The following is a 144179-nucleotide window of genomic DNA, read 5'->3' on the forward strand; positions in this document are numbered from 1 at the left end:
ATATATAAGTGTGCTTCCTTCTGGCCAAAGAGGGTCCTTGGGTTATTGTTTTATTTTCTCTTATGTATGTGGGAGCCTGTTCCCCTTTTGCTGGCTATCGAGCCCCCCTAATCTCTGTACATTTTCATTATTCTTAATGATATCTGGTCGGGGTCTTGCCTAACCCCAGCTTACTCATCAAAAAAAAATCTCAACGATTTAGCTTGTCTTGATGTGACCCTAATAAACAAGTCTTGATGTATCACCAGGCTAGGGATCAACATATCAATGTGGGGTCAATGAAATTAAGTTGGACATTTTGTTCGCCCATTAGATTAAAAAAATGAATCTGATCACGACCATGAGGCACAAGCTGGCAGAGAAAAATGGCCCCTATGTAAAGTTTTCTAACTACAGGGAAATGACATATTCACTCCCTATTCTTCTCCGGGCCACCCCGTATATAGCGTAAAAAGAGTAGTCATAAACTCATAATCATGGATTCAAATTTCGGTTTCAGAATGCGTTTTGGTCCTCACCAAAACTGAAATTTTGGCTGAAATCCGACGAAACCATTAAATTTAATATTTTATTTCATATTAAATAATTAATAAAAATCTAGAAATTTTCTTTACTTACCTTTAATTTCCGACGAAATTTCAGTCGAAATAATGTTACGTTTAGAGTACCCCCAATTTCGGTTTCGGGGTTAATTGAAACCCAAAATTTCGGATTTCGGTTGAAATTTAAAACCATGGTCATAAATACACTAGACGAGGTGTCCAGAGGAAGAAAAGAGGGCGATCGTACTCATTGTACTCATGCTATAAACAAAAAGAAACAATGGTGCTTCTTCAAATAGATTTTTTTGGGGAATTAAAAGAGGAAAGGAACATTTATTGGCACTATAGATCATGGCCGACCTTAAGTAGTCTTGTTCACACTTCACGGGAAATATTTTTTGACATGAGGAGATTATATCCACAAGTTTGACACACTTGGCCTTGTTCACGGAGCTCACCACAGCCCAACCAGTTATGCAGCTAAGACCCCAACGCATTAATGATAACTTTTATGATCCCCTTACAACTTTGTTAAAACAACAAGCATAGCTGATAGCCCTATATACATGGCAGTGTTAGAGTTTTTATAATGTGCAGTAGCTCTACAGATCGTGGGTTAGGATCATCCTATGTAGATAACTTACAAGTAGAGCCTATTTATGTTGTGGCCCAACAGATGAACGGTTTGGATCATACAATGAAGTCGGCCCTACAATTCTTTTTGTCTTTTTGAAAAGTATTGGACTTCACGCGCGCACATCATATAAAATCTCTCATAGTATCAAATGTGGTCCAAGAGTTTTTATATGGTGCAAGCCCGTAGAGTCCAATATTTTTTCGGGTCACACCATAGGATAATCCAAACTGTCCATTTGATGAGCCACAACGTATATAGGTTGGGCAAAATAATCATCTCCATAGGATGATCTAACCCTCCGATCTATAGAGGAAATGCATATTATGGAAACCCCCAAAGAATCGGAGTGTTGGGATAATCCTATATAAATGATTCTTGGATCATCCTATGGAGTAGCTCATACAGTACGTTTTAAAAAGTACTGGACTATACAGGCTTACACCATATAAAATCACTGGGTCAGAATTGTGCATATCTTTTGATTATTCCGGATTTTTTTATATAAGGGGGACTTCAAAAACTTTCATTTCATGTCTCTGCATTCAAGTCCCATCACATGATTCTGAGAGTGCTCTTTAGCTTGCCGAATACGTGAAAGTCTCACGGTGGTCCACACAATACTACCAGTAAATCCCAATATTTTTCATCTATGAGGGTTGGTTTGAATTGTTTGCGTCAGGCAGGCCCACGAATTGACATCCAATCCGGGTGTGTTTGAATCATGGTTAGCAGAAAACGTGATTCAGCAAAAAAACAGCAAAAAAATAAGACGGGGACGGCAAAAATTCGAGTTTAATACGTGTTTAAAACGTTTTACTAAAAAACGGAGTTTTATTCATTGTAAAAGTTTTAAGAGCAATGATAGATGCAAGGGAGCCCTTGCATAAGGAGCCGGAAAAGGGCCCTCAATTGGTTCCACATCATTAAGTTTAACCGAATTTACTTTTTCAACTGATTTAAAACGGTTACACTTAATAACTTGGAACCAATCAGAGGCCCTTTTCGGGCTCTTTATGCAGGGCTCCCTTGCATCTATCATTCCTCAAGTTTTAAACAGAACACCAATAAAATACATTTTTTTTCAAAAAGGCCGTTTAAAATGGAGTTTTCTTAACAATGATTTGAATTGTCCGAGTCAGGCAGCCGCACGGATTTTATAATCACATTAAATTTTAGAATCTGTTTCACATCCTAATTAGTGGTGCTGTTTTGATTCCGTCCAAATTGGAATGAAATTTTTAATAATTTTTTTTATTTTAAAAATTCCGATTCAATTTACAAGAGAATCAAAATAGCAACCACTCGAGAAGTTGAAATAATAACATAAGACCAAGTTTTTTAGCTATTATCAATGCATTAAGACATTTCAGTGATCCAAGCTATGGGTATTTTTGTTAGGATAATGATATACACCCTCCTGTATTTTGATAATGGCACCCCTTATCTAGCTAATAAGCACAGTTCCGGTTAGATTCCGATTGTTTTATAGAAAACAATAACAACCCTGTTGGATATAATTCGATTAAAAGGGACTATTCTTTGGCTTGCTCGAACCTAAATTGGAACTATTCGAACCCAAATCTTGTTAGTCAAACCCAAACTCAAACCAGAATTTGGTGTTACTTGAACCCAAATTTTATTTACTATTGTAAATTCCAGAATGAGAATAAAACTGTAAAAAATAGATTGACGAAAACCCTCTCTTGAAATTAGATTGTTGATGAAGGAAGAACGGCTGAGCCCTGCCACATGATCACTCTTTTTAAGAATCGTATCCGCACCTTATGGTGTAACCGAGATCGATGAATTGACGCTCCAAGATAAGACAACCCAAATAGGCTCCAATAGACCTGTACTCGCTTAGTGGTCCTGTTGAGAAAATCCGCCGGGTAAATCTGATCCAATCATGCACAAATTAATAGAAAAGTAAAATAAGAAACAACCCACAAGATGAACGGCCAAGCCTACATCCACAGGCGAAAAACACGATCTTCACTATGAGAAAACAATATACAAGGATTATAATGGATTAAACCCAAACCGACCACAAGGATTATAATGGATTAAACCCAAACCGACAAACTCGCAACCTTTTCCTTGCTTCTCAACCCAAGATCGTACAAGTGATCAGAGAAAAAATCCAAGAGAAAATACCTAAAAGGAACTTGAGAAAAGACCCAAGAAAAAACCCCCTTCTTACTCCTCTCTACTTCTCTCTCGTCCCTTTTTCTCCCTCTCTTTCTTTACCCTAAGAGAAACCCACTAGGTTTTCTCTTTGTGCAGCCACACCCTTCAAAGAAAAACCCTTCTCTTTATACACCTTACCTAAGAAGGACTTTCCATATTTACCTTTGCACATCCCACGGTGGTGGTAAATAAGGCAACTTTCCCAATCTCCAATAATCACTTTTGTGGCTGTCGGAGAAGATGAAATGATTCAAAAAGGTAATAAAACTTAATGGGCACATTTACAAAAACCATTTAGGAATTAAAAAAGTTTAGGAGTTAATGAAACAAACCAAAACTGTTTTAACCAAAAAGATATTTTTAATTTATCCAAACCCAAACTCGAACCCGGAACTCAGATCACAGGCCACATCCACGGCCTGGCTGTGCGCGTGTGGGTTTATATGAACTTTGGTTCAAGTAAAAACGGGACACCCAACAAATTCCAATGTCCCTTAAAAGGCCCAAGCCTTAACTCCACTCTACATCTTACGAGGATGTGAAAGTTTCTTGAAAGTTCTAATGTGGGATTAAAAAATTTGCATCGGAGTTGAAACCCACTTTACACACCTCTAGGTCATGGTTCAAGTCTCAAAGCACCACTAAAGACAATAGCTTTTGAAAACAAAAGGAAGTTTCCAATTTTAAATCTTCCCTTCAAAATGTTGGTTGAAGAAGTAACTTTTCATTTCAAAACTTCTAACACAACCTCATCCTCAATTTGGTTGCCGGTATCTACCTTGTAAGTAGTGGGGTAAGTAGTGAACAAGGATGAGACAAGCGTTGTATTAGCCTGGAACTTAGGGATGACAGGGCTGAGGTGGACTTGCTGCCACTGCTGCAAAAAGTCGAACCTTAGGCTCCTTTTCTTTCGATGTAAAATGGCCGAAAAAACAAAATTTATACCCATTTTTCACTTAAAATGGGCAAAAATTTTGTTTTTTGTGCTCATTTTACGTCAAAAATATCATCTCCCAACAGATTTCCTTTTTTTCTAGTGTTTTCATGTCTATGGAGAGATGAAAAAACAAAATAAAAAAGGGAATTGGTATCGTCCATCGCAAAATGGTTGGTCTGGCGTGCAACAGACCAGATGCGAAAAGCCTTTTGCGATGAAGCATAGCAAATCCCAAAAAAAAAAAAAAAAATACTAGAGAAGGGTGGTCATGGTTAAAAGCTCGGGCTCATTTATACCGGCCTTTCAGTTTCTTATTCTAAAAAAATAGTTTTAGGAATTTATTTTAAACTTACATTTCAAAGAACTAGGGGTACAACTCGGGTTGGGTTTAATTTTTTTACAGGAAAACCCGAGATTCGTAAACCCGACCAAACCCAAGATAGTTTCTCGGGTTGGGACGGGTCAGGTTTTCATTTTTTTAGTGTAGAATAGTGACTAATTTTATAGATTGTAGGGGGGGGGGAATCTTCACACCCAAAATCTCTAAATTTATGTCATCATGTGTATAAATTACGGAGGACACTATATTTTCACATTATAGACATGATCACCTAAATGAAAACAATTGTAACAATATTTTGGAAAATAGTTTCCTATGTTATTCAAGAGATACTTAAAGAATTCACAAGACACTCATAAGTTTTTCTTCCTCTACAAATTTCTTATTTTTATTTCGCTAATACTTTTCTTTCCTGATACCGCGCCAATTTCTCGCCCAACCCAAACTTTTCAACCGTGAGAGAGACTTCTGCGGCCTAAGTATTTTCTCATCGATGCTATGGTATCATCAGTTCTAAGGTGGGCCATTAAGTGACACTTATTTACCTTAAAATTAAGGGATTTGCTAGCGTCCAGCACAGAAGGCATTTCGTGGATTGCCTGTTGCATGTGAGAGCAGCCACACAGGCTCACTTTTCATAAGATGGATGCTAGCAAATCCCTAAAATTAAATAGGTTTGAACAATCTATTGTGTAATCATCTGCCGGCAATTTAGCTGGAGATACGTGTATTCTCGGATTAAGTGAACCCGTGTTTGACCATCCAAGGTGATAATCCAAGTGGAGTCACAAATATGATTTATAGGATTTGCTAGGGAATTTTGTAGAAACCTATTTCGCCGGTGACATTTGCATGAGAGAACAGCCACATCACATGAATTAAATGAATGAGACAAAACCCGGTGTGGCTCTTCTCTCAGGCAAATGTCAGCCGCGAAATGGATTTCCTAGAAATTGCCTAACAAATCCCATGACTTATCCTATACTTTTCAAAAGAAAAAATGCCGGGAAAGACAAGAAATGATGGGTTTTCCCTAACAGTAAACTTTTGGGCCCCACATGTGTTGCATGGACGTGATATGATCCGTTGATCCTATTTGCGACCACAAGTCCAATCCATTGCACTGTTTTTGTTTATGGGTTAGCTGTGTTGGTATTTTAATACAAAATAGCCCTTGTTGGTATTATACAAAGTTCTTTTGTTTACAAAACCACTTTGGTTTGTAAAATGAGTTTGCTCACTTCCTTCACAAAGGCGAATAGTGCTATATTGGAAAGTGAAGAAAAGCTTCATGTATTTACATAGCTTTTCACTTTCTTAACTTTGTGAATGAGAAGAGGAGAAAGGGGGCCTACGCGCATGAACCATCAAGTGGACCCAGTGGGCTTTTGGTTATACCACACACGCGCCGCCCCGCCCGGCTCACATCCCCTACATTTTAATTTTGGTAAACCGGCTTACTGGAACGTCATTAACTGGGTAAATAATAGCATAGTTCTTGAGTAAGCCGGCGTACCTGAATAGTGTTGGCGTACCTAAGCGTTGTGACTGTTGGGGAAGTGTCTCTTCGCATTTGTAACGCTTTTTAGCGGCTCTTTTCTCTTAAATGGCGTCTTTACTCCATTAAAGGATGTGCTGAACAGACATGTTTGGCTTTATAAAAGAGGATCTTCTCTGTGTTTTTTCAACACAACAACATAACGAAAAAACTACTATTTTATTCTTGCTTTTCTACTTTATTGTAAACAATGTTTTCTTTCTTCCTCTGTTTATTTTACGTATTTTGTTGGGCTACTGGAGTGTTCGTGTGGTTCAAATCTCTGAGATCGTGCAATTCTTGGAGATCAACGGTGCGTCGGGCTGTTGTATCCTGGGGGTGATTGCAGCCAGTAATCTGCTGCATTGGAATTAGTTTCTACAGAGGCGCAAATTCACCTTAAAGAGAGCGACATAGTCCGTGTCTCATCTCGCCGCATCGGAAAAGGTTTTACTAACGCTGTTTGTTTGTTGTTTCTGTTCTTCAACAGAATCTGATAAGTCGTATTATTCTCTAAATTCTCAACAAGCTGGGGTTTGGCTGGAAACCCTACCGATTTATTAGATGAAGAGAAAGATGATACAATGAGACAAGCCAATTGATCGGCAAAGCCTCGTTCTAAGGTTCAAACCAAGAAAATCTAAACCATTGATTTATGAAGTTCTTTATCTCGTGGATGGGATGTCTGTTCAGCATGTAACCGGGACCATGGAGTCTCTTCATGATGACCTAAGATCAATGGTCTTGATTACATATACCCGTCCCTAGGACTCAAAAATGGATGACACATTTCTGGAAAACTGGAATTGATCATCACCATGGATCACGATGGTACTATATGCATAGTTGTCTTCTTTAATAATACATGATATTGTCATTATAGTAGCGAGGAAATTAAAATTAGTCATCAAAGACGGAGCCATCATCGATTGGCTGTGGTTGTCCAAACAAGGAGACTTTTGGGCGTCCACACCATATGAAGGGTACGACCAGAAGCAGTTACATCGTACATACCATGCATGTGTTTCCTTTAGACACATTAACTCACCTCGGATATCAACTGAGGGGACCCACCCTTTGGGGTTAAGCCTCTAGCTCAACTGGTGAAGGCTTTGTTCCTCTCTCTCTCTCTCTCACACACACACACACACACAAGCACAAATCAATCTCTCCCCACTTTATTGCTTTTGGGTCATGATCTTTCTTCTTCCATTATCTAATTTAGGGGTGCAACTCGGGTCGGGTTGAGGCCGACCCTACCCGAGGAACCCTTTTTTCCCAATCCGAACCCGACCCGGCCCGATTTCAACCTGCGCGACCCGAAGTCAACCCGACCCAACTTTTTGATGAAAAATATCGGGTTTCACTTGGGTCAGGTTGCCCAAACACTCAACCCGAACTTAACCCGACTTTTCTCGGTTTGAACTCGACCTGAGTTGTACCCCTACTAAATATCATGCATGTGTTTCCTTGGACACATTGACTCCCCTTGGATATCAACTGAGGGGACCACCCTCAAGATGTCGACTAAAAGGGTTCCCCCCTTTGGGACTGAGCCTCTAGCTCAACTGGTGAAGGCTTTGTTCTTCAACCTTGAGGTTTATATCTATCATCCATAGCAGGCATCCCATAGCAGGCATCCAAGGGAGTCACTACTCCGGAGTTAATGGATTCATTTTTAGAAGACCTGAAGCTGGACAAAGAGTAGATCCACCAAAGAGATCATTCTTTAGATTTTCATCTTCAAGTAGATATATCCTTTTGATTTATTTTCATGGATTCGTTATCTTCAAGTAGATCCTTTTGATTCATTTTCATGGATTCGTTATCTTCAAGTAGATCCACCAAAGATTACATCCTTTTGAGTTTCACCAGATGATCCAAATCATTCACCAAATGAGATTATTCAGTACGGGGATAGAAATAGTTGGATAAGCTATTCTTGAGATTGGCTAATCTATTTACGTTTCAATCATCAGCCTAAACTTTTTATTAAAAGCTTTTTTTATCCAAATAAGTCCCTAAACACTGCTTACGTTTCATTCATCAGACTAAACTCTTTTTGTTTTAGACAGAAATGCAGGTAAGTCAAAAATAGGAGAAGCTTAAAAGTGTTTTAGAAATGAAAGACCTTACTAAGATTGGGTAGTGAAATCTTTCCTTAGAAAAAAGAGAGCACCTTACCCTTACTCTGGATTGGGGCTAGGTTTGGTAGGTAACTCAATTCCGTGATGACAGTTCAGCGCGTGCTAACAAGCTACACTACAATCAGAACTACAAAGTACAAACTCAAATTTGTGTAGCAACATGTCATAAGTAGTTTAAACTTTAAAGTAGGCTCAATCTATGATCTGCCAAAAAGAGTGAGTCCATGGAACTCTCACTTGGAAAAAGGGTTTCTTCCGCGAAGGAATTTGCCTCTGGAAAACTAGGTGATCAAGCCAAAGCAAAAATACTATGGTATAATGATCCTGCAATTTATGTGCCAAAAATGGGCATCAAAGCTCACCTTACACATTTCAGCATGCTTAGATGAAAAGGAACAAATGATCATTGCATTGATTTTCTTATATCTAGATCCAATTGAAAGAGGCCCTCCCGTTTTCATGCATTACCCTTTGTTTTTCAACTGGTCTACGGATTTTGAACAGCTGTTGCACCCAAAACAAATCTCCATTGTAAGCACACCTAACAGTCATTGCATGACATTACAGATGAAAACAAGGTTTTATGAACAAACAGAGTCACCAATAACAAATGTCTGAATAATGTTTCTATGCCTCACCTATTTCCACTGTTAACTGCAACCAATAAATGATGACGAACTTCGCGGCAAAGCAACAAATTCAAGATGGTCAAGTAATGAAAGATATTTGCCACACCATTAAACCACACATCAAAGAATACAACAACAACAAAAAAATCCCACAATCTAACGAATGAAATTTTCAATTGCGTCAGCTGACCAACTTCACTAGTATCCTACTCTACTGCAATCCCCCACACTCACCATTCAGCTTTTGTCAGTTGTAATCCTAATAAAACCTTAAACATTACATCACCATAAGCCTACCTTAATCAAAATATTGCAAACTTTTCATTAATAGCATTACTATGAAAAGCTTCCTTCAATTAATCATCCTTATCCATCTCTCTGGTTGTCTTCATGCCAGTTGCTGCATCAAAAAACTAAAATTGATGTTAGATATGATCTAGTACAATGAACAAGATATAACAGGATGCATCATTATTTACTTGCTTGAATGATGTTAGAAATGATATAATAATGCAAAAGGGATAGATAGAGCAGAATGTTATGTTTATTAGTTGTTATTGGCAGAAGAACGAAAATTTAAACTCAAAAAATTAAAGCACATTTAGTTCCTTAAATCTAAAAGAGTGATTACAAAGCACAAAAGGGTGTTCCCCTGCATGATTCCGTCGCTAAAAATTGGAAAGAAAGCAACAGAAGCAAATCTCTAGGGGCGGCCCAGTGTACGAGGCTCCCGAAATATCTCAATTTCGAAAAATCTACTGGAATCCAGTAATATATGAATAAGAAACTTTTGATCCAACAAATATTTCAATTATTTGATTCCCATGTTTGTATTTCGAATCTCAAAGGAATTCACATGCTATGAAATTTTTTCCAACCTAATTATTCCTAAATATTCTATTTCAATGAACAAGCTCTTGCCAGAATTATGGATATTATAATGAGGAACAACCGACACCATTTTTTTATTTCTTTTCCTCTTTCCTTACTTTACTGTTCAAAGAGGAAGTCGTTCTGTTATTACGTAGATACATATGGGTACACGAGGAATTTTTTATTCCAAATCAAGACATAAGAAACTTCCGAATTCCATAATGAATGAATGGAAAAACTGACGGGGCATTTCCAGATATATTACTCAAAAGAATCGACATAATACACCTAGTCGATTGGAATTGAGAAAATTCACTGCTTAGTAAGTTATTCTCGCAGTTCAGAGTTGATTCGGACAGCCCTGCTGTCTCAGTGGTCTGTGTTACCAATCAATCTCTGATTTTCGCTGCAGCAAGTCAGTTGCGAGGCGCTCAAGACCTGTTCGGACGTCCCGGTAGTGTTTCGAATACTGAAATAGATCTTGGTGGGCTTGGTAACTCAATAGAAATAGCTCTTTATGAAATATCTAGGTCATTAGGCGGTTAAACCTGCATGCCATAGCTTATAAGTCAAGGCAATTATGATATGGAAGTCGATACGGGGCAAGTGTTCGGATCTATTATGACATAGTTATGAGGTGCTTAATGGACCCTTCTAATCTTGTCCCCGAGCTTCAATACTTGGTTTTATGGTTGACTCTTTGCGGGTGTTTATGACCCCCCTATGAATTAGTTCCAAGAATGGTGAGTTCTTTGAGACCGGCAGATTAGGACAAGAGGGATTGAACTCTTGATCCGATAAAGAAAGGCGAACTAAATACGAAGATCAAGATCGAAAGCCCTCCCCCCATTCAGTATAGGAGCCCAAAAGGCATAACAAGATATTCAAAAGAACCATACCTAGTTTCGCACGCAGTCTTTGGCTCATCACCCGCAGCAATCCGCACTTAAGTTGAAGTAAATCAACTTTATTTAATAGTAAATAAAAAAAAGATACTTATGTGTTCCTATTGCTTGCTATTTTTTTTTTCAATATGTCAACTGTAATCGGGGCTCTTGAATCCAACAATAATTGGACGAACTACATGGGAAATACGAAATCTAGACAAGCCGCTACCTGGGGAGGGCTAGATGTACGCAGCCTTACCCATGCTTTGCAGAGAGGCTGTTTCCGTGACTCGAACCCGTGACCACCAGGTCACAATGGAGCAACCTTACTGTTTCACCAATCTCTAACATTTGCAATTTTTTTAAAAAGAGATGACACTTTTTATTAGGAAAGAAAACATCAATTTAGAACAAGGGTAGTTGCTCAAATACAAAAGCATATCTACTTACGACGTTAGCAAGGGAGTCTGTCACCTCATTTGTATCCCTGTATCCCTCAAGGCCTCAACACATTAAAAAGATGAATCATCTAAACCTCCACAATTATCAAATTTCATTCAAAATATGAGCCAAATAGCCAATCTCCATGGTTCGTCACTTCTTCCCAACACCCACCGAAAAGATATCAAACCATCTCAAAATAGCTGACCATACTTTCCTCACCCCTTGCCATGGATGATAATGTGGTTAACCGATTCCTCTGCCTCTTTGCACATAGTCGAACCTCATTTTCTCCCTCTTGAGTATGTCAAGTGTTTATCTTCTCAAGCTTTACACCCTCATTGGAATTGGGCCTTTCAAAATCCTGTCTCAGGTTCTCTTTGCTTTGTTTTCCTTCAACAAAACATTGAAGGACTTTGCCCAAAGGACACCAAGAAAATCGGCACCCAAAATTCGGATGCCGTGTTCAACCTAAGAAACGAACGTCAGAAGATCAAGTATACAAATAAACTCATCCTCTATAAGATTCTGAAGACAAACCAAGTCTAAACCACCATCCCCACTTCACACCCACGCACAATATCATTTCACCTTTATCCATCACTAATCTATAAAGACTCGGAAAAGCTTGACACAAAGGAGATGATCTAGCACATCTGATCTTTGATGGAATCAAATGAACACTCCCAACCTTTTTCTACCAAAAATCGATGGGTTGATGACTTATATACCATAGATCTGTCTTAGATTTTTCCTTTAAAGGTTTACCCATCAGTACTGTTAAAGTCTGCTACCAGAATTTATTTCAGATTTATTCCAGATCTGTAATAAATTTTTGTTACAGATTATTGACAGATTTCATATACAGTTTACAGAACTGATAGAAACCTGCAACTTTTGGCCATCTTGAATCATTACATATCCAAGAATCCTTCAAGAACAATCCACTTGCACCTGTCACAAGCCTGAAGCATTCCATAATTCCAATCTTTTCCCAAGTCTAATTGACCCCAGCCTCTAGATATCAACCCTGCAGAAAACATGTGCACTTGCAGTGAACTTTCTTGGACTGGTTTACTTGTGAGTTCCTTTACCGGTCCCAGATAAATTCACTACGCCCCATAGGATACCTTTCCCTATAGCCTAATACCCGTACAAACCTTTTTCCCATCGACCGTGTTACAAGATCTCCACTCTAACATCTAAACAATCCACTTTATAACCCACACCAGTCCTATACCTCCATATCCTTAACTAAAAACCCCTACCCTTCGTACCTTATCAATTTCTACTTCACCCAAGATTCCTTTTTGTTGACTGTCCTACATCATGTGGTACCAGCGCTACATATACACATCAATTTGGCATTAGTGCTATATGAGAAGTGATTCCTTGGCAACAACCCTACACAACAAGTAGAGACGTATGTGCTCCATCCAAAGCAATGAAGAAGAGCGAATCATTATGAACTGGTACATGTAAGCATGTACGCCGGAAAAGATAAATGCTGACATTACTAAATCCAAACAAGCCATTAGATTTGACTAGGATTCCGAGTTCAGTCAACCCAAACAATTGACTACGATTCTGAGTTCAGTTGTCCCAAACAACTGCATTACTTGTTTCAACTTTCAAGAATTTTGTGAGTTCTTCCAAGTCCTTCATTTTTTTTTACCAAGATGTCCATTTTTTTTTTAACAGAAAAAAAATTTCATTACTGAAAGAAGGAAAAAGAAATCATGTCAGGCTGAGATGATCAGGCGATGATCAGGCAACGGCAACAAAATAAAGCATCAACAGACTTGTAAGCTAACTAGCTACAAATAAGACTTATGAAATTCAGGCACATGGTCTCTAATTACAAGATTTCCACTAGTTATTCCCTCTTTTGCTAAATGATGTGGTGTGGTTTGTGTTGTTCCCGCATCATGCTTAGATCTACACAACACAATTGTAATTAGCGAGGATCCCACTGATAAACCCTTTCCTATTCCATTGGACATGGGCTGGCATTGAGCATTTATGATGAAGGCTTGAAATCTATGGCAGAAATATGAATAAATATTACACCAGTAGATGCAAAAAGATGGGAGCAAGTACAAGCTAGTTTGTTTCAGAAGGTTTTAAGAAATTCGTTTATTTCATCTAGTTTAGCTTGCTTCACTTATTCCACTCATCCTATAATTTGTTATGATGTAGTCATAGCGGCAGCCTTTAGGAAGGATCAGATTGGGGTGATGGAGATTTGCTTTTCTTTTCTTTTCTTTATTTTTTTTGAGATGGTAAAGATAGAATTATTGTGTAGGGAATTTAACCGGGTAGAACTCACCCCTAAAAGCTAGCCATTGGAGGGACGGTGCCCATTTCCTTATAACCCATCCCCATCCATTTCACTTATCTGATGTGGGACTATTTGCTTTTGGGTGGAACCCCAACAATCTCCCCCTCCATGTGGAAGCAACATGGACAATCTCGGCCCTCCACGTGAAGGCAACGTGGGAACCACAAGATACTACACCGGGGTTTCCGATATGTTCCCCGAGGGACACTTCCGCCCTTGGAGGCAAACCGGGTTTAACACGACCTAAACTTTGATACCATTTGTAGGGAATTTAACCGGGTAGAACTCACCCCTAAAAGCTAGTCATTAGAACGAGGGTGCCCATTCCCTTATAACCTATGTTGCATGGATTCGGATTCGCGTGTCGGGATCCGACACGGATTCGAGGTGTCGTATTCGGCAAACCCTATAAATTAGGATTCGTGGATTCGGTAATTTTTAAATAAAATTAAATTTTAAAAATTAAAAAATTATATATAGAGAGAGGAATGATAGATACAAGGGAGCCCTTGCATAAAGAGACAAAAAAATTAATGGAAAGAAACAAGAAGGATTTAATAATTAAGAAATCTGTTGACTCTATGTTAATCAAGATAAAGAACTTGGAAGAATATTTGGAAGAATACAAAATCAAGGAAATCAAATTACCTGAGCTAAATAAGCACTTGATGTTTACAAACCATGAATTGAATAACAAACTCAAGCTATCAAGTAAAAAGGAAGAAGAAAATTTAAAAATAACTGAAGATCTTTACACCTAAAGAAAGGAAAAAGATAAATTAAAAACTAACACATCTTTTGAAGTGAACAAATTGAAAAATGAATTTAAAGAGATGAAAGCTCAAAATGAAAATCTTTTGTTAGAAGCTCATAAACTACAAGAATAATATGCTAAATATGTTTATAACCATAATCACTCTTGTAGCTCATATCATCCCTCTACCCATGAACATTCATGCTATTATTGTGGTAGAGTTGGACACTACAAATCTAAATGTAAATTTAGGTTTGTAAGGTCAAAAGTTTGTTTTGATAAGAAAAGATACACTCCCAAGAACAAACTTGAATGGATCCAAAGTATTATGGGTTCCAAAGTCCCCTACTCAAAATATTCATTGAATATGTTAATCTTAGGGGTTGTGCTTAAATGTAATATCATATGCATTCTTTCTAGATACTACATCTCAATGTGTTAATCATTATATCTAGATTACATAAGCTTAAATGGTTATATCTTTATACTTTTGTATACTGGATGCTATGCTTTTTTAAATTAGATTGATTTCGTTGCATCTAGTTGTTTGTGCTTCAATATTTAAATTATTTTAAAATGAGTTATAGATACTGATATGCCAATCTTGCTTGATTTCTATGTATCTATATCTATGTGTTCATACAATTAATGACATGATGTAGCACATTGATATCTATAAACTCATGTTATGATGCTAATAGAGTACACACTCTTATAATGGTATGAACATATAGTATGGTCTAAGTGTTAGGTATCCCCTTGAAACTTATTCATGCACTTAGTACCACCATTGACCCATAGGATTTGCCGTATTAGTTCAAGATAGGATTCTAGGCTTAGACATCTTTGAAACTCGAACTTAAAATGAGAAAAATGTCTAAACGAGAAACTTGATGAATTTCCAAACTTTTAGTTCAAACCATAAGAAATTCACAAGAATGAGTTTATTAATCCAAGGTATCTCTCATTGAGGAAAGACTATTAAACATCCTTGAATTACAACTTCTTAAACCTAGAGTGTCACAATTGTTAAGGAAAGTTGCAAATGGAACTTAGTTCAAATGAAGAAATCATGGTCTATCTTGATTGAACTAAGTCATATGTAGCATTTCCATAAGCTTGGCAATTCATCCATGACATGCAAATCATATGAGAGAACCACTTGTTGAAAATAACTCTAAAATGAACTCAAAACACTCAATTAATTGAGAATGAACTCATTGGTGTATGTGAAGTGATAATAACCTTTAATCATCTTGACACCCTTCACAACAAACCTAGGTGCACTAGAAAAATAAAAATCTAAGTAAAATCTTAAAGTGTGTACATTGAAACACATGGTCACTATGGAGCGTGTATGATGCTTGTGGAATATAGCATCCATATGACCTTGATTAGTTCACAAGAATTATTGAACTTGAAAAATAAAAATACTTGTGAACTTCAAACTTAAGTGGAATCTTTAAATGATATGATTATAAAAATCCACTTAATGAGAGGCATGGGATCCAAAATGATATATCATTATACCTATATATGTGATCTATGGATAGCATCATTTGAATATTCTTAAGATAGATCACTATAGAGTTTGAGTGAGAAAATCTAAAGTCACTGAAACTTGTATCTCATGAGTTCATTGCAAATTGTGAACACCATTAAAATCATGAGATTATACATAAAAAGCCAAAAATGTACTAAAAATGAGATTTGTATATAATTGGCTTTAAAAGAGAAAAACTGAAATGAAATGTGTTTGCATGCTTAATCATTTAAATAAATTCGAGTCTATCAAAACACATTAAAAAGGCTTTATGAGGGATAGTTGAAATTAAACCAAACCTTGAAAATCTCATATAATTAGATATTCTCTCTACTTTGATGCAACCTAGCCTGTCTCTATAGGGTAACTTAACTAACTAGTTGCACTCACCTTCAAATAGAGTTGCTTGCCCTAGGATAGCATGTTTAGATGGTCGAATTTACTTTCCTAGGTGTGTGGTTCATGTGACCAAAAAGTATAGCACTCTATATATGTATATCACCCCTTGTATGATATTAGCTGCATGGTAAAGATGTTAAACTTTAATGTTAAAAGCTATTCAATAGGTGCTCATGCTTTTTTTTTAAGGAACGGTACCATCACCTTAATTAAAACATCTAATCATTTGGCTATATGCCAACATCTTAACCATGATAAGTCATATGTGCCTTGAATTGTTATCAATATACATATATTATATGCACATAGTTAGGGGTAGCATGTGTTGCTATGATATCCCGCCACCTCATTTGATATCATTTGAGTATCCTTAGCAAACATGTAAGTGTAGCCCAAGGGTTGTTTTTTAACAATTCACTTTTCATTCCCTTGGTGACTCTGTGTTGGACAGCCCTTTGGATTCATACTTTGTATGAGTCTCTAGCAAAATGGGAGCTATATATGAAATATATGTCCTCTATATCTTATCATATTTGTTTGATATGGGTATTACATTACATATGATAGGTACACCCATTTGGAGCCTTATTTCTCCATTTGTGGTATGTTTGGGTCTTGTTTTGTACTTCCTTTATGAGATTATCTCTCGTTTATAATAAGTACCCATAGCCTAAGTTGTAGTGTCATATCATTTTAGGCTTGAGACTTATCTTGGATGGACTCATATGGTATTATCTCTTCCAATGATAAGTATCTTGTTCTAAAGTTCAATTTTGAAAACTCTCTAGAACTCTCATTCATAGGATAGTGCTTGAGTTGATTATCTCATTGCCTATGAATTCTCTCTTATCATATGCCTTTGAAGGTAAATACATCATTCTTCATGATAAGATCAATTGGCTATGCTTTTACTGTCATATCTCTAGCTAGTTTGTATTGTCATGCCTTGCCTTACAGGTTTTACCAAAGGCCAATGACAAATAATTAGGGGGAGAGCCAATGACAAATGCTTAGGGGGAGAGCCAAATTGTCTCATTTGTATACTTATATGGACCATTATGATATGCTCACAATGTTCATTCCCCCATTTGTTGTGCTTTAAATGCATGGTTTTAAATCTCGACCGAAATTCAAAATTTCGGACGGGGACCGAAACCGAAAATTTTCAAAATTACATTTTTCGCCATTTACCAAATTTCTGATTTCGGTCCGAAATTTCGATTAAATGGCATTATTTATTTTTTAAAAAATTGGTACAAAATTTCGGCCAAATTTTTGGAATTTCGGTCCAGAATTTCGAACCAAATTACCAAATTTCGGAGAAATCGGTTTTCGGTGGGGTCTGAAACGGTTACCGAAACCAAAATTTTAAACCATGTTTAAATGTAAATCTTATACATTCAATCAAAAAAAAAGAAAAAACTTGCTTGCCATGCATTGTTTTTGCTAAAACCTTGTGATGAGCATTAGAAGAGCTTAATTTGCAATATCATCATTAGTTACATGGGTCATAGAAGTAACCTATACTATTTTGACACCCTTTACCTACGCCCATCCACATAGCTCTACCTGAGACCAAACATAGAAATGTTTTACACTGAGTTCTCATATCTTTATGTTTGATTGCTCTTATCATGCATATTGCCACTTGAATCATCTCATATCCATGATAAGTAGATAGGGGGAGTCGCTATTGCACTGCTTGGCACTATATCTTGAACTTTCACTGGTAAAACCTCCATTTTTGCTATTGCCAAAAGGGGGAGAATTTTGGAATTGTTAGATAGTCCATAGTCTATAAGCATTTCTAGCTTTATATTGCCATATTACATTTGTGCATATAGTGAGGGGGAGCAATGCCTCATTGCTTATATCATTTGATGCTTATTTGCCTACTATTGTGATATCTCCTGCCTCTTAATCAATTTGGTTTGCCATCATAAAAAATGGGGAGAATGTAAGCCCAAGGGTTCAAACATTCACCTTTACCTTTTTGTTTTGATGCTAGCAAACCCAAATTGATTAGTCTTTATGGACTAATGTGTTGCCTTGTAGTGTTGTGCCTTAGACAAAAACCTGACAGGTGCTGTCGCCATTACACAACACGACACAACTCAACACATGGCTTGCGGATCAACATGCACAGAGGAACCAAAGAGCTTGTGCGCACATGGGAGGCATCATCCTCGGAAGATGTTCAAGTCAAAGAGCTCTAGTAAAAAATCCCACAAGCATGGCGAGCAAAGTGCTAATGGAAGCTTGGAGTTGAACTAGCATTGGTGACCATCTCATCTACCTCTCAACATGACTTGAAGAATGGAGGAAGTCACAAGATCCAAACCAAGTTGAAGAGTTCACGCACAAGTTGAAGATATCCAAGAAAGTGCGGAAGAGCCAAGACGTCAAGAAGACTCAAGGTTTTGCACTTTTAGATTGTATTGGAGTCCTCTTGTTTTAAATGTATTTGCACTTTCAAAGGTTTTCAAAATCGTTTTGTAAAACAAATTTGATATCTTTAGAAACCATCCACACTCCTCAAAATGTGTTTGAAAACCTTGGACAAAAGCCTAAAGACCATGGCCCAAGTCCCTGAAATTTTATAATTAAAACTGAGATTTCAAAGCAGGGCCGGTCAACCGGGGTTCCCCGGGTGACCGCGGTTAGGTGGCTGGAAATCCAGCACCTACCGAAATTTAGCGAGCCGGTCAACCGCGGAGGTGTTCCTGAAAATCTAGAAACACTCCATCATGGTCGGGTCGGTCGACCGCCTTAGGGCCGGGCGACCGCAGATAGGAATCTGGACTAAAAATATAAAGTCCAGAGAGTCCTCGCCGGGCGACGGCCATAGGCTTGGTCGACCGCGGAGGCCCCCACTAGGAGACCTACTTTGTCTCGTAAGGCGGTTCTCCTTTGGAGACAAGCCTTGTCATTTAGAGCCTACCCTTTAAGAAACCATTTTGCTCTCATAGGAGGCATGCCTTGCCTCATTTATAGAACTCTTATTTGAGTTATACCCTTATTTAGTAGAAGCATAACTTAGTTTAATTGTCTTATCTCTATTTATCATTGCAATGGCAATGATAGGGATACTTGGAGCCCGCGTCTGTGTCTAGGAGACTTGCCCAGTCTCACTAGCACCCTTGTTTATCTCTTACGTGTTTATGAGTCATGTGTTCACTTATCCGACTCCCTTTTAGAGATGTTAGTTGTAGTTTGTCTTATTTGACCCCCTTTAGCGTTATTAGAGAGTCTATGACTTATTTGCCTCCGCTTTGGCAGTGTTATTTGAGAGTCTTTGACTTATTTGCACCCTATCTTTTAGAGTTACTTGTTTAGGAGTTTACCTTTTTAGTTAGGACTATATCCTTTAGCGTGTTTGCCACTCTTTTTTCTTAGAGACTAGTTTAGTCTTATTAGAGCTTACCTATGTAGGATCATGTCTTGTTTACTTGTTTTGGGACATTAGTTTACTTGTTTGTGGATTTTATGGTTTTCTGGAGACACTAGCTTACTTGTTTTGGGGTTTCCCCTCTAGCCCTAGGGTTTGGCTCTAGTATGCTGTTTGGTTTGTTCCCTTTTTAAGGGTTAAAACATTTCAAAACACAAAAAATATTGAAACATCTTTAAATACAAAAATGTTTGAAAACTTTAAAAACTTTAAAACATCTAGAAAGTTAGAGTATTAGTAGTAGTTAGGAAAGTTTGTTTCCGAACTATGTTGACTTGATCCTCTTCCACGAGGTACGTAGGCAGCTTGGGATTTTATCTCAAGTCCAGTTAAACTTTGTAAATAAAACTTTTTAAATATTAAAAAATATAAAAAATTCGATAAAATTTATTTTCGAAAAGATCTTCCTCTAGGGTTAGGAGTTTGTCCTAGATAGATGATATTGGAGTTAGGAGTTTGTCCTAGCTAGAAGTCTGTCATCTCCTCCGTTCGGTCAGTTGCAGATACTCCTCACCGACATATGACTATAATAGGATGCGCTAGACAACCCATTATTTTCCTTAAGACTTACAGCCTAGTTGTACATATGATATATGAACCACTTGCATTAGCTAAAGGCTAAACTTGCATCTAGTTAGGACATATAGGGTGTCTTAAAATTCACAAATTACTTTAACATAAATATCGCCCGAGAAGCTTTAAAAATTAGTCTGGTCTTTTAGGTTGAGTCTAGGATAGAGGTCCTAAGTGTCTTCAGCATCATAGTGTAGAATAGGCGCGAAGAACTACGTGGCCTTGATTCCTGTGAGACGGGATACGTAGGCGGCTTTGGATGAACACCAGACCATCCAAGGATTTGGGCGACAACATTTAGAGTCTTAGGGTTGGTTGTTAGTATTTTAGGGTTTGTGTTTGTAATTATCACTATTTCTTGCATAAGACATGTTTATGTGCATTCTTTCTTTTCTCGAGTGATTTAGATGCCTCTTTTTAGGGCTTACTTGTGTACTTGCATGCTTAGTTGTAGCTTTCGTTTACTTGTTAATTTTTGTTTATTGCTTGCTCACATACTTAGTTGTATCGTGCTTATGTCTTATTGCCTTGCTTGTTTACATGTATAGCTATAGCCCTCATATGCTTAGCTGTAGATCTTTACTATTGATGATTAATATTTTTGCTATCATCTACTGACATTTGCTCACTGTGCAGGTTTATCTCTTTAGCTATAGACGTGCATGCGTGTGTTTACTGCTTTCATAGATGTGTTGAGTTAGAATTAAATGTATATTTAGGGACTGGAAACAGGATTATCTGTTATTGGGGTGACATCAGTCTTCTCCGCCTTTTTAAGAGACGATGATTCTAGTGTTCACTCTAATGACAGATAATATTGGTTCCAACTCTTTTTAGGCATGGATGTTAGATATGATGTATAGAGATAGATAGCAGAGTTATTTGGCATTGGATAAACTCTACTTTTCTCTGCCTCTTTGAGAGACGGCGGATTCTATGTCAAGTGACATTGATATCCAATCTCTTTAGGATTTCGATGTTTATTTCTTTTGCCCATCCCCGGGTCATGTATCCTTAGGTAGACATCTTCTCGGGGATATTCATACCCATCTCATATGATTTTCACCCAAAATTCTTCGAAAATAATAATAAATGGCATAAGAGACCGAGTGCTTGCGCTCAAGTAAATGTGGTGCCTAACACCTTCCCCATTCGTAATCAGGCACGAACCCTTTTATGTTTTGTTATCCATTGCACAGAGGATATTTTTATGAGTTCAACGGCTGACTTCCCTAGATGGCGACTCTGAGTTTATTTTATGTACATCTTGGTTTAGGGCTTGTCTTTGGATCAAGAGGTATCTCGTTTATCATCGCCACTCGTGCTATGCTATGAGGGTGACACCTATTTCGAGAGTTCCTTGGTAGAGCTCTCCTTCACACGTGAAGGTCTAGAGGCTGTTGGGGGCTCGCTCCCTCGCCAATCTCAGACCGGGGTCCACAGGGGGGCAAACCTGTACTGCAGAGGGGTGAAAATATCATCTCCCTTTATTTGGTGTAAAAACAATCGGTACTTCTTTGAGCCAAGTTCCTCCTAATTGGTCATCGACTTGTATGTAAATGTTTTATAGCAAGAATCACTGTTTAGTAAAGGCCATCTACGCATTTTCTTTACTTTTATCCTTATAATTTTTGTTCTTTCGAATATGGGAATTGCTAGTGTACATCGCAGAAGGCATTTCGCGGTTGGTCTATTGCACGTCTAACCAGCCACTAGACCTGGTAAACGAGTGGGTCGGGCCGGGTCAACCCGCGGGTGATGCGGGTGCGGGCCACACGGGTCGGTCAGGAAGTGACCCGCATTTTTGCGGGTCAGAATTTAGGTGACCCGCGCGGCCCGCGGGTGGGTCGGGTCAACCGCAAATTCAAACAATGGTTTATTTTGGAAAATGTTATCACTGGATTTTGACGAGGCCGGTATACCGGCACCGTGGGATGATCCAAACCGTCCATTAGATGGCCCACATCCTAAGTAGGTTGTGCCCCAAAAATCATTTCAATAGGTTGATCCTAACCCACCGATCTATAGAGGGTTAGGATCAAGTGATCAACCCTCTAACATTCAAATCGGAGGGTTGGGATCAACCTATGGTGCTAGTGACAACCTATTTATATTCTATGGTGCCAACCATAACCTATTCAGGCATCAAACCCTTAAAAAATAGATTAGTATGACAAAATCACCATCCTTTGCATTAGAAAAAAAAAGCCATCTAACTAGATTAGCATGACAAAATCACCACCCTTAAAAAAGCCAAATGACCCGCGGGTTGACCCGACCCGACCAGTGTTTTTGCGGGTTGGGTCACCCGCGGGTCAACTTTGACGGGTCACTAAAACTCAGACCCGTGCCCGCAAATTTGCGGGTGGGTCGGGTCGACCCGCGGGCACGGGTTGCGTTTGCCAGGTCTACCAGCCGCCTCGTGAATGGAGACAAAAGCTGTTATATTCATTCATGAGGTGGCTGGTTTGACATGCGACGGAACCCCGCGAAATGCCTTTTGCGATGGACCCTAGCAAATCCCTTGAAATATTGGATGTTAACTATAGGGCGGTGAGAAATTCTCCTCCTTATATTACAATATTCACAATTCACCCCCTATGTTTCAAAATTGACTATACAGCCAACAACATGATCGGAGAGCTAGGATCATCCTATGGAAATGATTTTGGGGCACAACCTATTTGCAATGTGGCCTATCAAATGGACGGGTTGGATCATCCTATGGTGTGGGTTGCACGATACATTTTGAAAAATAGAGGGTGAATATTGTAATAGAAGAGGCTGAATTATCACTGCCCTAAATATATGGTGGACTTTGGGGTGTTTATAATATGTGGCCCCATATTAGATGCCTAGATCATGGTTTTAAATTTTGGTTTCGGAAAGAGTCGAAATTTCAGATGAAATCTGACGAGATCGAAATTTCGGGAAGACATTGAATAATTAATAAAAATAGAGATTTTTGGATTAAATCCCTTAAAACTCGGATAAGCTAAGTTTCGGTCGAAATAAACGACTGTTTCGGTCGGAATTTAAATCCACTGCAGCGTAGATGGCCTCACATGGCCCCTAAATGTTTACAATAGAGTTAGTAAACTTTCTATTTACTTTCTTGCTAACAAAGGGAAGTGATATATCTAGGGGTGCAACTTTGGTCGTGTTGGGTCGGGTTGCCTCAACTCGACCCGACCCGAGGAACCCATTTTTCCAACCCGAACCCGACTCAACCCGACCAGATTTCCAACCTGACGAGGTTCGACCTGACCCGACCCAAGGAACGCGACCTGACTTCAACCCGACCTAATCCGAGTTTTTAAGCTTAAAAAAATAAAATTCATAAAAAATGTCAGGTTTCACTCAGGTCAGATTGCCACACCCCTCAACCCGAACCCGATCTGGATTGGGAAAAGTCGACCCAAACAACCCGACCCGAACAACCCGACCCAAACTCAACCCGACCCGACCTTTTTTGGGGGTTGAACCCCGGAGCTGCACCTCTAGATATATCTGCCCCTTTTTATTACTTGGGACCCAGATGCAGTGCATCAATGGCCGCAGAGGGGCTGATGAACTTTACGTCAGAAAAATCCAACGGGGCTGATTGCCACGTACACCGCTGCTGGTGTCCCATTTCCTTTGAAAAGCAACCGAACTCTATATCAATTCCAGATCATCAACGCAAGAGCTTCGCTCCAGAACATCCCTATTATTCCTTCCGAATATCATTAGACATTCAGGACTGTAAAAGTCTTTGAGTTTGTGGAGGCCTAAGTTACTTCATCTCAAGAAAGGTAAAAAGTGACCTTTCTAGTTTCATTGTAATTTATCTCTGTCCTCAGATTGTCTCCTTGAAATGAAGGACCTCTTCATTTTTCTCGAATTTTTTAATTATCTTTCAGGGTTAGGGTTCTCAGCCATTGTTTAATGATTTGAGGGGGCTACATGATCTTGAAAGTTTTTCCTATGTTATATAACTGATTTCTTACTGTTTAAGTTCTGTAGCTAGGGTTTTTTTCTTCTTCTTCTTTTGATCCCTATTCTCGTATCATCTTGTTTTGGATTGGCTTTTTGATTGTTCTTCAGACTCTATCTCCTTCTCCTCTACACAGGTACGATTTCTTCTTCTTCTTCTCATTGTTAATGATTGTTACTTCCTCTTTGTCTCTTCTTATTTTTCTTCTGACTTTTTAGGGTTTGGGTTTCACTCTGATTACTAATCTAGGTTTTCACATCTATTTTCAGAAAGAAAAGAACTTAGAGAAGAAATGGTTGAATTTGTTTGTTTTTTGTTTTTCATGTTTTTCTTCCTTCAAATTTCATCCCCTTCAAATTCTCTTGCCTAAAATCATGTTATTACTGTGTCTTTATTGGCGTCACGCTTAACTGTAGAGATGCAGTTCATCGGGCCGTTCCCTCCTCTTTTTATAATTTATGTTAAAGGGATGATTTTGGGATGAGATTGGTTGTTTCAGAAGTGGGTTGGGGATTTGGGAATGGTTTCAGGGGTTGACCTAAAGTTGTTAGATTTGGATGATTGATAGTATTTTGAGATGTTTTTGGGTTAGATTGGTCATTTAAGAAGTGAGCTTTGCTAATTACACTGTGGTTTAAGCGAAGAAATTTTCATTTAGATTATAACATCTAAAAAGTATTATCATTCAAAGGAAAAAAAAACTTGTCAGTGTTTGAAATTCAGATCATCATTAAATACAAATTCAGCATACACAATTAAGCAAATTAATGTGTCTGCAATTTATGATTGCATGCTGACCCTTTGCAGATGCCTATTATCACCTGTTTCTCTTAAGCTTATGTCTGTCATAAAATTATTGTTTTAGTAGTAGATTATTGTAGACTTGTAGTATGTCATGCGTAGAGAAAGTGGAGTACTTGCTCTGAGCTGTATTTGTAGTCTGTAGATATGAATTTTGAAATGTATTCAGTACATTCTATAAGAATATAAACATGAGATATGTTGCAAATTCCCCTTTTATTCCAGCCTCTCCGAAGATTGGTGATCCTAGTAAAAGATGGTTTATTTTTCCTTTATTACACCCATTTAGCACTTAATTGTTAAGAATCGCTCATTATCAAGTTCATATCCTCTTGCATATCTTCTCATTTGAAGGGAACGGAAGGGTGACGAAAGTGAAATATATTTGCTGGTTTTGAGCAAATTCAATGGATTTCAAACTCGGCCGCATCAATCTCAATGCTGTGGCCCAGGTATCAGTTTCTTCAATTGCTTTTTTCTTCTCATCTATTGCTATTGTTTTACCTTCTATTTTCTGTTTCCCAATTACTGTTTGATGTTGTAACTTGTAAGGGTCTGATCTTTGGATGCCAAATTTATTTGGTTCTTCTTGTAGTGTTTCATGATTTTATCCATTTATTTTTCATTTTGGATCCGGTAAGCTTGCAGAAGTTGCAATGCATTTGTCTTTACATTGATGTATTTATTTTTTATTTTTTTTGCTTGAAAATTACACGGCTTTGATATTCTCGGGATCAAATGACATTTTTTGGTAGTTGTCTGCATATCATCTGTAGTATTACCGTGTTTACATAATACAGAAAATGAGGCATGCCATGTAATTTAGACCATTTGTTTTGCTGTATAATGTATACTCCAATCCACAAACCCTGCGAGTGTGCATGTCATAATTAAAATACTTTTTAGTTCAATCCCCTGGAAATTTTCTTGCGGGCTTAGCATTCACTATTTTATATAGTATGTAGTAAAAGGTCCCCAAGCATTATTCTGATATTTAATGTTTGTTAATTAATGAATTTACCGTATGCCATGTAATTTACCCCAATTATTTTACTTTTCAGTTCACTCCCTTGGAATCTGTCTTATCAGTTTAGCATTCACTGTTCTATGTAACATGCAGTTAAGGATTCCCAAGCATTGTTCTGATAATTTATTGTTTGTCAGATTAATGAATTTATCTTTTCTTAACCATCAAAGGATGATGAAATGGGGATGAAAATACGTAAGGAAAAATATGGGATAACACACTGAATAAATCAATGTTTTCTAAGGGCTTAGCCACCGGATAAAAGACAGAGAATGGAACTCAAGATATGGGCAAAGAATAGAAGGGCTGTCAAAAGATCAAGAAGTTCTGAACTCCCTTTAGGGATAGGGGCATGAAAGTCGTAAGATTCATTCTTTTATACACACATATACATTAGGAACAAATTAAAAAATTATTAAATAACCTAACTCAAAGTCTCAAACATCAAATGTCAAATATCAATTATAACAAACTGTTAAGTCGATGCCCTCATTATAGCATCTCTCGTCAATGTAAGTAATGCTCACAAGCACATGCACTGTGCTTGATTGGTTCAAACTGGTGTGATTCATTTGAAATTCTATCCTTCTCTGCCTTTTTCCTTCTCACGAGAGGGTTTTCGAAGACTTCTTTGAATGTAGAAGGGAAAAGGGGCTTTTCGAAATATGATTCTATTTTCATTTATTCACAACTTAGTTAAGAACTTTAAGATAAATCGCATAAATCATATAAGTTGTACGATTTACGATCGAATCGTAAGATTCATTTGAAAATCGCAAGATTCATATAAATGAAGATTTAATCATGCGATTCAAATTGAAATCCATACGATTTGATTTCAACCGTATATTGTAAGATTTTCAAAACAATGCCTATATAAGCCACATTTTAGGGTTTTGAAAGGTCAGGTTTTCTTTTGAGTTTCTTGGCCAAGAACAAGGAGAGTTTTGTAACCCTAAAACCGAAATAGTGAAGCTCTTCTCTCGTGGACGTTGGCGCATTGCTGAACCATGTAAATCTTATCTTCTTCCTTGTGTGATTGTGTTTCTCATATTCTTTTTTACATTTGCTGCAAATCGTGGTTTATCCTTATTTGAGAAGCTATTTATCGAGTTTTCTATAGTAAGTGTGAAATAATTGAAGAACAACCCTGGCAAGATGGGAATTTCAAATTCAAATAAATGCAAGCAAATACTCATGCTTCAAGCATGCTTTCTCATTTTAAAGGGTACAGAAAAAAATAAAAATATTTGCAGAAAGTTGCAGGAAAAAAAAAAAAAACACAACATAAGAATTGCACATCCAATTTGTATTACAGAACTAACATTCCTTACCGACTAATCAAAAAAAGTTTCGATTGAAATTTATCTTGCATGAAATCAGACCCCTTCCCTCAGGTAACAATCTTGAACGAAAGCTTCTTTATTGGAGGCCATCCTATACAGATCAGGGAAAGAATCCTTAAGCGCCTCCGCCAAATGCCACCTGCCAAGTCAAAACTTTAACTCTATCCCTTGTATAATCTCTGTGTGACTCCATCCAGGAATTTATGCTTTTGTGTTAGAATATCCCTCCACACTGTTACTATACACATCTGATTGCAAAGTTGCACATGTTCAAGGGGAACACATCATATTGAGGGGGAGCTTAGGTGTATGCATATGTCAGAATTTATGGTGCTTCCCTTCAGTAAGGGTCGTTTAGTTATTTGTTCCCTTATATATAGTATAAGTAATCGTAAATATGTTTTTATGACTAAATTAAAAGATTTCCCTCCCCAACGATTTCTCTCTTCTCATCTTTTCCTTACACTTTTTTTTATTCAAGCCGTGTTTGCACATTTAACATGATATCTATTGCAATTACTTCGATTATTATAACACTTTTTAAGTGAATTGGTATCTGCCCCCCATTTTTTTCTTACTTAATGCCTGCTTCCCTTTATTTGCACCTTTCTAATCAGCTGTTAAAGGTTGTTTTAATTCCCAAAAGCTATCATAAAAAAACCTGAAAAGTGTTAAATTAAATGTGTTGTTATTATCAGAACAAGGGAGTGTGTTTATAATATCTCTTTAGTTAAGTAACTTACCTTATCCTTAATGTTTTTATTGAATTCATGTTATTATGGTAGAGCATTTCGGCTAACTGTTTTATTTTGTGGGAATATTGTGGGCATAAGTAATGCGAGTTAGGGATTGGGCCTCTAGCTCAATGGTCAAGCCTTTGTTGTTCAACCTAGATGTCAGAGGTTCAATCCCATCTTACCTACCAAAAAAACAATGCAAGTTATACCTCAGATGAATGCTGGATTGGCTTGACTAACAATTGATTGTGTAATGTTTTCCTCTAGAATACATGTTTTTATGTTTTCTCTTATTATTCATTGATGATTCGTATTTTGAGTAAATCAAATTCATAATACTGTAACTCATTGTTTAATATTTTTTTGTGCTTGTTCATTTATTTGGAGCTAAGTTAGAAACTATGTGCAGGGAGTTGGTGGGCTTGTTTTTGGAAATGAAAATTCTGCTTCTAGTGAGGATAGGTATATCTTCTTCTTTTATCATGATGAATGTAACATTTAAAGAAATTTCCTAACACCTATAGATGGTGATTGGTCCATTATGAATTACTTGCATAGCTGTATTCAAAATTACTTTAGTGTGACATTAATTTGCATTTTTAGAATTCATTATATTTCGATGAAGCTCAAATCCTTTTCTATTTATTTCATTCTTATTTTTTAATTCTATTTCTCAACTAGGTACAGACCGGTAAACCATTAAATGCTATAACAAGCTACTGGTGCAATTGTTTATCCGCAATCTTGATTCTAGAGACCTTATATTGGCTTCTTCCATGAGAGCGTACTTTCTTTTCTTCAAAAAAGATAGAAGTCCTTTAAACAATTTAGGCATCCACTAAAAAAGAAAAAAAAGGAAAATAGATTATAGAAAACCAGTGACTCGCTGCAATGATACTGTATATACTAGACGAATTTATATTATAATTATAATAGAAAGAAGCCTTTTTGGTCTTCTTCCAACTATGGAGACTTTCTATTTATTTGTTCCAAGGGTACTTTAGTCTCTTGCAGCACAAGCTTAGCTTTTATCTCATATTTAATGAGTTTCGACCCGTATGTCAATAATGATAATGCAAACTACATTTTTCCCTTTGTACTTTCTCTTCGTCTTCCCCTTCCTTCTTCATATCTAAATTTGACCAAAGGATCTAGCGTTCTGTGTCTAATATCTGTTCGTTCCGCTCGTATATTTCATAATCCTGTTCTCTTCCTTGTTGCTCATCAAAAATCCTATTTTCTCTTGTTGTCGTTGTCAAAAAACTGCATTATTTTTCTATCTTTCCCCATTTCTTTTCATTCTTTTTCTTTGAAAGCCCTAGGTAGTTTCTTATCACTAAGACCCCTCTTTTGTCTCTCTCTCTCTCTCTCTCTCTCTCTCTCTCTATCTATATATATATATATATATATATATATATATATATATATATATATATATATATATATATATATATATATATATAGGAAAAGGATTGTGCGGTCGAGCGCACCTAAGCTTAGGTGCGGTCAAGGGTCCAAACACATGGGTCCCACATTTTTTGTGCTGATCAAAACCATTCATTTGCAAGGCCCCATCATAGATTGGGTGTGTACAAAAAATCAGGTCCATTGGATCATCCTAACCCCTCCAAAAGTGGAGGGCAAAAATGGGCAGATTTGTGGCAAACGGTGTCTGTCCATTTTGACCTCCACAAATGCATGGGTTAGGATAATCCTATGGAGCTGATTTTTTGTACATACCTCATCTATGTAAGGGCCTTTCAAATGAATGCTCTGGATCATCCTAACAAAGTGGGCCCACATGTGTTTGGGGCCCTCGACCGCACCTAAGCTTGGTGCGGTCGACCGCACAATCCTTTTCCTCATATATATATATATATATATATATATATATATATTTATAACAATAGGAGGAGTTGCACGAGGCAACAAAGAAAAACAAAATAATATTAAGTTAATTTTGATTAATTTACCCTGAACATGAATGCTCAAAGATCACAAATAGCATTAATTAATCTTTATACTGAGATTAGAGTTTTGTCCATCTGAATTGATCTGACAGTTCCTATAAAATTACAAACATACTCACAGAACTTGTTCGAAAAGAGAAAATAAATTCCAGTGGGAAACCAAAAAAAACATTAAAACATAAAGTATATTAATTACATTTAAGAGAAAAACTATTACTCATCCTCCATTTCATGCCCATCAATGTGGTGCTGTTGCTATCAAATACTGCTGTGAAGGACTCCTGCTCTACATCTTTGTTGACATGCCATTGTAACAAAAAGGCGGCCACTCTTTCAACATGAAAAAGTATAAATTTTTCGTGCAATTTGAAAATCATATAAGCTTTCATAGAAATATGTCAAACGTCCAAATGAAAAACATACAGAGAACAAAAATGGGCGTAAAATTTGTTTTACATCCATTTTACGTCCAAAGAAACATAGCCTTATTAGAAAATAAGACATAGCTAGACGAAATTGCAGGTGTAAAAATAGTGAACACCCACAAACAACCAATATGCAACTCAAACACTTGAAGAATAAATTGCAAGATATTCATTACAGGTGCTCCTCCCAAAATAAACCATATACGAAAGAACGGAATCTCTGCATCTCCTTCTTTATCTCTGCATCTCCTTATTTAATGATCGGCCGAGAGGGGATTCTTTGGTTTCTGCATCTTATATTAAAAAAAAAATGAATGCATGCATAAAAAGAAATACAAAACTACATGCGTATATCATCTTCCATAGAAAAAAGAAACCCAACTACATTCCAGAAAAAAACCAAAGTAATAAAAAACTAAAGAAAAACCATCCACACAAAGATAGAATCACATCAAAGAGAAAGAAAGAAGATGGATTTGGTATGGAACTTTAGTCAATGTATAGGGACTGCAACAGTGTTATTGTTCATGTTTTGCTGTTCACATTGTTTTACTTGACATAACTTCTTATCCAGCTCTAATTTATACAGGTTATTTTTCTTTCTGCAATTCGGCCATCCTTGAAAAAGATATTACAGTTACTGCTAACTCCAATAACTTAGAAATTTTCTGCGATACCATTGCTGAAACATAAATAGAACGAGAATTCTACACATGAGAGACTAAAAAAATTTAGATGCAGAAATCATAGATTTCATGTACATAGCAAAAGATTACCATAGTTAATAGTTATTGGTCTGTCAATACATATGAGATTATAGTAGATATGTTATAGTTTGGTGCTTTTGCCCCGGAGCGGCTAAATTTTGCAAGATATAACAAAGAACTCAGTAGGTGAGAGGAGACCTTCGCTTATATTCATGGATCCACTTTCTCACCACTCTAAAACCCATTCATGTATATCACCTGGTTCCCTTTGATTTCTTGGAAGAGCTTAGTGTTGCTGCTCTTTCTTGTTGTGAAGGACAGTAGCAAAGGAATGTAGTATCACTTGACACTTTGTTTTAGGCTATGATTTGTGCTAATTGTATTAGTTTTTTTTCTTCCTTTCCTAAGTAAAAACCCATTCATCAAAGGTCTGCACCATATCAATCATAATTATACATGTTTCTAAGTAGTACCCAAGAAAGACACATTTTTCCGCACGAGGATCCAATTAGTCTAAACCAGGAGACATGTTATGGACAAAATAGACGCAGCGGAACACCCGTGGAAGTAATGGGAATGGGTCACTAGTAGGATGTAGAACAGAGAATGGACACCGACCGGTGAAGACAGACGGCAGAATGTTATTAGCTAAGAAACATGAGGTGAGAACATCATCGCCCCAATAAACCTTAGGAAATAGGAACCCTCATTTGGAACATAAGAGTTTCGATCCATATCTAAGAGGTACCTAAGTTTCCTCTCCGCTATACCATTTTGTTGAGAGGTGTAGGCACAAGCAAGGTTTTAAATTTTGGTTTCAGTGTCGGTTTCGGTCACCACGGAAACCGAAACGTTTCGGGCCCAAATTTCGGCCGAAATCATGTAAAAATATGATTATGATTTCGTTTTTTTTAATTTCGACCGAAATGTCTAAAATTCCGGTGTAGATTTTGGCGATTTCAGTGGAAATTTTGGCTATTTCGGTGAATATTTCATAAATTTCGGTGGGAATTATAACATTTCGGTGGATTTTTTTAAAATTTCGGTGGAAATTTTGTAAAAAAGGCTAAAAACGAACGTTTCAACCAAAATTTCAGGTGACATTTCGGCTAAATTTCAGAATTTCGGTGAAATTTCGCCAAAATCTTGTAAAGAAACGACTTCATGTAAATTTTGTTTCGGTCGTGGGTGAAAACCATGGCTTAAAATTTCAATTTCGGTACCGGTTTCGGACTTCCCTAAAATCGAAATTTCGGCTGAAATTTGTAAAGGCCGAACTTCGGAATTTCGAGAAATTTCGGTTTCGGTCGAAATTTAAAACCATGGCTGAAACCGAAATATTTCGGCCCGGAATTTAAAACCATGGGCACAAGAGGACTACGGCAACAAGATAGAGAGTGGGGTGGGTTGCGCAAGTTAGAGTAGTGGGGTTACAACAAAAAGATAGGGATTTTTTTTTTTAGGGGGGGCGGGGGGCAAGATAGGGTGGTTGTTGTGCGTGTTGTTGGTTGGTTGTTGTTTCCTCTCACCTTTCTGGTGGTTGGGCTTCTTCTTTTATTGGTGATGTGGTTGTTGGTGATTCATTACTGTTTCCCTGTTGAGGCACTTCCGTTCTGACTCTTTGTATGCCGATCTGTTGGCCATTGTTCTGATTCAAGGGCAGGCTCTGTTGTGATCATTCTTGCAATAGTCGTGATTCAGGGGAAGACCGTTGTTTTGGTGTCTGGGGATCTCGCCGTTGTACTCACTGTGGCTGTTGCCCTTTTTTGTTATGCTTTTTCACTATATATTCACCACACCAGCTTGAGGGGGAGTGTTGTAACAAGCCGGAGTGTATGTTATTATATGGGTTTATAGTTTTTTGTAAGTTATTATAGTTTTTTTTTGGTAACAAGCTAGAGCTGTATGATATATACACTCCATCTTGAGGGGGAGTTTTGAAGGGTATTTTAGTCTTTACATGTATTGTTGAAGGGTATTATTGTCTTTACACATATAACCCTAAGTTGGGCCTATATATATATATATATATATATATATATATAGAGAGAGAGAGAGAGTTAAGTGAAGCTACACATACGTGTAACTAACTTAGCTACACCGACGGCTTAAAATACAGTGGGCCCACATTATTTGGGTGATTCAAACCATTCATTTGATAGGACCTCACATTGCTAGGGTGTGCCCAAAAAATCAGCTCCATTGGATGATCTCAACCCTGGAGGCAAAAATGGACAGATTTGTGAAGGTTTTTACACGTCCATTTTTGCCTCCACAAATCGTAGGGTTGGGATGATCCTATGGAGCTGATTTTTTGGGCACACCCTATCTATGTGAGGGCCCATCAAATGAATGGTTTGCATCACCCAAACAATGTGGGGCCCACTGTATTTTAAGCAGTCGGTGTAGCTAAGTTAGCTACACGTATGTGCAGCTACACTTTTCTCATATATATATATATATATATATATATATATTACATGTGAGCTCCCTAGTGGAGACTCACTATCTTCTCCCTCACTCTTCTTCTTCTTCTTCTTCTTCTTCTTTTTCCTTATCGTCAACTAACACTGTCTTCTCCTTAACTTCACCCACTCTTCTCCTTCACATCTTATCTCTTTCCAGTGATGGTTAATTGAGTTCCCACTTGCATACATTCAAAGGACTGAAGGAAGAGAGAAGAAGACCTATTGAGAGAAAATCCAGATATTGAACATTGGACTGGACTATTCAAAAAAAAAAAAAAAACACATTGGACTGCAACGGATCAATTGGTCATTGTATGGTTAAGTTTCAACTCTTGGGGGTTGGGCATGTAGCTCAATGTTTGAGGCTTTGTATCTCAACCTTGAGGTTGCAGGTTCAATCCCAGCTTACCCATTAAAGAAAAAGGTTTCAACTCTTGCTCTAGATATATCCTTGCACAACTTCTTGGTGTGTCAAACTCAGGAGAACTTTGGTGATACTAATTCCGTAGCAGATATTTAAGGTAGAGAAGTTGCATACAGGGAGGCTTTTTAGATAAGTTTTCAGTTCCCCTTCTGCTACCTCTGTTATTTCTGAATGTGATTTGGGGGGTTAGTTTATTGGTCTGCTTTGTTGTTGTATTGTCTTTCCTTTTAGATAAAATTTTGGTATCATCATTTAAAATAATGTTTCTTTTTTTTTAGCTAAAAGGCAATGTTATGTTTCTTTCTTAGATCAACTAAAGTTGGATTGTTACTGATATCCGTTTGTATGAGGCATGCGAACTGATACCATTTGTATGAGGCATGTGCTTTACTGATCACCTCTGGACAAATGTTTTGTCACTTGAAGAAGTTTTCCTTTTTTCTTTGTCCTCTTTTTTAATCTGTATCACTTGGCTTTCTCTATATCTATGTTGAACGGTTGCTCGACCGTGTAAGAAATGGTGTTCAAGCAGAGGATGTAATGTTTTGTTGCTTGAAGTACTTTTGAATATTTCATTTTGATAGAAACCCTAACAAAAATCAAGTCTACTCATAGAAAAGAGAAGAACAATTAGATTCCTTAAATCGATAGAAGAGTTAGATAATATCAGTGTTTGAAAACTCGGATAAATTCCTCATTTGCCATGTATGAAACTCAAAAAAGCTCGGGATAGGAGGTTGGAGTTATAACACCATCCCTGTCTGGGATTTTTTCAACCGTCGGCATGCTAATTATGGACATCATGGACAGTTTCCGACTGGGCTGAACTTCTCAGACCAGTGTATTTGTGATTGTAATCTAGAATGCGTATCCCTGTCCTACTTAGATCTTATGGATTGTGGTTACTCAGCTCAAGAAGCATTCTGCACTCTTAATATCTCAAAAAGCCGCTGCCAAAGATCTTTAATTTTCCTTAGTCAAGGGGTGAATAGAGAGCCTCCATGGATTCCCCACAGATCTTATTCCAGATCCCTTGGGAGGCAGGAGGATCTGGGATCGATGAATAGGAGGTTGGAGTTCAAAAATGGCAATGTAAATGGCAAGAGGACCGATCCAAAGTATAGTGTCAGCAACTGGAAATGTTTGAAATGTAAATACTATAATTTTGGTTTGCGGAATATCTGCAGGAAATGCTTGGAGCCGAAGCATAGCGCAAGGTAGATACTGGAAGAAAGGTAGACTTTGACAAGATATGGGTCCCAAAGATGCCTCACAAGCATAGACCTATCGAAGTGGTCAATGGCAGAAAGAATATTCTGAAAAGTTGCTTGATAGGCACCTTGAGGAACAGAGCTCTCGTCGAGCAACTTTGGTTTTGGGCTAAAAGACAATGGGACTTGCCATAACTTAGGAAACCTTTTTGTTTGAGTCCTCTATATGTGCTTTTTTACTTTTGAATCCCAAAGTCAAGCTACCTCCATTCTTCGAAATGGGGGTGATGCTTTGGGAAGCTATCTCGTTTCCCTCCAGCCATGGTCTCCAATTTTAAATACTGGTGCAAGGACGGTGAGACTGAGATTATCTAATATCCCACTTCATGCCTGGTCCCTCTCCACTGTGGAATCCCTGGGACAAAATTTCGGTCAGATTTTGGATTCCCAATTGTCGGGTAGCCACGACCATTGTATGGAATTCGCTTCTGTTAAAGTTTTAACTCCTTTATGGAACTGTTGCCATCCTTCATAAATATCATGGTAGATTCTATGGTTTATCCCATTGGAGTTAGGTTGGTGGAGGAGCCTTTAAAGCCCTTTAAGGATCCTCTGAGAGATGGGCCCCCGGTGGTTTCGGAGGCAGGAGTCCCCGTTGACTCCCTTCCGGTGGTGGAACCGCCGGTGAATGGGTCCTCTTCGGTAGTCTCTGGGGCCAATTTCGTCATTCCCAGTGGAAAGGAGCCGTTGGTCTCACCTACCCCCAATTTTGAATTTTATGCAACCTCGGGAATGACTATCTAGCCTGAAGCTTTGCAAAGTTCGGTCCCATCATTAAAAGGGATTTTGGTCAGATCAAAAGAAAGATTTGGTTACAAGTCTTTAAAAGCTAGATCGAGTATTCTTATGGGGAAAGGTTCGAGAAAAGATATATTTGACGGTAGCTTCCAACCTGTGTCAGTTGAAAAGGCTGTCAAGATAAAAAACCGTTTCTTTAGAAAGAAAAAGAATGACTCAGTTTTGGAATTTGTTTTGAAGAAGACTAATGGTCAGTTAAAAACGACTGGTGCCTTAACTACAGACTCTTGGCTCCAAAAAGCAGATTCATGTCATCAGGGGCGGGGGCGTTAATCGAGAAAATGTATTTATCTGCCACAAAGGGCGGTTTGTCTCTCTTCAAAGGAACCTTCTGGGTTTCCATAAGAGAGAGGACCCCAAAAACCACTCCCTAACTTCTAAGTTTAGTACTCTTTTGAAGGATTTTGATAAACCTTTCCGACCTCCTCTCCCTTCATTGGCTACTTCTTCCTCTTCTCCCCTAAGGATGTGGGAAGCGGCCTCGTTCGAGGTGGGTGATTTACAGTTTCTCCGAGACTTAGAATACAATGAACAACTGGCGTCAAAAGAGTGTCCGACACCCAAGGAAGTCTCGATGAAAATTTTGAAACAGCAATGGAAGCAGTTTAAGCGAGAAGCTTTGGACAACAGAGAAAGATTTCTTCTGATGTCAGGAAAATCAGATCCAAAGGAAGTATTTGTTCAGATTTACAAGATGGATTTTTTCCAGAAGGCTGTAGTAGATGAGCGTCAGGCGCGTCGTCAGCGATGGGAGGAGATTAAGGCGGCGGAGATAGTACGGTTAGAAAAATTGTTAAGTCCCTCAGAAGGTGTGTCCTAGGAGTCAAGGGACTCTCTTGATCGGGGAAGTCGGTTTAGAGATCCGGAACCGGATAGGCATTGTTGAAGATATGCAGGAGGCAGACTCAAATTTAATGAATTCTCTGGAATCAGAAGAGGATGTAGCTGTTCCCCGTGAGGAAATGGACGAACTTTTGGCAATAGGCGATGCTTTTGGAATAGGTTATGATTAGGGGTGTAAACGAGCCGAGCCGAGCTTGGCCAGGCTCGGCTCGGCTCGTTAAGCTCAAAAGCTCGGCTCGGCTCGGGCTCGAACGAGGCTCGGGCTCAGCTCGGTCAGGCTCGGCCAGGCTCGCGAGCCTTACCGAGCTCGGGTTATATTATGTTCACACCCCTACTAGTGTAATTTGACTACTTTTTTTACACTATGGGGGGTGGTCCTAGTAACAAATGGGGTTCCAAAAATGAGGTGACATATTTTGCCCCCCCCTTTCACTCCCTGGACAACCCTTTTAATGTATAAATTAATATATAATATATATATTTAAATATATTAAATTCTTAACGAGCCTTAACGAGCCGAGCCGAGCCCGGCCTAAATTAGGCTTGGCTCATTAAGCTTAACGAGCCTGGTGAGCCGGCTCGGCTCGGCTCGTTAAGGATTCGAGCCGAGTTCGAACCGAGCTCGAGCGAGCCTCCGAGCCCGAGCCAAAATTGACACCCTTAGTTATGATGAAGATTTGGAAGCCACACAAAAGTTATTTTGCTCTATGGCAATTAGAAATTTGATGGAGAGTAAAGAGGTTGGGATGGAGTTGGAGATTAAGGGGGCCGAGGGTAACAACCCTGTATAAAAGCCTTCTGGCCCAAAAAGAAGAGGAAAAGAGAGGAAAAAGAAAGAGGAAAAAGGGGGAAGGAAAAAGATAACAGATAAAAATGAGGAAAATGGAGTTACATTTCTTGCAGATTTTAGGAAATGGGTTATCTGGAGGGAAGTTGATTCCTCTTGGCTTGAGTGGCCTAGTGTTTTTTCGCTTAGGGTTGAACCCTTCTTCAGTTTTTACTTAAAGTCGATAGTGGTTCCATTGATGTTTAGTCTGAAGGGTGTTAATAGTTAATTTTGGAGTTATTTTAGAGGGTTTTATGTTTGTTGTTGGTGATCCTGACGATTATCCAAGACAATTATTTTCGGAGTAAATAGCAAAAGGAAATACTTGTCAATATCTAGAAGTATACAATCCCCTGCTATTTCTCCTCTTGGAGTTTCACGCCTGTTTTAGGGTTTCAGAATTCTAGTTTGATTTCTGTTATGAGAACAGAGTTAACCGCACTCTTTTAAGGGCACAGGCGAAGGTGTACAAAGGACTCTTTTAATCTTATAAAGAATGTTAGCTGATGAAAGGAAGATAGGAGGAGGCGATGGGTACTTGCTTTTTGTATTGTTACTCTGTGGTTACTAGTTGGTCTCGGGTATGCCCGTGCCATCACTCTCTATTTAACATATTGTATCGTAGGATGGGACTCCTGATCCCGAATGCCACCTTAATATTAGTGAAATATGTCAATTTTCAAAAAATAAAAGTACTTTTGATTTTTCTTTGTTCTCTTTGTTAATCTGTATCACTTGGCTTGTCTCAACAGCTATGTTGAACGCTTGCTTGACCGTATAAGCAATGGTGTTCTAGCAGAGGATAGGCGTGCTGCCATTGCTGAACTTCAGTCTCTTGTAGCAGAAAGTCGTTCAGCTCAGCTAGCATTTGGCGCAATGGGTGAGTTCTTCCTCTTTTGAAAAGGAACGTGAAGACGCCTAACTCTTATTGTCTTCCCTATGTGTATCACATAAACATTGGTTGTATTTATTTATGCGCAGGTTTCCCAGTGCTTATGGCTGTCTTAAAGGAGGAGCGTGATGACGTAGAGATGGTTTGTTTTTACCTCTAATAGTATCTGTCATTTTCTCCATATCTGAAGGCTTCATAATAAGAGTTCTTGGTAGAATGGACTATCTTATTCTATCTTCAGTTAGATATCATTGCTGGGAATTCTGTCATGTCTAGTGACTGATAACCATTATAGTCCTGTCTGAGATATAAGACCTAAGGGAAAAATTATGCAGAAAAAAATTGTGCTGAAAGTGCTGTGCTGCAATCTCTATTCTGGGTGTGCCAGACACCCTCTCTTTGTATTACATCATCTTGGCCATATTTAGTGCGAATCCTACTTTTATCTCAATGCAATCTTCCCGAGCCCTACATAAACTTGTATGTGCTTGTTCTTTTTTTGCCATGCATGCTTGTCACGTCCTATATTAGTTTTATGAGAATCGGAATTCCAGTCTACTACAGAGTCAAAATATGTGTTTTCCGATAGTTTGGTCTTGTTTGAGTGTTTTTCTTTCAGAATGATTTTATCCGGGGTTGTCTTTTGGTAACTTGGTATGATATGTTCTTTTGGAAGCTCTTCTGTAACAACTTATACTGATGGTTTTGTATCTTCTTATTGGTGGTACTAGGATGTCTTACATTTTGTTCTGATCCCTTACCCTTGACATCTGTATTGGGTTGCTGATGCTAACAGCTATAATACTTGGTATCATTCAACAAAAAAAGGAAACAGCTATAATTCATGGCGGCTGTTTTCATCTCTTCTTTGCATGTCTTGTGTATTTTCTTGTTGCTTTGATTTTTCGACTGGATGCTCCAGTTAAGAACATCTTCCAGTGGGTTTACCATTAAAAAAAAAGTTGTCTTTGGTTTCTCTTTGTTATAATTTCTTAACATTGAGAAAGCTGTTGGGTCAGGTCTTACATCTAATTCCTGCCGGATATTTTGACAACTAACACTTACTTTTTTTTCGATCATTTTCTCCATTGTGACCTGGTGGTCACAGGTTCGAGTCACGGAAATAGCCTCTCTGCAAAGCAGGGGTAAGGCTGCGTACATCTAGCCCTCCCCAGACCCTGCAATGGCGGGAGCCTCGTGCACCGGGCCGCCCCTTTTTTTTCTCTGGTGCACACTTGGCGTTTGGGATACCCTATGGACAATTTGGGAATCCAAGACAACTTAGCAACCATTTTTCTTGTCCATTGGTGCTTGGATCAACTTCACGCATATCAGCGCACTGATTGCAATTCATATATGCCCTTTTAGAGTTCCTTGGTGTTTAATTGTTTGTCTATTTTTAATTAAAATGCCCTTTTGGAGTTCCTTATTCTAATTTTTTTAAATTTTTAATCAATTGAACAGATTTCTCTATGCATTTTACTTTAGTTAGACTCCACCATATAACAATATTTGTGATGGTGAATGTTTCTATCAAATTATGAGAAGTATTATAACTCTATAAACCTAAGGCCAAGTTTTTTTTCTTTCTTATTTTCTGGGTTAGGAAAACTGTGTGTGACCATAGCTGATGTATTTAATGGTTCCAGTGTTTTTATTTTCTATTTTTATATTTTATGAACAACTACATTATTGATTAAAGATCCCGGAAGGACTGATTCAACTGCAAGAGGCAGTGCAAATGGTTGTCAATGTGTCATCCATTCTCCAGCTGTAAGGGGAGCTTTGATATACACAATAGCTACACTTATTTATCACAGTTTCATTGATTGGATGTATTAATTTTTATGGTCAAACATTTGATGGTAAGGTCCTTTTGAGCTTCATTTAAAAAAAAGGGGTATTTTTGAGCTTTTGTGCATCCCTTTGCTTTTGATAGAATTTTTTATTAACCAGGGCAAGCTCTAGAAGGAATCGAAATTGTAATATTAAGATGAAGGAAATGAAGGCCTATTGCCAAAACAAACTCTGGTAATGTCTATCTGTTTCAAAGAATCAACCCAAAAATGACACATCCTGTTTTTTCTGATGTTGTCAGCCTATTAATGGCTTCTCTATGCATAAGAGATGCACTACCTATTGCTTCTCGGGAAAGGACATCTGATGTCTCATTTAACATTAGTACCAATTTCTGTGAATGTTGACTCTCTGTTTTGCACCTAATTGCGCGTTTCTTGAAATTCCTTTGTTACCACTTGTGGACGCTCCACTGGCCTTGGCTGAACTCATTGTGGAAGTTTTATACAAAGTGAGATCTTCCCTGTCTGGCACTGGTTCGATCCTTCCATTACTCTTTTCAGTGGGCTATTCGCTATTCCCCAAACAAGTCACTGAACAGGGAACAAGCTGTCAGAAATCTACTCCTTGTTGGATATGGCACAGGGATCCTTGCCTCCTCCACCAAATTATTGGCAGTTGATGGATCTATAAAATCAAATAAAATATAGGCGGCTATATTTACAGATTTAAGGCTCTCGCCTTGTTGCGTGGGTGGGTGGTGTTGGGGGGGGGGGGGGGGGGTGTTTACAGCTGCGAACTGGAGTGGAGACCATGGTTTTAAATTTCGGATTTCAGTTGGGGCCACCACTTAAATCCAAAATTTCGGGAAAATGTATTTTTAATTTTTTTAATGAAATTTCGGCACAGTACTGCCATGTCCGAAACCGAAACGAAAATTTTAAACTTTGCTGGAGACAGAGGCCCGGTTTATAAGAGTGGCTTTCGAAGCTTGCTCTCGGTCATATCCCACTGTCGCTATTGTGTTTCCTCACATATCTTATCAGCTGAGAAAATTACATCAAGTGACCATTGAGTGGCTTTCAAAGCTTGCTCCCGGGCATACCCCACTGTCGCTATATGTTTGCTCACATATCTTTTCAGTTGAGAAAATTACATTAAGTGAACATTTTTGCTCTTTGAGCTTTTTCACTACACAGTTTGGCATTTTATAATCCATTGTACTAATCAATTTTGAGATCGTTGACTCTGTTCCTGCATATCTCTTTCTGGTCCGGTCAACAGTGATACATGATGAGTTCTGTTCAAAGACTCACAATCTGATTTTTGTCATGCATATTTATAATATGTTATCATACTTTATTCCTCAGACAATAGCTGATTTTTGCTGCAGTTAGTCTCTCGTACATGAGTGGCACAGGCATTTGTTTTTGAGTTATTTTCTCTTTTGTTACTGTTCTATCTTGTTCTGGAATTCTTTTCCTTGGTGTCCTTACTGTTAAACATGTTTCTATTGTGATTATATTAGATGTGTGCAGGTCCGAGGTGCTCTAGAAACTTTAGTAAGCGCCTGTAATCCTATTGGTCATGTGCATGGACCACAGAATGAGGTTCAACCGTCTTTAATGAACTCCGATCTTCTTTCTAGAGAGCCGGAAAGCATCTCTCTTCTACTAAGTTTATTGGTGGGCCTTTTCCTCTTTGGCTCCTATTAACTTCTGGACACTATATTGGGCTTGCTAGGATTTTATATTTAGCTGTACAAACCTCTGGTTCTATGTTGATTTTTGTCACATTGGCAGTCAGAAGATGACTTCTATGTCCGATATTATACACTTCAAATTTTGACAGCACTTCTTACAAATTCTCCAAACAGGTACTCCCTTTCGGAAATGCTATGTTTTTTCTCACTTTTCTGTTGCTTGGATTTCTAAGATTAGGTCATCTTGCTCTAAGTTTGATTTTCCTGTTTCAGATTACAAGAAGAAATTCTTGCCATTCCACGTGGAATGACTCGGCTTATGGATATGCTTATGGATCGTGAGGTGAAAATTTTGGCTCATCATTTCTCATATTGTTATAACAAAAAAGTTGTTCTTATCTCATCATTTTGTTAACTTAATGTGAGGGTTTACTTTTGAAATTTATGGTATTACACAAAACTATTGTCCTTTACTTGCTTGTTAGAACACATAAGATATGCTCATGTTTATTCAAAGTATCACACAAAAATATTGTCCTTCACTCGCTGGAAATCAGATTTTGTGATTTCTGTTAGAATCTCCATTTAGAGCTTAACATTTATCAGGTAACTACTCTTTTTTCATGCATGTACGAGGGTGAGCCTACTAGTTTTTTGATAGTCATATGTAAAGGTTAGACAATATAAAACTTAGCTTATATAGCTGTATGATGAAAAGGGTGCCATGAAAATATGAGATGAGGGATTTAATTCAATTTGATGATATGTACTAGACCCTTTGATCTTCACCATGATGTCCTCATTAGCCAAATGCATCGGATATAGCATTTCCTTTTGAAGGATACATTCTACTTTTGGTTCTTGGAAACCATCTAATTATGGTCCAATTTCCCTGGAGCTACTCGTCAATTCTCATCCTATTTTAGTGTCCTTTCTTTCCAGCCAGGTTTGAACGGCATACAAATCTGGCTACTGTTCTAATTTTTGCTGAATCATAACTCTACTTGGTTTATTCCTAGATGCTCCATTGAAGTTTATTTTCATCAAGTGGAGCAACAGGCCTTCTTCCAAGGTTTTAAATTTTGGTTTCGGCTCCGGTTGCCACGGAAACAGAAATGTTTCAGTTTTGGTGGAAATCCTATAGAATAACGGAAACTTATGCAAATGATAGAATTTAAAGATAAATCTTCAAGAAATGCTAGAATAAGCACAAATACACATTTACAAATCATCACATAAGCTAGTCAACCATCCATAATGGGTTAAAAATATCGAACACCTAGTGACATGCTCGTCTGATGATTTAGTACATTCCATTTTCACATGTAATTCATATAAATAAGGAAATGTTATCAGCATTACTGTATTTTGATGAGGGCACTCCGCACTTTATTAAAAGTACGGTATGGCCCGCACCATAGGATGATCCAAACCGTCAATTAGATGGGCCAACGCCTAAATAGGTTGTGCCTCAAAAATCATTTCCATAGGTTGCTCCTAGCCCTCCGGTCTTAATGTTAGAGGGTTGATCGTAACCCATCTATAGATCGGAGGGTTAGGATCAACCTATATAAATAATTTTTGGGGCACAACCTATTTAGGCTGCGGCCCATCTAATGGACGGTTTGGATCATCTTATGGTGCGGGCCATACCGAACTTTTAATAAAGTGAGGAGTGCCCTCATCAAAATACCGTAGTGCTGATAACATTTCCCTATAAATATTCATACACAATGCATGCGCCCCATTTCGCATGCGATTCATATAAATACAATTATATAATACATACTGATATAGTATACCACAATTACAATTATGATTTGGGTTTATGCATTTCGGTTGTTTCGGTTTCGGCTTAGGTGGCCTTGGGTCATTTGTTTCTTGATCTTTATACGGTGGCTTCTGATAAGGATGCCTTTGTCCAAGACTCTTTTGAGTGGGAGGAGGGACGACTTTCTTGGAAGCTGAAGTTCATGCGATATTTCTTTGAAAGAGAAATCTATCGAGTTGCCCGTCCCTTAGATATCATGAATTCATGTTATATAAAGAAGCCCGGGAAGGATAAAAAGAAGCCCGGGAAGGATAAAGGGTCTGGATCTGAGATTCCTCCGGGATCTTTAGTGTCAGGTCTTTCTACCACCACACTGCTTTTAGCACTCTTTCTCTGCATTTGGTCGGGGTGTGGCACATTCCTGCCACTCCTAGAGTGTGTGACTTTGGGTGGACCGCTTTTCGGGATATGATTCTCACGATCAACCATTTATGAAATCATAAAATGTTTATCAATAATTGTTTTCTGTGCGTAGTGGCAAGGGGAGTTTGTGGACACTATCTTTATCTATTGTAAGTTTGCTAGAGGAATTAGGAGCTGTATCCTTTGGAGATTTAGGATCATGTGGGTTTTTCCTTCCCTCTGGCTGATCTTCTAGATTGTGGGCCTTGTCTTTTTGGAGGATAAAAGGGAGAATCTTGTGAAAAGTTTTGTTGTTATCCACCATGATGCAGATAATAGACCAATAAGTGGCATATTTGCCCATTAGGATTTATATTTCCATGTTATTTAGTTTATGAGTTTATTTTCATGTTATTTAGATTCTAGGATATTTATTTCCATGTTTTTAGTTGTTAGGACTTTTATTTTCCACGGAATTTTATTTCCATCACATTGCCTATATATAGGCGTCATTGTTACGAATTATTAATTTGGATGATTATTGAATTGATTGAGAGCTTCTCCCCTAGAATTGTTTCCTCCTCTATTCTTCCACTTCTCGTCTTCTATTCTTCCATCTCTTCTCTTCTCCCATTCTTCTTCTACTCCCTAAATTCGTCTATTCTAGTTCTAATCTTCTTCTTGTTCTTTATCCTCTTTCTTCTATTTCCCTTCCCGGTCCTACATCACACCATCTGGGTTATCTAGAAGGAAAGAAATGCCCATGTATTTCGAAGTTCGGTCAAAAGCGTGTTCTATTCATTCACAAAAGTCATCTCTCTAACTACTCAAAAAAACGTCATCTCTCACTAATATTAGAGATCTTTGATATTCTTTTCTCGTGAGCTTTTTATGTATTTTTGTATTTCTTCTCTCCCTATGTATTGACCATCTCTGTCACGGGCTCTTCCCCATTTTTTTAATAAATCTTTCTACCATTAAAAAAAAGCTCTTTGTACTAAATTTATTTATTTCTGTTGCTAATTTGTAGGAGACACAAATGTTTCTGATTGGAGGACTCTAAAACCCCTTTACTGGCTTCCAAAAATTCCAGAAAATATCCATAATCCCCCTTTAAAAAACTGCAGTTTTACCTTAATTTCAGCGCCATCTGATGTGCTTTGGTCCACCTGCTAACATCAGCAGGTGCCATGCTGACACCAGCAGTACAGCCCCTTTAGGCCTAAAATTCTCAAGCCCTTCTCTTTTATTATTTCATACAAATGTCTTGAGATTTTTTGGCGGTTGTGCATCCCTAATAAAGTAATAAGAAAGTCTTTATTTATGGTGGGAAAACTTTCATTTTTTAAGGTTGTTTTAGAGCTGTGCGTTCCTATACAACCCGTGTGGAAGTCATTTGAATGTTTATTTTTTAAGGATTCATTTTAATAGATTTGAGGCCAAGGCAATCCAACCCATAGCTGTTAGAATTAGAAATGAATGTGATAAAAAATGTAAGAAATGAATCAATCTAACATCTTATTTCACAATTGTAATTATGTACTTAAGTGACATTCAAGAAATGAATCAATGAAACATCTTATTTCACAATGGTTATTATGTGCTTAGGTGATGTTCAAAATGTTATGGGAGACAAGAAATGAGAGACTTGCATATTTGTGAGGGAAATGAATCTCTTAGCATGCGACAATTATTGTTCTTGACACTTTGTCGACCCAGTACTTATGGAGCTACTTTCAAAATTTAAAATTTTATTGTGATAATCTTGAAAAACTATCATAAAATACTGAATATAAAAAAGGTACTGATATTGGCACTACCCTGTATTAATAATGGCGCAAACTCACGAAATACCGGTGCTGCTTGAGACCATGAAAGATTTAGTGAGATGCTCGTGGAGGCTTGCTTAAGGAGATTTGAATAACAATCCGGGATTTTGTTCATTTACCGATGGGAGAGATCTCCAGGGGTGATTTATCTGGGTAATGACATTGGATGGGGGCTTTGTAACTGTGGTTACAGGATTGAGAGCCTGAAGGATGTTTATCTGGATCTTATAGAAGCTGGTTACTCTGTTTTTGATGCTCTTCAAGCATTGAAGATTCAGAGAGATTGATGTAGGCTAAACCTAATCATGCTTGGAAATGGGAAGAGTATACATTCCTCTCCTCGTTCCTCATCGAGGAGTGCTCAAGTTTAGGCTTATGGGTCTGGAAACGAGGAGGAGAGGCCAATACATGACCGGATAATCTTTCCGGGAGAAAGGCGAATACCTAGTCGATGGGGCACGGGAGCAAGATTAAATATTACATCAGAGAAGCCTCTTGTAGGTGACTGGAAATGCAAGGACTGCGGCTACTACAATTTTGGAAGATGTAGTTACGGGAAATGTTTGCTGGAGAAAGGAGATGGCAAAGAGAACCCTCAAAATCCCATGACTAGTGGGAGATGTAGTTGCAGGAAATGCTTGCTGGAGAAAGGAGAAGGCGAAGAGAACCCTCAAAATCCCATGACTAGTGGTATGGAGGAGTTTGCCCTTAAATCTGGAATCGGTGGTCAGCTTCTGAAAATAAGTGTCTCTGGCAGAGAGATCGAGGACCGGAAAATGACTCCCAGAAGGTGCCTAGTGAGCTGTATGAAAGGCTCTAAATGGAAGCTTGAGGAAATTTGGGAATGGGCCAAAAAATCATGGAATATCCCTCAGCTCCCAATACCTCTTGCAATCAGTCCTTTGGAGGTTCTATTCAGGTTTGAATCGGAGAACCATGCAAGCTGTGTTCTTCGGCGAGGAGATTTTGGGAAACCACATCGCTTCTTTACATACATGGAGTCTGACATTTCATTAAGGTGGCAAGAATATCTGGATAAAATTCAATAGTATTCCAGTTCATGGTTGAACTTCCTCAACTGTAGAGGCATTAGATAGGGTTTTTGGCTAAGTCCTTCAAGATAAATTGCCAGGGAACCACGATCACTGTATGGCTTTTGCTTGAGCTAAGGTTCTGACCTCATATTGGAAACGTTTATGTCCGTTTATTAATTTGAAGGTTGAGAATAGAAGTTACTTAATAGGTGTCATGAGCATGTTGGAAGAAGAGTCTATTAATGGTGGAATGAAGATTAATGGTAAGTCCCTTCTAGAAGTTATGTCCGACCTTGAGGATGGGGATAAGTCCAGTTTCGGCATATTGATATCGGAGGATAAGGTAATCTCCGTCGAGACGAGTAAAGGAAAATCAGTTCTAGCCCAGACGAACGAACCGTTGGGGTTCGTTCGAAAACCCTGATTTCAAATTTGAATTGGGGTCTAATCGGGCTGAAACATCATTGGCTGGAATGATGAGGCCTCCAAAAGCTGGCAGAGAGGTAGACCGGCTAGTTGATTTCGAAAAACAAAAGGAATTAAATGAGCATATACGTGGCAAACCAGGAGCGGACACTCAGGGTAGTGGGGAATTTTAAAAAAGTATAAAAAGAATGATAGCAATTCAGCCCCTGTCCCGAACATCGTAAAGGTCATCAGAAGCCTCGATCTTGTAAATGTGAAAAATAGTAAGATGCTTTGGAAAAAAAAGTAGATATCTTTTGCTAAGCGTCATCCGGCTAGAAAACAGTTTCCGAGGCAGAATAGGAAAGGATTTTCGTAGGAAAAACGCCTCTAGTTCCTTTCATAGGAAAACACCTCTATCATGCACGGTACTTATGGGTTTGTGGATAATTATTACACCCTCTCGCCGCCAGTGATCAGTAGGGTCGGTCCTCTTTTTATAAGAAGAGGGATGTAGGAAGACATCCGTATACGCACGAAAAGGAAAAAAAAAAGAAACTCATCTCCAAGCTTCTTGCAATGCTAGAAAGTTATGACTCGTCTGGGGATTCCTCCTTTTCAGATGAAGGGGAGCCCCTGGATCTCAAAGGAAAAGGGAAAGCTGCCCGGGACGAGGGCCTGCGTATAGGGGAAAAGCAAGCTTTCAAGAGAGTGGGCTACAATAGGAAGAGGAAGCACCAAGAGTCAGCTTCGAAGGGGGAAGTGGCCCTTGAATATCTGAAACTTCAATGGAAGAAGCTTCAGGATATACCTATGGTTTGATCCTTCAAAGCATTACCATTCCTATTCAATCCTCTGGAACATGTATCAGATCGTGTATGTGTGTTTTTCCCTACATTTTCATGCAGAATTATCCATTTTTGCCCCAAGATTTCAGCTTAACAGAATATTAAAACTGTTTGATTTAAATCAAATAGTTGTAATATTTGATTAGCACCAAACCCATCAAGTGTTAGAGCTAAGCTACTAACCTTAGTATGTGGCTTTCAAAAAAATCATTTTCAGTTTAAAAACAAGCTCCGGTTTAATGGAAGATTACCCATGATTTACTTCAACAAAAAGTGGCAAAAATAAGCATTGGTTAAATGAAAGGAGGCCAAAGAAAAGGAGAAAGTGATTGAAGAGCTCACTAGTAAGAAATCGTTTGTGTTAACTTACCAACTTCTCCAAAAGCTTAACCTGGAGAAAGGCATTATTTGTCTTTTAGACTTTAACACTCCCCCGCACGTGTGGCCCACTTGGCAAACACGTGGCACATGTGGTCCCACTTTGGGTCGACCATGGCATGTGGATTTTTGTTATTCGGGAGGTTTGAACTCGAGACCTTTGGCTCTGATACCATGTTAACTAACCAACTTCTCCAAAAGCTTGGGTTATCTATTGTAATCAAACGTATATTGATTTCCAATCCATATATGTTTGAGGGGGCATGTTAGAATATGTGACATCCAACGGTGAATCTCAACCCAATACAACCGTTGGATGTCACATATTCTAACATGCCCCCTCAAACATAAATGGATTGGAAATCGATATACATTTGATTACAATCGATCACCCAAAAAAGCAATATAAAAGTTTGCAAATTTTGATGCACACTGCTACAATTGATGTTTGCCTGTTGTTGATATTGCTGAAGATGATTGCCGCTTGTTGTTGAAGAACATGTCGCATGAAAGATGAACCACAAAGAGCCTCAGAACTGAATTGGACTGAAGCCGGAATGGGCGAGTCTTTAGGGTGGTGTTTAATACCGAACCCTCTAGAAATGGGTCACTATGGACCAATGCCGGAATGGGAGAAATGGGTCACAATGGACCAATGCCGGAATGGGCAAGATGGGGCCTTAATAGGCCATAATGGGCCTTGATGGGCAAGACATCATGGGTCGGCTCAGGCACACACCTCATGGAATGAGGCACCTCAACTGTGTAGAGGAATTATTTCAGGCACGCACCTTAAGACAGATACCTCAGCTGAAATGGATCAGAGAAGAAATTAGGAAAGGAAATTAAGATTTGAAAGGAGGAGCGACAATTAGCGGTTGTGAAAAATAATGGCAAACACAAGTAACTAACACTATGAATTTTTTTGTAATGGTGCAAATAACAAATTTGGGGGTAGAACTTTGGGTAAAAGCAAATGGGGTCTTAATTATTAATCTTAAGGTGGATAGGTATGAAGAGAAGAGAAGTGTCGGAAAAAAAAAACAATGAAGGGGTGCACTTATCAAATCAAGGACTAGGTATTTGAGTATTTTGCAAAGACAAGGACCCGAGGAGATAGGGTGAATGGGTATTAGGAAAGAGGGGTGTACTGAGTAAAGTGGCGGGATATGATTTGTAACCCCTTTCCCTGTCAAGATGAAGCCTGACAACAAGTAGTCTTTGCTGGAATGATTTGAATCCCTTATTCAAATCATCTCAGAATACCTGATGAAAGAAATGGATGTAGCCTTCACATGGTAATGGAAGAAGCTCCACGGATGAGATCATCAAACCCATGCCACCACATGGTAAAAAGAAATGAGTTGCAGATCTTAAAGAATAATAGAAGGAATGAATACTAGGACAACCATCAAAGAGAAGGGAAAGAGGACCTAAGCAAGAAGAGGTGAAGATGATGGGCTTGATGCCCTGCGGAGGGCTAGATCGGCCGCCCGCTGGAAAACGGAATTGATAGAATTGTAATCAGGACACCAAGATCATTGGCTCTGATACGATGTTAAACTTACCAACTTCTCCAAAAGCTTAAGCTGTTGGAGAAAGGCAGTATTTATCTTTTATACTTTAACAGTTTGAAGAGTGCTCGATTCGCCTTTTAATATATTATCATTTTACCGTCTAAAAAAAAAAACTGTTTGAAGAGTGCTGTGCACCGGTCTACGAATTACCACACTTCAAGAAAGCTTTGAAGGAGGAAAGAAAAGCATTAGACAAAGATTCTAAAAGAGATGATGTCCAGATGGAAGATACAAGTGAGAGCCACTACAGTGGGTCGGCCCTTCCTCGCGATTCCTTGGATGCAGACCTCGGTGGCAAAATTAAGTCGTGCTTATTTAGGGCTGAGTGACTCTGAGGAGGCAACAGTGAGCTCTTGGGAAGAGGAAAAGTCTATGTCAGCGGAGTTTGAGGAGATGTCAAAGGTTAGAAGTGCCTTGGAGATTGGTTTTGAAGAAAATTTGGTGAAGACCAAGAAAATGTTCTTGGAAATTGAGAAGAGGGATGAGATAGAAAAAAGGGAGAAAACGCCGGGGCGTGGTAGCAGAGAGCTTAATGCTCTTATGGAGTGATAAGGAAGTTTCGGTCATTCAACGTTTTGGGCAGGTGGTGGTGTTAATCGAAGTGCGTGGGAGTTTGTTTGTTTGTGGCGTGGCTGTTATTATAGGCTTGTTGATGAATTTCTCTGGGAGTTAAATTAGGATAATGAATATTTTTTGTAGAGTTTGGTAATTTACCAGTCTTTCTTGCTATGGGGGTCAAGTTTTAGGTTGATAGGGATGAGTACTATCCGAGAGGTGCTAGAGGGACCTTGGTCCTTCACTGCTCATGATCTTTCTTGATCCCTCGATGGTCAGCCTATGGTGATGTCAAATGGTCTGAAAATTTCTAATGTTGGGTGTGTTGGTGGTGATAGTTCTGAGTGGTTTTGACTTTTGGGACTTTGAGTCCAGGAATGGCTGCAACCCCGATATCTCTGCTGGAGGAGCATTTTGAGGTTACAATTGGGAGTATCAAAACGATGGTATTTTATTTTTTCTTTTTCTTTTTCTGGCTATTGGAGTACCTGTTTTGGCATCCTTTGTTATCATGTAAAGGGGTGGGGCTACTTGTCCCCAACTCTTGTAAATCTTGTTATTATGAATAGACTTGCCAATTTTCCAAAAAATAATGGCGCAAACTCATCTTGTCTTTTCTTTTTAAATTGGCTTGTGAGAACTTTTTGGGAACTGTAAGAATCTTTGACAGCTCTTTAAATAATAAAAGAGTAGATGAGTTAATGCAATCATCAAACATTGTTGTGCTGGTATCATTTCCCTATAAAAGATATAATATCCAAAAAATAAATAAACTGCACTTATGGAGTTACTTTCAAAGTAACGTCTTTGCAATTGTTTGAGCAGCTCCCATACAAAAGGGCTATGGTCAGATGCTGCTGACTTGATTAGATGAGGAGCATTTATTTTAGTCCCTTGCGTTGTTAGTTTCATTTATGTTCTTTTATTTGTTATTATTTTATTTGAATTTCTCTTTATTAATTTTTGTGGCATTTCTGGTATCAATAGGTTCCTTCTTTCTTATCTTAGTGTGATGTCTACTTGATAAGTTAAACGAAATGATGCTCTGTTATTTCTTAATTTACTCATGAAGCTGATGCTTTGTTACTTCTTATTTACTCATGAAGCTGAGGTGACTTTCTTGTCTTAATGTGATGTCTATTTGATAGGTTATACGAAATGAAGCTTTGTTACTTCTTACGTACTTGACTCGTGAAGCTGAGGTGACTTTCTTATCATTCACATATCTTCTAACTTCTTAGTTATATCATCTTGCTTCAAAATTTGTTTTAACTTTTCTGATTTTGTTACTGACTACTCTTCTCGATAAATTTCAGGAAATCCAGAAGATTGTTGTTTTTGAGGGTGCATTTGAGAAAATCTTTAGCATAATTAAAGAAGAAGGAGGTTCAGAAGGTGGTGTTGTCGTGCAGGTGATTTCCTTGGAACTTCGCATCTTAATAGGTTAGCCAACTTTTCCATACCTCCACTTGAGCCTCTGATTCTTTCTCTAGTAGCAAAGGATGTGGACATAATAGTTCCTGCAGTTTCTGTTCTTGTCACTATGACAACTTCCTCTAAATTGAACTTATACCTCTTTTGACTTCCATATTATAGGTTTTAAATTTCTCAGAAATGGCTAAAATGTTTTCATTTCCGTCCCCACTGAAATTAAATCTCAATGAATTCTTTCCACATCATTATGTCTGTTAAAATTCCCGAAATTCGACCGAAATGGTCGAAACTACAATAGTATGGAAATATGTTATGATTTCATTTCATTAATGTAGAGAATGATATTTGGTAGGTAACATCATTGAACTCCACAACAAAGTAACTGTACCTTATGCATGTGATGTCAGATCGGCATGCGGACATTCATACCTCATTACCTATGTGGTATTGACATAGAATTGGGGTCCTTGGAGGGGAGACTGGTCGTTTTACTTTCGTATACTTCATTATATTGTTCTTTATTCACTTTACTATTCCAGACATGTGCGACAACGCATGTCACAAGGTGTTCGATGTTATTAAGCCGGATGGCTTTCTTGCTTATGTTATGGTTTCTAAGTATGTATTTGTGTTTATTCTAGCATTTTTCCAAGTTTCATCTTAAAGTTTCTTCAGTTGCATACGTTTCCATATTTTTCTATGATTTTATAAGATTTCCACATAAATTTCCATCGAAACCGAAATGTTTCCGTTTCCATGATGACCAAAACTGAAACTGGAATTTAAAACCTTGGTCATCCTGTTTGTAGTCATCGTTGGTATGTAGTATATACATTTGCAGCTCTTGGCCTATGAAAGTTTAGTTGATGATATGTATGTATTGAGAGAATAGAGAGACGAGAAAAGTGAGTTAGGGCTTTCTCCCCCTCACTAGTTTTTTAATATACTAAAGAGAAGAGTACAATTACTGTAATGCCCATGGGCTTATTCTAACACTCCCCCTCAAGTTGGATGTATAAGTTATACATTCCTAGCTTGTTACAAATGTCACTCAACTTTGGAGAACTCAAAGGTTTTGTGAACATGTCATCTAACTGTTCTGCGGAACGAGTGAATACAGCACATATCTCCCCTTTCTGAATTCTCTGACGAATGAAATGACAGTCGACCTCGATGTGTTTCGTTCGCTCATGAAAGACTGGATTTGTCGTAATATCTCTTGACTGAATACAGCAGCCCTGTTGTCACATTACAACTGTGAAGGCGAAGGAAACCTAATACCGATCTCAGACAGGAGAGACCTCAACCAAATGATCTCTGTACTGGTACGAGCCATTGCTCTGTATTCTGCCTCAGCACTTGACTTTGCAATGTCGTTTTGCTTTTTACTTTTCCATGAGACCAGATTGCCTCCCACAAATGTACAGTACCCTGTAGTTGATCTTCTATCACCAGGAGATCCAGCCCAATCAGCATCAAAGAAACCCTCAATGCGCATATGACCTTGACATTTGAATAGTAAACCCTTTCCTGGTGTACCCTTCAGATATTTGACAATTTGAACTACTGCACTCTAATGTGAATTGCGAGGAGAGGTCATATACTGACTAACCACCCTAACATCGTAGGATATATCAGGTTGAGTAACAGTAAGGTATATGAGCTTACCTACCAGCCTCCTATACCTACTAGGATCCTGCAACAATTCACCCTCGTTTGGAACTAATTTTACATTTGGATCCATAGGTGCAGACACAGGTTTTACGCCAAGATTCCCAGGTTTCCTCCAACAAGTCCAAAACATACTTCCTCTGTGATAGAGATAACCCACTTGAGGAGTATGCCACTTCTATCTCAAGGAAGTATCTAAGGTGCCCCAAGTCTTTTGTAGCAAACTCTCTTTGTAAGAATGTCTTTAGCTTCTGAATCCCTACCGAGTTACTGCCCGTGATAATAATATCATCAACATATACAATCAACATAATGCATCCTGTTGAGGACTGATGGTTGAATACGGAATGATCCACGACACACTGTTTGAGGCCATACCTCATAACTGCCTCACTGAATCTGCCAAACCATGCACGTGGAGATTGTTTCAACCCATATAACGATTTCCTGAGGTGACAAACAGAAGAGGACAACTCCCCCTGAGCAGCATATCCTGGAGGTTGCTCTGTATACACCTCTTCAAGGAGGTCGCCATGAAGAAAGGCATTCTTCACATCTAACTGGTGAAGATGCCAGCCATTATTGACGGCCAAGGATAGCAGAACCCGCATTGAAGGTATCTTCGCAACTGGGAAAATGTCTCATTGTAGTCAACGCCGAAAGTCTGAGTGTAGCCCTTTGCCACGAGGCGAGCCTTGAGTCGCTCAACAGTGATATTTAATGGAGAATACCCAACGGCAACCAACAGGTCGGGCCCCAGCAGGTAGAGTGACCAGATCCCACGTATGGTTAGAATGCAGAGCACCCATCTCAAGGTCCATCGCAGCTCGCCATCCTGGGTGATTAAGGGCCTCATCCAAAGACTGTGGTAACACAACAGAAGGCCTAGAGAGCATGAAGCTTTTGAAAGTGGAAATTAGACGATCATAAGAAACAAAATTAGAGATAGGATGAGCAGTTGAATGGGAACGAGTCCTGAAAGCAATAGGAGAGGAGTTTACCTGAGTAGAGGATGGAGAAATCTCAGCCTGTGAGGACGATCTCTCGGGGTGAGGCGGCTACATTTGCTTACCGTGTTGCTGGCGGCGTTGATACTGAATAGAGAGAAGAGAAAAGTGAGTTAGGGCTTTCTCCCTCTCACTAGTTTATATATATACTAAGAGAAGAGTACAATTACTGTAATGCCCATGGGCTTATTCTAACAGTATGTAAATGATACCCCCCCTCTCCCATCTTCAGAAAAAGACAACTAAAAGAGGTGGAAATACTAAATTGGTATTAGGAGCTGATGAAGGTTCGTGTCATTTTTCTCTTTTATGAGGGTTAGAAGCATGAAGAAAATAAGAAGCTTGGATCATCGTTGACATCACTGGCCTTGTCCCAAGTTTCATTCTTTGTTTCGTGGTGGATCTTGTAATGTCTATTACCAATGTTTTGAAAATTGGTAGGCCTTGTCCTAAGTTTCATTCTTTGTTTCGCGGTGGATCTTGAAATATCTATTACCAATGTTTTGAAAATTGATATCTAATTGTAAATCGTAGCAGGAATCAAATTGTTCATCGAAGACTGCTAACGGAACTCTTTATTGATTGTGTGATCGTAATAAGGTTGGTTGCTCTATAGCCTTGTTGTGGATCTACCTTTGCAGCCAGCTCAATGGGTAACTGACTAATGACGGTTCCCATGGGCTTCCAGGAGAATGGTTTTGAGTTCTACATATTTTGTAAAAGTGTCTCTTTCCCTATCATCAATTTCTTCAAGCACGGGAAACATATGGGTACTCTATTCGATTGATCACGAACAGTAAAAAAAAGCCAGACCAGTCATGTACTCTTTGAATCCTGGGTGATAGCTCCGATTGTACCAACCTACATATGTCTCTTCCCCATCAATCGGTACTAGTTATTGTCATTTTCATTCCTTGACCTTATTTGTCCGATGACTTGTACCCCACCACATTCATAGAAGGATTAAACGGAGCAAGTGACCAAGTATCATTCTGAAGAAGGCATCAAACTCTTCGGTCATCGTAGCACGCCAAAGAGGACTCCACCGCAGAAAAAGACGTGACGTAGGGCGAATGAAGGGATTAGTCTTTTGCAGACAAAGAATGCTAAGAATTGAATTAGTTGGTGATAGAATATGAAGGAAGAGAGCTTGGTTACAATTCCGAATTCGCTATTACATGTTGGCTCTAGTTTTTGTTGTTTTTGATGTTCAAACGGTCTTTCTTTATCCATGGGCAATGAGTTTCGATGTATTGGGTGTATCTGTATTTATCGAAGCTTACCCCCACAATATTCTCTTTCTTTGTCTCTCTCCCATTCCCGTGTCCGAGGGCACACCTATCCATGTTTTCACTTATCTCCCTCCGCTATAGGTTCCCAACATTTACAACTGCCGATGATCCCTAAACCGCAGAAGCAGGTGGGCGTGGGCCAAACCCAACCTCGTGAGTGAGCCAGCACTCATAAGCGCCCCTGCCTCTTTTGCAGTCAAAACACTCCTCTCCAGTGGGACAAGCCGGACCAGAAGCCTCATTTCCTTCAACTCATTCAAGCGATTCAGTTAGTAGGAAAGTCATGTCACTGAACGTTGGATTATATGCAACCTCGTAAACATTACAACAAAGAGGTCTGTGTTAAGTATATAGCCTAGATAAAAAAGAAAGTAATTATAAATCATACCATTAATCGTAAGATTATTTTTGATTAAAAAAATAGAAAACTTACAAGTCTTCTTCAAGGTTTTAAATTTTGGTTCAGTTTGTCACGGAAACGGAAATATTTCGATTTCAGTTGGAATTTTCAGTTGAAATCCTATGAAATCATGGAAACTCATGGAAGCATATGCAAATGTTAGAATTTTAGGATGAAACATCATGAAATGCTAGAATAAGTACAAATACACGCTTATATCCCATCAGATGAGTAACCATTTTAAAAAAAAGAAAAAGAAAAAGAAAAAGAGACCATTGCATCAGCAAGACAACCATTCATAATGTTTGACATGCATTGTCGTGCATGACTGATAATTCAGTTAGACCACATGTAATCCATATAAATATGTATACAAAATATATTACATTTCACATGCAATACATTGAAATATAAATATGTAACACATGCGCCCACCCTTCCAAGTGCTGGGTGAGATAGGTGACAGGTAGCTTGCTTCCAAGCCGATAGGATAGGCGGTGGGCCGGGCGTAGAATGCTATTCATTGAAATATAAATTTGTAACACATGCTAAGATGGTATACCACTATTACACTTACGATTTTGCTTTCAGAATGCTTTTCAATTTTGGTACGGTTTCGTTGGGAGGAAGACGAAAACATTTCGGTCATTTCGTGTCGGTTTTGTTGGAAAATTAAAACTGTGGTCATCATTATCATCCTCATCATATGTCATCTGGTTCCTCGACATAAGCCAACGTCATAATCTTCCTCAGATTCTGATAAACAAACTTCTTCCTCATTGCCTTGGTTTGTATGTTCCATTCCATTTATTCATTTTCCTCTGGCCTAAAACATATTCATACTCCAAAACATACTAGGAAATAATTCATGAACACATTGCTCTTGAAGCATTATTAAATAAATAGTTTCTGCTTTTGCTTTTAATTGCTAGAGTTGGTGTCGTCTCATTCTTTGTTTGCTCCTCCATAAAGCATTCACCCATTTGCCCTTCCATGTGGTGTCCTTTGGAAGCTCATGTCCAACCTTTTCAGCTATCCATCATTAGACTCAAGGTTTGGTAAGTAAAATTGGATCAAACCCTCTATCTGTGCTCTTAGCATGGCTTACTTAAAGTTGAAGATTGTATTTTACGAGGAAAATGCTAGAGAGAATGACTATAGCCCCGTTCCTAACAAACTCTAGGCCATGCTAGTGCCACGTTCTGCTCAATTTGAGGGACAAATAAAAACTATTCAACCTTCGTAAGTCATAATTTCACTTTTACCTGCTCAAATATGTTCAATTTGTGCTTGCAATTGTTGTCTTTCACATCCAGCTTTCTATGTAAATTGATTCTGTAACTTGGGACAATGATCTCTGTAGCTCTCATCCCACATATAGTTTTCCTAAAAGGTGAGATACTAAGATGGTTTGCTTATCATTAGAACATTATAGTGAAGTCGATATCAACAGTAGAAAAATTACCTGAATGCTTCTTTTTGCTTCCTTTTCCTTGTTTACTTTTTTTCTCTTCCGCATAGGTCCCTTGCTGTTTTTAGACATGTCTATTTGCATATAATTTTTCACCCATTCTATTGAATTTCGAACAATTCTTTTTTATTTTTTGGTTTCGAACATTATATTGAATTTCGAACATTATAGTGAAGTTGAAATGGTTGATTGAACAATTCTTTCTAGGCAATTTTATAATCCTTGCATAATCTTTACTGCAAATAGAAGCACATTTATAAGAAATAACCTATTGCATGCAAGGTGTACTACACAGCCTTACCCCTGCTTTGCAGAGAGGCTGTTTCCGTGACTCGAACCTATGACCATCAGGTCACAATGGAGCAATCTTATCGTTGCGCCAAGGCTTGCAGCGGCGAAACCTGTGACAACCAGCCCTCCCCAGATCCCGCAGTGGCTGGAAGCCTCGTGCACTGGGCCGCCCCTTTAACCTATTGCATGCAAGGGGCTATATACTATGAAGTTGTAGGTTCCATGGAAATAATTGTTGAAGGAGTAGCATACATGACTTGTATGATAATACCCTTCACTAAGGGTAAAATAATAAAATGTATTGTCTTAGTGTGCGTGCCTCCCTGGTGTAGACTAAAATCAGTCACGATGATGATGTTGAAAGCCCTATCCAAGGATGATTACAAGCCGTAGGATATTACCTATCCTCTTGAAGAAATCCGACTCAAACCTTGAATCTTCAATATCCTTGGAATAGACTCCAAAAGTATTTCTCTCCAAAACTGCTCGTACCTTTCTAAAGAGGCTTTACAATGATATATATATATATATATAAGGCTACCTTGACACCCTAAAATAACCCTAAAACCAACGAATAAAAAGGGCTCCCCCTTGCCATTAAAAAAAAAGGGGCTCCCCTTTCCCTAGAAACCCCTGATTTTTATCCATTCTCAACTTGACATTCCAGACGTGAAAAAAAGTGGGCCCCTTCCTTAAATGACTTATGTTAAGCTGTTGGAGAAAGGCGTTATTTATCTTTTATACTTTAACATTGCCCCGCACGTGTGGCCCACTTGGCAAACACATGGCACATGTGGTCCCACTTTGGGCCGACCATCACATGTGGATTTATGCTATCCGGGAGGTTTGAACTCGAGACTTTTGACTCTGATACCATGTTAACTTACCAACTTCTCCAAAAGTTTAAGCTGTTGGAGAAAGGCGTTATTTATCTTTTATACTTTAACAACTTATAAGAAAGGTGGGCCCCATCCTAACTTAATGACTTATAACATAAAAGCCAAAAGCTAGTGGGCCTTATCACTCCACTATGGGAATAAAATGTGGGGACCATTGAACTCTCTCCGCTTTGTATGAGTTCCACTTCCTTTCCTTTTCATTTATTGTCCTCTTAAAGCATATGTTTCTCACCACCTATGCACATCCCATTTTCTGCACATGTTGTTTGGTCTCATCTTCCGTCTCAATGTGAAGTTGCACTTCATCAGACTTCCACTTACAAGCATAATCTCTGTTAAAGTATAAAAGATTCAATACTGCCCTTCTCCAACGGCTTAAGCATTTGGAGAAGTTAGTAAGTTAACATGGTATCAGAGCCAAAAGTCTTGAGTTCAAACCTCCTCGATGTAAAAAAAATAAAAAAAAATCCACATGCAATGGTTGGCCCAAGGTGGGACCACATGTGCCACGTGTTTGCCAAGTGGGTCACACGTGATGGGGGAGTGTTAGTATAAAAAATTAAATACTGCCCTTCTCCAACAGCTTAAGCTTTTGGAGAAGTTGGTAAGTTAACAATCTCAACCATGGTTTTAAACTTTGATTTCGATACCAATTTCGTCCTTGACCGAAACCAAAATTTCGGCCAAAATCTGGTAATAAAGAAAAAAGTATTATTTTATTCTTTTCCAATTCGATAATTTCGGCCGAAAATTTTGAATAATACAATATTTAAAAAAAAAATATCAAAAATTCCAAAATTTCGGTTGAAATTTTGGAAATTTTGGCCACAATTACCGAAATTTGGTAAACCCGAAATTTCGGTTTTAGTTTCAACCGAAATCCAAAATTTTGGCCAAAATTTAAAACCATGATCTCGACTATGATTTTTGGCATGCCAATGATCAATTGCTCATCAGGTGGATTCATTTCACTCTTTCTCCTGAAGTAAATGCACAAGCGCTTGATGTTACATCTGTTAGGGAGATATGTAAATCTCTCCAATCTTTCGCCTGAGAGAATTTTGAGGCTGGCATAATGCAGTTACGCTTTGTTTTTTTGTTTTTGAATAGCAATGCAGTTACGTTTTGAACTGCAAAATAATTGGAAGTGCTGATCATTTCTTGACTCGACATGTTCTTATGTCCCTCAGTCAGTTGCGAGCGCAATTCATCCAACAAGATTATGTGGTGTCTGTCCAGGATATCCTCCAAGGCATCATCGAAGGTTTTGTTTGTGTGATATGTCCAGGATATCCTCCCACGTATCAGCAACATCAGCCCTATTATTTTCCTAGCTCTCGTACTGGTATGTAACCCCTTCGTTTGAGTTACAGTGGCGAACAATGACCACAAAGTATTCTTCCTATTCCACCGACATTACATGGATGTGCATCTCCTCAGTTCTATCCACCCGAAGCTTCTTGGATTATTGATCTGGTGCCACTCACTACGTCTCAGATGATTTTGTTATCCCTATTTCCTTTATTTCATACACTCCAAAGTTGTCAGATTTTAATCTTGATGACTTGCTGTAGACTAATTATGAATATAGTCATTTTCTGAAAACTACCTTCCAAACTTCAAATTCTTCATAATCCTCAAACAATAGTGGTTACTTTGTTGTACACCTCATGTATCTTGGTATACCCTTGGCTGTTTGAGACGTACGACTTAGAGGACTGTGTGCCTCATGGCATATGACTTGAGGCATTGAGGCTACACCTACCCTCATGTCTTACACAGATGCTTACGAAAACACTATTTTCTTATACAGTATTCTTGATGTTTTTTCCCATGAAATTTCCTGTTTTATCTATTATTTCTTTAAGGAATGCCTCTGTTTTAAGTCTAGGGCTTATGTATCACAAATTCAGCTGCTGCTATGTCAAGCAGCTGACATTATCATGATTTAACAACACATGATTCTAGTAAATCAATTTAGGATCAAGGTTACGTTTAAAGTTGGTCCAAGTGTGTTTACTCTGCCATCATCTTTCGTTGAGAGGGACTATTAAATAGTCATTGATTATTTTAATTTTTTACTTAGTTTTCTCTTTTAGTGTTTTGGGAGTAGTTTTTTTCTGTTTTATTGTTTTGGGAGGTACGCGATGGTTGAATTTGTACGCTCATGTTTGTAAATAACTAAATATGGTTTTGGAAAATCTTCTGGACGGCTTCTTTACATTGACTCAATATGAATATGCCTAGTGGTTGGTTTTAACTGCATTCAATAGTCTGTTGGAAGGCTTATCCTGATGATTCCTGTAATGTCAATACTATATTATATAGATTATATTCTAGATCGTTGGTCTATGTCAGATTTGTTTGTCAGATCGAGGTCTGTGGTTTTTAAAGATGTCAGAATTTTTTAGGGTATTGTTGGCGTTTGCTGATATTTCATTTACTAAACAGGACTGCCTTGAATTGCTGAACAACCTCCTTCGTAATAATGCCTCTAACCAGGTCTGTGGCTTTTAAAAATGTGAAGTCTCATTTTGCTTCTCTGGTAGTAACTGCGCTATTTTGTTTTACAGATATTACTAACGGAAACTGTAGGATTTGAGCCATTAATATCACTTTTAAAACTTCGCAAAGGAAGTGCATTTGGCTTCACCCAGCAAAAGGTAAACAACACATCATATAATGTGCAACTTTTCACTTCATAATTTTTATTCCAGCCACATCTTTTATTGCTTGATTTGATCACGAATACTCTATAGATTCTCAGCTCGACATGACTGGTCAATTTTTTTTTTTTGATTGCATTGCGAAACAAACACCTTGCTGTTAGACAATAAATCTGCTCAGTGCAATAGGAACGATAGAATTGCTCTTGATGGAAGGTCATCAAACTGATGTGGGAAAAAATGCCAATAAGCTCTCTACTCAAACAGTCTTAGCCCAGGTGGTTGTTAAATCTTTTGACCATTTAACAGCGCTGTACCTTCTAAAGTTCTTTTAGCTCATGAATGCACATGTCATCTTTTATCATTTTGCAGAACAAAATCTTGGACCATCTTTTAATGTTGGGAGTGGAGAGCAAATGGGCTGCTTCTGCTGTCCGCTGTTCGGTAAGACAGATTTGATTGCTTCAAGACTTTTTCCCTGAGCCTTTTGGCCTTATAAGAAGAGATTTTATAGCAAAAAGTTTCATGCAAAATTATATTATCTGTAGTTCGTGATATAATTGCTTAGACATTTGAGTCATTGCATAAAGGCATAATTTAGAATAACCAACTGCGGCAAAATATGGTGAATAAAGACCAGCTTTTTCAAACTGTTGTTGGTGTTGTGAGTTGTGTCAACTCATACCATTTAGCGTGGCCTTTGTTTAGGAACCCAAAAAATTTGAAAGAAATCACTTAGACCAAATATTATGATTTCCTGATACATCACATCTTAAAGTCGTATTGTAGGACTAGGGAGATCTTTTCATTCCCGAAAGACTTGATTACATTTCATGTCACACGAAATTAGCAAGAGTATCCACTACCTAGTTGCCTTCTTATTGCTGTGTATACCTCAGTTTGATCTTTGCAATGAGATCCTTTGTATCCTGCCACTAATAACAATAGACCATGGAGGATACCTTTCCCGAGTTATTCACTTTGGCATCTTCTAAGGAGGCATTTGTAAGGCATTATTTTGCTCGTAGGGGCAATAGTGTGATTTGGAAGCTGATATTCAGAAGGAATTTCTTCGATAGGGAACTTGGTGTGGTGAGTTGATTCTTGAAGACTCTTGAAGGTTGCTACATTAAACTCTCTGGGGCGGAGAAATGGGTTTGGATTTGGAACTCGGATGGGGAATTCTCGGTTAGATCATTTTATGCCAATCTTGTACCTTGTCCTTCTCCTTCCACAATTGCAAAAGTTTGGGACATCCATGCTCCACCTAGGGTTTGTGTGTTTGGTTGGGCCGCGGTTCAGGATAGAATGCAAACTGTCGACTTCTTGAGAGCTCGCAAGATGTTGATTATCGACCATTGTGCACTTTGTCTTGAGGCGGAGGAATCAGTGGATCACATTTTTATTCATTGTAAGGTGTCTAGAGAGGTTTGGAGTAGTATTCTTTCAAGATTTGGGATGTGTTGGGTCTTCCCTACCAAGCTCATTAACATTTTGGAAAGTTGGCCTATGGTACCGTGGCGAAAAAAGGAAAGATTCTTTGGCATGTTTCCTTACTAGCTATGACATGGGTCTTATGGAAATAATCTAATGCATGGGTGCTATGAAGCATGGGTACGGGGTGCGGGTACGACACGACACGGGTACATGGGTATGTGATTTTCCAAAAAAATTGGGTGCGGGTACGTTTGGGTACGCCGAATATAATAATATATTTTAATATTTTATTATATATTTATAAAAATTAAAAAAAATAATTGGACAGCAATCAAATAACAATATCACCACCAAAATGGAAAATTCTAATATTCTCCTTCATTTCATAAGTGATTAAGTTCCATATTTCATAACATGAGGCATCAATACACCATTAATTAGAAAAAAAGTCTGTCGCCAGTGTGTTGACCAATGCCTGACAAGATGAATAACTTTTAGAGACCAAGTTATGAGATTTTTTATATCGGACTTTTGGGATTTAATAATGTTTGGACATGATAGATTTTATGAATTTTTAAAATATGAAAAATACCCCACCGTTTGGAAGTTACGAAAGTTAAAATTTTGACTCGACCCTTTTTCTTCGAATTTTGTACTAGAATAGGAGAGTTGACTTTTTTCCCTTTTAGATTTAGGTCTTGAAACTATTTTTAATAAATTCAAATGGGGGGTATTCCGTTATTTACATGTAAATTTTAAGTAAATGGACAATAAAATAGTAAAGACATTTACTTAAATGGTTTACATGTAATTACTAAGTACAGGAGAGGAGAGAGAAGAAGCAGTTTATACTAGATGAGAGAAGCAGGATGTGTCGGGTACGAGTGGGTGCGCACCCGACACACACCCAACAACCAAAATAGGGCTTTTTTTCTTTCTAAATATGGGTATGTACCTAGGATGTACCCAGGGCATACCCGCACCCAATACGTGTACGGGTACGGGAGCCCCGGGAGAGTACCCGTGCTTCCTAGCATGGTTGTTCAAAGGATATTGAAAGAGAACTCTGTTCATCTCAACGTGATAGCCATCATTATTTCTTGCGTAAGGTACCTACCAAGGTTTGAAATTTCTATTACACGGGTGTTCAAAGGATATTCAAAGAGAACTCTGTTCATCTCAAGGTGATAGCCATCACTATTTCTTGGGTAATGTTCTTAGCAAGGTTTGAAATTTCCGTTTCGGTTTCGGCTTTGACCTCAGCTGAAAACGAAATTTCGGTTTATGTGGAAAATTTTCAAAACCTTATAATTTCAGCCGAAAATTTTAAATTTCGGTTTCTGTTTTGAATTTCGGTCCTAGCCGAAATTCAAAATTTTGCTATTTCGGCCGAAATGTAAAACCATGGTCCTTACTGTTTTGCAATTTGTGTTGGCTAACGATCTTTGGTATGGTTGGAAAGAGATTTTCTTTGATTCAGAATGGGAACTTAAGATTGTTTAAGATTGGGTTCCCCCTGTGCTAGGGTTGCTTAAGTTGAACTTTGACGGATCTTGATTAGGGACCCCGGGTCTTTTTGGCATTGGAGGCGTCCTAAGAGATGAGTTGGGTGCAGTAAGATGGGCCTTCTCAGGCCTTTTGGAATTTTTTATACTAACGAAGCTGAAGTGCGAGCAGTTTTTCAAGGAGTGAAATTCCTTGAAAATTTTGACCTTGATAAGGTGACATTGAAGGGGACTTCCTTAATGTAATCAGATAGCTCAAGGGTTCACACTCGGTTCCTTGAAGATTTGCTTCTGTCTTCGATGAGATTCACCATAGGTTGGGTGATGCTGCTGTATCTTTCATCCAGGTCCGGTGATCGGCTAACGAGGTGGCCTTTAGGTTAGTTAGAGAGGGTTTTCAAGGGTAGAGGTGGAGTTGTTTGATTTCCTCCCCCCTGATCAATTTCTTTTCTTCTCTTTTCTCTTTTGTATTTTCCCTCTTTTTCATTGTATAGACTTGATCACCGGACTAACGAGGTGGCCTTTAGGTTAGTTAGAGAGGGTTTTCAAGGGTAGAGGTGGAGTTGTTTGATTTCCTCCCCTCTGGTCAGTTTCTTTTCTCTTCTTTTCTCCTTTGTATTTTCCCTCTTTTTCATTGTATAGAGTTGATCACCGGACTAACGAGGTGGAGTTGTTTGATACTTTGATTTCCTCCCCCCTGATCAGTTTCTTTTCTTCTCTTTTCTCCTTTGTACTTTCCCTCTTTTTCATTGTATAGACCTCCTCGGTCTATTCTCTTGGAATGAAATTTTTACCATTGGCGTTGATCATCTCAATCGTGACCTTATTATGACCTTCAATCCAAACCTCAACAAAGCCTAAGGTCTTAGAATATCTAAGACCATCTAAATGCTTCTCAATTCAGCCTGCAAGTTAGTATCAGCTTCATAAAAATGACAAATAGCAAGGATAAGCATGCCCGTATGATCTCTAAATATACCTCCACCACCAGAATCGCCTAGATTGCCTTCTGATGTACCATCTGTGTTTGATTTTATTTATAGTCTCTTCAAATACCACTTTTGATGCAGTGTAAGTGGTCAGGATATGCTCTGTTACCACTTTTGATGAAGTGGTGAGGAGCAAAAGGTTTAGATGCAAGATAAATCAAGGTAGAGGGAGCTGCAGTATGTCACTATGCTCTGAATTTCTTAAAAAGTTCTCAAAACTGGAAAAGATGCGGAATTATCTAAATGTCTGCTGACCGAATGGGAGGAAAGTTCACTTAGCTCAGACCTGTTTACAGGTCTTTGAAGTACTTTTCCACATGCTCAGTACTAGCAACACATATGGCTTAGTTGTTAGTCTTGCCAACTGTAAGGATTTTCTAACAGGGGGTTCTGAGCTTGCCTGAACGAAAGTTCCTCAATTCGTTGTATTCAATTTTCCTACTGGTATATGCACAAGGTTTTCCACTAGAACAGAAGTTATAAACAACTCCACTCAACTTGAAAATACAGATGTGCAGTTGGCTATCACACGATTTCTTTAGGAATGCTAACGGCGGTTAGCAATCAACATAACAAAACGGAATTCTGTTATGCGCATGGATTGACTTCAAAATTAAGCAAAACTTTGGGAGTATTTGGTGAAATTGAGGATTCCAATGAGGTCCAGTTCATGCATGATAGGCACAGCTCCATATTCAGCATGCACACATTCTCTCACATGCCACAGTAATAAACCGTCAGACCTAAGAAATGGCATTCAACAGCCTCAATCAAAATTCTAAACTTGTGGACTTGTTTTACACTATTCTGCCTTGAGTCTTTAACAAGGAAAATGGAGTTCGTTTCCTATCGTCCCGATCCATTTCTTCTCTGGATTTAAAGAGACAAACATTCGTTTCTTTTACCAAATGTCAAATGCATGTGAATTACAAGCAAAATTCCATTACACGATCAACATGTAAAACTAGCACATTTTCAGATCCAAGCAATAGCAATAAGCAGCTCAAAATTTCAGTGTTAATTGGCTGGAAACTATCACAATTCAGAACTTCGATCATCAGTCTTCTTCAAATTCCACAATTCTGTGCACATGAGCAGACCTAGTTCAAATGTAATGTTCGGATCTGGAACGAATATTCACATAACTTCCAGATCTGAAAGATATGCTCCCTTCAACAATGTTAATGGTGTTCTATCCTTCATGAGTGGAAGAGAGAAAGAAAGAGAAAAGAGAAGAATGGAGGAGAGAGAGATGAGAAAGTTAGAGTTTTCTCCCTCTCATTATATATATATATATATATATATATATATATATATATATATATATATATATATATGAGGAAAGTGTCTCTAGTCTCTCCCCTAGATAAGCTTATCTATTCCTCCCTTTAAAAAAACACAGTGGGCCCACGCTGTTTGGATGATCCAAAGTCATTTGATAGGTCCTAACATAGATAGGGTGTGCCCAAAAAATCAGCACCAAAGGGTCATCCTAGAACTTCGTTTTGTGGTGCCTTGTGGTACCCAGAATGGACACATATAAACGTCCACGTTTATATGCGTCCATTTTGGACACGGTGTGCCCAACAAAATGAAGTTCTAGGATAACCCTTTGGTGCTGATTTTTTGGGCACACCCTATCTATGTTAGGACCTATCAAATGAATGCTTTGGATCATCCAAACAGCGTGGGCCCACTGTGTTTTTTTAAAGGGAGGAGTAGATAAGCTTATCTAGGGGAGAGACTAGAGACACTTTCCTCTATATATATATATATATATATATATATATATATATAATTATATATGTGTGTGTAACTAGGGTACATGTACAATGACAAAAATACCTCAAATTGAGTATGTATCTGATCGCTTGATCTAGTAAAAACAGTATAAATCTCACCTTTTTGAATTTTATGATGAGTGAAATGGCAGTCAACCTCAATGTGCTTCGTCCTCTCATGCATGGTTTTAAATTTCGGCCGGAACAAATCGAAACGGCCAAAATATTTCGTTTTTTGCCAAGGACGAAACAAAAACATGAAGTCGTTTCTTTACAACATTTCGACTAAATTTCACCAAAATTTCAAATGCCACCTCATTTTTTGCATTTTTATACAAAATTTCCACCGAAATTATAGACATTTTGGTCGAAATAAAATAAAAAAACGAAATCATTAACATATTTTTACATGGTTTCGGCCAAAATTTCGTCCGAAACCGAAATATTTCGGCTTCAGTGGTAGCCGAAACCTACACCGAAATTGAAATTTAAAACCTTGCTCTCATGAAAGATTGGATTTAAAGCAATATGAACTGCTGCCTTATTATCACAATACAGTGAGGCTGGTGATGAACAAGGCAAGCCAATCTCTGACAAAAATGATCTCAACCTAATCAATTCACCACATGTATAAGCCATGGCTCTGTACTATGCTTCTGCACTTGACATGGCTATTGTTGTATGAGCCATGGCTCTGTACTCTACTTCTGCACTTGACTTGGCTAATGCATTCTGCTTTTTACTTTTCCATGAAACCAAGTTGCCTCCAATAAAGGTGTAGTATCCTATAGTAGACTTCCAGTTTATGGGAGATCCTGCCCAACCTGCATTTGTATATCCTTCTGTTCTCATATGATTATGCTTTTCAAAGAACAATCCTTTACCAGGAGCTTTCTTCATATATCTCATGATTTGGGTGACTGTTGTCCAATGAGATGTACGTGGTGGGCTCATGAACCGGCTAACTACATTGACTGCAAATAAGATGTCTAGACGGGTCACAATAAGATAAATCAGCTTCCTAGCTAGCCGTATGTCCTCTCTGGGTCCTCTAGTAACTCCTCCTGATCAGGAAGGAGTTTGACATTGGGATCCATAGGTACCTCAGTTGGCTTTACTCCCAAAAGTCCCATTTCTTCCAATATATCTAATGCATACTTCCTTTGTGATGGAGATAATCTACCACGTGAATAAGCTACCTTCATTCCAAGTGGTGCAAATCTGGAGGCTCGTGAATACGATCAGAAACCTTAGGAGCTTAATGGGACCAAATCTTCAATCCATATAACCATACCATAACCCATGAACAATTAAACAAACATTTAATGGTAAATTTTCGCCAAGTAATTCATGAGATTAGCTCTAAAAGATAAAGCATTAATGGGAAATGCTTCTACACCAAGCAGTTATTGCATAGATCAACTTAAATAACACAAAAGATGGGAATTAAAGGTTCAAATAAAGTGAAATAAACGCTGTTGCTGTCCACAACTGAACTCAACTCAACAAAGACTTTGTCCCAAACTAGTTGGGGTAAGCTAAATGAATCCTTTAGAAAAATTTCATGAAGAAGGTGAAAGGAATCTACTCGGCTCTAACCCTGGCTCCAGTTGGGTTCTTCTACGCTGTTGCTGCCCACAAAAGAAAAAAAAAGTCTAGCGTCAAAACTACACTAAAAAGTGATAAAATTCCTAAAATAGGATAGGGTAAATTATTGGAAAGGTTCATATGGGTTTCAAAGGGGCAAAAGGTCCAAGAAAGGGCTAAAATAATGAAAAATTCTCACAGGAAAAATGCAGCAGTCCTTTTGCCTCAAATCTGTGCTAGCAAGGGGTCCAAGAGGATTTTTGGTGCAAGTTGTGGATACTTTTGATTCTGAAAGTGTTGCAAAAGTCCATTAACAGCTTTATATTCAAACCTTCTTCATCCGTTGGCTTATACAACTTGTCCCAGGATGCCCAATGATTTCTCTTGTTGAATTCCGTGGTTCCCCAGTAAAAGTTTGCAAAAATACATTCAATCTCTTTTAAAACGGCTATAGGGAGCTTAATAACTGAAAATAATATAAATGGGGATAGATGAGATGACATGACTGAGTAAAATGAGCTTACCTTTTTGTCAGAAGCTTCCCTTTTCGCCCCTCTGCCCGCCTTTGCACTGTTTCAATCAACTTCTCAAATTATATAATCTTGAGCCTACCTTTGTATATTGGAGCTCCCGTATAATTCAATGGAGGAAGTTTGAATCGAAAACTTGTAGCCCCACTTATTATCCTCCTCATGGCCTAGGACTATTTTTCGGAGAAGGAAAACCAACTTTTTTCCTTTATTAATAAGTTGACCGGACACAACTTCATACTGAGCCAAAAAATTCATAATGTTGTCAATTGATATCTTACGGCCATTGGAGAAAATTATTGCATCGTATGCAAAAAAATAAAAGGACAGATGGCATGGCTTCATGAATCATTACATAGAAAATTGTTAAAATACTATGATAAATTGTTAAAATACTATGATTTAGTTGACACTTCGAATTTTCAGTGAACACACGTGTCGACACTCCTTTCGACAATTGTAAATATGTTGCCAGAACTGTCAGACTTAATGTGGGGACATCAAGATGTTATTGTACTGTGCAAGTGAAGTTCTATTAATTATCGAATATTGTGCTTACCTCCACTTTTATCATTGACTCCTAGTGCTCTACAGGATGACAGTATGGGGTCATTTTGTCCTCCCCCGGGATTGATGGACCTATGACAGGGCTTGGCCCATTTCATGTCATGGATGTCTCATCACGCCTACCGCCGATCTTGGCAGGGGACAACCTCCTGTGGAGTACCTGAATTTCCCATAACCATCATGGACCTTATTTACCCAGAGAGGAAATTAGCTTTCGTAGGAAAATAACTTCATAATACCATTGTTCATATTTGTATGTCGAGCCTCTAGAGTAATACGGGTTTGTTACAAATTAGCACCTTGCTGTTTCCCATATCTTTATCGATTATTTTCAGTGCATCCTACTTTTTTTAAGGAACTTCAAAAGCCTAAATGTCTAACATTCACCCTTTCTATTACATGATTTATGGTGCTTCGTTCTTCTATAGAAAAATGACATGATCAATATCGCTTGAATTTTTTCCTTATGTTCATATTTCCATCTCATGGGATGGATTTTATTATTTGCCATGCTGAGGCGGTTGATGATTTAATTGATCATGTTATGAATATATTTTTCTTACTTCCAGGCATTGCGGTGCATTGGTAATTTGATTGCCAGACGCCCTCAAAATCGAGACACCCTTGCAAGTAAAGTACTTGGTGAAGAGCCACATGTTGAACCTGCCCTAAACTCTATACTGCGCATTGTTTTGCGGACCACTAATGTTGAAGAATTCATTGCTGCTGAATATGTTTTCAAGTGCTTCTGTGAGGTAGTCTCTTCTGTAAACCACAAACCCTGTGATACTATGACTTTCACCATGCATGGATGATGATGCTCTTGTTTCTCTTAGAAACAATTTAGCATGTGGAGGCATGTGCACATGTAATATCTTGGAAGATGTTACAAAATCCTGGGATTAATTGGAATTAATATCCTTTTACTTTCATTCTTTGGACTCAAATTTCATTTCTGCATTCATTTGAGTTTTATGCTTGACCATGCAATTTCATTCAAAACAAAAATTTTTGACCGTGCAATTTGTATCATGTGTTGATGGATTAGAATGGCACCCTTGAAGATATTTGAATGAGTGGTTTGGAATTTGTTTCTTCTATGATATAATTTACCATTCTCCTTTTGCTTGCTTTATTATTGTCACTTTATCTTATGATTTGTGGTTTGGGATTTTTTTTATGATATAATTTACTGTTTCTCCTTTTGCTTGCTTTATTATTGCCAGTTTATCTTATGATTTTTGCGTACCCTTTTGTGTTATGCATAAGGCAATTATCTGTTTAATGCCCTACAATTAGATTGAATGATAGGTATTATATTACTATTTTTTTTTTTAGAAAGTAGGTATTATATTACTATTTTGTCAAATGATTCATTAAAACCCATAGAAGATACCCAAAGGAATGGGAATAAAGGAATAGCAAAAAATAAAAACAAAAAGGAGAAAAAATACTAGAAGCTCTCCTGCATAGCCTGTAGCTAATACTGCAATGAGGAGGCAATCAGACCCCAAAACATAGGAAACAAAAGCTAGGGGAAAACAAGAACTAAAAATCTGGTCGATCTATGCAGATAGAGACTTAGGTGCTCTAAACCCAAAATTTGCTGACTTGTCCGCCTTGGAGTTTCCTTCATGATAGATAGGGGAGACTGAGTAATCCACATGACCGAATTGAATATACTCAATCACTCTGAATAGGGAGGAGAATCTCCACGGAGGAAATTGCTCGCATTTAGCCAAGCTATGGTAATAAGAGAATCATCATCGACTCATGCTCTCGAGGAACCACTATCCTTTGACTATTTAATGCCGAACCAAGCTGCTTTGCCTACTAAATCAATCTCTGGTCATCCCCACTAGGATTTGCATAACCAAAAATGCTTCTACCATTTGGGTATGGGATGCCCCTCACTTGTGGAATGGTATGTTCCCATCATCTTGTGATAGTTAATCATGCTGATTTTTAGGTAGGACATGACACTTGCAGTTTCCAATTGTCAATTTTCTATTGTCCGTATCTTTTCAAAATGAGTCATTCCTTTTAATGCCACATCTAGTTTGGGTTAAATGATGTACTGTTTGTGTGGAGTATTTTTGAGTAAATGCTGTTTAATTTGTCCCACTAGTGCTGCTAGCCACTGTGAATTTTCTACAGGATCCTCAGAATCTTGAGTGTTGTGAAAAGATTCCAATATTCTAACAGATTGAACTCTTTTAGTTGTGCGAGTAAACGACCAGAAAATGGGTGAGGAATTAAAGGCACTATAGCTTTCAAGTGGAGGGTTTTGAAACAGTGGACACTTTTCTAGTATAAATAGAATTTTGAGCCAGAAATATCTATATTAAGTACCTTAATGGGATTTTTTGTTATTCTTATGATGGGAATGTAATTGTTTTGTTATTCCAATGGTGGGGATATAATTGTTGGTAACAATTCAAGTATTACTGCACCAATCCCTTTAAGTATCTGCACTGATATGCCTTATTTTGCATGATATGGGGCTATAAACCTCTCCAGCAGAAACGTTTCATGTTCAATGAAGTAATTGTTGCGTCATTTAGTTTTTTATAGAGTTTCAGTAACTTAAAATCCATTGAAAGTCCAAGTCATGTAATTTAAGAAATCTTCATAATTTGGTAGTCTTGAAGAATGCCTTTGTCCTATCAATGTGGCATCGTGGAGGGGCAAAGACCAGTTTCGTTTCAGGTTCAGTAAAGGGACATTGTTTCCCGGCCCCGGAAAACATGGTTAACTTTCTATCCTACCTTGCATTTGGTATAGAGTCTACACAGTCTTTATTTGATACCTACATATAGGAATTTCACTGGTTCTTAAATCATCTTCCATCATGCTTCTTTTTCGGTTGCACTTAATAGGCCTCCTTATGTATAATATTCTCCCTCTCTAATTTTTTTTATCATGATTTATTGTCTGAAACAGAAAAATACAGATGGCCAAACAATATTAGCATCTACAATGACGACACAACCACTTTCGATTTCTCATGCCACGTATGAAGACAATGTTAACATGCCATTTGGAAGGTCCATGAAGAAGAGTTAAAAGACTCCATTTTGTTTTTCTTACTGCATTTGGATATTTCTCACATATTCAGTTCTATCACTTTGCTAACCTCTCTTCTATTTAAATGCCTATTTTTAGATTAACAACTTTATCAATGTTTTTTTCACCTAACTTTATGCAATTTGTTATGACAGTATGCTATTGCATGGTCTTATATTGAGCGATGCTGATGGGGATCTTGAGGTAACGTGATGAGTCTCCTTTCTTTATGTATAACAATCACGTTTAGTTAGTGAAGATAGAACGATACTGTTATCGGAGGGCCGAGTTTTGTCAACACTTAATTTTGGTTTGGATATACAATTGGCTATTTTCATTTGTCTCATGCAAGATAGAAGAATAAACGACCTCTATCCCATTTGCTAAATCCAAAATCTCACCATCTAATCTCTATGATTCCGAACTCCTTGTCAGTGCAGTGGTTCCCAATAGATGATGCACTTTTATATCTGTAATGATCTTATACAAAGGATTAGACCTGTATCACCAAGAGGACTGGGCTTCTAAACAGAAATACATCAAGGGGGCAAGGTTTTTCCAAAAGCCACGAATGACCAGAGCAAAAAAAACCAGAGCAAAAAAAAAAAAAGAAGAAAAGAAAGAAGAACCAGGGATCAGCATTCAGAAATCCACTGATATCTGGTTAACATGCGAGACTTTTACCCTTCTCTCTCTTGAAAGAACCCTTGGACCAACTCTATGATTGCCTTCTCCGCACCTTCCTTCGCCAAATGATCTTTACTTCCATTAGCTGATCTTCTCATATGCTGAAATTGAGGACCAATGATACGTGCGAGATCTCTAATTTCTGCTATTATGTCTTCAAGTTTCCATGGGCTAAATTTATTTAAGGCCCACGCCAAAGCATTTGTGGAGTCACCGATAAAGGGGCCCAGCCTATGATTCGCAATCCATCTTAGACCCCAAAGCAATGCCTAGCTTCTGCCTCATTTGTGACACACAAATCCGCCGGACCCGAATAAGACTCAACATTGTGCGATTGGAATCATGAATCAAGCCTCCAATGCCGGCTCATCCCGGATTTCTTTTAGCTCTTCCATCAAAATTCAATTTGAACCATCCCACCGGTGGTGGACCCCACTTTGGAGTAATCTTTGCCTTCTTTTTTCCTCCATAATCGTATGCTAACTTCTTAATATGTCTTCAACACTATAGCTTGTTGGTGTTTGGACTGCATTCTCATCCAGAGATGTTAACCCCTAGAATTTTGGCATTGGGCTGAATCCAATCACTTGAAGAGGTGTTAAGCTAATCTAATTAGGAGATTATCCAACCTATTCTGAAATTGAATGATTTTTCGCCTTTTTTCTTTTGTAAAGTGAGAAGAAAATTTTTGTTCTGATTATAACAATTCAAATCATCAGTTTGCATTCAAGCCCAAATTTTGGCCTTCTTGTCAAGTTAGCAACTCCTCAAACCTTGGAGGTTTGATTGTTAGCGTGCACGACATTTACCTTCTCGGAAGCTGAACGGGAGATTCAAACCTATAATTTTAGTTGTATTAAAATCAATAACCTATGGTTGTATTCAAACTTGTATGCAGCTCCTGTATTTTTGCTTTTCTTTTACTGATTTTGCAAATCGATAGATAACAATGGAAGGATTTGCTTGCACCCAAGTTCATGCCAACCGTATAGTTTAATAAAAATGAATTCAAGTTGTCTGCTTAACAGGTGCATGGGCTTTTAATTGTTGATCAGCATCGTGTAAATGGAAGTTTACTTTTTCTTTAGTGTTTGCTAAACTAGCAATTATGCAGCTAATGTTTTTAAATGCAGATTTGTTGCAGAGCTGCTAGTGTTCTTTCTCATATACTCAAGGACAATAGCCATTGTAAGGAACGGGTACGCATGTGATCTCATCTCATTCCCTATGTCCCTTTTCTCTTTTTCCCCATTTCCCACTCTCTGAGCATTAGAGTTCTTAGAGTTAAAATCATATACAAACTGCTCCGAAAAAAAGAAAGAAATGCAAACTAAAGAAACATCTTTGACATACTCCTAGTGACCGGAGAATTTCTTGTAATAAATAAATAAATAAGTTAATGGCCAAAGAATAACTGAATTATGCTCAAGATGATGTTTGTTGTGCATACATTTTCAGAAAGAAAAAGGTCTGTTGTAGTTCATTAATTTCCCTCTAGTTGCGCCACAAAAAGTAGTTGCTGGGCATTTTCCTCACTACTCAAATGTTGAACTTTGAAGAACTCATGCAGTCAGAGAATCAAATAATTTTGTGTGACTGAGACGAGCATGACCCACTTTTCTATCCTTTATTGCCATTTCCGTTGCATTCAGAATATTCAGACGCAGACCTGAGTGGGCATTTTTAATATTCTTCTCTAATGTATATTGAAATGTTGCAGGCGTTACGAGTTGAACTTGAGGCTCCAGTGCCATCCCTAGGTGTCCCAGAGCCAATCATGCACCGAATAGTGAAGTATTTGGCTCTTGCCTCAACAAAAGATAAAGACAATGGCCAGCAAAACACTTCAGTTGGAGATTCATATATCCAACCAATTATTCTGCGTCTCCTGGTCATATGGCTGGCAGACTGCCCGAATGCAGTGGACTCCTTTCTAGACTCACCGGCACACCTCACATATCTGCTAGAGTTAGTTTCTAGCCCATCTGCGAGTGTGTGTGTACGGGGTTTGGTTGCTGTTCTTTTGGGAGAGTGTGTCCTCTATAACAACAAATCTGGGGACAATAGTAGAGATGCTTTTACCGTGGTTGATGCTATTAGTCAAAAAATCGGGCTCACCTCATATTTTTTGAAATTTGATGAGATGCAGAAAAGCATCTTTTTCATCTCTGAAACATCAACCCCAGACCATAAGCCACTGACAAGATCAAATGCTGCTAGTACAAAGGAGATTGAAGAAGGCATTGAGAATAATGAGATCAATCAGAAACATGAGCATCCTGTACTTGTGTCGATTTTCAGTGTGCAGTTTGTTAAATTTGTGACAAAGTTGGAGCTGGAAATTAGAGAATGTGTTGTGGAGGTTTTCAGTCATCCAAAGAGCAAGGTTGCAGTGGTCCCTGCAGAGTTGGAGCAGAAGGATGGGGAGAGGGATGCGGATTATATAAAGCGGCTAAAGTTGTTCTTGGAGAAACAGTGCAGTGAAATTCAGGTTAGTCTGCACGTACATTGCATGTGATTTTTTTAAGAGATTTTTTGAAAGAACTTTACAGGCATTGCTGTCCAATCAAGGCCTTCCGTAGTGGCCAATTTTGGTAGAATTCAGTGGTGTCTGGTCATATTCTTCTATTTTCTTTAGCTTTCTATACTTTCCCGTGTCTTTGAGCATTCATGAGCATTGCCTGAAATGATGATGTTTTTTTTTTGTTTTTTGTAAGGACCTTCTTGGCCGAAATGCAACTTTAGCTGAGGACTTGGCCAAGTCGGGCAGAGGAGGTGCCTCCTTTTCTGATGAGAAAGTCAATGGTGGCCGTGAAAGGGTACAATCTGAGACTCTCCGTCGAGACCTTCAGGAGGCAATGCAACGCGCAGAGATGCTCAAGTCGGAGAAATCAAAGCTTGAAGCCGATGCATTCATGTATCAGAACTTAGTTGTGAAGCTTGAGTCTGATCTGAAAAGCTTATCGGATGCATACAACAGCCTAGAGCGGTCCAATTTTCAGTTGGATTCAGAGGTGAAGGCATTGAGGAAGGGTGGGAGTGAGCCATATCCCGTTGACATGGAAGCAATGAGAATAGAGGCGAGGGAAGAAGCTCAGAAGGAGAGCGAGGCAGAGTTGAACGATCTGCTTGTGTGTCTGGGGCAAGAACAGAGCAAGGTGGAGAAGCTGAGTGCAAGGTTGGTGGAATTGGGTGAGGACGTTGACTCACTTCTCCAAGGGATTGGAGATGATGCAGGACTTCCAGAAGCAGATGATGAAGAAGATGAAGAAGACTAAGTTCTATTTCACCAAAATTCCATTTTTCTGTTATCTGATAAGCTGTCTTTTATATTTATTGTACAGAGGTCTGCTAGCAGGACGCAGTGTAGAGGGGATTAAGGACCTGCAGGTGGACTCTAGACCCTACTGCGTCATCAAAATCATTTTTCTATTGTAAATTATGATGTTCAAAAACTATTTAGGTGAAGCTGTGGTACTCTTGGGTCATTCCAAATTGATAGATTAGTCTACCTAAGAAGCCACATCACTTCTAGTTTACAAGAATACCGTTAGTTCTTCTATAAAATGATAAAGATGCCTATATTTTAGAATGGGAAATGATTTCAGCGCTCCAATGTTTTGATAAACATGTGCTCACTTGTTTGTCGTGGTGTATTTAAAGGGTTTTAAGAGCTTTTTGAGAACTGTAATATCTTCTGACATCTCTTAAAATACTACATGACAAACAAGTGGAGCGTATCAAAACACTGGAGTGCAGAAATCATTTCCCTTTTAGAATACATGGCAATATTAAGGAGCGCATCTTTAATATCATTTTATTGTTTTTACAGTTACACCCCGGCTGCATGAAGAACTTAGTTATCAATTCCGTTTCATTCGCCGTTTCATTTTGGTCGGTGTAACGGAACGCTTCTGCGTTTTGGTTATTTTGGCGTTTTGTTTCAGAAAATACTCTATGATTGGAATTTTTTTTAATAGGTATTTTTTCAAAAACAAAATCAGGAATAAAATTGAAACAAGGTCATCCTATGCGACCCTCTAATGTCCCTCTGTAGATTGGAGGGCTAGGAACAACCTATGGAAATGATTTTAGGGGCACAACCTATTTAGGCCGTGGCCCATCTAATGGACGGTTTGGATCATCCTATGATGCGGGCCATACTGTACATTTTAATAATGTGAGGAGTGCAATCATCAAAACACAGTAGTGGTGATATCATTTCCCTATATTTATTTATGTCTCGAATTTATCTTATGGCCCGTAAAATTTTACAATATGGGCCCAGATAGCAGATCTCCATTATGGCGACAGTAGAGGTGAAACTTCTATAAACGTATTATTTATAGTCTTGTAAGCTTCAATTACTAGGATTATTGTTGGCGTTGTCTATGGTCTTGTAGACTTAAAAGCAACACAACTAAGGCATATGTGAAAAATAGATGAATCAATACATCGCAAAATCACAATCTATTTGATTAGTTATTGCAAATTTTTACAATTTCCAGTAGATGCCCAACTTGTGCAAGATTCCTGATACAACTCCCAAAAGAGTATCTCAGCAAATATCACGTATAGAAGTGCTCCCAATCTTTCAGAGTGCCACACTTCTGGATCCAATGGACCTAGTACATGAAGATGATTGAAGTTAAGAAGATAGGTGTAAAATCTCTTAATTAAACGGGATTTGCTAGGCCATTTCCCAGCTGACTTTTGCAGGAAAGAACAGTCACATAGGCTCACTTTATAGTAGATTTGTCTTACTCATTTGGGCCTGTTTGTTTTAGATTATGACAACCAATTGTGGAGTCCCCAACCGATTATTGGACTCAATTTTCGGTGCAATAATCAGTTGGTGACTCCACAATCGGTTGTCATAATCTAAAACAAACATGGCTGAGGTGATTGTTCTCTCATGCAAAAGTGAGCTGCGAAATGGCTTAATTGCATACCAAATCTCTCATACATATATAACATTAGCATTTGGCAGCACCATAAGGTTATACGTACCAGCGATCTCTCTGGGGTCTCATAATACCAGCCATTGACAAATGCGGGGAGGATGCCTTGTGCTGCCATCACAAAGACTAGCATTGCGTTCATTCCAATCCATTCTAAGAATAGAAATGGCATGCTCAGTCCATAAACATCAATCTGTAAGAGCACAATCCCTAAAATTAATACTTCCTACTCAAATAACAACTTGCCTAAGATAAAACTAAGTCCACTTGGCTGTGTCAGCAACTGAAGAGATGAGCTTTTTATTTACTAAAGCGAATCAAAGGAATTTTCAATTGATTCCGCCAATCATTAATGCTCTGTATGGTGGCCAGGTTTTTTTTGTTCCCGGGAGTTATGTGGGAGAAAAAAATACCTTGAGAGATAGGTGGAAAAAAAGAGAGTCCTGGAAGTATCCTGGTAAAATAAAAATCCCATGTTTGGTTATGTGGGAGAAAAAAATACCCTGGGAGATATGGTGGGAAAACAAAAAACCTTTGTCTGGTTGCTTGAACTGTTGGGTAGAAAAAAATTCTTCTCAAGCTTATTTTTGGTTCCTGAGTTTATTTTTGTTCCTGGGGTTATCTTGGGATGGGATGAAAAGGCAATCATTACAAAAGTGGGATTAAAAAATTCACCCCACAAGTAATCATTACAAGAGTGGGATTAAAATAAACCTAGTGCTAAAAGGCAACCAAACATGAGATGGGACCAAAATTTAACTTGCTCTCCCACAAAACTCACAGGAACAAAAAAAACCCGGCAACCAAACAGAGCGTAAGGGGTTTTTCTATGGTTGTATTTATAACAATTTGACTATAATATAACTACTGAATTTTTGGGATTTCATATTTTCTCCTGAAATTTGGGCTGAAATTCTGTAAAGGAATAAAAAATTAATATTTTATCAAATATTTTGCTGAAATTTTTGACCGAAATTTGGTAAATAATGTTCCTCCACGGGCGAGAAACACGATCTTCACTATGAGAAAACAATATACAAGGACTATAATGGATTAAACCCAATCCAACAAACCTGCAACCTTTTCCTTGCTTCTCAACCCAAGATCATACAAGTAATCCGAGAAAAAATCCAAGAGAAAATACCCAAGAGGAACCTGAGAAAAGACACAAGAAGAAACCCCCTTCATCTTACTCCTCTCTACTTCTCTTGCCTCTCTTTTTCTCCCTCTCTTTCTTTACCCAAGAGAAACCCACTCTGTTTTCTCTTTCGTGCAGTCGCACCCTTCAAAGAAAAAACCTTTCTCTTTATACACCTTACCTAAGAAGGACTTTCCATATTTGCCTTTTCACATCCCACGATGGTGGGAAATAAGGCAACTTTCCAAATCTCCAATAATCACTTCTGTGGCTGTTGGAGAAGATGAAATGGTTCAAAAAGGTAATAAAACTTAATGGGCACATTTACAAAAACCATTTAGGAAATAAAAGCATTTAGGAGTTAATGAAAAAAACCAAAACTGTTTTTACCAAAAAGAAGTTTTTTATTTATCCAAACCCAAACTCGAACCTGGAACTCAGACCACATGCCACATCCATGCCCCGTGCACACACGTGTGTGTTTGTGTGTGTTTATATGAACTTTGGTTAATGTAAAAATGTTACACCCAACAAATTCAAATGCCCCTTAAAAGTAGGGGTGCAACTTGGGCGGGCTCAACCCGAACCCGACGGGTTCAACCCGGGAAAAAGTCGGGTTGGGTTGAGTTCGGGTCGGGTTCGGGTTAAGGGTTTGGGCAACCCGACCCGAGTGAACCCGACTTTTTTAAATAATTTTGTTAATTTTCTAAGCTAAAAATCTCGGGTTGGGTCGGGTTGAAGTCAGGTTGGGTCGGGTTCAGGTTGGCAAAAAGGGTTCCTCGGGTTGGGTTGAACCTTGTTGGGGGAACTCGGGTAGGGTCGGGTTCGGGTTAAGGGTTTGGGCAACCCGACCCGAGTGAACCCGACTTTTTTTTAAAAATTTTGTTAATTTTCTAAGTTAAAAATCTCGGGTCGGATCGGGTTCGGGTTGGTAAAAAGGGTTCCTCGGGTCGGGTTGAACCTTGTTGGGTTGGAACTCGGGTCGGGACGGGTTCGGGTTGGCCTCAACCTGACCCAACCCAACCCAACCCGAGTTGCACCCCTACTTAAAAAGGCCCAAGCCTTTCCTCCACTCTACAACAAATTCCAATGCACCACTAAAAACAATAGCTTTTGAAAACAAAAGGGAGTTTCCAATTTTAAATCTTCCCTTCAAAATTTTGGTTGAAAAAGTAACTATTCATTTCAAAATTCCTAACACAACCTCATCCTCAATTTGGTTGCTGGTATCTACCTCATAGAGTAGTGGTGTAAGTAGTGAACAAGGATGACAAGGCTGAGGTGGACTTGCTGCCACTGCTGCAAAAATTCAAACCTTATGCGAATTTTCCCTAGGCTCCTTTTCTTTCTATGTAAAATGGCCGAAAAAACCAATTTTATACCCATTTTTCACTTAAAATGGGCATAAAATTTGTTTTTTGTGCTCATTTTACGTCGAAACAAAAAAAGAGCCTCAAGGGGTCTGTTCCAATCTCAGTAAAACTACCGTAAAATAATTTTCCAAGTAAAGCTTTTACAAGGTCAACTTTCACAGCAATTGTAACAGGGCTACAAAATTTGGCAGGTAGGGAGTAGTTGTCTTCGTGGCTTGCTATCTCACTACGTCCAACTAGCACACGTGAATATGGAAAACACTTCCTAAGCTAGAATATAATCTCAAGGTTGTAGAACAAAGCCTTAACCAATTGAGCTAGAGGCTCCACCCCTTCCAAAGTGAAAATGATCAACATTTCATTCTTTCCACAGTGTTTTAAGGGTTTGGTGGGGATTCGATCTCATTTGTGTTATTGTGGATGTGTCAGAAGAGAGGATCCCACATCCTTTTTTATAAAACGGATTTCCATTTTGGCAGCACTACTACTCAATGTGGAAAACACTTCAAAAATGGGAAAAATAAAGATGACTGTGAAAATGACAGATGTTTTGGTCATTTCCACAAAGTTTTTGGTGTTTGATGGGGATTTACCTCACTTTTCTTCTTGCTCATGTGTCATAAAAGAAGATCCCATCCTATTTTACAAAAAAGATTTTCCTTTTGCTACCACTTCTCAATTGGGAAAACACTTCCAAAACCGGACTTTGGAAAATAAAGAAAATGACATAGGATCCCATCATTTTTAGTGTCGGGTTGGGTCGGGGCGGGTCGGGTTGTTAGTGTTTGGTAGGTATCTGAGCTCACTTCCTTCTCTTATTGAGCGTCACCACAACATAGGATCCCATCATTTATGATATTTTCACTCTCCCTGCATTACACATGCGCTCCCCTTATAACGTGATTTGACGTGAACAGTTTTTTTTTTTTTTTTTTTACATCTTTCCGTATGCATGAAAACACATATTTTCACCCCCCTTGCATTAAACATGACACCCACCCTCACACCACGCCCCTAAAGTGATTTGACGTCAAAAAGCATTAAAGTTGCCCACTGTTCACGTCAAATCACGTTATCAGAGGCGCATGTGCAGTGCAGGAAAGAGAAGGCGGGGGGATATCATCTCCCAACAGATTTCCTTTTTTGCTAGTGTTTTCATGTCTATGGGAAGATGTAAAAAAAAAAAAAAAAAAAAAAAGGGAATTGGTATCGTCCATCGCAAAAGGGTTTTCATGCCGGTCTGTCGCACATCAGACCAGCCACCTCGTTAATGAGGACATCATCTTTTGTCTCCATTCACGAGTCCGCTGGTCTGACGTGCAACAGACCAGATGCGAAAAGCCTTTTCCGATGGAGCTTAGCAAATCCAAAAAAAAAAAAAAAAAAAATACTAAAGAAGGGGTGGTCATGGTTAAAAAGCAGGGCTCATTTATACTGGCCTTTTAGTTTCTTATGTTAGGGGTTCCACGTGAAAGCAAAAATAGTCCCACATCGAAAAAGTCAATAGATGTGGATTTGCTTATAAGGGATGGGCATCCTCCCTCTTATGGCTAGCTTTTAGGGGTGAGTTCTACCCTGTGAAGAGTCCCTACAAGTGGTATCAAAGCTAGGGCGTGGTAACCCCGGTTTGCTTCCAAGGGCGGGAACGTCCCTCGGGGAAGATCTCAGTAACCCCGATAATGCCTGCGAGGACGGAATAATCCTTCGGGGTAGATCTCGTAGTTCCCACGTTGCACCTGCGTGGATTGTCGAGATTGTCCATGTTGCTTCCACGTGGAGGTAGAGATTGTTGGGGGTTCCACGTGAAAGCAAAAATAGTCCCACATCGGAAAAGTCAATGGATGTGGATTTGCTTATAAGGGATGGGCACCCTCCCTCTAACGGCTAGCTTTTAGGGGCGAGTTCTACCCTGTTACGAGTCCTTACAAGTTATTCTAAAAAAATAGTTTTAGGAATTTATTCTAAACTTACATTTTAAAGAACTAGGGGTGCAACTCGGGTCGGGTTTAATTTTTTACAGGAAAACCCGAGATTCGTAAACCCGACCCAACCCCAGATAGTTTCTCGGGTTGGATTGGGTCGGGTCAGGTTTTCATTTTGTCAGTGTAGGATAGTGACTAATTTTATAGGTTGTAGGGGAAAAAAAAATCTTCACACCCAAAATCTCTAAATTTATGTCATAATGTGTATAAATTTATGGAGGACACTATATTTTCACATTACACACATGATCACCTAAATGAAAACAATTGTAACAATATTTTGAAAACTAGTTTCCTATGTTATTCAATAGATATTTAAAGAATTCACAAGACACTCATAAGAGTCATGTCGGGTTACGGGTTTCTGGTGTTTTTTTTTCTTTAAACCCAGCCCTACCCAAGATTGAGTCGGGTTTTCTAATTTAAAACCCGACCCCTACCCAAGGCCCATGATTTCTTAACCTAACCCATGTTATTTTTGGGTCGGGTCAATGCGGGTCAGGTAAAGCCCGACCCAAGTTGCACCCGTACAAAGAACTATTATTTTGGATGTATATATTTCTAAATCTATAGTTTATAATTTTACTAAGGGCAGTGATAAATCGACTCCCCTAATGGATAAATTGACTCCCCATGTGTCTATCTCTCTCCTCTTTCTCTCTCTAACCTAGAGGAGAGAGAAAGACACATGGGGAGTCGATTTATCACTCCCCTTTTACTAAAACGTTTGGAAGTTTTTCTTCCTCTACAAATTTCTTATTTTTGATTTCGCTATTACTTTTCTTTCCTGACACCTCGCCAATTTATCGCCAACCCAAACTTTTCAACCGTGAGAGAGGCTTCTGCGGCCTAAGTATTTTCTCATTGATGCTATGCCATCATCAGTTCTAAGGTGGGCCATGACGTGACACTTATTTACCTTAAAATTAAGGGATTTGCTAGCGTCCAGCGCAGAAGGCATTTCGTGGATTGCCTGTTGCATGTGAGAGCAGCCACACAGGCTCACATTTCACCAGATTTTGTCTTCATTCATGAGGTGGCTGTTCTCACATGCAACAGGCCATCCCCGAAATGCCTTCTGAGATTGATGCTAGGAAATCCCTAAAATTAATTAGGTTTGAACAATCTATTGTGTAGTCATCTGCCAGCAATTTAGCTGGAGTTACGTGTATTCTCAAATATGATTTATAGGATTTGCTAGGGAATTTTGTAGAAACCTATTTCGCCGTGACATTTGCATGAGAGAACAGCCACATCACATGAATTAAATGAATGAGACAAAACCCGGTGTGGCTCTTCTCTCATGCAAATGTCAGCTGCAAAATGGATTTCCTAGAAATTGCCTAACAAATCCCATGATTTATCCTATACTTTTCAAAAGAAAAAATGCCGGGAAAGACGAGAGGGTGATGGGTTTTCCCTAACAGTAAACTTTTAGGCCCCACATGTGTTGCATGGACGTGATCTGATCCATTGATCCTATCTGCGACCACAAGTCCAATCCATTGCACCGTTTTTGTTTATGGGTTAGCTGTATTGGTATTTTAATACAAAATAGCCCTTGTTGGTATTATACAAAGTTCTTTTGTTTACAAAAAGAAGCCACTTTGGTTTGTAAAATGAGTTTGCTCACTTCCTTCACAAAAGCGAATAGTGCGATATTGGAAAGTGAAGAAAAGCTTCATGTATTTATATAGCTTTTCACTTCCTTAGCTTTGTGAATGAGAAGAGGAGAAATGGGGCCTCCGATATGCTTTTGGCTATACCACACACGGGCCGTCCGGCCATTCTCACATCCCATACATTTTAATTTTGGTTTTTGTCCGTTTAACTTCACTGTTACCTTCGCAGTTTAAGCCGGCATACCTGAAGTAAACCGGCTTACTGGAACGTCATTAACTGGGTAAATAACGGTATAGTTTTTGAGTAAGCCGACGTACCTGAATAGTGCTGGCGTACCTAAGCGTTGTGATTGTTGGGGAAGTGTCTCTTAGCATTTGTAACGCTTTTTAACGGCTCTTTTCTCTTAAAGGACGTCTTTACTCCATTAAAGGATGTGTTGAATGGACATGTTTGGCTTTATAAAAGAGGATCTTCTCTGTGTTTTTTCAACACAACAACAGAACGAAAAAACTACTGTTTTCTTCTTGCTTTTCTACTTTACTGTAAACAGTGTTTTCTTTCTTCCTCTGTTTATTTTACGTATTTTGTTGGGCTACTGGAGTGTTCGTGTGGTTCAAATCTCTGAGATCGTGCAGTTCTTGGAGATCGACGGTGCGTCGGGTTGTTGTATCCTGGGGGTGATTGCAGCCAGTAATTTGCTGCATCGGAATTAGTTTCCGCAGAGGCGCAAATTCACCTTAAAGAGAGCCACATAGTCCATGTCTCATCTCGCCGCATCGAAAAAGGTTTTACTAACGCTGTTTGTTAGTTGTTTCTGTTCTTCAACAGAATCTGGTAAGCCGTTTTATTCCCTAAATTCTCAACAAGCTGGGGTTTGGCCGGGACCCCTACCGATTTATTAGATGAAGAGAAAGATGATACAATGATACAAGCCAATTGATCGGTAAAGCCTCGTTCTAAGGTTCAAACCAAGAAAATCTAAACCATTGATTTATGAAGTTCTTTATCTCGTGGATGGGATGTCTGTTCAGCGTGTAACCGGAACCATGGAGTCTCTTCATGATGACCTCAGATCAATGGTCTTGATTACACATACCTGTCCCTAGGACTCAAAAATGGATGACACATTTATGGAAAACTGGAATTGATCATCACCATGGATCACGATGGTACTATTTGCATAGTTGTCCTCTTTAATACACATTTCTGGAAAACTGGACTTGATCATCACCATGGATCACGATGGTACTATTTGCATAGTTGTCCTCTTTAATAATACATGATATTGTCATTATAGTAGTGAGGAAATTAAAATTAGTCATCAAAGACGGGGCCATCATCAATTGGCTGTGGTTGTCCAAACAGGACCAGACCATATGAAGGGTACAGGACCAGAAGCAGTTACATCGTAAAAACCATGCATGTGTTTCCTTTAGACACATTAACTCCCCTCGGATATCAACTGAGGGGACCCACCGTTTGGGGTTAAGCCTCTAGCTCAACTGGTGAAGGCTTTGTTTTTTCCCAGCTTACCTACCCCACACACTCTCTCTCTCTCTCTCTCTCTCTCTCTCTCTCTCTCTCTCTCTCTCTCACACACACACACACACACACACACACACAAATCAATTTCTCCCCACTTTATTGCTTTTGATTTTAGCAAAAGGGTCATGATCTTTCTTCTTCCATTATCTAATTTAGGGATGCAACTCGGGTCGGGTTGAGACCGACCCTACCTGAGGAACCCTTTTTTTCCCAATCCGAACCCGACCCGACCTGATTTCAACCTGCGCGACCCGAACTCAACCCGACCCAACTTTTTGATGAAAAATATCGGTTTTCACTTGGGTCAGGTTGCCCAAACACTCAACCCGACTTTTCTCGGTTTGAACTCGACTGAGTTGCACCCCTACTAAATACCATGCATGTGTTTCCTTTGGACACATTGACTCCCCTCGGATATCAACTGAGGGGACCACCCTCAAGATGTCGACTAAAAGGGTTCCCCCCTTTGGGACTGAGCCTCTAGCTCAACTGGTGAAGGCTTTGTTCTTCAACCTCGAGGTTTATATCTATCATCCATAGCAGGCATCCCATAGCAAGCATCCAAGGGAGTCACTACTCCGGAGTTAATGGATTCATTTTTAGAAGACCTGAAGCTGGACAAAGCGTAGATCCACCAAAGAGATCATTCTTTCCATTTTCATCTTCAATTAGATCCTTTTGATTCATTTTCATGGATTCGTTTTCATCTTCAAGTAGATCCACCAAAGATTACATCCTTTTGAGTTTCACCAGATGATCCAAATCATTCACCAAATGAGATTATTCAGTACGGGTATAGAAATAGTCGGATAAGCTATTCTTGAGATTGGCTAATCTATTTACGTTTCAATCATCAGACTAAACTTTTTTTTAAAAGCTTTTTTTATCCAAATAAGTCCCTAAACACTACTTACGTTTCATTCATCAGACTAAACTCCTTTTGTTTTAGAGAGAGATGCAGGTAAGTCAAAAATAGGAGAAGATTAAAAGTGTTTTAGAAATGAAAGACCTTACTAAGCGTGGGTAGTGAAATCTTTCCTTAGAAAAAAGAGAGCACCTTACCCTTACTCTGGATTGGTGCCAGGTTTGGTAGGTAACTCAATTCCGTGATGACAGTTAAGCGCGTGCTAACAAGCTACACTACAATCAGAACTACAAACTCAAATTTGTGTAGCAACATGTCATAAGTAGTTTAAACTTTAAAGTAGGTTCAATCTGTGATCTGCCAAAAAGAGTGAGTCCATGGAACTCTCACTTGGAAAAAGGGTTTCTTCCGCGAAGGAATTTGCCTTTGGAAAACTAGGTGATCAAGCCAAAGCAAAAATACTATGGTATAATGATCCTGCAATTAATGTGCCAAGAATGGGCATCAAAGCTCACCAGACACATTTCAGCATGCTTAGATGAAAAGGAACAAATGATCATTGCATTGATTTTCTTATATCTATATCCAATTGAAAGAGGCCCTCCCGTTTTCATGCATTACCCTTTGTTTTTCATCTGGTCTACGGATTTTGAACAGCTGTTGCACCCAAAACAAATCTCCATTGTAAGCACACCTAACAGTCATTGCATGACATTACAGATGAAAACAAGGTTTTATGAACAAACAGAGTAACCAATAACAAATGTCTGAACAATGTTTCTATGCCTCACCTATTTCCACTGTTAACTGCAACCAATAAATGATGACGAACTTCGCGGCAAAGCAACAAATTCAAGATGGTCAAGTAATGAAAGATATTTGTCACACCATTAAACCACACATCAAAGAATACAACAACAACAAAAAATCCCACAATCTAACGAATGAAAATTTCAATTGCGTCAGCTGACCAACTTCACTAGTATCCTACTCTACTGCAAACCCCATACTCACCATTCAGCTTTTGTCAGTTGTAATCCTAATAAAACCTTAAACATTACATCACCGTAAGCCTACCTTAATCAAAATATTGCAAACTTCTCATTAATAGCATTACTATGAAAAGCTTCCTTCAATTAATCATCCTTATCCATCTCTCTGGTTGTCTTCATGCCAGTTGCTGCATCAAAAAACTAAAATTGATGTTAGATATGATCTAGTGCAATGAACAAGATATAACAGGATGCATCATTATTTACTTGTCTTGAATGATGTTAGAAATGATATAATAATGCAAAAAGGATAGACAGAGCAGAATGTTATGTTTATTAGTTGTTATTGGCAGAAGAACGAAAATTTAAACTCAAAAAATTAAAGCACATTTAGTTCCTTAAATCTAAAAGAGTGATTACAAAGCACAAAAGGGTGTTCCCCTGCATGAATCCGTCGCTAAAAATTGGAAAGAAAGCAACAGAATCAAATCTCTAATATTTGCATATTTTTTAAAAAGAGATGGCACTTTTTATTATGAAAGAAAACAGCTAATTAGAACAAGGGTAGTTGCTCACATACAAAAGCATGTCTACTTATTTCGTTAGCAAGGGAGTCTATCACCTCATTCGCATCCCTGTGGCTATAGGGAAAGTTATCCTAAACCCCATAGGATAACTTTCCCTATAGCCTATTACCCGTACAAACCTTTTGTCATCGACCGTTACAAGATCTCTTCACTCAAACATCTAAACAATCCATTTTATAACCCACATCAGTTCTATACCTCCATATCCTCAACTAAAAACCCCTACCCTTCGTACCTTATTAATTTCTACTTCACCCAAGATTCCTTTTAGTTGACTGTCCTACATCATATGCAGCGCTACATATATATATATATATATATATATATATATATATATTTGTTTATCCTTATCCGTCCCACATCAATTTGGCATTAGAGCTATACGAGAAGTGATTCCTTGACAACAATCCTACACCACAAGTAGAGAAGTATGTGCAAGGTAATCCATCCAAAGTAATGAAGAAGAGCGAATCATTAAGAACTGGTACATGTAAGCATGTACCCTGCAAAAGATAAATGCTGACATTACTAAATCCAATCAAGCCATTAGATTTGAATAGGATTCCGAGTTCAGGCAACCCAAACAATTGACTAGGATTCGGAGTTCAGTCATCAAACAACTGTATTACTTGTTTCAACTTTCAGGAATTTTCTGAGTTCTTCCAAGTCCTTCAAGTTTTTTACCAAGATGTCCAAGTTTTTTTTTATTGAACAGGAAAAAAAAATCCTCATTAATGAAAGAAGGAAAAAGAAATAATGTCATGCTGAGATGATCAGGCAACGGCAACAAAATATAGCATCAACAGACATAAACTAACTAGCTACAAATAAGACCTATGAAATTCAGGCGCATGGTGTCTAATTACAAGATTTCCACTAGTTATTCCCTTATTTGGTAGCCTATCAGCCTCCGCATTGCTTCCCTCCTAACATGGCAAGAATGGATGCAGTGTCCTTCAAGTCTATCTAGCACTTCTTCGAATACACTTGCCAGTTTCGAAGGAAATCATGCCCCCTCTGTAATTCATCTGATAATATTTAGAGATTCACATTTGATATACCAAACATCACTCAAGAAAGGGATAATAAGTCCTAAGTCTTAAGTCCTAGCTCAGTTGGTTGAGGCTTTGTTCTCTAACCTTGAGGTCAGAGGTTCGATCTAGCTTACCTACCAAAAAAAAAGTCTCAAATCCTTCTATAAGAGTCAAAGCTTCGGCTACAGTAGGGTTCTTTCGTCCCACTGGACCAGGAAAGGTACGATGAAACTCTCCAATTCCATTTCTAATGATACTTCCTCTACCTTCTAGTCCTAGAATCTCCCAACTTGAGCTATAAATATTCAGCTTTGTACTTCCCAATTTTCACCTAGGAACAATGCTTTTCTATGGAACAGCACAACGCAGGAAGCAGCTCCATTTTCTCCTATTCTCCGACAATTGGCACACCCTTAAATAAGTTTGACATCATGGCCCATTCCACTTTAACTTTTCCGTGATTGTTATAGTTCCTTCGAAATCCAAGTTTTTTGGATGAGCTGTGCCCATCATTGGTGTAAGATTTTTTTTTTCTTAGAGCCTTTACTAAGTCGATTCGAGCAGATTAAATTCATAAAAATCGCTATGTGCATCATAAGTACATTGTGCAGATATTGCCATGAGCCCATGAGAGTGTCAAGTTCCTATCGGGCCAGCAATCAGATCTACTGCCTTACCTAGCCGATACAGCTGTTATCATGATGCTAAAATTGATTCAACTAAGCCAACTATATAGGTGGGTTACCTGTGAGGGACTAATTGCACTGCAAAAGAGTGTATTACCTGCCCCACTTTGAAACAATATTTTTACAGAGTTACAATGCCACTTGATCCACGTGAAATTTCATAACGAATGATGAAAAAAACAAAATAAGATTGCAAAATCTATGTAGACCCCTGTAAACCATTTGAAATTTCAGAACAAACAATGTGTCATTCAACATACTCATGAAATGCCTCAAGTTCTTTATTTTTGAAGTAGTCATTGGTCAACTGTGTTCAACACAAACAGTTTATGAATTTTCTAATTACGTAAACTCATTTAAGTGTGAATATCTGTTCTTCCTTTAATCTTTTAACTTTTCAAAGCACTCCCCTATCACATAACAAACAAATCACAAATCATCAGAACATACTACAACACTTACAGGAAGGAAAACATAAACATTCTGGACTCAACTTAGAAATGCAACTGATATCAAATAGATGAGAAGTGATGAAATAAGATATAAAGCCAACAGAATACCAAACACACAGAAAACCAAACACCAGTCAGTCAACTGCTATAACAATGAACTCACAAAATTAAGAAGACAATAATCAAAGGGATTGACTTAGCATATACATGAGATACATGGAAAAAAACTTCCTAACGTAGAAGGGAATTGAGCGCAGGATTCAATTGTAACAAATATTGTTTTCTACCATTAGAACGAGTCCGATAAAGGCTTCTCCACATGGCATTATCTATGGGAACCCGTCAGAAGGTCGAACAAACCACAACAACCCCTCCATGAAGTAGGCCGAACTGGTGGAGGAGCCAAAACTATCTGCAGAATCCGACAAAAATTCAGAAGAAAAGCAAAATCTTTCTATTTAGAATTTGATAAATTTAACTGATGTGAGAAAAAGAAAAAAAAAATCAATCACTTAAAGCTTATAAATCAACCTCTTTTTCCAAGCTCTCTGGTTCTTCAGCCTCATCGCGGCATTCACCACTATCTCTAGGCTCCTCAGTAAGAACATTTTCCAATGGCGTCACTGTTATTACCTCTTCATTTTCCTTAGCCAAAACTTCAGAATCCTCAATTGGGGGGTCTTCTATACTAGTACTCACCTCTTCAGACAAAGAAACAATCTGTTCCGTAGCATTGACAGACTGAGAAGTCACTGAATTTGAATCAAACTGTTCCCCAAATTCCATCTGTGCCAAAATTTCAACAAGTTGAGAATCTTCTTCCAAACCAGTGGCAGAAGTCTCATCTTTACTGAATGAATCATCATAAGATCCCTTTATTAAGGATTCTACAAACTCAACACTAACAGCTTTGTTTTCAGAAATGGGTGTCTCAATAGAAGGCAGAATAACCTCCTCCTGATCTTCTGTTTTCTGCTGAGAAGCCCCAATTTCGGATCCTTCCATTGTTTTGTCAAAAACCCAGTAAGAAAAATCTGTTCTTTTATGCTCCTCAAGTAGAGAGTCCAAAGTTGGAGAAGGGGGTTCACTGTTTTCACTTTCTCCAATCAGATAGTCATGTCTTCGGTCTTCCACCATTCCCTTCTTAAAAATGAATAAAGAAACATGGAAAATAAAGAGGGAATATCAAATCAATTAATAAATACCCACAAAGATAGAAGAAGAATAGGAAGAAGGTTAGATGGGAATGGAAGGTGGGAACCTTGAGCTCGAGAGTTAGTTGGGGAATTGAGGTGTGATTCCTTTTTCTTTCTTTCTTTTGGAAGCTTTTATCTTCTTTGGACCAGATGGCATGATTAAATGAATCAAGGGCCCGAGAGACTGACAAGGGCTGTTGCTTATTTCTTTTCTTTCTGTCCTGCAATTAAAATCTCGTTTATATTTTTACATGGAGGGGAATATTCTGGTTCTAGAGAGAGAGAGAGAGAGAGAGAGAGAGAGAGAGAGAGAGAGAGGTTGGGAAGGTGGGTACCTTGAGAGTTAGCTGGGGAATCAGAGTCGTTTTCCTTCTTTCTCTTGACAGCTTTCCTCTTCATTAACCAGCTTACCCATCAATATTTAAAAAAAAAAAAAGGCTTTCCTCTTCATTGTACCTGATAGAATTATTGATTGGAAGATGAATCAGGGGCCCGTGAATCTGGGTAAGGTTTTCTCTTTTATCCTCTCTCTCCTAGCTAACCTTCCAAGTTCCTTTTTTTTTAACTGGGATCTTGTGAGAGATGACGAACTCCCTCTTTTTTGTCGAGTTTGATTGGTTTTCTCTTCCGTATGACCTTTTGTGTCTGGTCAAATGCAGCACGGAGAAATGGATGGGAAATTTTATGAGCTTGGAAGTTGGAATTAGGGCTGCAACTTGGGTCGGGTAAAACCCTACCCGCATCGACCCGACCCGAAAATAGCTTGGGTTGGGTTCATGTTTCTTGGGTTTCGGGTCAAGCCGGGTCTACGATCCAAAAGCCCACATGAATCTCGGGTCGAGCCGGGTTTGAAGAGGCCCGACCCGACCTGGCCTGACCCGCCCGAGTTACTTAAGTTATAGTATGTATTTTTTTTCTTCTAAAATTTTGTTACTTTAAAAGTGAAAACTTAAAAGTAAAACTCACGCACGCAAGCAATCACATGGGCTTTTTCCATCTTCTGTTCGTTTCCCCCTTTAGCTCTAGGGTTTCAAGTTTCAACTAAATAGTTAATGCACTAAACAGTTTATTGTTTATCTCGTATGAGTATAATCATTTTCATTTGGTAATGCATCAATTTATTCTCTTTGGACTAGTTATTAGTCAGTGCACTAAAGAGTTTGTCATGCTTGAGTTTTTCTATTTCTATGAGTTGAGTTGCCTTGCCAAACAAGAGTTTTCCTTAAAAAATTGCGTCAACGTAAAAAGATATGACCCGACCCGAGATTTATCATGGGTAGGGCCAGGTTCAGGAATCGTGGGTTTTCCGGAAAAAAACCCGACTTGACCTAAGATATTTCTCGAGTAGGGTTGGGTTCTTCAAAACCCGACCCACCCAACCTGAGTTGCAGCCCTACTTGGAACCTTAAATTGTACGTGCTAAATCAGACCAAGTAAAATGTGAATTGGGAGGTGCGTCTTTTTCTTTCCAAACCGAGTAAAATCTCCTAAATCATTATCTAGAAATTATTTTCAACTCAATGATACTTCTTCTAGGGGCTCTTTCCCTTCCTAGGAAATGATGTGTTACTTGTCACCTTCGCAACTCAAGGTGTCAAACAGTAGGCCCAGGCACAATGCCCACGCGGGCCGCAGCCCGTGAATTCTGGGGTGGTAACTGCACGGGCCATGGCCCATGGCCCACTTGGGTCTTGGCGTCCCGAACCATGTTGGGCCGGCCTATTTGTTTTTTTAATGAATTTTTTTTGGGATTTGCAAGGGACTAACGTAGAAGGCATTTTGCGGACCGGCTATTGTATGAGAGTGCAGCCACATAGGATGAATTAAATGAATAAGACAAGAAGTGAGCTTATGTGGCTGCTCTCATATGCAACAGTCGGTCCACAAAATGCCTTCTGCGATGGTCCCTAGCAAATCTCAATTTTTTTTATAAATCATAAAAGTTTAAATCCATATATTATATATAAAAAGCGTGAATAAGGGGTTAAAGTCATCCTCACATTTTCATTATTTCCGTTCATGTTTAAATCCATATATTCTCGGCATTTATGTTGGGCAATAAATACCAAACGTCCAAAAATAATGCCATTAACCTTTTCTTTTACCATTAGGGGTTAAAGTGATCCTCACTTTTTCATTATTTCCGTTCATGTTTAAATCCATATATTCTCGTCATTTATGTTGGGCAATAAATACCAAATGTCCAAAAATAATGCCATTAACCTTTTCTTTTACCATTCACCTAACAGCTACCTATATGAAAATTATTTGAGGGTAAAAATGTAATCTACATACAAAAAGTACCGACACATGGTACCTGTCTATGACAATTACGGCAAAAACTACCAAGAAGATGTAAAGTCATATGATAATGACGAAAGAACTACTTTTTATTACTCATGAAGGACACTTGCAAAATATTGACGGATTCCGGGCACCTGAAAAGGAACAACAATTATGGAAACCTCTATCGATTGGAGGGCTAGGATCAGCCTATATCGATTGGAGGGCTACGATCAACCTATGGAAATGATTTTACGGGCACAACCGATTGATGTTGTGTTCCATCCATGGTTTAAAATTTTGGTTTCGGTAACCGTTTCGGACCCCACCGAAAATCGAAATTTCGGCGAAATCCAAAATTCGGTCCGAAATTTGGACGAAATCCGAAATTTGGTAATTTGGTTCGAAATTCCAGACTGAATTTTTAAAATTTCGAACCAAACCGAAATTCCGAAATTTTGTAATACTTTTTTTAATAAATAATGGCATTTAATCAAAATTTCGGACCGAATTTAACGAAATTTCAGAACAAAATTTAAAACGATGGTTCCATCACATGGACAGTTTGGATCAACCTATAACCCTCTATAGATCAGGTGGGTTCAGATCAACCTATGAAAATTATTTTTGGGGCACAACCTATGTAGGCAGTGTGGCCCATCTATTGGATGGTTTGGATCATCCTATGGTACGGGCCATACCGTACATCTGTCTCCGCCCTGCTCAATTTTGCAGGGGTATATTTGTCATCCCGGTCACTTACTTTGCCCCTAGAGAACATCCAAAAGTTATCGCTTTCGTTTCCAACTTTTGCTTAAATTCTTTTTACATTCTATTGTAATTTAGGAAAAGTTCCCTGTGTATCTAATTTCTGATGGCTATTTTTGTCAATTCCAATGGCAATGACCCTTACATGTCCGTCCAAAGACTCCAAACGAAATCCTATTATCTGCCCTTTTGACATTCGCTGGATTCCCTTCCTGAAAACTCCACTGCTCTCAACCGCCTCCTTCTCACCGCCTCGCCTCTCAAAGTCTCGTCACATGCTTTTGTTTTTGCTTCTCTTCTATGTCCTGCTTTGGGTATCATTTTCTCTTTCAACATAAATATATTTTATTTTTATTTTTCATTCATTAATGAAGGAGACTGGTAAGAACTATATATGGATTCCGAACCGGGCTATTTTCCCTCCGGCAAACAAACCAAAGATGAGTTTTCTTGCTTCTTTTTGTTTTCCATTTTCCCCCTTTAAATGGATGGATTTTAATTAGGGATCCTGAGTTTTGTTTTGATTTTTAGGATGACCAAATTTTAGGAGATATCTTCAAACATGGATTATTAATTCTTTTTTTGTAGGAGGATTTTGATTGTGCGTTTTTCTCTTCTAAAAGAGGATTTCGATTTTTCGGTTCTTTTTGGCTTTTTCCTGTCATAAATTTTGGTTCTGGATGTTCTTTTCTCCAGTTTCCCCGAACATGGTCTTTTATTTAAATATATCTCTAGAGTCTTTCATCAATTTCTTCGTTACGCCCTGCCAGTTGTCACCAAGCAAAACCTAAAAAAACATACTACAACCCTTCATCTCCTTCCCAAACTTATTTCAAGGTAATGTGAGTTAGTGTTTTATGAAATTCCTCATCAGATGCCTGTTAGTGTTTTATGAAATCCCTCATTCGAATGTAAACACTTGGACAACGATGATTTCAGGTTATACACCGAATCCACAGGTTGATTTTCATGAAAGCTCATTGTTGGGGCTTTTGGATTATTGGAAATTTTTTGGAAATGAAAAATATTTATAAAAGTTATGACTTTTTTGTATGCATATAAAAGATAACTCGAACCGATCCTAATTTTTAATTAGAAAGAGTTTCAATGTATGATGATTTCCTCTAGATCAACTATAATCATATCATTTTCCTAAAAATTGTGGGAAGAAAAAAGTTCTCAAAAAAAAAAAAAAATTTCGTCGACAATGTCTTTCTTGTAATCCAAACAGAGCCAAAATTCTCTAAGATTGACCAACCGCTGAACATTATGCATGCGTACTGATATGCTTGGCCGAACCGATCATATCCATGAGGCAATGGATTTAATGCTAAGTTTTCTTCTCTTATGAAATTCAATATTATTGCGTCTCACATCAAAATTAGTTGAAAGTTTCGATATGAAAACTAAGTGTTTGAACAAAATTTATCATTTTATAGAGTGCTTAAATGATATGTTTATCCTTTTCTTTGATTATACCTTATGCTTTCGTAGTAGCATTTATGAATTAACTTACTGGAAATAATTTTCAAAAAGTAAAGGGCGTGTTCACAATCATAATTTAAATGGCTTCTGCCCATTTTGTAGGTGCTCGAATGCAACGCAATAAAATCCAAAGAAGGTAGTTCTGCAATCTGCAAACTAGACCTGCCAAGCCCATTTCTCCAAACTCTACGTTTAACATGTACAAATGATGACATTCAAGCCATTTTTTTTTCAAAAAAGGATGAGAATCTGAGGCACGACTAGGAGTCACTTACTTCGATTATCATAGATCCATTTCTATCCGATTCTATAGGGGAGGATGACAAGTGTTGCCGTACACACCCAAAATCTTTTTAGCAAAGGTGATTCTTCAAAAAATAGGTGGGAAAAAGACCCCAATACCCTTCTAACATGATGACAGTAACGTCAATCATTATCTTAAAGTTAGATTTAATGCATTTGATCTTAGCTGTCATTGTTTTCGTTCGTTTGAACATATGTTTGAACCCAAACAAGCGTTGGGTTCGTTTTAATCGTTGTCGTCTACAATAAGCAGAGACTGTTAGATCCTTGATAAGTGAAAGTATTTTTATGTACTTAAGATTCCGGCGGCGTACTACAAAATCCGGCGGCATACTCGATATGTTTGGAACACATATTTGAACCTAAAAAATCAGACAGTGTACTTGATATTCTGGCATCGTTCTCGATATTCTTTCGGCTTACTCGATACGTTTGGAACACATGTTTGAACCCAGAACATCCGACAGCGTATTCGATATTCCGACGGCGTACTCGATACATTTGGAACACATGTTTGAACTCAGAAAATTCGACAGCGTACTTGATATTCTGACGGCGTTCTCAGCCAAAAGAGACGTGAGAAATCATAAAATATTCAATAACGTAGCCGTTCAGAGCCAAAAGAGATGTGAGAAATAATAAAATATTCAATAACGTCGTCGTTGCATATACTTGTCTTTTTTTGTGACTAATTACTCTGTCTATTTCTTTTACAGGAGGACCTATTTTTGTTCTAAAAATATTTCATCACCTAAACTTAGCTTACATTTTAGTCTCTTATTTTTTGAATGCACATATTTTAGATGTAAGCTTTAATAGCACTGCCTTATGTTTGTTTTGTTTGTTATCACAGTAAGCTTTATTTCACTTATCCGGAAAAAGATCAAAGATGAATGCTAGCGTCAAGCGGAAGCTTCTCCCAAAGGCGTTTTAAGTGCAGTTTTCTCGATGGGCTAATTTCATCAATGACATTGCAGAAATCAGAACCTTTGACGACAGACAAGGATGCTTCATGAGTAGGAAAAACTCGCAAAAATGGAAATGGGTGATTCTCAAACCAATTTCAAGATTCTGTAATAAATCTTCAATTTTCCTTGAAAAAATTAAATCCTATTAGGGTCCGTTTGGATGCCGAGAAGATTTTGATTTGGATTTCTCACATTTGCAGCCCTTTTTGCATTATAAGTTGGATTTTCACATTTCTAATTCAGCATCTGATAATGAAAAAAATCAGATTTCTTTGCAGTGGAAATAAGAAATTAGAAATATATTGTTTTTTAAAAAACACATGGTCCAATAAAATTCTGACTTCTGACTGTTTTGAAGCGGCTCACAACCAATTGACGTACCATTCCTCAAACTTGATATATATATATATATGGAAATGAAATCATTGTTGCAATCTTTTGATATCCCACAAAGCTTCTTGTCTTTTAGTATCTACTATTTAAATGGTTGTCAAAAGGTTATTACAGTTCTCAAAAAGCTCTAACAAGCCCTTTAAATACTAAAGGACAATCTAAATGGCTCACACGTGCAATGCACGTGCATTTTTACTAGTTGACTAAAAGGCTAAATAATTAAATTGAGTCAAAAAAAAAGTAGACAATAGATTTGACAAACAATAACACTTTTATTATACTTGAATTATAAAGTATATAAAATTACAAATAGAATGAATTGAGCTTTGAGAATTAATAACTCTAGTGCATGTTACAATCAAGAATAATGATATGGTAACAAATTTGGGGAGAGTGGAACCGTACAAATAGCCTCTTAACACATTAGAAATCTTTCCCTTGATTTTTGGCTTTTTTCGCAATGAAAATAATAAAAATACCCCTTTCCGTCTTGACTTACTCTGACCTATTAAATTAGAAACATCAATTTTTTGGATGATCACAATTCTCAGTATATCACGACTATGCAGACAATGATCATCAAGGTTCAACGCTAACCATCAGATGTTGGGTCTCACAAGAGAATGTGTATGTGAAATTGAAATTGTCGATCTTGTAGAACATCATGAGGCAATTCACATGGTCTGTGTCTCATGATAAATAGACATTCAATGGATAAGGATTACTAAAAAGGGAATGATATCAACCCCCCCATTAACGGTTTCTGTGAGAATGTGTATGTGAAATTGAGATTGTCGATATTGTAGAACATCATGAGGCAATTCACATGGTCCAGTCTCATGCTAAATAGACATTCAATGGATAAGGGTTACTAAAAAGGGAATGATATCCCCTCCCCCAAACTTAAACGGATAAAATCCCCCCCCCCCCCCCCGCCCCCCGTACGGTTTCTGTGAGAATGGTTCACTGATTGAGGATAAATTCACCCCCTTTAATGTTTTTCTTTGCCTTTAAAACTTAACGAATAACCGGGGATGGCATTCGGCCATACTTGTGGTCCTAATTGGATCAGTGGATCGGATTACGTCCACGTCACAAACAAAGACTAAAAATGGCTATTAGGAAAGAGCCTAACAGCCATTGCCCTTCTTTTTAGCATTTTTATTTTCATTGTGGGCTTGTGGCTAACTGTCATTGCAGAGCTTGGACGCATCTCTATGCTGACAATGATTAATTGATTCCATGAATGTTGTCGGTCTTCACAAGTCTCAAGTCTGGCATATTACCCCTGGTCCCAACTTCATGGATGATCTTTCCCTGGTGAATAAGGAAGAGGAAATTTTTAATGAAATTTTTTTGGGATTTGCAAGGGACTAACGTAGAAGGCATTTTGCGGACCGGCTATTGTATGAGAGTGCAGCCACATAGGATGAATTAAATGAATAAGACAAGAAGTGAGCTTATGTGGTTGCTCTCATATGCAACAGCCGGTCCACAAAATGCCTTCTGCGATGGTCCCTAGCAAATCTCAATTTTTTTTATAAATCATAAAAGTTTAAATCCATATATTATATATAAAAAGCGCGAATAAGGGGTTAAAGTCATCCTCACTTTTTCATTATTTCCGTTCATGTTTAAATCCATATATTCTCGGCATTTATGTTGGGCAATAAATACCAAACGTCCAAAAATAATGCCATTAACTTTTTCTTTTACCATTAGGGGATAAAGTCATCCTCACTTTTTCGTTATTTCCGTTCATGTTTAAATCCATATATTCTCGTCATTTATGTTGGGCAATAAATACCAAACCTCCAAAAATAATGCCATTAACCTTTTCTTTTACCATTCACATCTTTGCTGATATCTAACATCTACCTATATTAAAATTATTTGAGGGTAAAAACGTAATCTACATACAAAAAGTACCGACACATGGTACCTGTCTATGACAATTACAGCAAAAACTGCCAAGAAGAAGTAAAGTCATATGACAATGACGAAAGAACTACTTTTTATTACTCATGAAGGACACTTGCAAAATATTGACGGATTCCGGCACCTGAAAAGGAACAACAATTATGGAAACCTCTATCGATTGGAGGGCTAGGATCAGCCTATATCGATTGGAGGGCTACGATCAACCTATGGAAATGATTTTACGGGCAGAACCGATTGATGTTGTGTTCCATCCATGGTTTAAAATTTTGGTTTCGGTAACCGTTTCGGACCCCACCGAAAACTTAAATTTCGGCGAAATCCAAAATTCGGTCCGAAATTTCGACGAAATCCGAAATTTGGTAATTTGGTTCGAAATTCCAGATTGAATTTTTAAAATTTCGAACCAAACCGAAATTATGAAATTTTGTAATAATTTTTTAAAAAAATAAATAATGGCATTTAATCGAAATTTCAGATCGAAATTACCGAAATTTCAGAACGAAATTTAAAACCATGGTTCTATCACATGGACGGGTTGGATCAACCTATAACCCTCTATAGATCAGGAGGGTTCAGATCAACCTATGAAAATTATTTTTGGGGCACAACCTATGTAGGCAGTGTGGCCCATCTATTGGACGGTTTGGATCATCCTATGGTACGGGCCATACCGTACATTTGTCTCCGCCCTGCTCAATTTTGCAGGGGTATATTTGTCATCCCGGTCACTTACTTTGCCCCTAGAGAACATCCAAAAGTTATCGCTTTTGTTTCCAACTTTTGCTTAAATTCTTTTTACATTCTATTGTATTTTAGGAAAAGTTCCCTGTGTATCCAATTTCTGATGGCTATTTTTGTCAATTCCAATGGCAATGACCCTTACATGTCCGTCCAAATATTCCAAACGAAATCCTATTATCTGCCCTTTTGACATTCGCTGGATTCCCTTCCTGAAAACTCCACTGCTCTCAACCGCCTCCTTCTCACCGCCTCGCCTCTCAAAGTCTCGTCACATGCTTTTGTTTTTGCTTCTCTTCTATGTCCTGCTTTGGGTATCGTTTTCTCTTTGAACATAAATATATTTTATTTTTATTTTTCATTCATTAATGAAGGAGACTGGTAAGAACTATATATGGATTCTGAACCGGGCTATTCTCCCTCCGGCAAACAAACCAAAGATGAGTTTTCTTGCTTCTTTTTGTTTTCCATTTCCCCCCTTTAAATGGATGGATTTTAATTAGGGATCCTGAGTTTTGTTTTGATTTTTAGGATGACCAAATTTTAGGGGATATCTTCAAACATGGATTATTAATTCTTTTTTTTGTAGGAGGATTTTGATTGTGCGTTTTTCTCTTCTAAAAGAGGATTTCAATTTTTCGGTTCTTTTTGGCTTTTTCCTATCATAAATTTTGGTTCTGGATGTTCTTTTCTTCAGTTTCCTCGAACATGGTATTTTATTTAAATAGATCTTTAGGAGTCTTTCATCAATTTCTTCGTTACGCCCTGTCAGTTGTCACCAAGCAAAACCTAAAAAACATACTACAACCCTTCATCTCCTTCCCAAACTCATTTCAAGGTAATGTGAGTTAGTGTTTTATGAAATTCCTCATCAGATGCCTGTCAGTGTTTTATGAAATCCCTCATTCGAATGTAAACACTTGGACAACGATGATTTCAGGTTATACACCGAATCCACAGGTTGATTTTCACGAAAGCTCATTGTTGGGGCTTTTAGATTATTGGAAATTTTTTGGAAATGAAAAATATTTATAAAAGTTATGACTTTTTTGTATGCATATAAAAGATAACTCGAACCGATCCTAATTTTTAATTAGAAAGAGTTTCAATGTATGATGATTTCCTCTAGATCAACTATAATCATATCATTTTCCTAAAAATTGTGGGAAGAAAAAAGTTCTCAAAAAAAAAAAAAAAATCCCGTCGACAATGTCTTTCATGTAATCCAAACAGAGCCAAAATTCTCTAAGATTGACCAACCGCTGAACATTATGCATGCGTACTGATATGCTTGGCCGAGCCGATCATATCCATGAGGCAATGGATTTAATGCTATGTTTTCTTCTCTTATGAAATTCAATATTATTGCGTCTCACATTAAAATTAGTTGAAAGTTTCGATATGAAAACTAAGTGTTTGAACAAAATTTATCATTTTATAGAGTGCTTAAATGATATGTTTATCCTTTTCTTTGATTATACCTTATGCTTTCGTAGTAGCATTTATGAATTACCTTACTGGAAATAATTTTCAATAAGTAAAGGGCGTGTTCACAACCATAATTTAAATGGCTTCTGCCCATTTTGTAGGTGCTCGAATGCAACGCAATAAAATCCAAAGAAGGTAGTTCTGTAATCTGCAAACTAGACCTGCCAAGCCCATTTCTCCAAACTCTACGTTTAACATGTATAAAGGATGACATTCAAGCCATTTTTTTTTCAAAAAAGGATGAGAATCTGAGGCACGACTAGGAGTCACTTACTTAGATTATCATAGATCCATTTCTACTCGATTCTATAGGGGAGGATGACAAGTGTTGCCGTACACACCCAAAATCTTTTTAGCAAAGGTGATTCTTCAAAAAATAGGTGGGAAAAAGACCCCAATACCCTTCTACATGATGACAGTAACGTCAATCATTATCTTAAAGTTAGATTTAATGCATTTGATCTTAGCTGTCATTGTTTTCGTTCGTTTGAACATATGTTTGAACCCAAACAAGCGTTGGGTTCGTTTTAATCGTTGTCATCTACAATAAGCAGAGACTGTTAGATCCTTGATAAGTGAAAGTATTTTTATGTACTTAAGATTCCGGCGGCGTACTCCAAAATCCGGCGGCATACTCAATATGTTTGGAACACATATTTGAACCTAAAAAATCAGACAGTGTACTTGATATTCTGGCATCGTTCTCGATATTCTTTCTGCTTACTCGATACGTTTGGAACACATGTTTGAACCCAGAACATCCGACAGCGTATTCGATATTCCGACGGCGTACTCGATACATTTGGAAGACATGTTTGAACTCAGAAAATTCGACAGCGTACTTGATATTCTGACGGCATTCTCAGCCAAGAGAGACGTGAGAAATCATAAAATATTCAATAACGTAGCCGTTCAGAGCCAAAAGAGATGTGAGAAATAATAAAATATTCAATAACGTCGTTGTTGCATATACTTGTCTTTTTTTGTGACTAATTACTCTGTCTATTTCTTTTACAGGAGGACCTATTTTTGTTCTAAAAATATTTCATCACCTAAACTTAGCTTACATTTTAGTCTCTTATTTTTTGAATGCACATATTTTAGATGTAAGCTTTAATAGCACTGCCTTATGTTTGTTTTGTTTGTTATCACAGTAAGCTTTATTTCACTTATCCGGAAAAGATCAAAGATGAATGCTAGCGTCAAGCGGAAGCTTCTCCCAAAGGCGTTTTAAGTGCAGTTTTCTCGATGGGCTAATTTCATCAATGACATTGCAGAAATCAGAAGCTTTGACGACAGACAAGGATTCTTCATGAGTAAGAAAAACTCGTAATAATGGAAATGGGTGATTCTCAAACCAATTTCAAACCAATATAAAGATTCTGTAATAAATCTTCAATTCTCCTTGAAAAAATTAAATCCTATTAGGGTCCGTTTGGATGCCGAGAAGATTTTGATTTGGATTTCTCACATGTGCAGCCCTTTTTGCATTGTAAGTTGGATTTTCACATTTCTAATTCAGCATCTGATAATGAAAAAAATCAGATTTCTTTGCAGTGGAAATAAGAAATTAGAAATATATGTTTTTTAAAAAACACATTGTCCAATAAAATTCAATGAGTTGCCTTAATAAACTCTTTTTTCGCTAAACACCTGAAGCAGTGAATATATTGTTTTTTAAAAAGCACATTGTCCAATAAAATTCTGACTGTTTTGAAGCGGCTCACAACCAATTGACGTACCATTCCTCAAACTTGATATATTTATACGGAAATGAAATCATTGTTGCAATCTTTTGATATCCCGCAAAGTTTCTTGTCTTTTAGTATTTACTATTTAATTGGCTGTCAAAAGGTTATTACAGTTCTCAAAAAGCTCTAACAAGCCCTTTAAATATTAAAGGACAATCTAAATGGCTCACACATGCAATGCACGTGCATTTTTACTAGTTGACTAAAAGGCTAAATAATTAAATTGAGTCAAAAAAAAAGTAGACAGTAGATTTGACAAACAATAACACTTTTATTATACTTGAATTATAAAGTATATAAAATTACAAATAGAATGAATTGAGCTTTGAGAATTAATAACTCTAGTGCATGTTACAATCAAGAATAATGATATGGTAACAAATTTGGGGAGAGTGGAACCGAACAAATAGCCTCTTAACACATTAGAAATCTTTCCCTTGATTTTTGGCTTTTTTCGCAATGAAAATAATAAAAATACCCCTTTCCGTCTTGACTTACTCTGACCTATTAAATTAGAAACATCAATTTTTTGGATGATCACAATTCTCAGTATAGCACGACTATGCAGACAATGATCATCAAGGTTCAACGCTAACCATCAGATGTTGGGTCTCACAAGAGAATGTGTATGTGAAATTGAAATTGTCGATCTTGTAGAACATCATGAGGCAATTCACATGGTCTGTCTCATGATAAATAGACATTCAATGGATAAGGATTACTAAAAAGGGAATGATATCAACCCCCCCTTTAACGGTTTCTGTGAGAATGTGTATGTGAAATTGAGATTGTCGATATTGTAGAACATCACGAGGCAATTCACATGGTCCAATCTCATGCTAAATAGACATTCAATGGATAAGGGTAACTAAAAAGGGAATGATATCCCTTCCCCCAAACTTAAACGGATAAAATTCCCCCCCGCCCCCCGTACGGTTTCTGTGAGAATGGTTCACTGATTGAGGATAAATTCACCCCCTTTAATGTTTTTCTTTGCCTTTAAAACTTAACGAATAACCGGGGATGGCATTCGGCCATACTTGTGGTCCTAATTGGATCAGTGGATCGGATTATGTCCACGTCTCAAACAAAGACTAAAATTGGCTGTTAGGAAAGAGCCTAACAGCCATTGCCCTTCTTTTTAGCATTTTTATTTTCATTGTGGGCTTGTGGCTAACTGTCATTGCAGAGCTTGGACGCATCGCTATGCTTACAATGATTAATTGATTCCATGAATGTTGTCGGTCTCCACAAGTCTCAAGTCTGGCATATTGCCCCTGGTCCCACCTTCATGGATGATCCTTCCCTGGTGAATAAGGAAGAGGAACATGAATTTTAGGATGCATTCAAGCCATTGATTTTTTCCTTGCCTCAATCTTGTGAATAGGATCACGATTATTATGGGACTTGGACCAACTGGTCCCCTAATAACGGCCCTTCAGATTGCACCGAGTGTCCCCTGTTTTTTGTTATCATATCAAAGACTCCACCATATTGCTATTCGATCTCTATCAAAATTGTAGCTATAGATCATGTTTTTTAAGAGTAATGCATCTGTGACTATTGTAGAAAGCTTATCTAAATACTTCACCAAAATTGCACTTTTGATAAGTTGTTAAAAACGGCTCTGTTTAGTTTGCATCGACCTACTAAAAGTCTGGTTCTTTTTGGAGAGATATATCAGTAATTGATGTTCCCTTGTATAGTGGAAGCTTAGCAATGAGAGATTGACGTGTGTTAGGGGTAAACTTCGTCCCTCCAATAAGAGCATGACAGGTGATCTTCACGCCGAAATTAAGGGAATTAAGGGGATCGAACTCACCGAATCTCCTATTACGGAGAAAGGTTAAAAAGGTCCTTTCATCTCCAAAGTTGGCAGCTCCGAGTAAGAAAGGAAAGTGCCCTAAAAGGGAGATTGAATCCCATAAGGCAACAATCTATCTTATAACATTGGTTAGGGGTGTTCATTATTCGGTTATAACTGAATAACCGAACCGAACCGAACGGAATTGGTTTGGTCGGTTCGGTTCGGTTTTTTTTCTTTTCGGTTCGGTTTCGGTTTTTTTGTTGTTGGAAATTTGGTTATTCGGGTTCGGTTATCTTAAAAAAAATTCAGTTAACCGAATAATTGAAATTATGGATAAAAACCATTATTTTTCCAAAAAAGTGTTATATGGTCACTCCTTAGGATGATCAAAACCGTCCATTTGATTTATCACAACTTAATTAGGTTGTGCTCAAAAAATCATTTCGATAGGATGATCCTAGCCCTCCTATCCATATCAAGATTTTGCTTTTTTTCCTCTTTTTCTCCCACTATTCAGTTATGCCGAATAACTAACTGAATAACCGAATTTTTAATCGGTTCGGTTTCGGTTCAGTTTTTGGAAATTTCGGTTCGGTTTCGATTATTGAAATTTGATAACCGAAATTATTTTGATTATCAAATTTCGGTCTATTCGGTTCGGTTATAACCGAACGAACACTCCTAACCTTGGTTACGTTAATAGAAATTGAATCCCATAAGGGAACTCATAACCTTGGTTACGTTAAATAGAAACCAAATCCCATAAGGGAACTCGAGAATCTCCAAGATAAATTAGGAGATCGACTCCTTAGGAAAGTCAACCAATAAAGAAAGACCCCAATATAGGCAATTATCTACATTGCCTAGGACTCCAACTCTATAAAAGGACCCCCACGTTCAAAGGTACGCATCTGGCTTCTAACGCTTCAGATTGCTTCGTTGCCGTTTGGATTTCTCTTGTTGTACTGATTTCTAACTTGAGCCTCGGAGGCTTTTCCCAGAGTCTAAACAACAGGACCTCTATCATGTGTTCTCTAAGAGCAGGACATGGGTGGATCGAAGTTCAACTTAAGCTCATCGAACCAAAATGGATTTTGACACCAACAATGTTTAAGTTCCTTTCGGTTTGGAGAGACTGAAATGGGATGAGATGGGGGACTTAAGATGGAGTTGGGCCATTGGTGTAACCCTGTTGGGTAGGGTCTGAGGTGCTATAGCCTTTCATTCGCCTGTTCCACATTGGGTAGCTGAGCCATGGGACTCAGGCAAAGGGTCGGTTCTTACAGAGGAGGGCAACAAACCAGGCTGGGTTCACAAGGCAGCGAAGACCTCCTGCTCTCCATAGTGAAAGGATCATATGCACGCATGCCTTGTTCCGAACCCGTCCACAAAGCAAGACTCTACCATACCACCACCGTGGGGTTTAACAAAACAAAGAAGATTGAATTGACAAGGTTTCCTTTATTGCACAGTTGATAGTGGCTTCCTACAAGCATGAATCCGACTTAGTTCAAAGTTTTCTTATTCTTATTCTTCCAATTTACACACCTTCTTTTAACTAGATGAACTGGAGTACCTTAGTGGTGTCTTTAATCAAAGCATAGTTTCCTTGAAACCCTTTTTAAGGTATTGGAGACTATTACCAAAGGGTTAATGAATCGTTGGGGGCCATTGGAGGCCTTCTTAGAGTTGGGACAAGCTTGAAAAAATGGGTCTTTTTTGGGCCTATTGGAATCAAGGATTCTAATGAGGTAGAAGTGAGGGCAATCCTGCAGGGCATTAGATTGACGACGATGCAAGACTTGTCTAATCTCATTGTGAAGGTTGACTCCCTTAATGTTATCCGATGCTTCGCAAGAAGGCCCCTCAACTGTGGAGATTCTCTGAGTTCATTGATGAGATCTTGAACCGTGCAGAGGGCCATCTGGTTAGTTTCCATTATGTTAGGAGATCAGTGAATGGAGAGGCAGATCATCTAGCTCGCATTGGAGTGAGAAGATCGGTGTCAACGGTTTTTTATTTCTTGCCTCTGTGATGTAATTGCATGGTTGTGCCCTCTCCCTTGTTCGCTTGTTGTTCATGACTTACTCGATCGCGTCTTAGTCTTTCTAATAAAATTCTATTATTTTAAAAACGGCTAATGAGGCATTTCAAATGTCTTTGGAAGGCTTTGTACTTGCATTAAAAAAAAAAAAAAAAAACGTTTATTTGCCGATTAAATAAGATTTCGTCTGATGCTTAGAAATTCACAAACCTTTGGAGCCGTATTATACAGCGGTTTGGGGTTTTGCGGGTTTTCCCATTGTGGATGTAATGCAGGGTGGCGCAATGGATCGATGCTCTGATAGCAAATAACGCATGGGCGGATAGCGGTTTAAGGGGATTTAAGGGGGAGGTGAATGTGATCGGATGATGGTGGGTAGTTGATGGATTTATATTGAACTAGAGGTGGCTGAAAACATGGATTAAGGAGGGGTTAGTAGGGCTGTTGGGGCTGTTTAGGGGGCCTGAGAATAGAGGAAGGAATGGGCTGAAAGTTAGGATGTAAAGTAGCCTAAAGTTTAGGGGAAAAGGGACTCGTTATTAGTGCGGCAAAACGAGGTGAAGATCGGCTATGAAATAGGGACTGATTTCGGCATGAAAGATGGGTAGTATTTAAGATCAAGGAAAAGAATAGAGAAGGCTAATAACGTCAAACCTTGAAGGTGAAAGATTTGATACAAGCAACAGGTGGCTTGATCTTGGACGGGACTTTTCCGGCAAGGAAGAACAAGCAGCAGATGGCTTGTCTTGATGGGGCAACTCGAAGGCAACTTTTCTAGGCAGCAATTGCAACCAAATTTTATTGGGAAAATCATTAAAAAAATGCAAAGTTTATGCGAAATTGTAAACAAAGGGTATTGATTTGAAATTTATAAAAAAGGTGTTGTCAGGTGAGAGAAGATGACTTTTAGGACAAATATACCCCTCCTACCTCTTTTTTCTCTCCACCTTTTTGCACCTATCCCTATGCACTGATTACCTTCTCACCTACCACCTTCTTCTTCCTCAAGACTTTTCTAACATGGAAAACTCCATGGAAGGGTTTTGAAGGTTGCTATTTACAACAGGGTTTGGTAATCATGAGAGTTTATTCATGATAAACTTATCGAAGCAATATTACAAAATGCAAAGAAAATGAATTTTGAGCTTAAAACTGAATTTTGTTGTTTTCCCCATTTTCAAGATAAATCCATTTTCTTTGCATTTTTTTATTCTAAAACATCAAAATCAAGCTTCAATTTATGGTTGCCTGCATGACACTAAGATCACAATGTATATCCCTATTATCCTTCGAATTTTTACTCAATTTGAAAATAAAAATCTTTAGAATTATCCCTATTCTACTGACTTCCGACGGAAGATAGTTAAACTTTGTAGTTCGGTAATTGTCATATGTTAGTGCATCATTTTGGTATTTTTCTCGTAATTTTAATACTTTGCTTCCATTTTTTTGTAATTTTTCATTTAAAATTTAGCACTTCAGCCACAAATCCGTAATGATTACTGTTTTTTGCAAGTAATGATTACTATTTTTTGCAATTATGCTTTTGCTAGCCACCTTTGCACCCATATTACTTCTGCCAATCTTTGCATCAAAGGATGGGCCACAAGCCGAGAAGTTGCCTCGGCAAAGGTGGCTAGCAAATTCTCATAAAAAAACGGAAATGTTATCCACACTACTCTATTTTGATGAGGGCACTCCTCATTTAATTAAAAGTACGGTATGGCCCCCCATAGGATGATCCAAAGCGTCAATTAGATGGGCCACAGCCTAAATTGGTTGTGTCCCAAAAATCATTTCCACAGGTTGATCCTAACCCTCTGATCTATTGAGGGTTAGGACCAACCCTCTAACATTCTGATCAGAGGGTTAGGATAAACCTACGGAAATGCTTTTTGGGGCACAACCTATTTAGGCTGTGGCCCATCTAATGGACGGTTTGGATCATCCTATGGTGCGGGCCATACCGTACTTTTAATAAAGTGAGGAGTGTCCTCATCAAAATACCGTAGTGCGGATAACATTTCCCAAAAACATCTTAAAAAATACGGCAAAAATCCGAGTGACACGCGGGTCGACCCGGCCCGTACGGGCCCGGCGTGGGAACCACATTTTCTACCCCGAAACCACTAGGGAACCAAATTTTATACCTCGGAACTACTAGGGAACCACATTTTATACCCCGGAACCACTAGGGAACCACATTTTCTACCCCGGAACCACTAGAGAACCACATTTTATACGTCGGAACCACTAGGGAATCACATTTTATACCTCGGAACCACTATGGAACCACATTTTATACCCCAGAACCATTACGGAACCACATTTTATACCTCGGAACCACTATGGAACCACATTTTATACATCGGAACCACTAGGGAACCACATTTTATACCCTCGAACCACTACCGAACCACATTTTATGCCTCGGAACCACTAAGGAATCACATTTTCTACCCCGGAACCACTAGGGAAACACATTTTATACATCGGAACCACTAAGGAACCACATTTTCTACTCCGGAACCACTAGGGAACCACATTTTCTACCCCGAAACCACTAGGGAACCACATTTTCTACCCCAGAACCACTAGGGAACTACATTTTATACCCCGTAACCACTAGGGAACCACATTTTATGCCTCGGAACCACTACGGAACCACATTCTATACTCCGGAAGCACTACGGAACGACATTTTATACCCTGGAACCACTACGGAACCACAATTTATACCTCAGAACCACTAGGGAACCACATTTTATACCCCGAAACCACTAGGGAACCACATTTTCTACTCCGGAACCACTAGGGAACCACATTTTATACCCCGGAACCACTAGGGAACCACATTTTCTACCACGGAACCACTAGGGAACCACATTTTATACCCCGAAACTACTAGGGAACCACATTTTCTACCCTGGAACCACTACCGAACCACATTTTATACCTCGGAACCACTAGGGAACCACATTTTATACTCCGGAACCATTAGGAGGGGTATATTTGTCCTAAAAGCCATCTTCTCTCACATGACAACACCTTTTTTATAATTTTCAAATCACTACCATTTGTTCACAATTTCGCATAAACTTTGCATTTTTTTAATGATTTTCCCAATTTTATTTCCAATAATGATAATAAAAACGTTTACAATGATGCATATTTATAGGCTTTTTGAAAAGATCTCCTATCTAATCTCAAATTCCTAAAATTTCTCCTACACATGGACGTTCCTAATTCTACTCAAAATTGGAAACGAAAAGAAGAAAAGAATTCCTATAAACTCTCTAAATTTCGTTAACTCCATCACCCCTAAAAGTAGTAGGAAAATTCAATCTCAACTCTTAAAAAAAAGACTCCCAATAAAATTCTAACTCCCTAAAATCTCTACTAAAGAATTCTATCCAACAATAAAAAATTAGAAAAAGAATTTCCTAATTAATCTAAACTCTTCAAATGTAGAGATCAACATAGGCCATCGATCGAGATGCCGTCTTATATCTTCCGATCCGAGGGTCTTGAACGATCCGATTAAGGTTTTGACGATCTCAACTGCTGATATTCGTGATCGTGCGAGATGCACATGCATCAGACCCCCTTTCTTGAAAAGAACTCGACCACGAGTTCATGTCAAGGTTGATGATGCGATAGGGAGTAAAAATTTACACACCGGTTCTCGCTACAACATCGAACTGTAGTCCTTTCTAGAGAATTAAATATTTCCATCGAGCAATTATTTTGGCACACTCGATATGCTCATTGAACTGTGGCGACGAAGGTAGAAAATAACTCTCGCTTTGATCTGCATCAATGGGTTTACAATCGTCGAGGCGGACCATATATTCTTCTGATGTGAGATCGCTTTCAATTGATTCGTGGTTGTCGGCATCTGCAAGAGATTCATCTCCTTGAATTTTATCTTCCGCAAGGGAAACCTCAAGGTGTTCGTCTGGTATTTGTGGATCTTCAATGATGGTTGGAGGTGGTGCTTTGCTCAAACTATGTTCATCAACACATTGGTGTAATCCATCAGTTCCCGCCTTGATTTGCTCTGTGAGTGCGTTGATCTGAGCTTGAAGTCGTTCATTGCGAATCTGTTATCGTTCTTCCATTTCACTTATAATCTTTAACATCTCGGCGATTAAATCTGCTCGTGATGGAGACATGGTGAGGCTCTTAATCTTATAACCCAATATTAGAAGAAGATGGAATTCTTGTGTTCCTAAGCTTTGATACTAAATAATGCATAGGGAGATGCAACGGATCGATGCTCTGATACCAAATAACGCAGGGAATGGGCTGAAAGTTAGGATGTAAAGTAGCCTAAATTTTAGGGGAAAAGGGACTATTTATTAGTGCGGCAAAACAAAGTGAAGATCGGCTATGAAATTCAGACTGGTTTGGGCATGAAAGATGGGTAGTATTTAAAATCAAGGAAAAGAAGAGAAGGCTAATAACATCAAACCTTGAAGGTGAAAGATTTGACACAAGCAACAGGTGGCTTGATCTTGGACGGGACTTTTCCGGCAAGGAAGAACAAGCAGCAGATGGTTTGTCTTGATGGGGCAACTCGAAGGCAACTTTCTGAGGCAGCAATTGCAACCAAATTTTATTTCCAATAATGATAATAAAAATGTTTACAATGATGCATATTTATAGGCTTTTTGAAAAGATCTCCTATCTAATCTCAAATTCCTAAAATTTCTCCTACACATGGACGTTCCTAATTCTACTCAAAGTTGGAAAGGAAAAGAAGAAAAGAATCCCTATATACTCTCTAAATTTTGTTAACTCTATCACCCCTAAAAAGTAGGAAAATTCAATCTCAACTCTTAAAAAAAAAAGACTCCTACTAAAATTCTAACTCCCTAAAATCTCTACTAAAGAATTCTATCCAACAATAAAAAATTAGAAAAAGAATTTCCTAATTAATCTAAACTCTTCAACAGTAGAGATCAATGTAGGCCGTCGATCGAGACGCCGTCTTTTATCTTCCGATCCGAGGGACTTGAACAATCCGGTTAAGGTTTTGACGATCTCAACTGTTGATCTTCGTGATCGTGGGAGATGCACATGCATCAAGATTTTAGTTGGGCATTTGCTCTCTTACGGTCTTACCAAATAAATGAAGAATTCTGTGGAGAGTAGTGCTGTGCTACCTAGTAGGCATTTGGAAAGAAAAGAATGAACGATCATTCAAAAATTCTTATAAGAAATCTTTCGATATTTATGAAGATTATATCTCTAACTATGAGGTGGGTTAAAAGTCTGCCTGACTTCAAGAATGTTTCTAGTTATGAGTTAACATTATTTTTAAATGACCCCTATCTTGGTAATCCTAACCTTAATAGGCGAGTGAAGTTGAACTTTTACGTCACCAGCATTGATGATACTAGGCCAGTTGGAGTGGGGGATTGCTCGTTGACTAGCTTAGCACAACCAAGTGGGCTAAATCATGCCTTGGAATAACGGAATCCAATAAAGCGGAGGTGAGCTAATAAAGAGAGAAGCCAATTAGACATCGAAAATGATCTCTCACATTTGTGTGTGCGTCATGCTTGTATATTCCTAAGCATATGCCACATTCTAAGCTAATGCATTTAGTGCTAATAGAGTACAAAACCTAGCTAGGGTGTGCAAGTGTCTCCATAAGGTGAAGGACACAGGGATGGTGGGAGAAGACCTCCTATTTTGGGAACAAAACTTGGCTCTAGACCGGTCTGGAGGAAGTTCCTCCAGCCCCTCTAATAGCAGGGGTGGTGGAAATATCAAAATCCATGTCTACTTTTTATTTTAAGAAGGAATTGATATTTCCACACCCCCACTATTACGCTATAAAGAAGAGGTCCGGTCTGGAGCCAAGGTCTATTCCCTTTTTGGTGGGTTCCATTCCAGCCAAGCAACGAGAACCGCCACTTTCACTCGGCGGACCTAACACAAACCATGGGGTCCAATTACACCCAGCCAAGAGAGCGTTCGTGGACTAACAATACCAACAATACCAAACTCGAACAGCTGTGGGATTTAGCAGAGTGCCGTGTCACTTAAGAGGAAGAGGCTAGGTGCTTCACCCTAAAAAAACGTATCAGCCAAAGAAAGAGACTCGTCTAAGGTCTTGCTTCCACATATTTTAACTTACGTGGAATGTAATGTGACTAAGCACGAGAGACCCGACTCCCCTACCAAACCGAACCACCAATTCTCTCAACTCACAAGTCACAACGCAATGCTATATAAAACGTGTTTTTCTCTCTCAATTAATACCTAGCATCTCACGTGGCACCCTATATACGGTGTCTTCACACCAACTTTCTTATGCAAAAGGAGCGAGATTCTCGTTGGCGTGCAACAAAAGCAAGTGAGAGAGAAGCAAACTAACGAATCTCTCTGTCTCTTGCCACAACCTCACGAGAAGAGAGAGAGAGAGTTATGAAAGGGCTTACATTACAAGCAACACATAGAGAGAGGAGTTCAACCACCCAAACGGTGTTACACGCAATTGGGTTTGGAACTTTCTTTCCTTTCTTTCCCTCACACCAAAAATTCCACCTGTCGGCCTGTGGCAGGCTCCTGTTTTTAGCTTTATAAACCCTTTTTAGGGAATTACCAGTGAGTTGGTGTTATAAGGTCCTCCCTTTACACTCATCTTGCTTTGATTCCCCTATCTAACTTCATTTCCAAAAAATCTCCTATCTCAACACTTGTAGTAATTTTAAAATTTTAGCATCATCCCTACTCATTAATAATGTTAACAATCTAACTTATGTGTATAATATTATTACCCAGCTGACTGTTTTTTTAACACAGGAGTAGTTTTGAAGGCTAGCGTGGTTAGGTAGAGTTTTGTTTGATAGTGTAATCCGATGATTTGAATGGTGGGACCACGTCTTATTGCAAATCTTGTCCCAATCCAACGATGATTAGATGTGCCCATGCGAAACGAAATTATTGGAAGAAACCGGAATAATAGAATAATGTATACTGCAATTTCAACTAGGGGAATACTAAATCGAAGGGCGCCTTTGCAAAAACCCACCTTTAAGTATGCCCCCATCTGACCATCTCACCACCAAATTGCATCGTGAAATTTGATTGGATGGTCAAATGGGGGCGCTCTTGTAGCTGCTTTTTGGGAAGGGTGCCCTTTAGTTTAGCATTCCTTATAATACACTTTTTTCTTTTCATTTCGTTCTACGGATTTCCCTTTTGCAAAGGGTGAGAGTGAAGGAATTCGTTCACATAACCAAAAACGTGTAACATGATTCAATCAATCATGAGGTTGAGAATTAATTTTATTAATCACTTTCCGACAGTACTCAATGTCAAAACTAACGTTACTCTTCAGCAAATATACTCCCACAACCTAGATCTAGTTCAATGACATAGAAAAATGATATAGAGACGGGCTGATAGGCTCCCTCCTAAAAGGCACTCATTGAGCCCCACTTGTGCCTCATGCATGTGATCGGATCCACCGAATCAAATGGCAACCATAAATGCTAGTGAGAACCATGGCTTTAAATTTCGACCGAAATCCGAAATTGGAGACCGACACCGAAACCACAAAAAACCGAAAACGGTCATTTATTTCGGCTGAAATTTAATATTGAATAAAATACCATTTTCTTTGTGGTACCGGATTTCGACCGAAATTTCAAAATTTCAGTCGAAAATTTGAAATTTCAGGGTCCAAAACCGGTACCGAAACCGAAATTTTAAACCTCGGTGAGAACACCTTGATTGGATGATCTTAGGCCCTTGATCCATCAAGGCATGTTTAGATTTCACCAAGAAAAGCTATACTGTTGATTTTTACCGGCAGTTATCTTTCGCATGATATCTCCATTTGGGAAGGGGCCAAGACTGTGGGTCGCTTTAAACGATATTCTAAAAAATCAACGGTCTTGATTTCACATATACTGCCTGTGACTATCGCATTGGTAGTAGCACCCCACATCTACCGGGAAATGACAATCACACTCTCTATTTTTTTTTTTTTTGGGTAGTGGCAATCTTCACCTAATTTCTCCCCATCATATATCATTTCATATTAACGAGTTTTTAGTAGCAAGTAGCAACCGAAACAAAAATATAATAATGGTCCGATCTATCGTATTCCACGTGCTCACGTGACAGCATGTGTAAAGCGCAAGAAAACGCCGCCCAGGCGGTCGAAGCTGTCCAACCGTTCCTCTGCAGACACGTGGAGCTCTACCGTTAAAGGAGTGTTCGACGAAGAGTGGTGAAAATTAGAAGATAGAAGAAAAAACAAAGAAAATTACGAATCCACCGTTGCCCTTTATAAATATCCAACTCAACCTCCAAACAACCAATTCTCATTTCCACACTTCCACAACCCCTTCTTTCTTCCATTCCACAACCAATCTCGCACGTGATGGACACGTGCGACTGGATCAGAGGGCCCATCATCGGCCGGGGTTCTTCCGCCACCGTCTCCCTCGCTTCCCGGACCGGCGAGCTCTTCGCCGTCAAGTCAGCCGAATTGGCCCGGTCCGATTTTTTGCAAAGGGAACAGAGAATTCTATCTCTTCTCTCTTGCCCTCATATTGTTTCATACAAGGGTTATGATATAACTACAGACAAGGGTAAGATCTTCTACAATCTCTTCATGGAGTATGTACCCGGAGGTACGATTTCTGAGGCAATTAATCGGCAGGGCGGGAGGCTCGAAGAATCAATGATCCGATCCCACACCCGCGAAATTCTACAAGGCCTTTCGTACCTTCACTCGAAGAGCTTAGTGCATTGTGATATAAAGGGACGGAACGTGCTAATTGGATCGGACGGGTGCGCGAAAATCGCGGACCTCGGATGTGCTAGGTGGGTTGATGTTTCGGGCGCTACGAATCCGATTTCCGGTACGCCTCTTTTCATGGCGCCGGAAGTCGCACGTGGGGAAGAACAGGGTTTCCCGGCTGACGTGTGGGCTCTTGGATGTACTATGATCGAGATGGCTACTGGGCGTCCACCATGGCCCGAAATTAGTGACCCGGTCTCTGCTTTGTACCGAATTGGGTATTCGGACCACGTGCCGGATTTTCCTAATTGGGTGTCTTACGAGGCCAATGATTTTTTGAGTAAGTGTTTGAGGAGAAATGCTGAGGAGAGATGGACTGTTGATGAGCTTCTTAAGCATCCTTTTGTTGATGAATTGGGTTCTTCTTCGAAAAGAATTATAGACCCTGTTTTTGTCTCGAATTCTCCTACAAGTATTTTGGATAGGGGCTTTTGGGACTCGTTAGAAAACGGGCAGACTCATTGGGATCGGACCCATATGGGTTCTTCTAGTAATGGTCCTTTAGCCGAACGGATCAGACAATTGAGTGGTGGAATTTCGCCTTCTGTAAGGCCTGATTGGACAGGGGAGGAAAATTGGATTACTGTTAGAAGAAGCGAAGAGGGCGAGGATGGTCAGTTTCTTGCCGGAGAAGCAATGGATGGTGGGTCAGATTCCTTTTCGGATATCCACCAAGAACTAGACTTTTGTATTAGAGAAAGTGAAATCTCGGACTGTGCAATCCACCTTACATGTGTGTGTGAGGATAGTATAATCCCTGACTGGGATAGTGCCAGTAGTAGTTGTGACTTCATTAGAAGGGCTTGGAAATGTAAATGTAGTGTGGATGTTGATTCTTGTAGTTTTGATTTGAGTGAACGAAAAGCACTTGTAAATTCCGCATTCGACATTGCAATTGGATCACATTTTTCGAGTTTTTTGGTTCTAATGTCATCCTACTCAAACAAGTTGCTTGTTCGAACTTTATTTTACTCGTGGCATACACCGTCCTTGTGGGAAAGTCTTGTTCCACAACTTGGAAAAGTGATTCCCAACCAATTACACTGACTAACCTTACAACGTTTTTTAAGCTAATGGATTTTGCCAAAAGTGCACCCAACTCGGTGTGCCCGCAGTGTAGGGTCCTAAAGTTTTTGAGTATGCTTACAAGTAACTCCTTTGTCATAGAAAATTTTTCCTGCAAAACTTCTCCCATTCATTTATTACGATTTTCCCCTTAGAATATATTTTCAAGCATTTTTAAACTCATTTTCTATAGAAATTATTTTCCATAATCGAAAATTTTCCACTTTTTAAGGAAAATTACTAACCTATACTAGACCTTGATGTTTTTCGTGAAATATTATTTTCCATTGAAATTTTTTATACTCAAGCACTGCATGGGTTTTGCACACCAATTTTGATATCATCTTGCCTACCATTTTCCACCTATGCATAGCATGGAGTGGGGCCTACTGTTTTGAAATTGATTTTCTGATGAAGTGGGACAGGCAAATTTGCACCTCTTGTTTTGATGGGGTGGGGCCCACCATTTTACACCTCATTTTATTTTTTGGAAAGGATAAATGCCACCCCTTTTCATCACTTGGGACACCCAGTCATAGTGTATCTATGACTACGAAGGGGCCGATGTACTTCACATTTGAAGGAATGAAGTGACCTGTTTGCCAAGTGCAACGCAGCTTGGTGTCCCAAGTGATGAAAAGGGGCGCATTTATCATTTCTCCTTTTTTATGAGGATTTTTTTTATGGGATGGGGCCACCATTCTGCACCTCATGTTTAGATGGGTGGGGTTGTCATTTTACACCAATGGGTGTTGCTCACCATCTCCATCCAAACCCCTCCATAGGGTGGGGCTCGCCATTTCACACATGTTTTAATGGAGCAGGTCCCACTATCTCCACTTAACCGATGCGTAGGGTGGGGCCCACCATGTTACACATGTTTTTGATAGGTGGGTCCCACCATTTCCACCTAAACCTGAGGATAGGGGCAGACCATTTTACACATGTTTTTATAGGGTTGTCCAACCATTTCCACCCAAATTCATGGATAGACAGGATAGTGTGAGGTCCGTCAATTTAAAGATTTTGCTTTTGATTAGGTGAGGCCCACAATTTTACACTAGTTAGTTCTTTTTAGGCTTTTTTCCCTTGAAGTGGGAAAACTACCCTTCTATGCCACATGGAATGTACTCGTAGGGATTTGTTTGGTCGGTCTCCTTAGTGCAGTCTTTAAAAAATCGGATTTGCCAGGCAATTTCGCAGCTAACTTTTGCACAAAAGAACAGCCACCTCATACGAATTAAATGAACAAGACAAATTTTGCTAAAATGTGAGCCTGTATGGCGGTTCTCTTGTGCAAAAGTCACCCGTGAAATGGCTTTATGCGAAATTGCCTAGCAAATGTCCCCTCTTAAACTTAGTTTGATTACTTAGAGTATATTGCACCCTCTTGTTTTGATAGCAAAACTCTTTAACTCATTAAACACAAGGTTTGCCAATGATTGCCTGTGAGACTCTTGATGCTCTCATTAGTTAAAAATAAAGGAAAGAAGAGTGTCATTACAGAAAACAGGGAGTGCCGAATTCCCTTCAGTTCTTCCAAAGCATCAAGCTACATTTGTAGGCATGAATTTGGGAGTTAGGCAAACCTTCGTTCCTAAATGGGAGATGTGGCAGTAGCAGTTGTTGATTTTGATGCAACGTGGCAAGTTAATGGTGGTCCAATTGTCTCATGGATTGGAATATTGGATAATGGTAGCCGTCAATTTCTACACACCATTATTGAAAATTTAGCTCTTCCACAATTTTGGAGAGTATGGGGGCTTTTTATAATGTCAGCTACCTTACTTAGGCTACCGCTCGGACAGCTACCACAATCCGGTTGGTGAGATTGTTTAGGTAGTGAATGATTGTCGATGGGGCCATTAATTGAGCCGATCCTACCTATATAGAAATGTGCCAAGAATCATCTATATTGTATTATAGGGTTTTGCTAACAATTGCGCTGAGGTGCATTGGAAACTTCATTTTGCAATATTTTACACATGTTTGAGGAATGCTAGCCCCCAGGGTCTCCCTTCCCAAAAACTGGTGAAAGTGCGTCCCCATTGGTTCGATGTAACCAAAGTGCATTTAATGTTTAATGACTTATTGACTTCTATATTTTTTAAAAGGAACTGATAAATCCGTCCCTTTTGATTACTTGGGACACCCAGCAGCAGTGTATCAATGACTGCAGAGGGGCTGATGTACTTCACATCAGAAGGATTCAATGGGGCCGATTGCCACGTTCACTGCTGCTGGTAGGGGTGTAAACGGATCGAATTCAGAGCGGATATGGCTATATCCGAATTCGATTACAGTATAATTCGGATTCGGATTCGACGGATATTTAATATATATTACCGAATTCGTATCCGTCGGATATTGTTCGAATTCGGATATTATCCGTATCCGTTTATTCGGTAAATTCGAACATTTTATTGCGGCACTTTATCTTTTTTCTCCTTCTTACTCGCATGAATTTTTCAAACCCTAAAACTAGACCTCTACATTCTCTTCACAAAAATTAACTCTCAAACCCTAAAATATATGAGATCCTCTTCTTCCTTTTAAAACAAAGGCAGAGAGAGAGAGAACGAGGCGGTGGGGATGGATGATGGTGTTGATAATGGTTTTTGGGTTTTTTTTTTTTTTTTTTTGGAATGGGTTTGGGCCATTTTTGTTTTTGTTTTTTTTTTCTAAAAAGAAAATTCACTTTTCTTTTCTTTTAGAAACAAAAGATAGTGTGTCATTACTAAAAATAAATATTAATGATATTATTAATAATAAATAAAAATGATTTACTTCTCGGATTCGGATGTTAAACGGATCGGATATACCATTTACCAGATTCGCATCCGCTAAGAGCCGGATATCTCATAAACGGATTCGGATAATATCCGCTTGAGACGGATTCGAATAATATTCGCTTTAAACAGATTCGGATGCGGATGGTAATCGAATTTCCGAATATCCATTTACAACCCTAGCTGCTGGGTGTCCCAAGTAATCAAAAGGGGTGGATATATCGCTTCCCTTTTTAAATGCAGTTTAGTTACTTCCAACCGATGGGGATGACCTTTCACCAGATTTCTGCAATGGAGCCATAGAGTTTAGCATTCCTCCACATGTTTTGAGACTTTTTTTATTATTATTATCAAAACATGGGTAAAACTTCACTAGACGCCACATCAGCCTAACTCAGTTGGGTCCGTTGGGAGGGTTTTCATATAACCGGTCCGAGCGCAAACATATATAGGGTAGATGAAATGATTTAGACAAGATGTCAAATCAGTTAAGAAAATAAATTTTATCTATGGGCCGGGCTCCGTAGGATATGACAAAATAAATCTGTCCTACCTACCAGCGGAACCTACTTCAACTTGGAACCCTTCTCATTGGGGTGCAACTGGGATCGATTCACCTACTGTTTGTTGCGTTAGAAAGTAAACTCAGACCTTTTCAACCATTTATGGTTTACTATTTTTCAAGCTCTAAGTAAATTCTGGTTTAACTCCAAAATAGCCAAAATCATGGATTGCAACTCTATTTTTGGACCTTTTAAGTTTGGGGCCTAGTGGGCTCGGTTTGAGGATCCATTCGAGATAGCTCTGGAGCCATGCATCATCATCAAATCTGTTCTTGCAATTAGCTAGACAAATCTCTTATGTTTATCTGAAGATGAGAACCATGAGTTGACAAGGATCCATAAACTATTTGTTAGCTCTATGCATTTAGTCGCTCCTACTTTATATTCATGGTTTTGATGATTATTTATGCTGTTTGTTATGTGAATTAACATAATAAATTATTTTTGGGATGCCCACCACTAGATAGAAAATCTGGACAACTTGTTGCTAGCATTAGCAATCCTACTCGGATAAGTTTAGCTTGAAATAATCTTGTGTGTTGTTCACCATTTTTGTTATGATAATATTGTATCGTTGGTTAATGTAAATTGAGGATAGCAAGTCTATCCAAAGATAAAATAAACCCTGGATTGCTATCTTCATGGTGAAGAGGCCCAGTACGGATATCCTACGTTGTAAATGCCTCACAGTATTTCAATTCGATTTTATATGGTGTGAGGCTGTCTTTGGATCAAATAGAGTTGTGGCTGACAGGGGTGGCCATATCAATAGGCAGCCTAATGCTCCCCCTTAACTCGGCATGTGAATATTGAAGACGACCACCTTATGGATCAATTATTTGAATAGAGTGTTGCCGAGGAGTTTGGTGAAGATTTCAACAAGTTTTTGGAGAGTTGGAACATAGGAGGTTCGAAACAATTCATTTCGTATTTTCTCATGAACAAGACAACTGTCTCCCTTTATATGCTTTGTGCATTCACGGAAGAGTTGGTTGACACTGATGTGAAGAGCCGCTTGGTTGTCACAAAAGAGACACAAAAGAGAAGTGTCCGGTGGTGGTGGTGGTGAAAAGAAAAATACAACAATGTCTTTCTTTGGCTCTACTCATTGATATAGATAGGAGCAGGGACATTGATTAGTCCAGCTGTCATTTGTTTTGAACCAATGACATATAGAAGTAGAACCAAAAGAATATTCGTCTAGAATTTGGTTCTAGGACTCATGCAACCTTGAGAAGGGTACATGATTTGTTACAGGGTTGCAATGTGTCAGGCACCAATTCTACCCATTTCTTAAAAACTGATCCATATAGACTTTCATATTTTTAATTAGAATACATACTTAATACATGCATAAGAGCTACTCAATTTTATATATATAAAAAAAAAAAATCAGAGGGGAAGCATTGAAATTGTTTTGGAAAACCCCTTTGGAAGCGATCTGAGATTTTAATGGCAAAGCAAAACTAAAGAGAATCGCACAAAAGACACAGATTTACGTGGTTCTGCAAAACCTACATCCACGGCAAAGGCAACGAAAAAATCCACTATAAGATAAAGAGATTACAAGAGAAGATCACTCTCTTTCACCAACAACCCCCAAGAAACCCTAACATGCCCCTTTCTTCCCCTTTCAAGCTCTCAATCATCTTACAAAGATAAGATCACAAAATAAGCCCTAAAAGCCCCTTCATATAAAGCGGGCCATAACTTATTCTTATCGGGCCGAAAACACATTAAACGGGCTGGGCCAAGCCCACACATTACCGAATAAACGGGCCTTATCCGGGTCGCCACAATATTTCGGACCCAACCGGGATTAATTCAAGACGCCCAATTTAACAGAAATTCATCATCACTCAATTGTATTTGATGGATCTGAATTTATCAAATCAGAAAAAATTTCATCAAATTGTAAATTTTTTTGTGTCGGTTGGACAGATTTTGTCCCATCCAACTTCTTTGTTCCTTTAAGAGGCAGCCACATGTCATCATATTAATTTATCAAAGTCAGTTAATTATGATGGGAGTTCACTTAAGTATAGGGAAGAAGAATGTTTTGCTTGGGTTCTTTGGATACAAAACTGGTCCAGTCCATAATTCCTACATAGGGATCTCATTGTGTATTGGTAGGTCTCCTAGAATCCCGGTTGTATTGCATCATTGAAAGAGGTGGAAAGGAGAATATCTCCCTAAAGAAGTGTTTCTAGCTCTTTGGTAGGAGGGTTAAGCTATTCAAGAAATATATTTAAGAATTTTATAACATGTCCAACCCGAGATTGGGTTGGGTTTTTCAAACCGGAACCCGAACCAACCCAAGACCCATGATTTCTAAACCCAGCCCAGGTTATTTTCAGGTCGGGTTGATGCGGGTCAGGTAAAACCCGAACCAAGTTGCAACCCTAGTTGTGAATCTCTTAATTCGTTTGTGTGGAAGCCTTTACAAGCCACGCAACTCTTGTTGTCATATGTCTGCTTTATTTTCTCTGCAACCTTATATTAGTGCTTTGATTAGCATTTACACTATAGTGTTCACATTTATTATCATGTTTTCAACATAAATTATTTACTACAAGACAAGAGTAACACAAACAAGAGCATCTTTCCTCTTTACCTTTCACAAGTCACTATAACACAAGAATGCCACAAGCAAGGGCATCTTTCCTCTTTACCTCACTCTTCTGTACTAGCTAGCCTTCGGTGATGTTGTTATCTCTTTCCTTCCCATCAACCTATTCCAAAAAGTTCAAAAAAGGTACTAATTCTATCCCTTCTCTTGGATTTGGCTTGCCCAAATGGAATTGAGGTGCACATCTCTTTTTTACTCAAACATGACAAAGATACCTGGCACCTACACCTCTCGGTCGTCTACCTTGATAGATTCATTCAACACCTTCAATGGTCTTCCCCTCTTCCCAGTACCAAGTTGCTTCAGTATCTTGCTTTTACAGCTCATACCACTTATTTCGCCGACTGAGAACGAGTAGTGACTCTGCCTTCGTACGGAAGGTGGAGCGTGAAAGGGTAGGTAGCCCCCCCTTCCTCATCAGTTGAGGTGGGCTCACTTTACTGAGCGCTCTTCAGTAAAAGATGGTCATCAGCCTTTCTTGAGCCGTGGAATAACCCTTGCCTTTCCATATACCCATTGAGATGACATATGTAACTCCTCTATCAACTTTCGTACCTCTTTCTTGTTAGAATATGTGGGATCCAACGGTTGGATTGGGTTAAGATCTCACCGTTGGATCTTCTTCGAGGTAGATTGGGTAAGTTGGCTAAATGTGGAGACAAGATAAATTAGGCGAGTGGATAAGAAGAGGCAAGCAAGAAAGATTAGGAAAGTAGATTTAATTAGGTAGATTTGATTAGGATTCCTTCCCTTCCATAATTATCTTGATTTCCCTTCTCTGCTTATCATATAAGTGCTCTATATAAGCACCATTGATTCTCTTTGTAATTTATCCAAGTTTAGTGAAATTACTAGAAAATTTTACATGGTATCAGAGCCATCGATCTTGTTGGCCTGAGCACAATCCCTTCAAGCTCCGTTCTTCGGCGGACGGCCATTCTTGCTGTCCGTCCGCCTGGCCACACCTTGTTCCCACCGATCCATTGGATCGAGTATTTTTTTTTTAACCTCCTTACCTTACCCCTACTTTGATGCCACACTTCTCTTTTGATCCCTACACTTCAAAGGAAAAAGAGACTACCATGCATTATCCAAATTTTCAAAGTTGATACTTATTACCGATATTTGCTGTGAGTCACTTGTTGTCGCTTCTTTTATTTTATTTTTTCCATCCATTTTCTTTATCCTATTTCAGTTGAGGTACCTCTTCGAGGTGCGTGCCTGAAATTGGTTCAGTAGAGTAACAATTCTTTGAGGTTCGTGCCTGAGCGAGTCAAATTTCATGAGGATCGGTACTTGCCGACCCATTATTTCTTGCCCGTTGAGGCTCATTCTTGCCCATTCTGGCATTGGTCAATTGTGACCAATTTCTTGCTCATTCCGGCATTGGTCCATAGTGACCCAATCTTACTCGCCCATCGAGGCTTGAGTCTTGTCTAGCCCATTGAGGTTGTGATCTATTAATCCATTGGTTTTTTTTTAAAAATAAAACCCTCTTTGCTACACATCAACAAGCGGCGTCTTCTTCGGCAACCATCGTTGGTGATCATTGGCAGCAACATCAGTCTTCACCATCAACTTTCAGAAGTGTGCATCAAATTGGTGAATTTTGATTAAATTTGTAATTTGAGAATTCTATTTTCCATATTTGGCAATTTTATTGTAATCAAACGTATATCGATTTTCAATTCATATACGTTTGAGGGGGCATGTTAGAATATGTGGGATCCAACGGTTGGATTGGGTTAAGATCTCACCGTTGGATCATCTTGGAGGTAGATTGGGTAAGTTGGCTAAATGTGGAGACTAGATAAATTAGGCGAGTGGATAAAAAGAGGTAAGCAAGAAAGATTAGGAAAGTAGATTTAATTAGGTAGATTTGATTAGGATTCCTTCCCTTCCATAATTATCTTGATTTCCCTTCTATGCTTATCATGTAAGGGCTTTATATAAGCACCCTTTGATTACTGTAATTGCATCTAAGAATTTGTGAAGACAACTTCTTCACTTGGCTAGAGCTTATCTAAAACCCTAGAAACACCTCCACTAATGAAAACCATATAATCTAAGTAAATTAACACTTGCTAGTTCTACTTAAAAACTTTGCCAAATAAATTAAAGAATATGTGCTCCATATATGAAGTTTTTGTGAATGGACATGACATCAGATTCTTGTGTTAGGTCCTGGGTAGAACTCACCCTTAAAAGATAGCCGTTAAGGGAAGGGTGCCCAAGTCCTCATAATCCCATCCACATCCATTCACTTTTCCGATGTGGGATACTCCACACAGAAGTAACGTGCAGGGAACTACGAGATCTTCCGGAGGGATTTTTTTCCTCCATCCTCGACCCTCAAGGGTACACCGAGATCTTCCCAGAGAGGTTTTTTTCTCCATCCTCAAGGGTACACTGGGATTACCGAGATCTTCCCCAAGGGATTTTCTCCATCCTAAAGGGTACACGGGGGTCATCGTGCGCCAGCTCTGATACCTCTTGTTGGGACCCATGTGGAACCCACCCTTAAAAGCTAGCAGAAAAGGGAAGGGTGTCCACTATGTCCTTATAAGACCATCACAACCATTCACTTTTCCGATGTAGGATTTTTTCTTTTGCGTGGAACCCTAACATCTTGCATGTGTCTAATTGGTGGGAAAGGCACTAAAGACATGAGATCATATGGCATGTGATGCATGGCTAATAGTTATCTATGTTCACCTAAAACCTAACAAACGCTTTCCAATCTTTGAACTGAATAACATGTATACTTAATATGTATACATATGTACTTATTCCCATACAGATAAAAGCATCCCTTTCAAATAATATAGTAGAGCTTGAATCAAGTGAATGCAAAACAAGTGAAAAACAAGTATATACTTAATATGCATATATGTACTGAAAGTTATCCATGGCAACTCCGGCAATCAGAAAGGACGTCAAACTTTGTCTTTCCATGGCCAATCCCATGTGGCTTAGCACCCATCAAAACACTTCTATTTCTTTCTAGATAAGATGAAATAAAGAATATCTGGTGCTCACTAATTCACTTCCCTTTGTTTCTATAATACAACAAGACTAACTTTTATTACTATGCCTTCCTACTGAAATGTACCGTGGTACTTTTCTCCGCCCTTTTCAGCTCAACACAGCTCCCTTAGCTGATGAGGCATGGCTTTTTGCATTTTCAAACACCTCCAACCACCTGAAATCTAATAAAAATAAGGCTATGAGATTGTGTTACACTACCACGACAAGATTACCACTACTTCCCTTTTCTTGTTATAACTATAATTACTCAAAAATTTTGCATAAACAAATAGTCAATTTTGATGTAGACTAAAATCATCAAGAACATGCGATGTTGAACAAATTCCTTATTCTTCAACTTTTATTTTTGTTATCTTATTTTCAGCCTACTTATCAGGCATGAAATCTTGTTCATTTGACTTGATTTTGTTATCATTAGAACGGTTTTTCTATTAGCTATCTAACGAGACAAAGTTCACTAAATTTGACGTAATTTGGGGAACTTATGGACAATTTACGGATGTGATACATTTCTATTATGGGATTTTTTTTAGGATTATTTTAATTACTTTAGATGGATGGTCGAGATCGGTTGCTTATGCCTTAAGTTAGGTTTTAGGGTTTCTTTTTTTTATAAATAGATGTTATCAAAGTGACTTCTTTGAACATTAGGCTTTTGAGTTCTTTAAGAACTTTTGGGTTCCTAGATTTTGCCCTTGCAAGTGTATTTACTAGTTTCATTCTGAGAAACTCCACTTCGACCGGATGAAAGTAATTTCACCCCCTTCGACGACAACAAGAACCTCCGGGTTTTTTACTTCATCAAATTTCTAACAACCGTGAATACCCTAATTGTAAAAACAATATCGGGGGTAAAATTATTTGGCCGGTGGCAACGTGCTAATTTGTCCTCATTGTTTGGCAACATGGAATATTTTTCAAGAGAAATAAAGAAAAAATTACTTCCACAAATGTTGCCAAAATTAGTTTCAAACAATACATTTTACTTGTTCATGGATCCTATGAGAGCAAAACTTGGGTAGGGAATATAAAGGCTACTTGTTCCTCAGTTGTTCACAACTCACTTAACTGTGGAGCACTTTGTAATCGTTTTCCTTTAATTTAATATTGGTTATCTTCGTCAAAAAACAGTAGAGCACCAAGAGAAACAGATAGAAAAGTGGGCTAAAGAACTTTCCTTGTGCAAGTCTCTTAGAACCTAAGATTGGCTATTTTGGGATCGTCCCTCACAGGCTAAGGGCCTCTTTGGTTACCGCTTCAAATTATTTGCATATAATGGTTATAACTTTCTAGAACTGATGCTCCTTTTTCTTTTTCTTTTTGAATGGCAAAGAATTATATTACTCAAAAAATGTAACCCGGGAAATAACCCGAAGATCGAAAACAAGGCCAAGAAGAGACAAAAACAAAGAATAGGAGAAAAAAAAAACAGAAAAAAATAATGAAGGATATGCAACTAAGATACATGAAGGGAAAGGAAATCAAAGACTTCCAAAGCCGCCCTAGAAGCTCCCTACCTTACAAGCCTATCGGCCTCACTATGGCCTCACTATTCGCCGATCTTCTTATCCTTCAATGTCCCATTACAAGTAAGATTAGATTAAACAAATATTATTTTGGATTAATAACAAATGTTGAAGGCATCCTGACGCACAGGAGGGGCGGATGGCGGAAGCTTTTAATTTAATTGGAAGGAAAAGAAAATTCAAATGACACAGGGCGGAAAGCGGAACTACATGTGAGGTCTTGGGTGAATTAAAAGTAGTTAAGAATGGTTGTTATGGAGAATTTATATGATGGGTGGCCATGAAAACACGTGAAGTCTTGGAAAACAGGTATGGCCCACTTTTTTTTGATGATCCAAACCGTTCATCTGTTTGGGCACAACGTAGATAGGTTGTGCCCCAAAAGTCATTTCCATAGGATGATCCTAACCCTCCGATCTGTAGAAGATTCCATAAATGGTTTTTGGAAATCTCCATATTCAGATCAGTTCAGATTGGAGGGTTAGGATCATCCAATGGAAATGATTTTTGGGGCACAACCTATCTATGTTGTGCCCAAACAGATGAACGGTTTGGATCATCAAAAAAAGTGGGCCATACCTGTTTTCCAAGACTTCACGTGTTTTCATGGCCACCCATCATATAAATTCTCGGTTGTTATGATATAATAAAGGGGCTGCTATTGAGGGATGAAAGGGCTGTCCGGCTGAGAATAAAGGGCAGTAAATAGGGACTGGTTCTACCAAGAAACCTAAGAAAGAGATGGCTGAAACAAGGTGGAGTTGGATGGGAATAAATAGGGGATAAATAGAAACAGAAATGGGGCTGCTTCAATGGTGAAATCTTGCATAAAACAAGATGATAAACCTGCATAAAACAGGGATAAAACTTAAGGAGAAAAAGAAGCTTTCATTAGGAAAACCTTCCAATTCTTCCAAATGAAAAGATAAAAGAAAGGAGATTTTTCTCCACCCAAAAGAAATGAATATTTTATTCAAAAGGGTTGGTTGGGTTATTAGGATATGGTGGCAGAAGCTAATTCTTGGTTGATGAAGAAGCAGGTATGGGGCTGCTTCTTTATGACAAAAAAACTTGCAATAAACAAGTTAGAAGGTGATGGGGAAGAAGATGAAAAACTTGAAAATTTCAGTTTTTTGCAAATTTACTTCAAGGAAGAAGACGAAGATAAACAAGGAATGTAATTCCTAAAAAAAACTCAAAACTTTTATTCATAAAATTCAGCCTCCTCATACGTTTACAATGAAGCCATATTTATAGGCCATTTGGTTTGGACGTTTCCTACTTCTTCTAAAACTAGGAAACAAGATAAAGAAACTCCTATAACATATCTAGACAATATTTATCAAATCCAAATATCCTAAAAACACTCAAAACTCCTAAAACTTGTAAGGTTTTAGACGCAACCTTCTTGGAAATTCGCCCAACTAAGAAATCCTAATTAAACTAAAATTCTAATAATAATAAAAAAAGAAACTCTAATTAAACTAGAACTTTTCATGCTATTCTATGAGATCAACGTGAGCCATTGATCTATATGTTGTCCCGTTCTCGTGGCAATTTTAACTTGATTGGCCTCCTAAGAATATGATCTCGCATAATCTCGATACCGATCGTCGTTACATCTTATCAAAATTTTGTGATCCAATGGTCCGAAATGGCTGGATCATGGATTTGTAATTTTCGGCCTTCGAATGGCATAGATGCACCTGCATCACATCCGAAGAGGCCCAACGGTTATGATGTAAAGGTTATGATGTAATTATCGGATCCCTGACTTTGTTTCCTTTGGTAACGACTGTACAAGCGTGTCTTCTAGTATAGCCCCTTTTTTCAGACTCATTCTCCAAGTTGCAAACAAAGAAACATTTATTAAAGACAAAATGACAATGATGCTATAATAAAGAACATCTTCCTTCGCTTTAGAGTTTAGGTAGACAAAATAGGTGAAAAGGAGACCAAGGAGAAATATCTCAATGAGAGTAATTATATGATGTCTTGGCATACATGAGTACGACAAAGGTGCCCCTCTTGATATTTGATCAAGATAGTGACTTATAAAGTCACCTATCCTTGTAACAAATATCACAGGGCGCTCTGATTACGTGCAGCTATGCCTGGACACCATATAAAGCCTCAGAGGTCCCGATGTAGATTCGGAGTAGCCTGAAAGATCCGAGAAGACTTTTGGCTAAGGAAGACTGGCTATTTGTTAGGCCGGTGAACACAATAGATTGATACCCAAAAGGCCGGTGACCATGATTTTATATAAAATCCCAACCCTAATCTGAGTACAACAGTGTCACCCCTGCTTTTGATACCATCAAAATCGGCCCTTTCTTTCAAATAAGATTATTTTATGTTAATCTTAATATTTGCAAATGGGACATTAAGGCTACTTTTGAAGCCATTAACTAAGATAGATCTTAAACAGTGTGTGTGCACGCGCGCGGTGTGTGTGCACGCGCGCGCGCGCGTGCAAATAACTTTTGGGGGCATCCAAAGAGGAGATACTGCCATGCAATTTCCAAGTGACAGAATTACATATAGCAGCCCTTGTATGCTGCCCCATTGTAGCTGCAGTGGGCTTTAGATATGTGCATAAGTTAGAATTCGAGACATAAACATAACACTACTGCTCTTTTTCCTTAAACTTGCTATTATTATTGTTAGATTGACAACCGGATGGTAGGGACCATTCGATCATATCAATTGGTTGTGGGGCTCACAAGGTGGATGATTTGGATGATATGGGCTTCATTTGATTGGCCCACTCAGGTGGGATTTTGACGCTAGGTACATGCTTCTTTAGGCCTGTTTGGATTGCAATAAAAATATTTCTGATGGAAAATTTTTTATTTCTACAATTTGGAGGAAAATTATTGTGAGGTCCATCCCATGATGTGGGCCCCACCCGCACACAAGTCTTCTAAAATTCAGAAGGAGAGAGAACCATGAGGTGGGTGGATGTGTGCGAGGAGAAAAAATAAAAGCGAGAGGAGAGAGGATAGGAGAGAAGAGAACAAATTTTTATTTATTTGATCTTCCAGGGTTTGCTTTGGGGGTTAAAAACCTAAGGGGTTTGAAAACCTCAACCCCATTGAAGATTGACTTCTTTGCAAAAAGGCAAGAAAGGAGAGGGGAGAAGAAAATCTAAGGTTTTGAAAGTTTTCTTAGAGAAGAAAAAAGAGTTATCTTTACACCTTTGTTTCATTCAAGATATCATTGTTATTCGTTCTTACTTGTTGTAAACCTCAAGTTAGTGTATCACTCTTATTCTTTTAGTGGATTTCTTTCGGAGATTGTCCCATGAATTTTTCCCTCACATCGGAGGGTTTTTCCATGTTAAATCTTGTGTTATATATTAATTGTGCTCGGTGGATTGCTACTATGTGCTTTGTGATTTCTTTGTTAGTTTATTGATTCACAGATAAAAGAAGAACGTTTATTAGTTGCTGTCCATCCACTTTTCCAGACAAAAATTTAGAAATATTTTTCCTTTCCAAACTTTTTCAACCAATTCCCACAATCCAAACAGCAGAGGAAACCAAAATACATCTTAGCCAAGCGGAGCACTTTTCCTCTTTCTATCCATATAAATGTTTGGTTGCACGGGAGTGGCTTGGAGAGTAGTGGAATAAGAAGTCAAAAGGGAGGTGACAAGCATAGAAGATGTCTAGAATTAACACTCAGAGAATAGTGAAATAGTGAGTGTTTGGTTGCACGGCAGTCCTCTAGGAGGTAGGAGTGTCATTACCAATATAGAGTGGAGAGAGAGACGGAAGAGAGAGACGGAGAAAATAAGACAAGACCTTTTCCATTATTCTTCTGCAAAAATTTTACCATTTTGGTAGAATTTAGTTAGAAGATAAGTAGTGGGGACATTAGTGTCAATGTGGCACCACATAAAATAAAAAGCAATAATGACGTCCTATACAGGTGGGGAGTCAAGTGGAGTTTCATTGCAATTTTATGGTATCAAAAAGTCACGGTTGAGACAAGTAGAAATTCAGCTGCCTCGCCCACAAGTTCGAGTGGGCACCAAATTGGAATCAAAAAGTCACAGTTGAGACAAGTAGAAATTCAGCTGCCTCCCCCACAAGTTCGAGTGGGCACCAAATTGGAATAAAAAAGTTACGGTTGAGACAAGTAGAAATTCAGCTGCCTCCCCCCACAAGTTCGAGTGGGCACCACACTTTGTTGTCCTCCAAACCTCACAGACCTTCCTACCTATATAAAGGGAACAAAACCCCAATCCCCTCCTACATATGTAACAATGGAAATCGAGGAAATCCAATCTCAGCACCAAATTCAAATACCTATTGACACCTCCATAGCATCGAACCCAACCATCATTTCCCCAAACAACCCATCTCAAAAATCATCAGTCCTAACAAGATTTCACGCCGGTTACTTCAGAATAAGCCTCTCCCTTTGTAGCCAGGTCTTGCTTTGGAAAACACTAAGCCAGCCCACAAAAAACACCCATGCCTTACTCTTTTCACTCCCTTCCAAAGCTTTCCTCCTCCTTTGGTCCCTCTCCCTCTTCACACTCCTGTCCCTCTCTCTCCTCTACTTACTCAGATGCTTCTATCATTACCACAAAGTAAAAGCCGAGTTCTTCCACGAAGTCGGCGTAAACTATCTATTCGCTCCCTGGATTTCATACCTTCTTCTCCTTCAATCCTCCCCACTATTCTCTCCCAACTCTAAGTACTATCCCATCCTTTGTTGGGTCTTTTTAGTTCCAGTTTTGGCTTTGGACGTGAAGATTTATGGGCAGTGGTTCACCAAAGGAAAGCGATTTTTGTGGACCGTGGCGAACCCAACAACCCATTTATCAGTGATAGCGAATTTGGTGGGCGCTCGAGCTGCTGCCGAGATGGGTTGGGTGGAGAGCGCTTTATGTATGTTTTCGCTTGGAATGATTCACTACCTAGTTCTTTTTGTGACTCTTTATCAGAGAATTTCTCCTGTGGATTGCCTCCCGAGCACGCTGCGGCCGGTTTTCTTCCTGTTTATTGCGGCCCCGAGCATGGCGAGCTTGGCGTGGGACTCCATATCTGGCACTTTTGATGCGCCTTCTAAGATGCTCTTCTTTCTTTCACTCTTCCTCTTTGCCTCACTGGTAATTGATTAGTAAAAACCACCAAGCAGGGGCGGAGCTACATGTAGCATAAGAGGGGCTGCCCCCGTTGAGTTGGGCTAAACTCCTTAATAGGCCCAACTCAATTGGGCCCAGCCCCCTTTAAAATTTGAAGCCTGCCCTCCTTACGTATAAATCACGGCTCCACCACTGCCACCAATGCTGCCAAAAGCTTAAGCCGTTAGAGTTGGTGTTATTTAATGATCTATACTCCATCACGCCAACTCATGTGTGTCCCCTCTCTTTTTTGGTTGGCCGTGCACCTAGATTTTTATTATTGAGTTGTTGGGTTTTGAACTGTGGCACCTGCTCTGATACCATTAGAAACTACCAATTACTCAAAGAGTTTAAGCTTTTGGAGGAATTAGAAGTAAACTCATGACCCCTTCTTTTGATAGATTCGCCCCCTATGTTTTTGGCTTTTTCTAAATTAGGTGGGTATAGTAAAGGTTAGTATGGTGAAAGTGAAAGTCGCTTCCATTTGATTTGGAAAAGTGAAAAACTTATTGAAATATGGTTTTCGTTAAGGACATTCTGCCACATATATAGTGTTGATCAGGTCCATAGATACTCTCCAAGAACATACACTCTTACCTTGAGGCCAAGAAATGACATCCCTAAATATGCTTATTTATTTATTTGCATTCCTCGATCTTGCAAAGTAGATCTTCAGTTGGCATTAGATCTGGGCCCACTGGCCCACCCACCAAAGGCCACGATCAACAGCACATATGCCCCACGTTCAACAGAGGAGATCTTCTTTTAAGTTTGTTGGCGTGCTCCCATGGCTTACAAGTGAGCAAGAGGGAGGATCCGCAGCTACATCCAATAGTTGGAAACTCTACTTACAAGGTTCAACCTTTACCAAAAATTTGGGGGCACTTTCGAAAAGATGAAAAACTTTGCAGTGGACATAAAAACAAGTGGAATGCTAAACTGAAGGATGCCTTGCAAATCTGCATCACCTTGCTGCATTTATTGTGACACTTAAAAAGCCATATAATTAAAGGAATGATAAATGCAGTTGGGTGATGTGGATGCTAGGGAGTGCCCTTGGGGCTGCCTTTTTGTAATGGTGCGCGTGAGTTTATCATTCCTCTAAAAAAAGGTAAATACTAAAACATAAGAACAAAAATGTATTATCATTTGACGTAACCAATGATTCTTGAATTAATTAAAATTTTGCGTTTAAATTTCAAAAAATAGCATTTCCTAAAACAACTCATGGATTTTAGATTTTTTTCACAATTTTACAGAGTTTCATATGGTGCATGAATCTTTTAAATTAATCTCCGAAATGGGTTATGTAGGAAATAATGGAAGGAGCTTGTGTTTAACAATAGGGTTTTTTTTTTTCTTTTATGATGGGTGCAACAGATTTTGAGACCAAGTCTATTCAAGAAATCAATGAGGAAGTTCCATGTTGCTTGGTGGGCATATTCGTTTCCCCTGACGGTATTGGCACTGGCTTCAATTGAGTATGCCCAAGAGGTTAAGGGGGGTGTGGCTCACGGGCTTATGTTGGTGTTACTGGTGCTCTCGGTTGTTGTTTCCCTGGTTTTGATGGTGTTTACAGCAATCAACCATAACAATTTGTTACCTAACAATGATCTCATGTTCTCATTTTGCTAGTGTATATAGCCAAGGCCATGAAAATTTACATGCCCCATTCTATCTGATCCATAATATTGTAACCTTACTTTATTTTGTATCTGTATACATTATTTTTACACTTAAATTAACATTATGTATGCTAAATTTATTGAATGTGTGCATGAGGTGGACTCAGTTATGGGATGTGTGTGTGCGCGCGCATGAGAGAGAGAGAGAGAGAGAGAGAGAGAGAGAGAGAGAGAGAGAGAGAGATCTACATGATTTCCCTTTCATTGTAAACGAAATCGTAGGAGAGAGGTGGATGCCATTTTCATTGAAATTCAAGCCAAATTCAACACGCTTGAATATGAATTCAGTGACGCGCATGTATGCATACCAAAATTTGTAAAATAGATATTCGGTAGAATACTCTTTCATCAAAAGAAAAGATGTATCCAATCGCCATGTAAACCATGGATAATAAATTATTTGATCTTATGAGATGGGGAGTCCATGTGAAATGGAGCGAGGACCATGTCGGTTGCCTCCCAGTGATCTGCCGTATCAATGGTTGTGATCATTTGTGCTATCTAGCGAGGACCCAATGTTGAATATGAAGATCATAACCTAACAAAAGCCTGTGAGTTTAGCCATAAAAATTTAGCTATAGAAGCTTTTCTTTTTCTATTTTTTTGCATTAATCATGTTCGCGGATTGCTCATGTTGTTTGTTGCTTTCTTGTGATTTAAGAGTATTATTTTCGGGAAATGATATCCCACCCCCACCACCACCCCCTAAAACGGTTTCTGTGAGTATGGTTCACTGAGGATAAATTCACCCCCTTAAACTTAACGAATAAAATTAAAGCCTAAAGGGGGGGGGGGAGGACTTCTACAACGGGATCCCGTTTAGAAAATAAAGAAGATGGTGAAATTGACGGACGACTTAGTCAATCTCAAATTGAATTTTTGGATTTTGTGGGGATTGGTGCCCCGTTCGTTGTCTTCTTGCACACGCGTCAAGAGAGAGGCTCTCGTCTTTTTGTTTTTCCTAAACAGGATTCCCGTTTTGCTAGAAACCTTCTTTAAAACGTGATGTTTGGGAGCCAGGGTGGAATAAATTAACCCAAATTATGAGTTCCAAATACAAACTTTATATTTTACTGTGATAAATTATGTAGCTACCCTAAAAGTCACTTAGAATGAAAATGACTACTAAAAAATTATTTAATTTAGAAGTTATGTGATTTTGTGTAGTGGAAAAAAAAAATGAGCAGGTAAAAATACAAGTTGGGTCATCATTTTATTTAAATAATCCAACCCACATCAGCTTTGCCTTACAACTGCCATGCATCAAAATGTTGAAATATAGGGCTGCATTCAGACCTTTAACGCTTTTTGACGTCAAATCACGCGAGGGGTGCGTAATGGTGCAGGTGAAAGAAATCATCTTCCTTTAGGCTCATTGGTTAGATGAGATTTTAGTGGAAGTAGTAGTCAACAAGGAGGTGACAAGTAGGGCTGCAACTCGATCCGGGTTTTACCCGACCCGCATCGACCCGACCCGAAAAATGACAACCAAACAACATTTGGTATTTCATATTCCTAGAAATGCTCAGCCGTCTTCCCTACTTTTTGCAGCCAAACAGAGTTTGAGTGAATTTATCCTAAAGCAGTGAACCACACTCACAGAAACCGTTAAGAGGGAGGGGATTTTATCCATTAGGACGGGGAATATCAGCGCCCTTTTTTTATTTATCATGGAATATGAAAATAAACGGAAAATGACATTCGGCCAATACTATGCGAAGCTTTTGGTCAACTCGTTCTGATTTTTTGGATTGAAGTGCGGTTTGTTCACATGATTAATTATATTTCGTTTGAGCATCATTGAAAACCCAAAAAACAAGAACCGTTGAAGAACTGGAGCTAAGATGTCATAGACCGGCAAACAGGTGGGCTGGGCCGGGGTGGTACGGGTCGGGTCACAAATGACCCGGAATCTTACTGGTCAATATTTTGTAAACCCAGACCACACCCATTTGGGCTGGGTGTACCCGAGGGTAACCCATTTTTTTTCTTTTTTTGCTGCCTTTTTTTTGTTTTAATGAACTTTTGCACCTAAATGTAGAGATGGAGAGTGAAGATGATGTTATTAGTAGCATGGCACAACACGCTACTAATTTTTTGCGACTAAATGATGAGATGATGCTTCTTTTTTTTGCACTACTAGTTAAGCATTTTTATGAAATTTCTTACTTAATTCATTTGGGTTTTTACGGGCACCCATGGGCACCCGCAGATTTATCCAGCCCGGCCCTGTTTTGACAGGCTGGGCCTGGTCAAATTTTAACGGGTCACTAACCAGACCTGTAAATTATGGACGGGCGGGGTGGACCCACAGGTCGATCGGGTCACTTTTTGCCAGGTCTGGATGTCTAGATGCAATCTCCTCGTGTGTCTTTTCTACATTAATATATTTCTTTGCCATTCATTAAAAAAGAAAATAGAGGTCTAGATGCAAAATTTTAAAAGCGAAACACTAATGATGCAAGAGTGACCTAAGGCAAATTTGGTAGGGATTCTTAATTTTCTAGCAGGGCGTGCAACTTATACATGAGATGGAGGTCGCTGTCTCGACCTATCTCATAGTCCAATGTTGGTGGAGAGGAAAAAGAATTGGCTTGTTTGGTGGGGTAAGTTTTGAGGACTAAACGACAAAAGATGAGGTGTTTTTTTCATCTTAATTAGTCCTTGTCCAAGCATGGTTGGCATCATATATATGTCTAAGTAAATGAGAAGTCAACTTGGGTGTTGCACGCCTCTTTTATGAAACTTGAAGGGATTTAACCGGGTAGAACTCACCCCTAAAAGCTAGCCATTAGAGTGAGGGTGCCCATTCCCTTATAACCCATCCCCATCCATTTTACTTATCCGATGTGGGACTATTTGCTTTTTGCGTGAGAAATTTTTTTTATTTGGAAAGCTTTGCCCAAGGAATCTAAGTCACTATGAAATCTCTTCCCGTCACTCTTAGTCTTCATTAGTGAGAAAGGCAGTGTTATATCATTTCCTTGGTCACTCCGTCTTCCTTCGTCATGGCCTTTCTTATCATTTCTCATTAAACCTTGGTCAAACCCTAACTTTAACTCATACTCAACCACAGTTAATTTTCATGCGTATTTTCTTTTCTTTGTTTCTCCTCATACACAATCAAATGAAGCTCCATCAAAATTCGCGAACAAAACAGGCATTTTCGATTTGAAAATTTATTAAAATTTTACTAGAAGTTCTTCCATAAAAACCCCCTTTAATTCCCTTGAAATCACCTAACAAAGTCCATAGAATTATTGCAGTTCCCTATCCTTATGCTTATTTCCTATAATTTATCTCAGGAATGCTAAACTGAAGGCTGCCCTTCCAAAGATAAACCGCAAGGGCGTCTCAACAAAGTTCATCTATAAGCACAGGTATAAATATAAAAAGAGGAAAGCTTAACTGAGAGGCGCCCTTGCAGAAACGGGATGAAAGGACGCCCCCATTGGATCTAGGTCACCATAGTGCATTTATAATAGCGTAAAAGTCAAAGGATGTTCAATGCACTATGGTGACATGGATCCAATGGGGACACCCTTTCATCCCATCCATTGAAAGGTGCCCTTGAGTTTAGCATTCCTCAGATAAAAATTATGGAATGATAGAATAAACGGCGCCCTTGCAAAAACCATGATTTGATAATTGCACAAACTCAGCTTGTCTTTTATTATTTAATTGGCTTTTGAGATCTTTTTGGGAACCGTAATAACCTTTGATTATGGGCTCCCCAACCTTTGATTATGGGCTTCCCTTCTTCTCTTTGTCCCCCCTTTTCCAAACACCTAGGGGTGTCAACGGATCCACTTCGGGTCGGATCCACCTATGTCACAGTCACAATCCATTCAAATTCCTTATCGGTCGGGTCGGAGTCGGATTGTTCTTCAGATCCTACTTTCCACGTCATGATCATGATCCATTTTAATTCGGACCGTCCATCGGAGTGTCCTATTATGTCCCACTAAGCTAAGTAAACAATTAATTTTTTTTAAAAAAGAGATAGAATGGTAGTACATTATTAGTGTCTCCATGCATTTTCATCAACTAAATTAAAAATTTATCTATGTTTAATCTATGTGTATAATAATGCTCGTAAACAATAAAACTAATCAAAATTACATACAATCCAGGTTTTTAGTTTGAAAACAGTCTAAAAGATGGTTCATGATGAAGCTGTTCTATGCTGTCTTAGCAGCGTTTCTTAGATTTTAAGCAAGAAAACCAGGTCTTAGAAACCTCACCCTCATCCTGGGATTCCTAAACCCTAGTTTTCTTAAGATCCAAGAAACGTTGCCAGGACAGCATACAACAGCTGGATTGTGAACCCTCTTTTACACTGTTTTCAAAGTAAAAACCTAGATTCTAAAATCCGTGTATCCAAACAGCCCCTAATGCCTAATTCTACATCCAGGAAACATACATTCATAGCAAGCTAACTGCTTTTCCTTATAGATGAGGGTCATGACGTTTAATTTCAAATAGAACGGTGTATACAAATTGCTAGGAAAAATCCCGGTAGAATGGTTGAAAAAGTCCCTACTAAAGATTATTTCACCAACCAATCAGCTTTCATTCAAGACAGATAGATATTGGATAGTACTCATAGCAAATGAGATGGTAAATTATTACTTAACAAATGAGAATAAAGGCGTAGTATGTCAATTAGACACAGACAACGCATATGACAGAGTGGAATGGTATGTTTTAAATTATCTCCTGGAGCGGATGGCATTTGGGTCAAGATGGAGGGCATCGATAAAGACCTGCTTATCATCAACTTGGTTCTCAATACTGATAAATGGTTCCCCTAAGGATACATCATTTGTTAGACAACCAATTTAACTTTGGGAAATGATAGTACATTATTAGTGTGTCTCCATGCATTTTCATCAACTAAATTAAAAATTTATCTATGTTTAATCTATGTGAATAATAATGCTCGTAAACAATAAAACTAATCAAAATTACATACACAAATATAATGTATAACTATTATCAAAGAATATGATGCATAAAGAACGAAACCCCTCTCTTTTCCTTCATGAAAGTATGAAATGAAATGACTGAAATGAGTGAAATCGAATTCCCATCCGATTCATTAAGTGCTAAGTGAGGTTTTGACCAAAATACCCTTCATAGAACGGTTAGCATTAACAAAATTTGGAGGATATTTTTGTAAACCATTTCGGATCGTGACTATCCAATGGGCATCTGTGGCGTGCCCATACACAATCCAAAATTTTTCGGATCCCCGATTTGATGATCCAAAATATGCCCATGGATCCTAGATCCCGTTCATTAACGTTCGGATTCGGACAATCCATCGGACCGTCTGGATCCATTGACACCCCTACAAACACCGCTCGTCCTCTCTCTCTCTCTCTCTCCAGAATTTCTTGCTGTATTTTTCTCTAATAAAAGCAATTCATCCAGATTTTGAGGGAAATTGATGAAACGAGTGTGCAGGTTTTTCTTCTCTATTACTTTAGGCCCTGTTTGTTTTGGATTTTGATATTCTTTTGATGGCTTTCTTCTTGTATTTTGAGATTTTGGTGAATGGGTTTGGCCGATTAGAGATGTGGGCTAAGTATATCATTCTAACCTAGAGATTAGGATTTCTTTTATTAGGGATGAGATTGGCAGTTTTCTAAGGTTTATATGATTTCTTGGATGGATATCAATTTTGAGATTTCATTATATTAAGGGGCCGTTTGGATACGCGGATTTTACAATCTAGGTTTTTAGTTTGAAAACAGTTTAAAAGATGGTTCATGATGAAGCTGTTGTATGCTGTCTTAGCAGCGTTTCTTAGATTTTAAGCAAGAAAACCAGGTCTTAGAAACCTCACCCTCATCCTGGGATTCCTAAACCCTAGTTTTCTTAAGATCCAAGAAACGGTGCCAGGACAGCATACAACAGCTGGATTGTGAACCCTCTTTTACACTGTTTTCAAAGTAAAAACCTGGATTCTAAAATCTGCATATCCAAACGGCCCCTAATGCCTAATTCTACGTCCAGGAAACATACATTCATAACAAGCTAGCTGCTTTTCCTTATAGATGAGGGTCATGACGTTTAATTTCAAATAGAACGGTGTATACAAATTGCTAGCAAAAATCCCGGCAGAATGGTTGAAAAAGTCCCTACCAAAGATTATTTCACCAACCAATCAGCTTTCATTCAAGACAGATAGATATTGGATAGTACTCATAGCGAACGAGATGGTAAATTATTACTTAACAAATGAGAATAAAGGCGTAGTATGTCAATTAGACACAGACAATGCATATGACAGAGTGGAATGGTATGTTTTAAATTATCTCCTGGAGCGGATGGCATTTGGGTCAAGATGGAGGGCATCGATAAAGACCTGCGTATCATCAGCTTGGTTCTCAATACTGATAAATGGTTCCCCTAAGTATACATCACTCACCCCCCCCCCCCCCCCCCCCCCAGCCGTTATTCGTTAGGTTTTATAGGCAAAGGAAAATGTTAAAGGGAGTGAATTTATCCTAAAGCAGTGAACCACTCTCACAGAAACCGTTAGAGGGGGGGATGGGAAAATATCAGCTCCTTTTAACTTTATGCAATATTTATTGTATGTCTATGTATTAGTGTATTACAGGGGGTGTATCTCGATTTTTTCGGCAGAGAAAGAGGCCATTCCAGCTGTTTTTTAGTCTGAGTAGTTAGGGCTTTTGAGCTTAGGTTCGCATTTCAGTACACACCTATGTCTGTGCTCATGCGTGTACTCTATATCACGGACGTGGTCAACTCAGTTGTATGCATGGTTTTAAATTTCGGTTTCGGAACCCATTTTGGTTTGGGCTGAAATCCAAAATTTTGGACGATGAAATCCGGTAAACATACAAAAAGATTGTTTAATTAAGTATTGAATTTCGGCCGAAATTTCGGTAATTTCAGCCGAAATTTCGGTAATTTCAGCTGAAATTTCAGGGAAATATTATTTAATTATTAAAATCGAGATTTTTGGGGTGGAATTTTCTTGATTTTCTGGCGGAATTTCGGAAAAACGAAATTTCGGACCTAAAAAAGTACCATTTCGGGTATACCTGATTACAGTTTCGCTCTTGACCTAATTCCAAAATTTCGGATTTCGGTCGAAATTTAGAACCATGGTTATATGATGTGTATGTTTGTATGAGAGAGAGAGAGAGAGAGAGAGAGAGAGAGAGAGAGAGAGAGGGGGGGGGATGTCTTCCCCAAGAGTTCACATTTATGGGATTTGGCATCTCATTGTTGGTTCTTCATCATTTGGGGCTTTTTAGTATGTTCATGAGGTTGGGATCACCTCCAAGGATGCAAAACCAAGTGGTGCACCCCACCATGTCAAAGTATGATCAAACTTAAATCGAATACTTAGAGCAGATTAGAGTTGTCCATCTTGCATATCAATAACTAAATTATCTTAATGACAGCACTAAAGATTCAATGGGAATCTATTCTCCTTTAATATCTCTCCTAAGGGCATGTTCGGGACAAAAGACAACGGGCGGAAACGGGAGAATGAGAATCTCTCGAAGCTGACTCCGCAAAACTTAGAAAAATCTCATTCTTCACCACATTTAAGCGTGAGTTTTGAGAATGGGGCGTTTCCTTGGATAATTTTCAGAGGCATTTGCTAGGGACCATTGCAGAAGGTATTTCGTGGATGCGCTGTTGCATGTGGGAGCAGCCCATCCGTGAAATGCTTTTTTTTAATGGCTCCATCTACGAAATGCCTTCTGTGATGGTCCCTAGCAAATCCCATTTTCAGAATTCCTTAGACCTGATGATAGGGATGCAAATTGACGGGTCATTTGATAAGCCTAACTGTTTTGTTACCATACATAGGGAAGATGATATGGATTCTATCAAATTATTGCATATCTCATCAGGGTAGTTTTAGTTTCATGTTTATCTGGGTTGCATATCTGGCAAACCAAGATTATCTGTGATACTCTATGTAAGAAAGAGTCCTCACATGCCTGAGGCATTGAGGAAAATTATCACGGCTAACACTGGAGATTTTTAGCTTTTACATGGTATCAGAGCTCTAGGCGTTCCACTTTCCCAACCTAAACGTTTTTCTCTTCCTTGCTCCATGGCCTCACCAAACTCCATTTTGTCTCCTTCCACCCCACTCACCACTATCACTTCATCTAGGTCCCGGTTTAGGCCTGGCTTAGCATGCAAA

The 144179-nt window shown here is 38.6% G+C and overlaps 4 protein-coding genes and 1 long non-coding RNA gene across 10 annotated transcripts; 3 read left to right on the plus strand and 2 right to left on the minus strand.

Moving 5' to 3' along the window:
- Positions 1–23854: 23854 nt before the first annotated feature.
- GC6 (golgin Putative 6) lies at positions 23855–77792 on the plus strand. 2 transcript variants are annotated; one of them, XM_077370434.1, is made up of 20 exons: positions 23855–24009; positions 25347–25444; positions 28512–28564; positions 38587–38714; positions 38816–38868; positions 42062–42208; positions 42326–42399; positions 42499–42568; positions 52173–52226; positions 52341–52436; positions 61941–61991; positions 62063–62152; positions 62320–62433; positions 62528–62599; positions 71121–71306; positions 73495–73598; positions 73773–73821; positions 75438–75503; positions 76025–76795; positions 77022–77792. In XM_077370434.1, the coding sequence occupies exons 2-20, from the start codon at positions 25400–25402 to the stop codon at positions 77580–77582; spliced, it is 2784 nt and encodes a 927-aa protein (XP_077226549.1). In that variant the 5' UTR covers positions 23855–24009; positions 25347–25399; the 3' UTR covers positions 77583–77792. The 2 variants fall into 2 exon arrangements, with proteins under 2 accessions (XP_077226549.1, XP_077226550.1); XM_077370435.1 differs by lacking the exon at positions 23855–24009 and adding an exon at positions 24305–24327.
- Positions 77793–78753: 961 nt separating this feature from the next.
- Positions 78754–79612, minus strand: LOC143860501 (uncharacterized). The gene is made up of 2 exons (XR_013239726.1): positions 79315–79612; positions 78754–78929 (listed from the first exon to the last, which is right to left on the minus strand). It is a non-coding gene; the product is annotated as an uncharacterized LOC143860501 (long non-coding RNA).
- Positions 79613–88640: 9028 nt separating this feature from the next.
- On the minus strand, positions 88641–93333 carry LOC143860673 (uncharacterized). Of its 3 annotated transcripts, none has more exons than XM_077371442.1 (5): positions 93074–93329; positions 92804–92959; positions 92074–92682; positions 91830–91954; positions 88641–88984 (listed from the first exon to the last, which is right to left on the minus strand). In XM_077371442.1, the coding sequence occupies exons 3-4, from the start codon at positions 92677–92679 to the stop codon at positions 91868–91870; spliced, it is 693 nt and encodes a 230-aa protein (XP_077227557.1). In that variant the 5' UTR covers positions 92680–92682; positions 92804–92959; positions 93074–93329; the 3' UTR covers positions 88641–88984; positions 91830–91867. The 3 variants fall into 3 exon arrangements, with proteins under 3 accessions (XP_077227557.1, XP_077227556.1, XP_077227558.1); XM_077371441.1 differs by having other exon boundaries at positions 92074–92685; XM_077371443.1 differs by having other exon boundaries at positions 88641–88971; positions 92074–92959; positions 93074–93333.
- A 23060-nt stretch (positions 93334–116393) lies between these two features.
- On the plus strand, positions 116394–118581 carry LOC143860386 (mitogen-activated protein kinase kinase kinase 18-like). The gene has a single exon (XM_077370975.1). The coding sequence runs from the start codon at positions 117112–117114 to the stop codon at positions 118579–118581; it is 1470 nt and encodes a 489-aa protein (XP_077227090.1). The 5' UTR covers positions 116394–117111.
- Positions 118582–133356: 14775 nt separating this feature from the next.
- On the plus strand, positions 133357–136035 carry SLAH1 (SLAC1 homologue 1). Of its 3 annotated transcripts, none has more exons than XM_077371539.1 (2): positions 133357–134279; positions 135675–136035. In XM_077371539.1, the coding sequence occupies exons 1-2, from the start codon at positions 133428–133430 to the stop codon at positions 135927–135929; spliced, it is 1107 nt and encodes a 368-aa protein (XP_077227654.1). In that variant the 5' UTR covers positions 133357–133427; the 3' UTR covers positions 135930–136035. The 3 variants fall into 3 exon arrangements, 1 of the variants encoding a protein (XP_077227654.1); XR_013239793.1 differs by having other exon boundaries at positions 134137–135149; positions 135675–135904; XR_013239794.1 differs by having other exon boundaries at positions 134180–134279; positions 134963–135904.
- The last annotated feature ends 8144 nt before the right edge of the window (positions 136036–144179 follow it).

This window comes from Tasmannia lanceolata, unplaced genomic scaffold (assembly GCF_043159265.1).
Source record: "Tasmannia lanceolata isolate RefF3 unplaced genomic scaffold, GAP_Taslan_0.1 ptg000037l, whole genome shotgun sequence".
Classification (NCBI taxonomy): Eukaryota; Viridiplantae; Streptophyta; class Magnoliopsida; order Canellales; family Winteraceae; genus Tasmannia; species Tasmannia lanceolata.

Excerpts from the sequence above, each read along its gene's own strand:
- GC6 (XM_077370434.1), top strand. The coding sequence starts at position 25,400 with ATGGATTTCAAACTCGGCCGCATCAATCTCAATGCTGTGGCCCAG. Across the intron at positions 52,437-61,940 it reads AAGGTGGTGTTGTCGTGCAG|GACTGCCTTGAATTGCTGAA; the intron begins GTGATTTCCTTG and ends TTTACTAAACAG. Across the intron at positions 76,796-77,021 it reads AACAGTGCAGTGAAATTCAG|GACCTTCTTGGCCGAAATGC; the intron begins GTTAGTCTGCAC and ends GTTTTTTGTAAG.
- LOC143860673 (XM_077371443.1), bottom strand. The coding sequence starts at position 92,679 with ATGGTGGAAGACCGAAGACATGACTATCTGATTGGAGAAAGTGAAAAC. Across the intron at positions 91,955-92,073 it reads CAGAGAGCTTGGAAAAAGAG|ATAGTTTTGGCTCCTCCACC; the intron begins GTTGATTTATAA and ends CGGATTCTGCAG.
- LOC143860386 (XM_077370975.1), top strand. The coding sequence starts at position 117,112 with ATGGACACGTGCGACTGGATCAGAGGGCCCATCATCGGCCGGGGTTCT.
- SLAH1 (XM_077371539.1), top strand. The coding sequence starts at position 133,428 with ATGGAAATCGAGGAAATCCAATCTCAGCACCAAATTCAAATACCTATT. Across the intron at positions 134,280-135,674 it reads TCTTCCTCTTTGCCTCACTG|ATTTTGAGACCAAGTCTATT; the intron begins GTAATTGATTAG and ends TGGGTGCAACAG.